The sequence below is a fragment of the Dendrobates tinctorius genome, unplaced genomic scaffold (assembly GCF_039654945.1).
Source record: "Dendrobates tinctorius isolate UK_male_01 unplaced genomic scaffold, ASM3965494v1 ptg000049l, whole genome shotgun sequence".
Taxonomy (NCBI): domain Eukaryota; kingdom Metazoa; phylum Chordata; class Amphibia; order Anura; family Dendrobatidae; genus Dendrobates; species Dendrobates tinctorius.
In genome coordinates, this window is record NW_027361717.1 from 26,329 (window position 1) to 170,507 (window position 144,179).

At 43.8% G+C, this 144,179-nt stretch overlaps 1 protein-coding gene across 1 annotated transcript; it reads left to right on the forward strand.

Annotated features, from left to right (window-relative positions):
• Nucleotides 1-24,652: 24,652 nt before the first annotated feature.
• PXDN (peroxidasin) lies at nt 24,653-112,907 on the forward strand (the record flags this gene model as incomplete). Its single annotated transcript, XM_073576632.1, has 22 exons — nt 24,653-24,724; nt 38,654-38,725; nt 59,555-59,626; nt 71,258-71,329; nt 71,434-71,505; nt 72,673-72,842; nt 74,301-74,418; nt 76,934-77,103; nt 78,932-79,204; nt 81,657-81,773; nt 83,467-83,625; nt 85,665-85,777; nt 89,399-89,555; nt 95,012-95,120; nt 95,704-95,861; nt 96,257-97,760; nt 100,226-100,360; nt 104,116-104,324; nt 107,388-107,508; nt 109,607-109,730; nt 110,211-110,324; nt 111,489-112,907. Coding segments are annotated over 22 exons (4,225 nt in total), but the record flags the coding sequence as incomplete, so codon positions are not given.
• Nucleotides 112,908-144,179: the final 31,272 nt, after the last annotated feature.

Below are 144,179 nucleotides of genomic sequence, written 5' to 3' on the forward strand. Positions count from 1 at the left end.
TCCTCTGTAATATACAGTACTGTTAGCACAGTGGAATAACCTTTTAGCGCTCTTGAATTAAAACATTTAAAATAAATGACGTGACCCGACACGCTGTTGATGGCGGCTCTCGGAGATGTTTGCTTTTTCAGGAGATAAAAAAATAAAATCTATAGCTCAGGCTCTTAACACACAAAACACTGCAGACCTTAGGAGTCGGAGGGCATGTTCTCTTTAGCGTATGCTGACGTGACATCTGATCTGTCCAGTTTTTGGTATAAAGGACTTGGGAAAGTGCAAATATTACATCAATATGCAAGATGGCTTCACTACCAGGAAAGGCGTTCTGTCCTGATTCTCAGCCCGGGTAGCGGGATATTTCTTCTGATGGTTGTCGCACTTCACCCAGGGATCCTGGCCACTCACAACCTTTCAGATTGGGTACTTTTTCTTAATTCTCATTATGCATACTCTGCCTTTTTGAACAATATAAACTTGAGCAGTAAATCCATAATTTGAGTCTATAAGACCACAATTGTTTGTTAGGTCTTCTCACTTTTTGTTGTCCTGTGGAATGTAGGAGAGCGCTGCACTTTGGGATAAAATTATGCTCTTGCTAATGGATCAGAGTATGCAAGGTGACCTGTTTTGCCTGCTTTTTTGCCAGCTTTTTCGATGGTGGTGTTGTTGGCAGCAAGAAGAAATGTGACTGCAGACTTACGGAAACTTTAATAAAAGCAGCTGTGTAGACCATATAGTGGGACTTGCTGCTGGCAGCCACCATCCAGCTCTACATCAATGTTCTTGTATACTGTCTGTTTAGTGTGCTATACATATATATGTATAATTAGCTTTTGTACAAGCTTTCTGCTGAGATTAGGAAAACTTTCTCATAGCCTTTTAGGGCAAGAGTTTCCTTATGTGAGAGAGATCAATTTAAGTCTTTGCATTCTACTCTGGATACCTCGTGTATATTTTAACCTTTACGAGGATGTCCAATTGTTAGAAAAATAAGTGAGTATCCTTAAATTAAATGAGTATTCCTGTCTTTAGACGTCCTCAGCCACCTGACTGCTGAGACCCCCATGGATCCAGCACACCACAATGTGAATGGAGCAGTGACGGGCGATGCGTAACTCTGCACCATCCTTCTCTGTGGCTTCCCATAAACACCAAGCACTGTACTCTTTGACTGTCCCATAAACAATGAATGGAGCCGAGGTTGAGCACGATTCCCATGGAGGGAGGTCTGCAGATCGATTTTCTGAATGGAGTGGTTCCCAGAAATGTGGAAATGTGCACCACCATTTGTTCTCTGTGGGACTGCTGAAGATTTCCGAGAATAGTGCTCAGCTTTTTCCAGTAGTCCCATTGATCATTGGCATGTCTGGCCACCGCTCCATTATGGGGCCCCGGCAGTTCCACAGTTCTATGGATCAGTGGTGGATCATGGCTGCCTACAGCAAGCTGAGAGGTAGGGAATCTGTATGCTCCTGAAGATCTTTAAAGAAATTTCTGATATTATAAACTTTTCCCTATCAAGTTATTTTACCTGAAGAGTCACCTCAAAAACATTCGGAAGGAAAGTCATCCATTTACAATATGTGATATCCAAATGGCTTTTTCAAAGAAAGAGTGGACAGGAATTGTAGCGCCACCTATTGGATGTAACAGTGCTAAGAGTCAATATCAACCCTTGCCAAATAACTGTGGGCTCATGTAGGGGTCTGTGAAACTTAATAGAAGCACGGACTGCAATACATACAGTCCTTTCATTGTGGTCCATGCTCGTACGACATTTCATGGAAGTGTGCATGAGCCCTTTGGATAAGAGTTCCAATCTTATTCTGCCGTGAAGAAGATATTTTCCGATTTAAAATCCCAGAGGAGCATTGCACGACCTACAAGTCTCTCTAAGGGAACGTGGTGCTCTCCAGAAGAAGAAACTTCTAGTGATCCCCATCCTGTGGCTCAAGGGTCACCATGATGAGTGGCTCGCGGCTTTCTGCAAGTTTGGTATATTAGCACCAGGTCTAGCAAATTGCTATGAATAGCAGATCTCTTATGGGGTGCTACTCACAAAGTCACCACCTGAAATGCAGATCTTCATATGAATATGCTGGCCTTGTGGTTGGAGAGCTAAATTAAAGGGAACCGGTCACCTAAAGGGTTGTAGCATTGTGAAACTGCCCGACACCGGCACCCAGACCCATGCTGCAGGGAGGAAATGAACTGTATTCCTCCCAACAGGTTCCAGTCATGGGGGAGGCGCCGGTGCGGGTTCAGTCACTGCTCATTGTATAGGAAGTGGCGTCTGTAACTCTGTCCCCTGCACTGACTGACAGCTGACCCTAATGCTAAGCTTTTGTCAATTAGTACTAAGGGCGTAGATACAGCCACCGCCGCTGCTCTCTATACTCAGAACGGTGCCTGAACTTGTGTCGGCGCCAAACCAATGACTGTAATCCAAATGCTGCTGGAAGGCATAAAGTGAATTTCCTCCTGGCAGCGTAGGTCTAAGTGCCTGCAGGTTAATAGTGTTCTCAGGTGAGAGGTTCCCTTTTAAGCACTAAGTTGGACATGGAATGATACTTCCAGATAGAGGGGGTTCTATCCGATCATGTGATGGGAGTGATTGATACAAGAATTTCGAATGAGGGTAAGGCAGGAACCCCGATGCGAGTATACTATCGTGTACTGATTTCTGGGGGAACCTCTGGCTGACATTGTACTGATAGTGGGGGCTCTTGACGTCACTATTCAGTTGGTCTGTGGATTTTGCTCGCAACTCTGAGCTGAACGTGGCTAAGGAGATTTGGGGATCACTGGTTTACAGTATTCACTTTCTCAGAACATTGCTGTCATATTTTTTGCTTTGAGCCAACTGTCTCGTACATTTTCAACAAAGAAAACTTTAGAGCCCTTTTTTTCGAGAAGGTCGTCTTTATCCACCCCCCCACTCCACACACAAGCTCTTTTTGTAAATCTGTCGATCTCCCGGAGCTCATCACATAACCCAAGGTTTAATATCCTAGAAATGTTAGAACACACATGACCCATTCTGGAAGGATTGCATCACTGCAGGGCATCACTATTACAGATACACAGGACGTCTCATCATTTTCCCCTGTTCTGGAATTAAGCACAAATTTTAGAGAAATCAAAATGTTTGTTTTAGTTAACATGTAGGGATGTGGACCGTCTTACCCTGTTCCTGCCGCTGAAGACAACACACACGTTGTGTGAATACCGTTGTGCGGTTCTATTTGTAAAAGTGATGTGCGTGTTATGTAATGTATTATGGTAATATACAGCGTGTGTAGGGTAATGCATAATGTGAGTAGAGTACAGGCAGAGGCGCAGCTGTTGTTTTGGTACGGGGGGGCAAAACTTCTGAGAGGGTGCCTAACCAGGTAAACCTTACAACTATGGTGGCGCACCCTAAGGCTGTGTTCACATCTTGCATTTTTTTTTGCGTTTTTCTCGCGGATTTACCAAAAAATCCGCTCAAAAAACGCCTAAAAGAAGCTTCCCATTCATTTTAATGCATTTTGCACTTTTTGTGCATATTGATGCGTTTTTACAGCGAAAAAAATGCTTTGCGGTAAAAAAACGTAGCATGCTCATTTAATTTCGTGGTAAATTCCGCATTTCTGGCTATTTTCTGTGTGTCTGGATATGCTCCGGAAAAAATCGCGGCAAAAATCGCGAAAAAAATGCGCGTTTTCTGGGAAGGAGTCTGGTTTTTATGCAGAAATTTTCTGCATACGTGTGCACACAGCCTAATAGTGGGTGAGAACCTCAGCAGATGACTGCGCTGTTACTGAGAATAATCTCTCTACAAAGACCAACATCGATATTACCGCCCAACCCTCTGCACTGGCTTCACAGATTGTCAGACTGCCGTGTGCCCGAGGATCGCATTGCAATCCTTGGACTGTCAGTTTGCTTTTCTGACCTGAGGGACAGCTACATAGAAATACATGCTGTCACACTCGGACCAGGAGAGCAGACTGCAAGTCTGAGGATTGCGATTCGGTCCTTCGGCGAGTAACACAGCAGTCTGACTGCATCAAACAGATGTCGGTGGCCGGGAAGGGGTGAATACTGTGTCACTGATTCAATCAGACTGCTGAGTTACTTGCCCGGGGATCGCATTGCAATTCTCTGGCTGGCTGGCTGCTCTCCTGACATCAACACGACAGCATGTCTTTCTATGCAGCTGTCACTCTTAAGTCAGGGGACCAGATGGCAAGTCCGAGAATTGCAATGCGATCCCCGGGCAAGTAACTCAGCAGTCTCATTGAATCAGTGACGCCAGTGCCGAGGTGGTAGTATGGGCAGGGAAGCGGTGAATATTCATTTGCCGCTTGCATACTGTATGCTTGACTTGCCGAAGCAAGATAATTTGTCCGGGGCTTACAGCAAGACAATGGTGCCACGTAGAGATAAAAGTTTCATATGCTGAAAGGGCTGCCCAAGCCCTATTTCAGGATACTGTTAGTATACAACACAAAAATAACCTGACCAGTTTGTCATACTGTGTGTTTTTTCTGTGTCTTAGTTCTTGGGTGGTGTGAACAGGGTCTTACTGACCTGTTCATTTTTTGTGCATGTGTCATGTGTTCTGCATCTACAAAAATAACCTGACAGATTCCCTTTAAAGGGCCTTATCCAGCCTAAGATAACAGACCAGATAGTGATTTTTTATTTTTTGGTCTCCTAAATATTTCACAAATAACTGTGAATGGTATTATTGAAAATTGGAACCACAGCAACTCCGCCACAAAGAGGAGACCACCACGTAGGGTTGCAGAGCAGGGTTACATAGCGAGGTCACCGAATGCTGAGGGGCAGAGGACATAAAGTCATCAGCGCTCTGCTGAGTCTAAACTTCCACTGCCATAAGCTCAGCAACAGAGAAAATGTCTTCTGTGGAGTGATGGAGCACACTTCTCTATTTGGGTTCTGATGGTTGAATTGGTGAATGCAAAGAGAACATTACTGGATTGACTGCATTGTGCTCACGGGTGGGATTCAAATTTTTAACCTGTTCCCATTTGTGTTAGCAAACCACACTCATGCAAAAGGCCACGCCCATTTGAAGGTCACACCCATTTTCTCATATACACGTTGTTCCAGTCACACGGTCAGTCACTTCTTAATATGGAAAAAAATTCCAGCATCCAGATCAGTAATTAGATTAAAAAATTTTTTATTCCTTTATTCCAAAATTTAAAAAAATCATAAGATTCTCCATCATGATAAGAGACGCATCAGGACGAGTAGTTGGACGCGTTTCGGACAAAAAACCAGTCCTTATTCTAAGACAACACATAATACATCTGAACACATGCTTATAAAGGGAAACAAAGGAAGTCAAGGAACAATCAAGACTAAACATAGCCAGCTGATTAATGGGAGGTAGTAAGTCAAAATCACACTTACAAAACACTCAAAATCTCACTCCTAATATTCATACCCGTTGGAACTCTGCTTTGTAACAATAACATCCATTTTGCCTCTCGGCGTAATAATAAATCATTTAAATTTCCACCTACCCTTTTTGTCTGCACCTTCTCTATGGCATTAACCCTAAAGTTGCTGAGATCTCCTTTATGTATATGCAAAAAATGTCGAGAAGCAGCAGACAAACTGCGTGTGGTAGTGTGACCTACGTCATAAACGTGCTCGGAAATACGACGTCTCAAGGTGCGTGAAGTATTTCCCACATACTGAATATTACAATCCACGCATGTTATGACATAGATCACACCAGTAGAACCACAGTTCAAAAAAGATTTTATTTTAAATTCCTTTCCATTAACAGAAGATACTATTTTTTCTGTGTTCCACATAAACCTACATAGCCCACAGTTTTTCTGAGCACATTTAAAAGATCCACAAGTGGGTAACCAATTAGTTATACTTGCTGAACTGTCTGAAAAAAATTTATTAGCATGTCTATTGACACTAGTATGATCACTTGGAGATACCTTATTAGCAATAGTTTTATTCCTCCTTGAAACAAATCTAATCCCATCCTTCAGTATATTCTTTAATGTATCATCAACATACAAAATAGGGAGGAATTTTTTAATAATATGAACAATCCTGTAGTAGTCAGTACTAAAATTAGTTGAAAAAACAATGGGTGACCGACCCTCCACAGAATTTGGTGTTTTTCTGCTTTCCTTCTGCAAATAATCCTCTCTACTTTTTTCATCCGTTCTATGCTTAGCTTTCTGAATGTCTACCTTAGTATAACCCCTCTTTATAAAACGTTTACCAATGATCTCACATTGTTTATCGTATAAATTAGGCGTGGTACATGTTCTTTTTGCTCTTACAAACTCCCCTGTAGGTATATTGGCTATAACATGACGTGGATGGCAGCTAGATGCGTGTAACAGTGAATTACCTGCCGTAGGTTTTCTAAAAATATCACAATCAATCTTTTTTTCTTCCAAATTTGCCAAAAACGAAATTGTCTTGGCATCAAATTGATATGTGAAACGTATATTGCATGGATTATTATTAATATAGAACATGAAATTCTCAATATTAAATACATCACCATCCCACACAATTATAACATCATCAATAAATCTCAAAAAAAGAAAAATATCAGAAGAAAAAGGATTTTTTTCAGAAAAAATATACTCCTCCTCCCACCAGGCCATAAAAATATTAGCAAGAGACGGTGAAAACTTGGAACCCACGGAACAGCCTTGCACCTGTAAATAAAGATCATCCAAAAAAGAAAAAAAATTGTTTTTTAACAAAAAATAGGTCACTTCAATCAAATACATCTGTAAAAAAAATTTTTTAATCTAATTACTGATCTGGATGCTGGAATTTTTTTCCATATTACGCTTTGCTGCAGTGGGATCCTGTTTCCACATTCCGTGCACCGATCGGACTTATAGCTGTCTTCTTTGGGGTGAGCTGAAAAAATTTCCTTTTTTTACCTTACTGGTCAGTCACTTCTTAGTATGGTGTAGAAAAACCAAGGAAGAAATACCGCCATACCATGACCAGACCACATATTACCACCACATAGTGACCAACTAGTACTACATGCAAGGGACAAATATTGTCACACAAGTCCACATATTACCACCACACAGTGACTAAATTCTACAATAATGATCATTAATAAAAACCGCATTGCTAATAACACAAACATAACATAGTAACATTGTAAGGCCAAAAAAAGACATTAGTCCATCCAGTTCAGCCTATAAAATTCTGTCAGAATAAATCCCCAGATCTATGTTCTTCAAAAGAACCTAACAATAACTGTAAGATACAATATTGTTACACTCCAGGAAGACATCCAGGCCTCTCTTGAACCCTTCAACTGAGTTCACCATCACCACCTCCTCAGGCAGGGAATTCCAGATTACCACCGGTGACATTATGCAATAGAGCTCTGTATATAGTGCAAGCGTACAGGTAATACAGTGATCACCAGTGACATATCCAATTATATACATTGTATATACATATACATCCATTATATACATTGCTCTGTATATAGTGTCAGTGTACAGGTAATACAGTGATCACCAGTGACATTATACACAGGAGCTCTGTATATAGTGTCAGTGTACAGGTAATACAGGGATTACCAGTGACAAAATATATGCAGTATCTCTGTATATAGTGTAAAGTGTAAGTGTATCAAGATGGAGAATAAATGGAGCGCTTTTTTCAATATGACTAAGGGCGCAGTGTCGCACCAGAAACGCTTAAGGTATTTTAATCCACTCCCCTGTTTTTAGATGCACTTTGTCTGAATAAAGGAACAATCTTTTAAACCAACCTTGTTGGAGTGCTGGAGAAATCCTTTCCTTTTCTTACTTTTTTATTTAGTAAAATCACCAATCTGTGGCTGTACATTGTTTTGAATGAATGTCGGCGCCTCACTCTGCTCACTTTTATGGGGCTCATGGAATACACTTGCTCTTCTGTAACTTCTATAGGAGTGAATTGTATTCATCATGAATGACACATCTGTATCTACTCTCCACCAGGTTTCAGCAGTTGCAGATGTCAGGAAGGGGTTAATAGACCTTACATGAACATTTTGTCTGCTAGTATTGAGACTTATAGCTTTTTATACAGCGACTCTTATATTGTTTTCACCCAGTGACCATTATTCGAGTGCAGATATTTCATCACTTACTTCCAGTTTAGAGCCGCCACTTCATTGACGTACTCGGCACAGCTGACCAGGCCCACTAAGGAGAAAAGGAAAACTGCTGAACGCTGAAGGTTTCCATTGTATTAACAAGGTTTTACCAGGACTCTGACACTGCAGACCGATCGCTAGGAGAAATCCTAAATATCTGATTGTCCGGTCCCTGACTCCAAACATCCCTTCTGATCAGCTGACTGAAGTGGGGCCATGGTTCACCAAAGCCAGAATAGCTCCACACAGTGTTGTGACCCAGAATGGTATTGCAGCTTTCCCCCATTCACTTGAGCGATGGTAGTGACAACTCCAGGCGCCTTCATCGATATTCATGATCTAAGTCCTCAGTATGAAAGCCCCTGAAAACTATTCACATTTTTAAGTGTTTTAATAATTATTAGCCCCTGTCATGTTGTAGAGCACTGGGGCTAGAACCTACTACTAAACCACTGTTCAGCTGGCACACGGGTATGGGGGCGTCTGGGACTGGCACACAGGGGTATGGGGGCATCTGGGACTGGCACACAGCGGTATGGGGGCGTCTGGGACTGGCACACGGGTATGGGGGCGTCTGGGACTGGCTCACACGGGTATGGGGGCGTCTGGGACTGGCTCACACGGGTATGGGGGCGTCTGGGACTGGCTCACACGGGTATGGGGGCGTCTGGGACTGGCTCACACGGGTATGGGGGCGTCTGGGACTGGCTCACACGGGTATGGGGGCGTCTGGGACTGGCTCACACGGGTATGGGGGCGTCTGGGACTGGCACACAGGGGTATGGGGGCGTCTGGGACTGGCACACGGGTATGGGGGCGTCTGGGACTGGCACACGGGTATGGAGGCGTCTGGGACTGGCACACGGGTATGGGGGCGTCTGGGACTGGCACCCACAGGTATAAGTTAGACTCCCTTTCCCTATGTAGAAGTACAGGTCATGTAGCTGTATGTAATGGTGACATTGCAGAGAAGCGCATCCCACAGCACCAGTGACCGCTCCACCCCTCACACACTGGGTGTTGCTAGTGTGGGGTCTGCAATGACATGACCGGCCTCCAGCACTCTCACTCAGCGCCTGCAGCACCCACACACAGACTGCGGTCTCTATGGTATTAGAATCAAGAAGCGCTAAGCAGAATGGGAGGGGCTTCAGTGCAGCTCCGCCTCTTCACCTGTTTGTCACTGATTGGCCATTTTAACTACTGCAGTGCAAGAAGTCGATGGCTCCCCCGCACCGTAATACATTTCAGCTACATATGCATCCGAAAGTTAGAAACTGCTGATCCCACCCCATCCCTTGGGCTCTGATTCTTCCAGGTTCTGGGAACCCCCTGCTATTTTAACATGTATTTCCGGAGAACCCCTTAAATACCACCAGTGATTGTGTCAACTGCAACATTTTTGTGGCGCAGGGCTAATCCTATGGAGAAGTTTTTCAGGGCTTTATATAGGCCTCTCTGTGCCAGTGGAGGATAATCTGATTCATCATACAGCACATTTTGGACAATTGTCGTTACAAACTTTGTGGGAACAGTTAGTGGGAAGGTCCTTTACTGTTCCAATATGACTGTACCCGAGTGCACAAAGCAAGGTCCATAAGGATACAGTGCCTTGAAAAAGTATTCATAACCAGTGAACTTTCCACATTGATTTCATGATACATTCACAAACCTAACTGTATTTTATTGTGATTTTATGTGCTATAACACAAAGTAGCAAGTATCTGTGGTGTGTAAAGGAAATTATGCATAGTTTATGAATTATTTTAAAATTCTAAAAATGCTAATTGTGACATGCATTTGTATTCCACTCCCTTTAGTCTGATACCAATAAATAAAATCCTGAGTGACAGCATACCTCAGAAAATAAGTTAATAAATTGAGTCCACCTGCCTGTAATTTTGTTCTCAATATAGCTACAGCTGTTCTGTGAAGACCTCAGAGGTTTGTCTGAGAACATTAGGACTCAAACAGCTTTGTGAAAACCAAGGAACACACCAGACAGGTCAGGGATAAAGTTGTGGAGCAGAGTAAAGTTAAGTAAGGTTATAAAAAATATAGCTCAAGTTCTGAACATCTAACGGAGCAATGAAAATCTGTCATCAAAAAATGGAACGGCTATAGCACAACTGCAAACCTGCGAAGATATGTTCAGCCACTAGTTAAAAACGAAGTTGCTTGGATAAGGTGTTATCCGAGCATGCTCAGGTGCTAAATGAGTGTCTTCAGCGTACTTGAATCTGTTCGAGTCCCTGCGCCTGCATGTCTTGCAGCTTTTCGACAGCCACAATACATGCATGATTTCCTAACAGGCCATGAAACATGCAAGGAATCTAACATTATTCAAGCATGCTGAAGACACTCAGCACCTGAGCATGCTCAGATAACACCTTATCTTACCTTATATTTATGGGGTTGCTGTCACTTCTGTATTGTCTGGAGAGATCAAGCCCATGGCTTAGTAATGTGTGTTTTATTATTATACTGCTATAGAATTTTTTAGTGATTGATAGGCATCTTATGTCACCAGACAATACAAAGCTGACATCAACCCTTCAAATATGAACCCCACTTGCCACTGCCACAGGGCAAGTGATAAGATATGGGCAAAGCACCAGAACTGGTGCATCTAAAAGATGTGCCTTTTCTGGGCGGCTGCGGGCTGCTATTTTTAGGCCGGCGGGGGGGGGCTATATCCATGGTCCCTTACCAGCCTGAGAATACCAGCCCCCAGCTGTCTACTTTAGCAAGGCTGGTTATCAAAAATGAGGGGACCCCAAGCCATTTTTTAAAAAATGTATTTAAAAAACGTAAAAAATCAGCGTGGAGACCCCTCCATTCTTGATAACTAACCTTGCTGACAGTTGCAGCCCATGGCCATCTGTTTTACCTGGCTATCAAAAATACAAGGGAACCCACACCGTTTTTTGAATTTGTTTATAGCGCAGGCGGCAGCTGATGAATACTCCCGGAAGCCGCCGCCTGCTCTCATTATCAGTTGTATACAACATTCTCCCCTGCTCCTACTAGTGCTGATCATAGTGTGACCAGGGGGGAATGATGAGAGCTGTCTAAAGCACCTGGCATCGGGGAACAGCGATAACAGTACCGCTGCTTCCCTGGCGCGGTACTTGTCACACTGTCATCCATGTGTCATCAGTATGCATGTGTGCGGGACATTTTGTGGACCGTGCTGCTGGTAAAAAAAAACTAACATGTCGTCGTGTTTTTCCCATGGACACGCGGTCCGTGGAAACACACTGATGTGTGCACGGACCCATTCACTTTAATGGGTCTACGTGTGTTAAGTGTCTCCGGTATGTGTGAAAACTCACCGCACGTACCGGACACAGACTTCTGAAAGAGGCTGTACAAAAAGCACGGTACAGGCATTGCACTGTAATTTCATGCACAATGCATTAGGCTGAAGGTATGAATGATAAAATGAATAAAGTCAATTATTTGTGTCATGCAATAAACACTGTAGGGTAGGCAAAATAATGCAGCGTTTAGTCGAGATTTTATATCTGGCAATACAATTTGCTTTTAACCACCTGCGTTGACTAAAGCCAGTGGCGGATTATAATGAGGTCAATTTGGTCAGTTGCCCCGGGCCCAGTGGGGTTAAGGGGCCCACAGCCCAGGCCAGTAAATTCCCCCATTATAATCCGCCACCACGCAGGGCCGGATTAAAGGCAGGGCAGACGGGGCTTCAGCCCCGGGGCCCCCACCACAAGAGCTTCTAAGGGGGCCCCCACCACATTCCTGCTGGCTGCTGCAATGGCACTCCATCTTCTCCCCACCTAAAAGTGAGTGACCGTGGGGGCGGCATTATGTGCTCTGCTACCAGCAGCATCTACAAGTAGCCTGAACGCTGATGCTGCTGGTAGCGTGCAAAGGCTTGTGATGAGATCACAGGAGGTAAGGTGTCAGGGCCCCGATCATGTGACCCCTGTCTCCTCCCCTCCTGTGACCTCATCACAGGTCCTGTGCGCACAGCACTGAGAGCAGCCATGTATGTGGAGTGCGGCTCTGCGGGTGGAGGTCAGTGCTGGAGGCTCCATTATTCTCTATGTGGAGTGCGGCTCTGCGGGTGGAGGTCGGTGCTGGAGGCCCCATTATTCTCTATGTGGAGTGCGGCTCTGCGGGTGGAGGTCGGTGCTGGAGGCTCCATTATTCTCTATGTGGAGTGTGGCTCTGCGGGTGGAGGTCGGTGCTGGAGGCTCCATTATTCTCTATGTGGAGTGTGGCTCTGCGGGTGGAGGTCGGTGCTGGAGGCCCCATTATTCTCTATGTGGAGTGCGGCTCTGCGGGTGGAGGTCGGTGCTGGAGGCTCCATTATTCTCTATGTGGAGTGTGGCTCTGCGGGTGGAGGTCGGTGCTGGAGGCTCCATTATTCTCTATGTGGAGTGTGGCTCTGCGGGTGGAGGTCGGTGCTGGAGGCTCCATTATTCTCTATGTGGAGTGTGGCTCTGCGGGTGGAGGTCGGTGCTGGAGGCCCCATTATTCTCTATGTGGAGTGCGGCTCTGCGGGTGGAGGTCGGTGCTGGAGGCTCCATTATTCTCTATGTGGAGTGTGGCTCTGCGGGTGGAGGTCGGTGCTGGAGGCTCCATTATTCTCTATGTGGAGTGCGGCTCTGCGGGTGGAGGTCGGTGCTGGAGGCTCCATTATTCTCTATGTGGAGTGTGGCTCTGCGGGTGGAGGTCGGTGCTGGAGGCTCCATTATTCTCTATGTGGAGTGGGGCTCTGCGGGTGGAGGTCGGTGCTGGAGGCCCCATTATTCTCTATGTGGAGTGTGGCTCTGCGGGTGGAGGTCGGTGCTGGAGGCCCCATTATTCTCTATGTGGAGTGGGGCTCTGCGGGTGGAGGTCGGTGCTGGAGGCCCCATTATTCTCTATGTGGAGTGGGGCTCTGCGGGTGGAGGTCGGTGCTGGAGGCCCCATTATTCTCTATGTGGGGTGTGGCTCTGCGGGTGGAGGTCAGTGCTGGAGGCTCCATTATTCTCTATGTGGAGTGCGGCTCTGCGGGTGGAGGTCGGTGCTGGAGGCTCCATTATTCTCTATGTGGAGTGTGGCTCTGCGGGTGGAGGTCGGTGCTGGAGGCCCCATTATTCTCTATGTGGAGTGCGGCTCTGCGGGTGGAGGTCGGTGCTGGAGGCTCCATTATTCTCTATGTGGAGTGTGGCTCTGCGGGTGGAGGTCGGTGCTGGAGGCTCCATTATTCTCTATGTGGAGTGTGGCTCTGCGGGTGGAGGTCGGTGCTGGAGGCTCCATTATTCTCTATGTGGGGTGTGGCTCTGCGGGTGGAGGTCAGTGCTGGAGGCCCCATTATTCTCTATGTGGAGTGCGGCTCTGCGGGTGGAGGTCGGTGCTGGAGGCTCCATTATTCTCTATGTGGAGTGTGGCTCTGCGGGTGGAGGTCGGTGCTGGAGGCCCCATTATTCTCTATGTGGAGTGTGGCTCTGCGGGTGGAGGTCGGTGCTGGAGGCTCCATTATTCTCTATGTGGAGTGTGGCTCTGCGGGTGGAGGTCGGTGCTGGAGGCTCCATTATTCTCTATGTGGAGTGGGGCTCTGCGGGTGGAGGTCGGTGCTGGAGGCCCCATTATTCTCTATGTGGAGTGTGGCTCTGCGGGTGGAGGTCGGTGCTGGAGGCCCCATTATTCTCTATGTGGAGTGGGGCTCTGCGGGTGGAGGTCGGTGCTGGAGGCTCCATTATTCTCTATGTGGGGTGTGGCTCTGCGGGTGGAGGTCAGTGCTGGAGGCTCCATTATTCTCTATGTGGAGTGCGGCTCTGCGGGTGGAGGTCGGTGCTGGAGGCCCCATTATTCTCTATGTGGAGTGCGGCTCTGCGGGTGGAGGTCAGTGCTGGAGGCCCCATTATTCTCTATGTGGAGTGCGGCTCTGCGGGTGGAGGTCTGTGCCGGAGGCTCCATTATTCTCTATGTGGAGTGTGGCTCTGCGGGTGGAGGTCGGTGCTGGAGGCTCCATTATTCTCTATGTGGAGTGTGGCTCTGCGGGTGGAGGTCGCTGCTGGAGGCCCCATTATTCTCTATGTGGAGTGGGGCTCTGCGGGTGGAGGTCGGTGCTGGAGGCCCCATTATTCTCTATGTGGAGTGGGGCTCTGCGGGTGGAGGTCGGTGCTGGAGGCCCCATTATTCTCTATGTGGAGTGGGGCTCTGCAGGTGGAGGTCGGTGCTGGAGGCTCCATTATTCTCTATGTGGAGTGCGGCTCTGCGGGTGGAGGTCGGTGCTGGAGGCTCCATTATTCTCTATGTGGAGTGCGGGTGGAGGTCAGTGCTGGAGGCTCCATTATTCTCTATGTGGAGTGCGGGTGGAGGTCAGTGCTGGAGGCTCCATTATTTTCTATGTGGAGTGCGGCTCTGCGGGTGGAGGTCGGCGCTGGAGGCCCCATTATTCTCTATGTGGAGTGCGGCTCTGCGGGTGGAGGTCGGTGCTGGAGGCCCCATTATTCTCTATGTGGAGTGCGGCTCTGCGGGTGGAGGTCGGTGCTGGAGGCTCCATTATTCTCTATGTGGAGTGCGGCTCTGCGGGTGGAGGTCGGTGCTGGAGGCCCCATTATTCTCTATGTGGAGTGCGGCTCTGCGGGTGGAGGTCGGTGCTGGAGGCTCCATTATTCTCTATGTGGAGTGCGGGTGGAGGTCAGTGCTGGAGGCTCCATTATTTTCTATGTGGAGTGCGGCTCTGCGGGTGGAGGTCGGCGCTGGAGGCCCCATTATTCTCTATGTGGAGTGCGGCTCTGCGGGTGGAGGTCGGTGCTGGAGGCTCCATTATTCTCTATGTGGAGTGCGGCTCTGCGGGTGGAGGTCGGTGCTGGAGGCTCCATTATTCTCTATGTGGAGTGCGGCTCTGCGGGTGGAGGTCGGTGCTGGAGGCTCCATTATTCTCTATGTGGAGTGCGGCTCTGCGGGTGGAGGTCGGTGCTGGAGGCTCCATTATTCTCTATGTGGAGTGCGGGTGGAGGTCAGTGCTGGAGGCTCCATTATTTTCTATGTGGAGTGCGGCTCTGCGGGTGGAGGTCGGCGCTGGAGGCCCCATTATTCTCTATGTGGAGTGCGGCTCTGCGGGTGGAGGTCGGTGCTGGAGGCTCCATTATTCTCTATGTGGAGTGTGGCTCTGCGGGTGGAGGTCGGTGCTGGAGGCTCCATTATTCTCTATGTGGAGTGGGGCTCTGCGGGTGGAGGTCGGTGCTGGAGGCTCCATTATTCTCTATGTAGAGTGTGGCTCTGCGGGTGGAGGTCGGTGCTGGAGGCCCCATTATTCTCTATGTGCAGTGTGGCTCTGCGGGTGGAGGTCGGTGCTGGAGGCCCCATTATTCTCTATGTAGAGTGTGGCTCTACGATTCGTGACCCCCGTCACGTGACGAGGGGGGCCCACAGAGTCTGAACTGCCCCGGGCCCTGGCTACCCTTAATCCACCCCTGACTAAAGCCTTTCCTAGTTTATCCTGGTATGGACATTGTAATGATAAAACAGGTAAATCTTTTGAACAACTGAACATTTCTTCTCCATGTAAAGAAAAAAAAACCCTTTTCCTAAACATCTGCAAGCACACCTGCAGGTACGTGTCCGACAGTGAGCGACGAGTAGCTGGTAAACTGCCATCTGCGGCAGATCATTCACACTTCTCTGCTGAAACTGCAGAGGAAACCTGAGCTGTATTCTTCTCCCTGCAGAGCCTTACTCGGCAGACTCCTGATTTACAGAGATCATGGCCACAGACTAGACGTTCACTTCTATATGCAACCACAGTGGGGGAAGGGGCCTCTTAAAAATGACCCTGTAGATATGAGCCACATAATCCCGTACAAAAAGCCAGAGGAAAGCCTCCGTCATAGTAATAAAGGCAGAAAAAATATAGAACCGTTTTTCATCACTTTATGGAAGCCCAATAATACCTCGGTCTATAAGAAGTCTTTGTTGGGCGAGCTTAGTCACGGCCCTCCCCAGCGCCGTCTGTGTTGGCGATGTAGTCAAGACGGGTAAAAATGCCGAAAGGGGTGGAAATTTTTGCAAGCGGCACAAAAAATTTGCTACTTTCTAAGGAATTTTAAGACCGGATTATGACAACCTCCTTGATGAATTGGGCATTTGTATTCAGCCCCTTTTGAGTCAATGTTTTGAAGGATCACCTTTCCCTGCAATACTTTCCATCAGTGGCCGCCTGCCCTTGCTGTTATCAGCTGAATGCAACTCTCAACATTGTCCCCTGATAGCGCTGATCAAAGCGTGACCAGGGGAGAATGATGAGAGCTGGCTTCACCACCCGGTGTCGGGGAACAGCACAAACTGTACCACTGATTCCCAGGCGCCGTTACATTTCATACGGATGCGGCACATGTATGCCACAAGTATGATGCACACGTACGTTGATCTCTACAGTGCTGTTTTTTTTCCAGTACCGGAAATATCGGGACGTGTGAAAGAGCCCTAAATCTTACAGACCTCAAAAGAGCGTTGCATTCCGCTGTATGGCTGACCAATTAAAAGTTAAGTAATAGAGTCTCAATCTTAAATCAAGGTTGTCCTTTAAGCCCCCGTTACACACTGCGATATCGCTAGCAATATCGCTGTAAAGTCGCCGATTTTGTGACGTTGCAGCGATATTGCTGCATGTGATACTTACCTCCGACCAGCTCTCCCACTGGTTATCGCTGATCGCGCGAGAAGCTCCTGGACCATTCCTCGTCGGTCACTTCCTGCAGCTCTTCCTGTGGCGCCGACGAGCGACGCGTGGAGCCAGGCGGGAGGACGCAGGATCGCCGCGTCTGACAGGTAAGTAGCGATCCCCGTCCCCAGCGATGTCGCTGGTGAGATCTACCTGTGTGGCAGCTCACTAGCGACCACCTAGGGATGCACCAGTGATCCTGACTGCGTCATATCGCTGGTCAGGATCGCTGGTACATCGCTAGGTGTAACGGTACCCTTACTTAATCTCTTTTGAATGTCCTCACAGTGGTGGTTAAATGTAAAAAAAAATATATACTTTCTGGACTGGCACTGCTCCTTTTGTTTTAACTCGAACCGATCAGCAGGATTGTGCACAGTAACCTACAGACAGTGTCAGGTCGGCGCCGTTATACTAATTAAAAGGGATACCTTGGGTGATGAATTCCGTATTGTGGTTGTTGCTTAATCTGTATTTGTAGTTTCCAGTTAATGAGATTCTCAAGCTCCGTGACGGACTGTGGGCGAGGCTTTATGTGGAGCTCTGTTCCTATAGATGCTACTGTGCAAACGCCATTTTGATAAAGGTGAATTTTTGTTTTGTAACTCCCACAATATGATGTGCAGTATCTAAAAGGCAGGTCACTGAAGGATCAGTGACCTGTCATAAGCCCAAAAGGATTATTGTAAGAACAAGGCACCACACGAAGACCCCCCACCACCACCACACACACACACACACACGCACGCACATGCCGCTCCGGAGCACCAGAACCTCATTAATGAAAACTAGAAATAAAGATTAAACAACCACAGGATGGATTACATAAACCAATGTATCATTTTAATCAGTATAACAGCGCCAACCTGACACTGTCTGTAGTTTACTGAGCAAAATCCTGCTGATAGGCTCCCTGTAGGTACTGTCACCCAATAGTCTCTTGGCATTAAAGGTAACTTGTGAGCTGATGCAGCTCCTCAGTGTTTCAGAGGCAAACATACTTGGCTATGATCGTACAGCCAGTGGCTGATGCACGTTGCCCATGGTTTGGGCAGCATGTACCAGCTGACAGGTTCCCTTTAGGCTATGTGCACACGCTGCAGATTCACCTGCGGTTTTTTCTGCACGGAACCGCAGGTAAAGTGACCTGCGGTTTTCCTGCTGTTTGGTCTGCGGTTTTGCCCTGCGGTTTCACACCTCTACTATGTTAAAGGTGTGAAACCGCTGCGGAAACCGCCCAAACAATTGACATGCTGCGGTTTGTAAACCGCAGCAAAACCGCGCGGAAAAAAAGGCACCGAAGCACAGCGTTTTTGAAAACCCATAGGGTTTCATTTTACTGTACTTGGTCTGCGGAACTGCTGCGTTTCTGCAGGGCCAAAACCGCTGCGGAAACGCAGCAGAAACCGCACCGTGTGCACATAGCCTTAACGTCTGATGGGGTAATCAGATGACCGCCACAAGCAACGGGCAGCATGAATCAGACAATGACTGTGTGATTGTAGCCGTATATGTTTTATTCTAAAATGCTGCGACTTTTCAGAGTTAACATAAATTGAAAAGCTGGTCGGTGACTCATGATTTCTCCCAAATGCTCCGGACTGGCTTTTCCACATCCTGCTCCAGTTGAAAAACAGGCCTCTCCCTACAAGTGTGCATTGACAGAAACCTGTCAGTCCAAGAGATCGGGGCAAGGAGAAGCTGGTTGGGGGCTGCAATGATTTAGTCACCATAGATCCACAATCACTGAAAAATGATGTTTACTTTGAGAAGCCGCAGCATAGCTTAATACATACCTGACCGCAATCATGTAGTGGTTTATACAGCATGAATCTGATGACGAGATCCCTCTAAATGTGTTGGTAAGAGTGACTATGCATAATGCAGTACATAATATAGATTTGTCTGATTCTCTATGTATGGTTTTTAGTGCTGAAATAAGTATCTACTAGTGGGTTGCTTCAATTATGGATTCTTGAAATGTAGGGAACTGCTCCCTTTTCTGTTCTTTATTCCTCCTCCTCTTTATCGTGTGTTAATGACAATATACACTAAACATTGTATGCAAAACCAAGAAGGAAACGTAGAATGAGACAAATTTGGTTTCCATTTTTCATTACTGGCATAACATCTCAATTTATTCAGTATAGAGTATGAGCGCCTTCTTCAGAAATTCCTGCACTTCAGCGTCTTAATGCTTTCAATGATGTTTGTAATGGTTGCCTGAGGGATATTCTGCAATGCTGAATGCACTTCGGCAAATCGTCAAGATCCTCTGCTGGCAGCTTCCTTTGCAATTGCTGACCATTGTGCTGCAGGCCATGGTAGCATGTTTAGGCCAAGCGGGCTAATCACAGTAGCATGATTGAACACGCAGCCTTTTGTTTTGTTGAAAAACAACTACTGGGACACTATGAAGAAATACACGTACCACTGGTTCCAGGACCAAATCAGTGTAAGGTCGAGCTGTTTGTGCACTTGGAATGAAGGCTAGAGCGGTCTGGCCACCGTAGATTATGCCATGTCGCATCATAATCCCAGGAGTAGCACCAGTGTGACATTCCCTCTTCATGGCGTTAAAACGTTGATCCTGATCCACCAACTTGGGTTCTTCATCTACTCCTCTATCAGACATATGGGCCTCCTGATCAACCAGCCATGGGGAAACACGTTCAGACATTTATTATGGCATAAGTAATGTTATCTTTATCTACAATTATAAGCGCTGGCACTTTATTGTTGTGAACCTCCTTGGAACTTGGGAAGACTGACATCATGTTTTTTTCTGCGACAAACTGAGGGGCTGACAATTGCGTGCTTATACCTATATCAACTACAAGTACTATATAAGGACTAGAAAGTAGCGGTCACAAGGGAGCGCTGAGATTGCGGCCACACGAGATTGGTATCAGCTCCAGCCGAGTACCTCCAATGGGGGAAAGGTGCAATGATGATGAGTGACTACGGTCAAACAGAGCGCACAGGACACAGAGTAGAGATGGTTATCTTTAATCCACAACACGTTTCGACGGTAAACACCATCTTCAACCGTCGAAACGCATTGTGGATTAAAGATAACCATCTCTATTCTTTGTCCTGTGCGCTCTGTTTGACTGTAGTCACTCATCACAGCTACAAGTACTGTCACTTTATTGTTGTGAACCTCCTCAGTACATATGGAGACGGGCATCATGGTTTCACTGAGACTCACTGAGGGATTCACGAACCAGTGGTAATACCTACGTTATTATCTTTATTAATATTACCTAGATAAATCGGGCTAGTTGGAAACATAGAGGGACAGCTGTCGAGGAGCTGGGGCGCCATATGTCGTTCCACTTAGGGAGCCAACCTCTGCGGTCAGGTAGATATAAACAAGTCGGTTAGTATAGGGTGTATATAGTGCTGCCCTTGTATCGGGTATTTCTTGTATTTTCCATTTTTAATGCATATCCAATAAATTTGACCTTCAGGATTTAAATTTTGTTTTCATACAGTTCATTTTCTATCTAATTTTTAATAAATTTTAAAAATCAAAGTTAGACAAAATTTTGTGGGTTGTTGTTTTTTTTTTTTTGCATTCTTTCTGCCAGTACTGGTCAGGTTCGCTAAAGTGGGCAGAGCAGAAGTGGGGAGAAGGCCTTCTTGCAAATGTTATCATTATTTAAATGTCCACCATCCCCTGGCTATCGTGACTTTTATGGTCTAGCCACAAAGCAGTTGTAAGATGTCCATTAAGATTGCATGCAGCTAGAGTCTGAAGACTTTCTTTTCTCGTTGGAAGGTAGGGTTTTCACGAACATATAAAAGGTCTATTTGCTCTTGGAAACTATATAGACCGGAGGACACCATAGTGACCTAAGCACTGGAGATACTGTGTACTGCTGGTTATATCACTCCTTGCAGTCCATTAATCCTATTCATAACCCACAGCCCAGGTTAGGCTTGCACCATGATAATTGGTGGAGACAACCAACAAATAATGGGGGCACCAGGACCTCCTGTCGCAATTGGTAAGGACTAGAGTTGAGCGAATTTTTCAATATTCGATTCGGATTACGTTCGGTGGAAAATATTATTTTTGCAATATGCGGCGAACATAGCAGACTATCATTAGTCAATGGGAGTAGAAATGAGCAAATATGTTCGGAAGCGATCTTCAGACAAAGATTCGGCATGGATAGGGTACCAATATGGCACAAATACAGTAAATTCGGATTCAGCAATCATTTCTGAACATATTCGCTCAGCTCTAGTAAGGACATGTCATTTAACACACACAATGGAGGCTTAATTTTTTTTATCTTTTACCTCAAGCCCCTATTTAAAGTCAATACAGACTTTGCAGTAAGGATGGATGTGCCTTGAAAAAGGCAAATTCCACATGTCATAGCACGAACTAAGCTACTCCCCTTTTGCCATATCATCTTCCTTATATAGTTACTGAACCAGGTAAAATTTTCCTTCCTTTTGAGCTTTCTTTTTATGTTATCAGTCTCAAAAATTCCTTCTAAGATAAAACTACGGTAATGACTTTGACGGGAAGCAGTAATGATGGGAAAAAGGCAAGGGAGGCAGTCTATGGAGACCAACTTTCCTGAGAATATATATTTTAGTCCGTACCACATGTGTGACTTAACCAATGCAAAAGTGTAATTTGCAAGAAGGAAGCGCCATTGTCCAGACTTCATATAAAAGAATGTAAAAGACATGATTTATTATGGCATTTTGTACACTAGTCCGAATGAAGGCAGTGGTGGAGTAACCTAAGCCTAGTTCATGAAGAGATGCACCTTATAACTGACACGTGTCTATGCTAGAAATGTGGCATGATTTACACCAATTAAGTGACGTAAATTTTGATAATTTGCCAGGCAGACTTAAGGGGGTATTACACATAGCTATATCGCTATGTGTGATACTTACCTCCGACCGGCTCCCCCGCTGTCCATCGCTGATCGCGCGAGATCGGCCGGGTCCATTTCTCGTCGGGCGCTTCCTGCTGTGACGACGAGCGACGCGTGGAGGCGGGCGGGAGGACGCCAGGATCGCTGTGTTTGAAAGGTGAGTATCGTGCGCTGCGTCGCTGCTGCATCGCTGTGAGATCTGCCTGTGTGGCAGCTCACTAGCGATCATTTAGCGATGCACCAGCGATCCTGACCAGGTCATATCGCTGGTCAGATCGCTGGTGCATCGCTAAGTGTAAAAGGGCCTTTAGTTGGGCTCATCCTGCCGAAGCTCTGTCTACTTTGACAAAGCTGGTTGGGGCAAATGTAAAAATGTCAGGTGTCGTTTGCCTGTTTCCTGTAGGCCTTTTCCTTCCCCCTCCCCCTTCTTCTTTTTTGTATGGGGACCATGACTATTATATGCGGAATCTAGCTGTATTTTACACTAGCTTATTTCCCGATTCTTGAGGGGATACACAGGTTACTGTGAATAATTGTGATGACCCGTTTATTACATTGCGTTTGTGTTTGTTTTTGGAGGTACTTTTCATATATCTGCTATGAGCAATCTACGATTGAAAATGAACTTGCCTTTAGAATGCAAACCTGTTATATGGGAATATTATGTCAGAATGCGCAAAGTGCCCTTTATGTGTATCTATTTATGGACAGTAATTGTGTGACAGAACGCTATTTCTTAAGGGAGCCTTTTGCGTTTCCGTGTGAATCAGGTTGGAGCGCAAAGAACATGGTAGTACGCTCCACGTTGCACATGCGCATTGGTTGTATGGCGCTCTTGAACCGGAAGCAGTTTCTTTGACTTCCAAGCGGCTAGTTTGGAACGCAGTAATGGAGGTGCGCAGTTGAGTTCTACCCATGATACATCGGCACTTACGGATTTCCGGCCCACGATACCGAGAGATGGGAGGTACCATATGCGCAACAGCGGGTTATTTAAACCGAGGCTAGTGTATCGGAGCTTGACACATAACATTCTATCGAGACACATGTTAATATATCGGGCCTCCAGATGCCTGATGAGCCAAGAGGGGCGAAAAGCGTTGAGGTGATGATGGTGAAAGGCAGGTGGCATCTTGTGAGATGAGTACCATTTTTATTGTTGTACCATGATTCTTGTGACAGGTCCCATGAAAATTCACCGCTATCAGAGGGAAAGTCTCAGTTATTGGATAATGATCTAGTGTCCCAAAAGCACGTTTGATGAAATCTTTAGGAATTGTTCAAGATTTATATCTATTTGACGCATATATGCTTGGGATACGTGGTACAGAGGTCTATGAAATCATGTTGTTGCATAGAAAAATATAGACCTCAATGAATCTAAATTATCTATGATCGCTGCTAGTGCCATATGTGTTCTCTATTGGTTTTAGCAATATATTGGGGTTTAGGAACTCCTTAGTTATAGGTGTGACCTATGTCTAGAATCAGAGGTTCCTTTATTGACCTTTTTGGGTAGTGTAAAATAGTGGCTGTAGGGTGCATCTAGGGACCCCAGGGACAGCCATCGTGGAGCGGGGGCACCACAAAGCTCTCCCCTAGGATTCCAACCCCCGCAGTCAGGAAGGTGAAAGCATAGGCACCATATTAGGCAAACCTAGTATCCTCCAAGGTTTTTGGGTTGTTGTTTTTCACAGTGTTTGTTTTTTGTGGTGTGAACCACTGGTTGGTGGTGTTTTAATATATTTAAATTAAATTGTACTTTTATGGGGTTTATTATGATTTTTGCACCTTATAACAGCCACATGTCTATGCTACAAATGTGGCATGATTTACACCAATTAAGTGGCGTAAATTTTGATAATTTGCCAGGCTCATCCTGCCGAAGCTCCACCTACTTTGATAAAACTGGTTGGGGCAAATGTAAAAATGTCAAGATGCACATTTTTTGCACAACTTCGAGTTGTAGTGTTTTATGCCTCAACTTTGGCGAGAATTGGGCCCTACATGTCCAGGTGCAGTTGGTGTAAAAGAATTTCAGAGGGTATCAGCCAGCATAAATCCTCTGACTCCTTACAGCCAGCATAAATCCTCTGACTCATTATATTGATAGAATACTGGTAAACCATTTTGAGCTTCATTGTATAAGACAGACATAGCTGAACTAGAGCATGCTATGGGCAGTAGATTCTGTTATAGGGTGTTGATCTAGTGAACTTGTCTGATTGTCGTATGTGGAGCACGGATGGACTTTTTCCTTAATGTGGATCAAAATGTATAAGTTGTTCTTGATGTACGTTGAAAAACTGGAGCAAGTTCAGAGAGCTACCAGGATGGTGAGCGGACTGCAAAGTATGTCATATGAGGTACGGTTAAAGGATCTGGGAATGTTTCTCTTGCAAAAAAAAGGGTTAAGAGGAGTCTTAATAGCTGTCTGCAAATATTTTAAGGGATGTTACAGTGTAGAGAGATAATCATTCTCATATGCACATGGAAACATGAGAAGCAATGGAATGAAATTGAAAGGGAGAAGTTACAAATTAGATATTCGAAAAAACTTTTTGACAATGAAGGTGATCAATGAGTAGTACAGGCTGCCACAAGAGGTGGTGAGTTCTCCTCCAATGGAAGTCTTCAGAGGCTGTTCAGACATGTGAATACTGCATTGAGACCCTGGAGATCCCTTCCAACTCTAATGTTCCATGATTCTATAGACTTGTATCTACTTTCAACCTTACAAACTATTCTAATATGTGCTTGGTGGTAGTAGCCTCAATTTCCAGACCTCAATGAACGATGTTCTCCTTCTGTGGAGCATGTGTGCTTATGTTCTGTGTGTGTATATAATTTTAGTTTTTAACTATATTTGTTCTTGTTTTGCAGGGATTTGCGGTTCAACAGGATAAAGGATATTCAGCCGGGTGCATTTAGACATCTAAAGAATCTTAACACTTTGTAAGTAAACCTGCTTGTAGTAACGCAATTAGTATTTCATTGTCACAATAAGATTGCTTTATTTCTAAACAGAGGTCAGAGTGCTTTAATTTCGAATACCTTTTTCCCTAATATTGCATTAGGCACTCTCCTGTACGTTTTCGATTCGCTTTTTTATGTGGGTATGAGTTAAAGAATAAAAATACTGTCCTCATACTGAAAATGAGCAAAAAAATACTTATTTCCAAGAGTAAGAAAGTGGCCTCTCTGTTAGCCAAAAAAATCTATTGTGGGATTCTTGCTTCCTTGTCGACCGCAGCAGTAGGATCTTGTTGAGTGAGACGCCTTTGAGAGAAGTCTAGTGGGTACTATTACTTCAAAAGGAATCCTACTGTCCTACACTGATGATGGGTAAGAACACAGGAACAGCTGTCTGCGGATGGTATTTTTCTTCATTTTGGGAAAGTCTCTAGTTTTCAAAATATCCTAAGACATGTGCCCAGGCCTAGTAAAAGGTCAACACTGACTTGTAGGATGGTTAGATCCATTACAAATTGGAGCACCAGCTTTATTCCACTGAGATCAGGCTTTGCTCTCTAGGAAAAAAAGGCATGCAAATATGCTCTTTAGGTCTCAACACACCAGCTCCACAAGTAGCGACAGAACACCATAGGCGGTATAGAGGATGGACATGCAAGCTGTAGCTCCTGAGTTCTCCAGGCTTATAATCAGATGACATTGCCGGCAATGTAATAATTTATGATGGCAATAACTTGTAAGACTCCTGGATGAATGCAGCAATTATTCTCTCCTCAGTAAGCCGATCCCTCTCGGGCATTCATATTAAGAAATACTGAGCTGTAGCTTGAGAATTTGGGAGAGTGAAGCAGGAAAAATCTTTCAAGTCATAGTAAATCCTCCTCATAAAGAGAGTGTGTAAACATCCAAGAGTGAGGGCGGATTGTTTTGTTTTTCGGATGTTTCTGAGGTAAATTCTTGACTATATTAGTCTGTTCACATTTACTTTGGAGTGATTGCTAAGTGCCTTCATCAAATTCTGCTGCTTTATGAGCCTATACGCCCATCACATGTCCAGAACAGGATTTTATCCACTGAAGGTTAAAGAAGAATTCTTACAAGTGACAGGAAGCACATGTAAAGCAGTAAGGTATTGATGCACAAGATTGATTATAAAACTAGCTGAAGAGCCCGGCGCTGCCCGGGCATAGTAACTAACTGTGGTAAGTTATAGCAAATTATAATTATCCTCCATCCCATAGTCCCGTGCCCATATACCCATCATACATATCCTCCATCCCATAGTCCCGTACCCATATACCCATCATACACATCCTCCATCCCATATTCCCGTGCCCATATACCCATCATACACATATCCTCCATCCCATAGTCCCGTGCCCATATACCCATCATACATATCCTCCATCAAATAGTCGAGTGCCCATATACCCATCATACATATCCTCCATCCCATAGTCCCGTGCCCATATACCCATCATACATATCCGCCATCCCATAGTCCCGTGCCCATATATCCATCACACATCCTCCATCCCATAGTCAACCATTATGACATCATAATGAGCGGCGGGGCTTGCAACCTATGATGACATCAGCGTCGCCATGGCAACCATTATGACATCATAATGAGGGGCGGGGCTTGATACACACACTTTTTCCCCATTATGTAAATAGGGGCAAAATTGTTTGGTGAATTGGAACGCGCAGGGTTAAAATTTCGCCTCACAACATAGCTTAGGACACTCTCGGGGTCCAGACCTGTGACTGTGCCAAATTTTATGGCTGTAGCTGCGACGGTGCAGATGCCAATCCCGAACACACACACACACACACGTACGTACGTACGTACGTACGTACGTACGTACGTACGTACGTACGTACGTACGTACGTACGTACGTACACACCCACATTGAGCTTTATATATTAGAATGCCTTAAATTGTCTGTCATCCACTTCCGTCTGGATGTCCCTGAATCCCACAATCCACTGCGCCGCATCGGAAGTATGCCGACCGCCATTTTGGAACACCCAAGTGATGCCGCTGCGATCCCGACCGCCGCTCGGATCCCAGCCTCTGCTTGGATCCCAGCAGCAGCTCGGATCCAGGCCGCGACTGCGATCACGAGGTTGTGAAAGGAGTGTAACGAGGGGATATAACAAGAGGGGTATAATGAGGGGGTGTAATGAGAGGGATGCCGCCGCTGGACCCCAGCCAGGACCCACCGCCTGACTACACGCGCCAGATCCCGCCGCTGCCTGCCCACCCACCTCCATGCAGTCACAGCCGGCAGGAAAGACCACGGCTTGAGGCCTGTGCTGGAGATTGGGTGCTGCCACCCTCTGGTGGCGCCACACACCATCTCCAGCACAGGCCGCAAAACACCGTCTTTTCTGCTGGTTGTGACTGCACTGAAGTGGGTGGGCCGCCACCCCCAACGCCACAAAGCTGCCCCAATCGTGATGTTACTGTCCTCCCGATGCGATAGCATCGGGCACACGTCTAGTTTTATATAACTGAGCACTTACATCGGGGTTTCCATCTAAATCTGAGTGACGTGATTCAGATGAAACTACAAGGGATCCATACACTATAATGAGGCAGCAGAGTTACTCTGGACTCCGTCTGGCTTCTGTTCAGCGGTGTCCTTTTCAGAACTGGCCAAAATTGTGGCCAATGGCACTTTTATGAAATCCCGAAAAGACGGACACTGCTGGATCACAGGGAATATAGCGTCCACAGTTCCTCCATCTGCCTCATTATAAAGAATCTTCCGACGGGGATTCTGATGCAAGTGCATAGTGCAAAGTGTAGGATAAATGTGCGCCGAGCCTTACTGCGATCTTTGGGAGGCAGAATAAACATATCAACAGCAGGTGAAGAATTTTTTTTATGCTGTTCCTCATGTAGTTGAAGTGATATGTCGACTTTATTCTTCGGGTCGGTGCCTTTGCAGTTATGCCAGATTTATATCTTTTTTTATATTTGGCTGCTATCGCACACTAATAAATGCTTTTTATTGCAAAAACTAGTTTTCACATCGCCACATTTTGAGATCTATAATTTTACCCTTCGCCACGACAGCACCCACTGGAGGTATCGGATCCGCCCCATTTGGAACAGGAAACCCTACAGGAAAGATAAAAGGGGCGGTCCGCCTTTCCTCCTCAGTTTTGGTTTCCTGTTCCAAACGGAGCCACGATATCCTTCAGGAAAAGATTACCTGGGCCAGGCATGCCGCCTGTGCAGTCTCCTTGGGAACGGAAGGGGCTGCGGTCCAGAGGCAGCGTCGGGGGAGATTCCGTTAGACGGCTCCCCCCCTCGTCTGGTGAGCAAAGGGTGATGACGGGGTCCGGGGATGGCCGCCCCGTCTCACCTAGGAGAGCGCCGGCAGGCACCGGGACGCACCGCTGCTGGGAGCGGTAAGAGCGCCAGTGGCGCAGAAGAAAAAAAAAAAAAAGGGGGAGTATGGAGGTCTCCTTTTGGATGGAGGCGCCAGCGGCGGTGGCGGTGCATGGAGAAGGGGACCGCGTGGAGAGCGGGGCCGCGCGGTAAAGCGGCGCGGTAGCCGGCCGACGCACAGTCTCCTGACCCCCGGAAGTAATTGAACTTCCAGGGCGGGATGGCTGAGAGAGCGTCGGGCACGCGCGCGGTGATCCCTGGGAGGAGGAGCCACTTCCGGGGGGACGGCAGAAGAAAAAAAAAAAAAAAAAAGAGGAGCAGGTTATTTAAACAGCGGCGCAGCTGAGCGGCGATGCAGCAATGTCGTCCCCAACGGAAGCACACGCTCTAGCGGGGGATTCTGCAGGAGGTAGCTCCACCAGGGACCGCAACACCGGCCGCAGGAATGAAGCAGGAGAATCAAGGCCTAGGACGTCTCAGCCATCTGATCCGGTAATATAAGGCTTCACTGGGTGAGTGTGCAAAGTATATACTCTGCCTACTAAGCTGACCTCTCCTACCCCCCCCCCCCCCCCCCCCCGAAGGGGTGCCCAAACCGCACAGGACATAATGTTTGCGGGATTGGCTGAAAAGAAAAAGAGCGTTCCCGGTAATACCGGCAATTAAGGCCCTAATAAAGAGGGAATGGGAAAAAAATGACCAAAGAAGTTTTCTCCCATCAGCCTCAAAAAGAAAGTATCCTTTCAGCGATGAGGAGCTATTAAAATGGACCAAAGTGCCAAAAGTGGATGCCGTTATATCCTCTACTTCGAGACAATCGGCTATTCCAGTAGAGGACGCAGGCTTGTTGGCAGACCCGTTAGACCGCAAGGCGGAATCATCATTGAAGAGGTCTTGGGAGTCTACCACGGGTATATTTAAGCCAGCGGTAGCCACCACATGCACCACTAGATCCATGCTCGTGTGGTTGGACCAGCTGGATCAACAAATCGAGCAAAAGGTGTCCAGAGAAAAATTAAGGGCCGCTATCCCATTGATAAGGGGGGCAGCTGCCTTTATGGCTGATGCGTCGGCAGACACTCTACGGCTGGCAGCAAGATCAGCAGCTCTAGTGAACAACGCCAGAAGGGCGTTGTGGATGAAGAGCTGGAAGGGGGACGCGCAATCAAAGGCTAAGATCTGTGCAACCCCGTGTGAGGGTGAGTTTCTCTTCGGGAAAGCCCTAGACGAGATACTCGCCAAAGCAAAGGAAAGGAAGAAGGCGTTCCCTGACTCTTCTATCCCTTTCTATAGGAGAACCTTTAAGAGGCGACCGTTTGGAAGAAGGAGGCAAACGGAAAGACCAAATAGATGGGCCACAAAAGAAGAGAAACAAAAGGGTACCATGTTCAGGGGTCCAACGTTCCGAAGGGAAAATAGAAATTATAAAATCAGACCCACCTGTAGGGGGTAGATTACGGTTCTTTTATCCAAAATGGGAACAAATATCCTCAAACCCATGGATCTTGAGTATTATTAAAGAAGGAATGAAAATAGAATTCCTTCAAAATCCTTGTGATTTCTTTGTCCTAACCCGCCTTAACTCTATGACCCAACAAAAGGCCCTCGAAGAAGAGATTCGGAGCCTACTATGCAAAGGGGTTTTAGTAGAGGTCCCAGAGGGACAGGAAGGTAGAGGCTTCTACTCTCCCTTATTTTTAATTTCCAAACCAGATGGTACATTTAGAACAATTATTAATTTAAGGAAGCTTAATACGTTTATTAAAAATTATAAGTTTAAGATGGAATCAATCAGATCCACCATAAAGCTTCTCTTTCCAAATTGTGTGATGGCGGGGATTAACTTAAAAGATGCTTATTATCATCTTCCTATCCATAATAGATACCAAAAATATCTAAGGGTCGCAGTGGTATTCGATGGCAAGGTCCGTCATTTTCAATACACAGCCATGCCTTTCGGCCTCTCAACAGCACCAAGAATCTTCACCAAGGTGATGGCAGAGGTGATGGCCTATGTTCGTCAAAAAGATACTTTAATCGTACCTTACTTAGACGACTTCCTAATAATCGGGAACTCAGATACCCAGTGTACCGAAAGAGTGGCTGATGCAATCTCGTCTTTACAGGACCTAGGCTGGATCATCAATATACAGAAGTCCAGGCTCGTTCCGCAATCCCTCCAGATGTTTTTGGGGTTCCAATTGAACTCCATAACCCAGAAATGTCTACTTCCGCAGGTAAAGATTGCACTAACAAAAGAAAGTAGAGGCAGCCATAGATTGCCCCTCTCAGAGACATGCGTGGTCTATGTCGCTATTGGGGTCGCTAGATTCCTGTGCCCCTGCAGTCCGGTGGGCCCATTATCATGTCCGCACACTCCAGCATCAGATCCTCCAGGAGGAGAGGCGACATGGTGGTCACCTCGAGAGCAAGATAACTCTAACGCAGGAGGTCTTGACTTCTCTGGAATGGTGGTTAGAGGATGACCATCTATCCTCGGGAGTCCCATGGGTCATAGTACCATCTAGTATACTAACCACCGACGCTAGCCCCCAAGGCTGGGGAGCCCATATGGGGAATAGCTTTTGTCAAGGAAGATGGAATAGAGAGGAAAGAGAATACTCGTCTAATTTAAAAGAACTGACAGCAGTATACTATGCTCTACATTATTTCCTTCCACAGCTCCAACAGAAACATGTCAGGATCCTGTCGGACAAGACCACCACAGTGGCCTACATAAACAGACAAGGAGGTACTCGATCAGAGACTCTGATGTCTTCTGCGGCAAGAATCTTAGACTTAGCCAAAAGCAATTTGTTGTCCCTCTCAGCTCTTCATATCAGAGGAGAGGACAATCAAGAAGCAGATTTCTTAAGCCGACACACACTTCGGCAAGGAGAGTGGTGCCTCAATCACCAGATCTTCCAGAACATAGTGGCTCTATGGGGGCATCCTCAAGTGGACCTCTTTGCCACAAGGGAAAACAGACAAACAAAGACCTTTGCTTCCCTGTCTCCAGCAGATCACCCAGACATACTGGATGCCCTCCAGGCCCCATGGAGATTCAAGCTGGCATACGCCTTCCCTCCATTGATTCTCCTGCCACAAGTGATTCAGAAAATCAGAGCGGAAAAGGCGAGAGTAATCCTGATAGCACCATTCTGGCCCAAGAGACCGTGGTTCTCGTGGCTACGAATTATGTCAGTGACAGATCCTTGGGTTCTCCCCTCAAACCCCAACCTACTCTCCCAAGGCCCTTTTTTCCACCCTCAAGTGGACAACTTACACTTGACGGCGTGGAACTTGAAAGGCACCTATTAAGATCAAGAGGGTTTTCGCAATCATTAATTACTACGCTCCTGCAGAGCAGGAAGCAGTCCACAACCCAAATTTATAAAAGAATATGGAAGAAATTCCTAGAGTTTCATACAGCATCTCATACAGCAGAAGTCCCGATAGTCCCTATCTTAGAGTTCCTACAAAAGGGAAAGGAATTGGGCTTGTCAGTAAACACACTGAAAGTACAGGTGTCTGCGTTGGGGGCGCTGTATGGCCATAATATAGCAGGGAATAAGTGGATATCACGATTCATTACGGCATGTGAAAGAATAACTCCGGTTCACATACCCACAATCCCTACATGGGACTTAAACTTGGTGTTAGACGCCCTTACAGAAGAACCTTTTAAACCGATAGATACGATATCCCTTAAATATTTATCATTTAAGACGGCCCTCTTGGTAGCACTAACATCAGCTAGGAGAGTGGGTGATATCCAGGCCCTGTCCATAGATCCACCCTTTTTGCAGGTATATCGGGATAGATTAATATTAAAGCCAGACCCCTCATACCTGCCTAAGGTATCAACAAGGTACCATAGGTCTCAGGAGATATTCCTCCCAACCTTCTTTGAAGATCCCTCCACTCCGGAAGAACAGAAATTCCACACTTTGGACGTCAGAAGAACTGTCCTAAAGTATATTGAAAGGTCCGAGAGCTGGAGGCAGTGTAGGGCTCTCTTCATTTCTTTTCAGGGCCGTAAAAAAGGGTATGGAGTCACAAAGAGCACCATTTCCCGATGGATCAGGGATGCCATTCGTTTAGCCTACTCTGCAAAAAATGAAGAACCTCCGGGAAACATCAGAGCACATTCCACCAGAGCAATGGCGGCTTCCTGGGCGGAAAGGGGAGACGTTCCAATTGAAACCATATGTAAGGCGGCAATTTGGTCATCCCCTTCTACCTTCTATAGACACTATAGACTTGATCTTTCGTCTACCTCTGACCTAAGCTTTGGCAGGACTGTCCTTGGCACGGTGGTCCCACCCAGGTGATGGTCTCTGGAATCTCTCCAGTGGGTGCTGTCGTGGCAAAGGGTAAAAAGCCGGATTACTTACCGGTAATGCTCTTTTAATGAGTCCACGACCGCACCCGCTCACTTCCCTCCCTGCTACAAATATCAATGTTAAAAGTATATCTGCTAAAGTTGGATAAGTAAAGATATAAGTACAAGACATTGCCTAATCCTTGGCGGTCCTCCTGGTACTCTGAAATGCAAAACTGAGGAGGAAAGGCGGACCGCCCCTTTTATCTTTCCTGTAGGGTTTCCTGTTCCAAATGGGGCGGATCCGATACCTCCAGTGGGTGCTGTCGTGGACTCATTAAAAGAGCATTACCGGTAAGTAATCCGGCATTTTTCCATAGTCATGTGAGGGCTTGTTTTTTGCGGGCCAAGTTGGCTTTTTATTGGTATCCTTTTCAGACACCTTTTTATTCGGACTCCCATGACAGCACCACGAGAGAGGGGATCCGCCCTATAGGAACAGGAAACCTACAGATACAAAAGGGCGGCACCTCTCCCACGCATCAGTTGGTTTCCTGTTCCTGAGGGGACGGGATCCTACAGAAGACCGGATCCCAGGCCGGCCAGCCGATACAGGTAGCGAGGGGGTCTCCTACCTCGGCCTGGTGCGGATCTCCTGGAGGACGCCACGGTGGCCCAGGATGGGTGGCACGGCGGTGGCGTGTTCAGCAGGGAGCGGCGTCCGGAGGATGTCCGTCTCCGGGGTTAGGCCGCCGCCCGTGAGTATGTTCCCCCCAGGGGTTCCCGGCTCCGGCGGCGCAGGTACGGCGGCAGCGCGGCTGCAGGGGGCTGTGACCGGGTGGCGCTGCTTCCAGGCGTCCCGCGTGACTTCCGGTCTTTCCCGGGGTAGCGGTGACGTCAGGGGGCGGGCGGAAGATGCACTTCCGGGTCGGCGCGCCACTGCGCATGCGCGAAGAATCCAAGATGGCGGCGCCCATCGGAAACACCGATAGCGTCGGCTTTCGGACCGGGTGCGGCGCCAGCTGGGGTAGGGATCCCTGTTAGGGGGAGGGGCGCGGCATGGATACTGCTGACCGGAGGAGGGGTATTTAGGCAGGACCCTGGCAGGGTACCTTGCCTTGGCCACATTATTACAAGCAGCAGCGTACAGCAGCAGCAGTGGTAATGGAGAGTGATCGAGAGCAGCAGCAGCGGCAGAAGCAAGGTCGACAGCAGCGGCAAGCATCACTGCCGCCCCTGGATGACCTTCGGCAGGTCAAACAGAAAAAGGTGTCCCGTGACAGTAATGAGAGAGTCGCCCGCGGTAGCAAGGGACATTGTCAGGGCAGAAATGAGGGAAACCCTAAAGTCCTTGTCCCAGCCGGAAAGTCTAAGGGGCGAGGTCCCGGTGGAGTCCGATTCCTCGGTAGAGTGGAGAAAGAGCAGAGACTCCCAGGCTTCATCTCCCTCGTCCTCAGGAGAAGAGGACTCGGGGCGATTTTGTCTGCCTCTTGACCGGGTAGACAAGCTGGTCAAAGCAGTCAGAGGGACAATGGAGGTAGAGGAGCCTAAGCCCCAATTATCCATGCAGGATGTCATGTTCTGTGGGCTGGAACAGAGGAAGCGGAGAGTCTTCCCATTAAATCAAAAGATCCAGGATCTGATCCACAGAGAGTGGAAAAAAACGGATAAACGAGGGTCGCTACCACCAGCCCTCAAACGCAGATACCCCTTCGACGATCCGGCAGTGAATACTTGGGACAGAGCCCCCAAATTAGACGCAGCCATTGCAAAGGCATCGAAAAGATCCTCGCTACCCTTTGAGGACATGGGATCCCTTAAAGATCCCCTAGACAGAAAGGCAGATACTTTCCTTAAAAACACCTGGGAAATGGCGGCCGGGTCCTTAAGACCAGCAGTGGCATCAACGTGCACGGCCAGGTCCATGATGGTCTGGTTGGACCAGTTGGAGTCACAATTAAAACAGGGTACATCAAGACAGACAATTCTTGGGGCCCTACCAACCATCCAAGAGGGAGCAGCCTTCCTAGCAGATGCCTCAGCGGATGCAGTGAGAATGGCCACCAGAGCAGCAGGTCTCTCTAATGCAGCTCGTAGAGCCCTGTGGCTAAAGTGCTGGCAGGGAGACATTCAGTCCAGGGCAAAGCTCTGTGCGATTCCATGTGAGGGCGAATATTTGTTCGGCGCTGTCCTAGACCAGCTGCTTGAGAAGGCGGGTGACGACAAGAAAAAATTCCCAAACCTTTCGTCTGCGTCCTACCGTCGTCCATTTGGTAGAAGGAGATTCGGCCAGGGGAGAAGGCGCAACTCTTCGCCTATTAGAGATCGCCCCAGATGGGAAGACAGAAGGAGAAGAGGTACGGGCTATATGTTCACACGCTCGTCGAGAGATCAAAAGAGATCAAATCAATGACTAGCAATTCCCGTGGGGGGTAGACTGTCATCCTTCTTCCCGGCATGGTCACAGATTACAAATAGTGACTGGGTGCGCAAGGTAATATCCACCGGGCTTAGATTGGAGTTTACCCAGGTTCCGCGGGATACCTTTAAACTAACCCCTTTAAGATCTTCTCCTCTCGAACAAGCGGCTTTAGAAGCGGAAGTCTTGAGCCTATGCCAGAAAAATGTCCTGGTAGAGGTTCCAGAAGCTGAAAGAGGAAGAGGGTTCTACTCTCCCCTGTTTCTAGTCCAGAAACCTGATAAGACATTCAGAACGATTATAAACCTTCGTTTCCTTAACGAGTTTTTGATTAATTGTACATTTAAGATGGAGTCCATTAATACAACAATAAAAATATTGTTTAAAGGTTGTTTTATGGCAGTCATAGATTTGAAAGATGCGTACTATCATGTACCTATCCATACAGACTTCCAGCAGTTCCTGAGAGTGGCGGTTTCAGTAGGTGGCACAGTGAGTCATTATCAGTATAGAGCCCTTCCCTTTGGTCTCTCAGCAGCACCCAGGGTATTTACAAAGATAGTGGCCGAAGTTATGGCTCATTTATGGGAGGTTAACGTCTTAATCATCCCATATTTAGATGATTTCTTGATTGTGGGAAAATCGGTGGGTCATTGTAGATCCCAGATAGAAAAAGCTAAATCCAGATTAGAAAACCTCGGATGGATTTTAAACTACGAGAAATCCCGACTCCAGCCCTTAAAAATACAGAAGTTTCTAGGCTTATTACTAAATTCAGAAACTCAGCAGTGCCTGCTGCCACTAGATAAATTGCAAAAGATACAGGAGCAGGTTCTTCGGGCAATTGATAATCCGTCTATGACCCTCAGACAGGCCATGTCCCTGTTAGGCTCTCTAACTTCATGCATCCCAGCAGTCAGGTGGGCACAATTCCATACTAGAGCCCTTCAGAATGACGTCCTGGTTAATAGCAGGGCCTTGGAAGGCTCCTTACAAGGTCGAGTGTTGCTAAGCCCCTCAGCTGTTACATCGCTTAGATGGTGGCTCGATAGCGAGAACCTAGCATCAGGGGTGCCCTGGATAACACAGATAACCCGTATTATAACCACAGACGCTAGTTCCTTCGGTTGGGGAGCCCATATGGGGGACATAGTGGTACAGGGACATTGGGATTCTGATTCTGAAATCTCATCCAACCAGAGAGAGCTATTGGCGATAGAACGGGCAGTCAAGAAACTCATTATGTACCTACAGGGCCATCACGTGAGGATACACTCGGACAACCAGGTAGCGGTAGCATATGTCAACCACCAAGGTGGAACCCGCTCCAGCGCTCTGATGCAGATAACAGAATGGCTCCTTCAGATAGCAGAGAGAAATTTTCTATCTTTAACCGCGCTCCACATCAGCGGAAAGGACAACGTAAGAGCAGACTTTCTAAGCCGCAAGACTCTAAGGCAAGGAGAATGGGCTTTGAACAAAGATATTTACCACCAGATTGTCCGCAGATGGGGTCAGCCAGAGGTAGACCTCTTTGCCACCAGAGAAAACAGAAAAGAAAAATCGTTCTGCTCTCTGAACCCCAGGGAAAATCCCCTGGCGGTGGATGCCCTCCTGATAAGATGGGACTTTTCTCTGGCATACGCCTTCCCGCCATTGAATCTTCTTCCTCTGGTAGTCAGGAAGATCAGAGAGGATCGGGCAAAAGTCATACTAATTGCCCCCTTTTGGCCCAGGAGGACCTGGTTCGCATGGTTGAGGACCATGTCGGTATGCGATCCCTGGGTACTGCCGAACCTTCCGGATCTCCTCTACCAGGGGCCAGTCAGCCACCCACAAGTAGCGGAACTTCATTTGACAGCGTGGTGTTTGAAAGGTCACTATTAAAGGATAGAGGGTTCTCCAAGAACTTAATTGACACCCTCCTAAAGAGCAGAAAATTAACTACCACTAACATCTAAGCTAGGACCTGGAAACGATTCCTGTCCACCTTTCACTTTGACGTCAGAGACGGAATTCCCACGAAACATATTCTGGAATTTCTCCAGAAAGGTTTCGAATTGGGTCTCTCCACAAGTACGTTAAAAGTACAAGTTTCAGCCTTAGGGGCCCTGTTTGCAGGTGATATTGCAAAAAATTATTGGGTAGCAAGGTTCATCAGAGCAGCGGCCAGATCGAGACCTATACACAAAGACAGATGTGTGCCGTGGGACTTAAACTTAGTCCTTACAGCCATGACGGAAAGTCCGTTTGAACCTTTAGATTCTGCCTCACTAAAGGTTATATCTCTTAAGACAGCATTTCTGGTAGCGATAACATCCGCACGTAGGGTGAGCGACATACAGGCACTTTCCAGATTGCCCCCTTACACAGAGTTCTTGCAAGATAGAGTAATCCTAAGGCCAGATCCAGCATACCTTCCCAAGGTAGCAACACAATTCCACAGGACACAGGAGATAGTTCTGCCTTCCTTCCTCCCTAATCCAACCAACCCTAAAGAGCAAAAACTTCAGGCATTAGATATTAGGAGATGCTTACTTACATATTTAGCAGCCACGGATCCTTGGAAGAAGGAGAACGCATTATTCCTATCCTTCCAAGGTCCCAGGAAAGGATACAGAGTATCAAAACGCACGTTAGCAAGGTGGATTAGGGAGGCTATCTCTCTTGCCTACACAGCAGGTGGCGGCCCAGCTCCACAGAATCTGAGGGCGCATTGCACTCGGGCCATGGCATCATCCTGGGCAGAAAGATCTGGAGTATCAATTGATCAGATATGTAAGGCGGCCACCTGGTCATCTCCTTCCACCTTTTTTAACCACTATCGGTTAGACATGGGTGCCTCCTCAGACCTCACCTTCGGGCTAAGGGTGCTGCAGGCTGTAGTCCCTCCCTAAGTTTACATCTCTGTAATTCTCTCGTGGTGCTGTCATGGGAGTCCGAATAAAGTATTAAGTTACGTACCGGTAACGGTATTTTTCGGAAGCCCATGACAGCACCATTAGTTCCCTCCCTTGTTCACGTATAGGGGTGCACTCCTTTAGAAGATTGTTCATAAAATTACCTCATGTGGGAGATGGTGTAAAATAATTCTGGTAAATAGGGTAGATAGGTTGTATATATTATATGTTGTGTACTAACCATGGTAGCCTCTCAAGCTCTGTAATCCAACTGATGCGTGGGAGAGGTGCCGCCATTTGGATCTGTAGGTTTCCTGTTCCTATAGGGCGGATCCCCTCTCTCGTGGTGCTGTCATGGGCTTCCGAAAAATACCGTTACCGGTACGTAACTTAATACTTTTTGACCGCTTTCCATTTCGATTTGTGGGAGGAAGAATGAACAAAAACCAGGAATCATGATTTTTTTTTTTTTTTTATTTTGTCATTCCGCATGTGGTAAAATTGCTAAGGCAGTTTTATTCTGTGGGAAGCATGTCAATGTGAAATACATGAAGTGTGAATAGCATAATGGCTTTTGAAATTTAGAAAAAACACGAAATGCTTGGCACAAAATTTGGTAAAGGTTAGGTTTACACCTTCTGGGTTTTATTAGGATTTTTTTCCCATACTTTTAAGACACTTTGACGACACCGCTGCAAGGTAAGTGAATACAGCAGCAAATGCGTTAAAAACTCCTGCTTCGCTTTACACAATTGATAGGATTATGTTTTTGATGTAAAAATTTTTAATCAGATAGCCTCTAAGAAGAAGAAGAATCTTCGACAATTCATTATTTCACTTGTATCATTTCTTTTTCATTTTTAGACTTCTAAACAACAATCTGATAAAACGGATCCCAAGTGGAACATTTCAGGATCTAGAGAACCTCAAATACCTGTAAGTTGTTTGCTTTTTTCTTTTTTTTTTTTTTTTTTTTTTTTTGTGTGTAAACGTAAAATGTTAAAGGATAAAGGTATAGATGGATAGTTAAAGAAATTCTGAAAGAGGGGAAAAATGCTTTGACTATTTTATTTCTTCTTGCATGTCTTATTGGTGAGTGGTTTTTGTGGCTGCTTCCAGGTATTCAGTGGAATCAAAGGATTTTCTAAGCAGTGGGAGAAAATGTGGTGGAAGATGTGGGCTTAAATGGAGCACAAGTGGCAGGCTTGACTGAGAAACTATAGATTTTAGTGGTGACGTCCACCACTCTACTTGTTCCTTACCTGGATGTGGCTGTTTCAGCATCTTAGGTCTGATAGATGTGGTCTACTGAAATAAGGGGGATGTACAACTATCTGTCTCTTTTTGACATTGCATATTGATAATATGTAATTTACACAGCGCGTGAAATAAGTATTGAACACATCACTAATTTTCTAAGTAACTAGGTTTCTAAAGGTGCTATTGACATGAAATGTTCACCAGATGTCTAACAACCCATCCAATCCACACAGGCAAAGATATCAAACCATAGCTGTCCATAAAGAGAACTGACTCGAAGGGGGGGGGGGGGGGGGGGGAGTATTGAACACATGATGAAAGAGGTGCAAAAAACCATGGAATGTTAGGATACCAGCTGAAATATATCAAAAATTATAAAACAATGCTGTCACTTAGTGAGAAATATTAGCTGGTTCAACTGATGGCCTATAAAAAGGTGTGTTATTACCGAGGTGACACACAACAAACATCTCATAGTGGGTCAAACCAGTGATCTGCCTCAAGACCTTCACAACCTTATTGTTGCAAAACATACTGATGGTATTGGTTGCAGAAAATTTTTAAAAGTACTGAATTTACACACATGGTTTGATTTCTTCGCCTGTGTGGATTGGATGGGTTCTATTACCAACATCTTTTAAGAATTTCATGTCAATATTTCACCTTTAGAAATATGTTTACTTCGAAAATTGCTTACGTGTTCAGTACTTATTTTACCCGCTGTATATAAAGGACGATTTAAACATCCAAAAATTTGGCTGCATTTTAGCATTTGTATTATGCCTGCAATTGTTCTGATCTTACAGCCTGATATGAAAGACCCGCTATCAGGCAAATATTTGTCGTGTAAAATTGATAATATGTGGCCACTTAACAGTGGTCTGAATTAGCTATAGGATTGGACTTTTTGTCTAATGAATTGATAAATAATATCACTTTTTTATTTTTTCCTTGATAAAATGGGTGATAGCAGTTTTCGTGGAGTTAGTACAATCTATCTACGAATATCTGAAGGGCTGTCTCATTGTAGAATGATCATCTTTATTCTCATTTGCACAAGGAAAGACTAGAAGCAATGGGATGAAACTGAATGGGAGGAGACAGATTAGATATTAGAAAAAACTTTTTGACAGTGTGATCAATGAGTGGAACAGGCTGCCACGAGAAGTGGTGATTTCTCCTTCAATAGAAGTCTTCAAACAGAGGCTGGACAGACATCTGTCTGGGATGATTTAGCGAATCCTGCTTTGAGCAGGGGGTTGGACCAGATGGCCCAGGAGGTCCCTTCCAACTCTACCATTCTAAGATTCTATCACAATTTAATGAAAAAATCTAGTGCCTTTGAATTGGCTTTTTATTCTCTTTTTGTAATTGACTTTTTGTAGAGTTTTATTGTCTTAAAATAAGTGACTATAACAAGTTCAAAGTATCATCCTTCCAATCGGAATTGTAACTGTGAACATGTATGTGTAGTTCCTGTGTTCTCATTGTTTGCAATTGGGAAGGGTTTATCACAGACTGTCATGAGAGTTCTGGTCGTTTTGTGTTTCTAAAGTCGTTCTACAAATCTCTTTCGACAGCCAGCCTATACATGCCGTCACAATTGGGTCAGGAGACCTGCGGCCAAGTCCATACATTAAGGTCCAATCTAGGGGCCAAGTTGTACGGACGTCTGAAAAAGCCCTAATAGACGCTTTAGTGCAAGAGCATTTTAGTTCCCTATGGGTACTTAAAATGGCTGTTCATTCATACGAATCCTCCCCCTTTAATAAATTAATCACTGTTTGGATACCCAGAAATGAAAATTATAGGCTCCGCAATTATGGTACTAATTAAATATTAATTTTATATTAGACAATATAATAAAATCATGTAGAATGAGAGATGTGCATATAAATATAAGAGGGAAACAAATTACCAATAGGGTATCTCTAAAAATGCCAACAACTAAGGTGTCAACCGGCCAAGTAAACATATTACACTGAGCAAAGAGGCGCATGTATACCAGCTACTGAACATAACAAAGGCCCATTCACTAAACTGTGCAAACAATGCATAACATGTGACCATAAGTTCGTTGACGTAGCTTCATGAGTGTCAAAAAAAGAAAAAAATGGTAGTGAATGTATGTTTCAAGCTTCACATACCTGGGCTGCTATCATGTGAACAAGGCTGCTCAAAGCATATCCGTCTAAGAAAGCATAAATGCCATGGCATGTGATCTGTCATACACCCAAAAACCCAAAAATGGCTTTAGCACAGAGCATAATTAGAACGGATCCAAAAATTAATCATACCGGTAAAGTTGGCGTGGAGTCCGCCGGGTGTCCCTCTGTGTAGTTCCTGTGTTCTCATTGTTTGCAATTGGGCAGCATTTATCACAGACTATCATGAGTCCTGGTTGTTTTGTGTTTCTAAAGTCGTTTTACAAATCTCTTTCGACAGCCAGCCTATAGATATTTGTTTAAAAGATTGAGCAAAATTCATAGGGAACTAAAATGCCCTTGCACTAAGGTATTCATTAGGGCTTTTTCAGATGTCCGTACAACTTGGTCCCTAGATTGGACCTTAATGAATGGACTTGGCCGCAGATCTGACCCAATCGTGGCGGCATCATAGAAATACATGAAGCTGTCACACTCTGGTCTGGAGACCTGCTGCCAGTCAATATCCAATCTCAAAGGCATCTCTTAAACAACATGATGTTTTATTCATAAGTCACTGCCCGTGGGCCCATAACTATTTGTGTCAACCTGTGCAGTCGAGAACTTCCCAGCCTTGTCCCAACCAGTACACATCCACCATCAACCACATCACCCAACTCTGGGGACCTCCCACTCCCATAACGGTACAATTAAATACCCCAAATTGGCCAAAACAAACCAACCCACCTCAGTAACAGAACTCCAACCTAGCTGACATCCCAGGCCCAAATTACTAATATTAAAATTGTGGGGGGTTTTTGTTTTTTTACATTTGTTTAAGGAAAAGTGGGTGGGAGTTTTTCTTGCCAGGCTACACCTAAAAAGGATGTTTATTCATACAAATCCCCTCCCAGACTCCCACACTTACTTTCTCCCCCTTAATAAATTGCAAGGTGAATGAATAAAAGAGGAATTTAAATCAAGAGTTTCTGCAAAGAACGAAAAAAAAGACAGGTCTTGGATTAAACTCTACTTTGCAAGTTCATGGGTCCATGAAAAAACACAGACCGCATACTTCTGATAGCATAGTAATGTTTGTTCTGTCGTCCATGACAGTGGAGCACCCTCACTCACCAGGGCCGTGGGGTACTCGGTACCGGGCCGGTTGATCTTCTCAACGGGGGTTGTCAAGGCGGCGGTGACCCGGTCCGTGGCCCTGGAGCTTCATTGCAACGGGGGGTTGTTTCAGTGTGCTTATGGTGATGAAAGTTTATAAGTGATTCGTGACGCCACCTGTGGTGTTCGGCAATAGAGATGTAAGCCGACGCTGCAGACAGATCCTCTTGGACAGATGGTGTGGTGCAGCAGTGATGTTATAGCCCTCCACAGGCAGGGCTGGAGTCCTAGGGCAGTGTAGGTGAAGTGACACGTAGATGGTGTAGTGTCAGGCGCAAGGGATGTAGCAGTGCTGGGCAGGTTGGCGCTGGAATAAGTGGAGGACACCAGGGCATGTAGTTCCAAAGCTTTTCCACAGTCTGTTGCAGGTACAGGTGCCCGCATCCGTGCCGTGTCCTCCGGGTCAGGAGCTCAGCTAACTTCCAGGCAAGATGAAGTGCTCCTTTCCAACACTCCGCCAACTTATGTGCCTTTTCTGAACGTCTCCTCTTATAGCGCCTAAGAATGAAGTACTCTCAGTACTGAGTTACACTGGAGTGCCTCCTGTCAGATGTTCCTATGAACTCTACTTGTACGGCAGACAGCTGTAGCCTGCTTCGGGGACTCCTTGCTACTAAGTCCCAGCTCAGTAATATGTTACTGTTGTGCCCCCAAGTCTCAGGTGGGAATAAAGTTGTCACTACTTCCATTCCTCCGGTGTCTGCTGCAGGACCATTAGTATCCATACAACCTCGGGGACCGGACCCCGGCCTTGCGCTTAGAACTTGAAAAGGGTTCTCCTCTAACCCTGGTCCTTGTTCTCTTATTCTCCTTACGTTCCGTGCTAATCTTTCTTCCCAATGGAGAATCAAGCTTCCTTTCTCTGTCTCCTTCCTGTGCCAGCAGACCCAGATCACTGTGGCCTGCTGCAGCACTTCCTTCTTCCATCCCACTCCCGGGGATCTTCTCTGTCTCACACTCCGTCCGTCTACATCCTCACTCTCTGACTGAGTGAATGACTGACCGACTAACTCAACTCTTCCCGCTCTTTTGTGTCAATTAAACTCCACCCGCCTCCCAGCACGTTTCGTTTTCCAAGCAGGGAGCCACCAAGGGGTGCTATGCTATACTCCAAGCAGGGAGCCGCTGAAGGTGCTTTGCTACACTACTTTGTGGTGTGGGGGTGCAAGTGTTGGAGCGTGGTCTGGTGTCTCCACCTTACCTGGATGGTGGGGTACCACACCTCAGGAGGATGTGCAGTACCTCTGTGGTGACTGAACCCTCAGGTGCACCACAACAGCACCACCTGAGAGAGGGGATCCGCCCTTCAGGAACAGGAAATCCTACAGATACATAAGGGCGGCACCTCTCCCACGCATCAGTTGGTTTCCTGTTCCTGGAGGACAGGATTCCCTACAGATCGTACCATCATGGAATCCCCAGTACGGCTGACCGACTCAGGTAGCAGGGGGGTCTCCTACCTCGGGCAGTGCGGGGTCCCCTGGAAGCGCCACGGTGGGCCCGGGCAGGGCTCCACGACTGTGTGGAGCAGGTGGGAGCGGGGTCCGGCGGATGCCCGTCTCCAAGGCCGGCGCCAGCAGGTGAGTATAGATCCCCTCCCGGACCCCGGTCCTCCTGGTGCGGTCTCCCTCGGTCCGGTCGGGGGCCAGCGGCTTTGGCTCGACGGCGTGCGGGGAGCGCCTTCCCGGGTCAGGTGGCGCCGTGTCGCTGGCGGCCCGTTCACGGAGGCCGGAAGTGGCACGGCCGGTAGCACCGGGCCAGAAGTCAGATGCCGGCCGGCTTTTCTCCCCTGCGTGTCGCCGGGCACCGACATTGCAGCGGGGGGGGGGGCGAAGCGCAGGGAGGATAGTCCATGGACGTCGGGAGGGGAGGGGGGTGGAATTAACCCCTGGCCATAACACCTGTTAACCCGGATTTTCAGGGGGAGGATAAAAAAAGGGCACAGAAACGCTGCAGAGCAGCTTTAGCTCATGTGCAGCAATGGACGAGCCAGAAGCTCCTGTGACCCAGCAGCTCGCCCCCCCCCCCCCCCGTGATCCGGTACCTTCGCCTTCTGCTCAGGGTAAGAGATCTTCGTGAATGTGCCCTGATGCAGTGTTCCCCTTATGTTTTCCTCCTATAGGGGAAGAAGTGCGCTGATAAGGCAAGAAACAGGGAGTGCACCCTTTGCAAATGCCCCTTGCCGGACGCCTACCCTAAAAAACTGTGCCAGTCATGTATACGGCAGATGGTAAAAAAAAAAAGAGGGTGTAGTCCCAAAAATTGCCATACGTACTTCCTTACCCTTTCCCCACTCCTACAGGTGGCGGAAGAAACCCCTGACTTCGCTACAAGTCTAAGGGAAATTTTTCAGGACGGAAGTTAAAGCCCTAAAGTCCGTATCCCAGGGGGAGTCATCTAGGAAAAGAAATAGGACAAGTTTCTCAGGGTCGGGCTCCTCAGCTGACCCTAGAGGAAATGAAGATTCCTCAGAGCCCTCGATCTCCTCATCAGCATCCTCTTCAGAGGAAGACGCCAGTCGTTTCTGCCTGGGCCTAGAACAAGTGGACAAACTAGTCAAGGCAGTTAGGGCTACCATGGGGGTAACAGACACAAAACCAGAACGGTCAGCGCAGGATCTAATGTTCGATTGTTTAGACCCCAGCAAACGTAAGTCGTTCCCGTTAAATGACAAGGTCCAAAACCTAATCAATAGGGAATGGAAGAAACCAGAAAGGAAAGGCTCCCTACCACCGGCTTTTAAGCGGCGATATCCCTTTGAGGACCCCGTGGTGAACAAATGGGACAAAGCCCCGAGATTGGACACAGCAGTGGCTAAAGCATCCAAAAAATCCGCTATTCCCTTTGACATGGTTTCTTTAAAAGATCCACTAGATAAGAAGGCAGACTCCTACCTGAAAGGGACATGGGAAATGTCAGCTGGCGCCCTGAGACCGGCAGTAGCAGCTACCTGCACAGCCAGATCTATCCTGGTCCGGCTGGACCAGCTGGAATCACAATTAGAGGACAGAGCCTCGAGAGAATCTATCTTGAAGACCCTACCTACCATCCAGAATGCGGCAGCCTTTTTAGCCAACGCTTCGGTAGATTCGGCAAGAATGGCGGCCAAAGCCACAGGTCTATTAAATGCAGCCTGAAGGGCTATATGGCTAGAGTGCTGGCCCGGGGATATGCAGGCCAGATCCCGACTTTGCTCCATCCCATGTGAGGGGGAATATCTATTTGGACCAGTCCTAGATGAACTCCTGGAGAAAGCCGGCAACGATAAAAAGAAATTCCTTTCCCTGCCCACCCCTTCCTGTAGACGTCCCTTCGCTAGGAAAAGATTTTTTCATAGAAGATCATCCAGAGACCGGGGCAGATGGTAAGATAAAAAGAAAAAAAGGTACCGGGTTTATGTTTGGAGGGGGACGCCAGGAAGCATCCCATGAGGCCAAGAAACCTCCCCAATGACTAGCGGCTCCGGTGGGAGGTAGACTATCGGCCTTCTACCAAGCTTGATCACGGATCTCAAACAGTAACTGGATCCTGGGGTTGGTAGCCTCAGGTCTAAGGCTAGAATTTGCCTATGCCCCCCGGAACAGTTTTAAGGTCACCCCGCTCAGGTCTTCCCTGTCGGAACAGGCTGCCCTAGAGACCGAAATCCATGAGCTATGCCATAAAGGAGTACTGATAAAGTACTCCTTTAAAGTACTGACCATAATCAACCTGAAGGCACTCAACAAATACCTGGTCATTCGGCCATTTTAAAATGGAAACGATCAATTCCACAATAAAGTTACTGTTTGAAAACTGCTTTATGGTGGTGTTGGGTTTAAGACGCCTACTACCATATACCCATCCATGCGTCTCATCAGCGTTTCCTTAAAGTGGTGGTTCATTTAGAGGGGTCATTGCAGCATTTCCAATATGTCGCCCTTCCCTTTGGTGTAGCAGTCGCCCCCCGGGTGTTCACTAAAGTTATAGCGGAGGTTATGGCCCATCTACGAGAAGCAGACATCCTGGTAATCCCCTACCTGGATGACTTCCTTATTGTAGGCAGAACAGCAGACCATTGTCGGGATCAATTGCAAAAAGCAAAATCAGCTCTGGAATGGTTAGGGTGGCTACTAAACATTAAGAAGTCCCGTCTACAGCCCATGAGAGTTCAGCAGTTCTTGGTACTAACCCTAGATTCACGGAATCAGGAGTGTCGTCTTCCACCCGAAAAATTAGTTTGCCTACGTCATCAGGTCTCGAACGCCTCCAATAACCCCACCAGGTCTCTTAGGAAGGCGATGTCCCTCCTAGGTTCTCTCTCGTCCTGCATCCCCGCGGTCCGGTGGGCCCAGTTCCATACAAGGGTGCTACAGGGGGAGATTTTACATAATCAAAAAATCCTGGGCGGTTATCTAGAAGGCCAGTTGACTTTGTCCCAACATACTTTGAAGTCCCTTGATTGGTGGCTAGACTAAAATAATCTAGCCAGAGGGGTGCCCTGGGAATATAACGTAACCCGGGTAGTCACCACAGATGCAAGCCCTACGGGTTGGGGGGCCCACATGGGGGAGGTCTTAATCCAGGACCTATGGGAGTACCATCAGTTGGAAATGTCCTCCAACCTGAAAGAGCGAACAGCCGTAGAGCAAGCAAAAAACCTTCTTATGTATCTACAGTGTCACCATGTTCGAATATTCTCCGACAATCGGGTCACCGTGGCTTACATCAACCACCAAGGTGGGACTCGTTCCAGACCCCTGATGAAGGTAGCAGAGAGGCTGTTTCAATGGGCGGAGCAGCATCTCCTGTCCTTACCAGTCCTGCACATAAAAGGAAAAGAAAACACCAAAGCAGACTTCCTAAGCCGCAACCTTCTAAGGCAAGGGGAATGGTCCTTAAAAACCTCCATCTTCGACCTGATCGTACAAAAATGAGGCAGCCAGAAGTGGACCTCTTCTCCACCAGAGAGAACAGGAAAGTGCCTCAGTTCTGCTCGCTAAATCCCAGAGAAAGTCCTCTGGCAGTAGATGCTCTTCTGATCAAATGGGACTTCGGGCTAACCTATGCCTTCCCTCCCCTGTCCCTACTACCACTGATGATGAGGAAAGTCAGGAAGGACAAGGCGAGGATTATAGTGATCGCCCCATTTTGGCCCAGGAGGTCATGGTTCTCATGTCTCAGGACCATGTCCGTATCCGACCCTTGGGTCCTACCAAACATCCCAGATCTCCTATCCCAGGGCCCAGTTTACCATCTTCAGGTGGCTGGCCTACATCTGACGGCATGGATTTTGAATAGACACTGCTAAAGGAGAAAGGTTTCTCCCCAGCCCTAATCAACACCCTGCTCAAAAGCAGAAAGCCAATTACAACCAAAATCTACATTAGGATCTGGAAAAGATTCCTTCAGGGACCAGATATGTAAGGCAGCTACTTGGTCCTCTCCGAGCACCTTTTACAACCATTATAGACTAGACCTGGGTGCTTCCTCAGACCTCTCCTTTGGTGTCGGGGTTCTGCAAGCTGTAGTCCCTCCCTAAAGTAATTATTACTCTCTGTAATTCTCTCAGGTGGTGCTGTCATGAACGACCGAATAAAGTCGTAGTTACTCACTGGTTAACGGTATTTTTCGGAGTCCATGACAGCACCCGTATATTCCCTCCCTTTAGTTTGATTTGGGTGTGCACTTTTTCCTCTTATATGTACACTGGTAATTAGTAGTTGTGTAAAAGTATTGTACATAAATTATGCTATTAACCTCGGTGGTCCTCTTGTGCTATGTAAACCAACTGATGCGTGGGAGAGGTGTCGCCCTTATGTATCTCTAGGATTTCCTGTTCCTGAAGGGCGGATCCCCTCTCTCAGGTGGTGCTGTCGTGGACTTCGAAAAATACCGTTAACCGGTGAGTAACTACGACTTTTTCACAAAGTGTTTTCATTGGAAAAACTTCAGAAGGCCTCCCTTTTTTTATTGCATGGGAGTAAACCTGATAAAATCTTGGCGGTAAATTGGAGAAAGAGGCATGCACCCATTAATGAATCGGGTGCGCCATGTTCCGGCATGACCTCTCATCTAGGCCAGATTGAACATCGATGGTCTTGATAAATGGGGGCCTTGGTGTTTATAGCAAGCTTGGAGTAGGAAATGAGGAATTCTAGGAAATAGAAATGCTTGATGGGTTTTCGTAAACCTGCAGATCATCATTTAACCCATAGTTTCCGCTTTTCCATATAAAATATGCCCCTGACTTACAGTGTGTGCTACATGTACAGTGTGTTACATCTTTTGGAGAGTTATTATCATAATCGCGTCCGGTTGCAGCTGCTTTCCCTGTTGCATGGAGGAGATCCAAAGTTTTGATCGGTCACAGACTTCCTGATATGGAGTGAGTGGAACATGCTGTAGAAGCCAAGGATAACTGGCGGGATGTGTGGTGTCTGTTCCCACTGTGCTAAAGCGAAAAAGATCTATTAACTACTACTGCCATAGTACATGGAATGTAACGTCTCCTTTCTGAAGAACGTCTAGTAGGCCGTGTGTTGGATCGGTGTACAACTTTCAGACAGAAGTTAACGATTCATTTTTGTTTTTTATAACTTCTTGAAGTTAAAATATCAGGGGCAGAAATACTTTTCTTATCTTCACATCAACAACTTATTCTCTTATAGAGGGGTTGTCCAAATCACTTTATTTTAAGTGTCATGAAACAACATACCATATTAGTTGTATTTTCAAGGTGCCACATTTAAAAAAACTTAAATATATACATATATATTTTTTAAAGCAAATTAAGGACCCCATCTTGTTGGGAACTTGGCCCAAATAAAAATTGTACCTTTTGTCCAAATCCTTGTTTGTTAAAATAATTCTTTAATCTAATATGATAATAAGGCGCTCTGTGTAATGGCTAAGCAGTTCGGTGTATGTTCACACCTACTTTGTTTCTGATCTCTCCCCTTCTATGGCTCAGTCAAAGAAGGGGCGGATTGAGAATGAGTAGATGACAAGGCGCGCTGAGCTGCTCAATCATGCCAAGGTTTTCAAGGTTTTGCATAAAAAATGTATTTCTGGCAGCAAAATAATGGATTTTGTACTAAAAGTATTTTCACAGTCATGGTATGGTTTTTATGTGGATTTTTTTTTGCAATTTTTTTGTGGGTTTGTCTTTTTTTTTTTTTTTTTTTTTTTTTTTCCAGTGTGGCATTTTTTTAACTTTTATTATTTTTCAAGCTCCAATTCTTTAAGAATTGACAAAATGTTCAAAACTTGAAGCACCACTCAAACGTTTTTTTTTTCACTCTTGCACTTTAAACATACCATAAGTCCCCTGCTCTCGATCATATGCTCACTCTCCGTCAACTTCACAGTTTTTCGCCACTGTTCCTGTCCTGGGGCGCCATCTTGTGAGCGCAGCTTCTGACTGGCCCGAACTCAGAAGCTTTGTCACACGCTCTCAATGTAAGTCTAAGAGAGTCAGAGCGAGGCCAGAGTGACGCTCTCAAAGACTTATGTGGCGCCCCTGAGGCTCAGTCGCCACAGAGGTACTGCACCTTCTCCTAAGGTGTAGTGCCCCACCAACTAGGTAAGTTGGGAACTCCTTTCCACACTCCAACACTCGCATCCCACACAGCAGGGTAGTTCTGCACATCCAGAGTGAGGTGTCTCTCTCCTCCTAGATATTAGGAGTACCTTGGTGGTTCCCTGCATGGAACACTGATGTGCTGGGAGGTGGGTGGAGTGGAGATCCATATAAAAGGTTTGGAAGGTTTAGAATTACAGTTCAGTCTGACTGAAGGTCAGTGAGGAAGAAGGCCACTTGGGAGGAGTGGGGATCCCTGGAGGAAGGGATGGAGGAAGGAGTGCTGCAGCTGCCTCAGTGATCGGAGCCAGCTGGCACGGGAAAGGAACAGAAGGAGAAAGACGTAGAACTGCAACCTAAGCTTCCATAGGAAAGAGGAGTAGAGAGAACAGAGAGGAGTCGTGGGTTGGAAGAGGAACCCTGCCTATAGGTTCTCGGCGCAGGGCCGGGGCCCGGTCCCCGAGGTTGTGTGGACACTTATTTTTCTGCAGCAGACACCGGTGGAGTAGTTGGCTGTAAATGCACTACTCCCATCTAAGACTTGGGGCACAAAAATAACTGAATAGAGAGCCAGGACTCCGGAGAAGGGAGTCCCCGAGAGAGGCTACAGCTGTCTGTCATACAAGTAGAGTTGTTAGGAACATCTGACAGGAGGAACTTCAGAGTACCACGGTACTGGAGTTCTTCACACTAAAAGGCGCAATAGAGGAGTCGTTCAGGAGAGGTACATGTTGGCAGAGTGTTGGAGAGGAGAATCTTGACTTGCCCGGGAGGTTGATTGAGTTTCTGCCCCGGAGGACACGGCACGGAGGCAGGCACCAGTGTGTACCACGGACTGTGAGTAAAGCTTTGGAACTGCAAGCCCTGGTGTCTTCCATTCATTTGTGCGCTAACACCGTCAGCACCGCTACATCTGGGTACCAACATTCCTCACACCTCCTGTGCCTATTCTTATCTATTGCAACTACACTGCCCTGGGGTTACAGCTTCACGTGTGGGGAGATACGCCATCTATGCTGCAACAAACCATCAGCCCCAGAGGATCTGCACGCAGCGTTGGCTTAACATTTTGCTTACCAAACACCACAGGTGGCGTCATGAACTATTCCATTCCATTAACTACAAACCACCATTACTTGAGCGCCCAGGGCCACGGAGCGGGTCACCGCTGCTGTGACACATTCCCCCGACACCGGCCTGGTACCGAGTACCCCACAGCCCTGGGAGGGCGACCCACTTACATACATTGATGACCTCCAGCTCAATCCATGAAACACAGGTGCAGCTGACAGGTCACAAACTGTGGCAGCGGCGAAAACAGATGAAAACGCTGAAAAGTGAGTACCTGGCAGAGAGCAGTGGACTTGAAAAAAACACATTAAAACACCACTAAAGTGTTTTCAAAATGAATGAATAGTTTATTCAAAGAATATTTGAATCCATTTTTTCATTTGGATTTCAAAGCAAAATCTGATCCAAAATTTGGGTCAGCTGTTTCCCCTACTTGATGCTGTTCTTTGAAGAGTCTTTTGGTGCTGACAACAAGAGATGGGTGAACCTGAACAGTAAAGTTCGGCGTCCGTACTGAGCACCTACTGTTCGGGCACGGACTTCACCAGGAAGTCCGTGTTACTTTTCGGGTTCGGCTGCCCGAACATCGGTTGTTTGTCGAGCTGTCACGTGCATGACAGCGTGGCAAGCACCGCTTCTGATCGGCGAGGAAATGATCCCCGCCAGTCAGAGAGCCGTGCTTTCCATTCTGTCAAATGACAGTGTGAGCGCTCAGCTCTAATCGGAGGTATAAAGCTTACCTCCGGTCACTGGTGTCAGCTGATGGGAATACAGCTCCCATCAGCTGACACTTGCTGCCGCTAATAACAGCAAGCGCAGGAGTGGCGGATGGGAGTAATAATTTGCCGCTCCTGCGCTGTAAATAATTAAAAAAAAAAAAAAAAAAAATTGTGTGGGTTCCCCTGTATTTTTGCTAACCAGCAAGACAACTCACAGCTGGGATCTGCAACCCTCAGCTGTCAGCTTCAGCAAGGCTAGTTATGAAGAATAGAGGGGTCCCATGCTGTTTTTTAATTAAATAATTTTAAAAAAAAAACTGCGTGGGGTCCCCCCATTTTTGACAACCAGCCTTGCTAAAGCTCACAGCTGGGAGCTGGTATTCTCAGGCTGTTAAGGGGCCATTGATATTGCCCCCCCCAGCCTAAAAATAGCAGCGAGCAGCTGCCCAGAAAAGGCACATCTGTTAGATCAGGGTTCCCCAACTCCAGTCCTCAAGGCCCACCAACAGATCATGGTTTCAGGATTTCCTTTGTATTGCACAGGTGAAGCAATTATCACCTGAGCAATACTAAGGAAATCCTGAAAACATGATCTGTTGGTGGGCCTTGAGGACTGGAGTTGGGGAACCCTGTGTTAGGAGCCCGGCTCTTCCCACTTGTTCTGTAGCGGTGGCAAGTGGGGTTCATATTTGTGGGGTTGATGTCACCTTTGTATTGTCAGGTGACATCAAGCCCATGGATTAGTAATAGAGAGGCTTCTATAAGACACCTCTTCATTACTAATCCTATAGTTGTAAATAAAGACACAGCCAGAATAAAGTCCTTTATTTGAAATAAGACTAAACACAGTTTTCCATTTTTATTTAAAAGCCTAATTCCAGCGAAGCACTCGTTCTCCTGTAGTAAAAGTAAAATAATTAAACACCAATATACCATACTAGTGTGAGTTTTTCTCATGGTGCTAGCGGGGATGTCACAGCAGTTCAGCCCGGCTGGAAACGGAGCTCTGAGGCTGCTCATTCACCATTGGTTTTCAACCTGGACAGTCGCATCTTGGCACCATCCAGGTTGAAAACTGTTTATCTATAATAATAAATGCCCTAAGCAGCTTCCGGTTGTAACAACTTCCGTCCAGTTGTAACCGGTGACGTCACCGCACACCTCTTTCCATGTTAACCCTCAACACACACACTCCTCTCACCTTTCACCATCTCCACTCACTCTTTCACTCCACATACGACCCCTTCTCTCACTCCGTCTCTCATACTCACGCCGTCATCGCCGCTGATCCACGATCCCCGACATCATCTTCCGCCCGCGCCATCCTGGATCCAGACGTCCTCCACGCCGGCGACATGTTCTTGCGGCGACGCCATTTTGGATCGGCGAAATCCCGCGATAGTCAAGATGGCGTCGCCGCAAGAACATGTCGCCGGCGTGGAGGACGTCGGGATCCAAAATGGCGTCGGCGAAATTTCGCGAGATTTCGCCGACGCCATTTTGGATCCCGACGGCATCCACGCCGGCGACATGTTCCTGCGGAGACGCTATTTTGGATCGGCAAAATCCCGCGATACTAAAGATGGCGTCGCAAGAACATGTCGCCGGTGAGGACGACGACGGGATCCAAAATGGCGTCGGCGAAAACTCGCGCGATTTCGCCGACGCCATTTTGGATCCCGACGTCGTCCACGCCGGCGACATGTTCTTCCGGCGACGCCATCTTTAGTATCTCGGGATTTCACGATACTCAAGATGGCGTCGCCGGCGTGGACAACGTCTGGATCCAGGATGGCGCCGGCGGAAGAAGATGTCGGGGATCGTGGAGCAGCGGCGATGATAGCGTGAGTATGAGAGACGGAGTGAGAGAAGGGGTCGTATGTGGAGTGAAAGAGTGAGTGGAGATGGTGAAAGGTGAGAGGAGTGTGTGTGTTGAGGGTTAACATGGCAAGAGGTGTGATGCTATCGCATCCTCCCTATGCAATAGCATCGGGCCATAATCTAGTCCCCCATAATTCTGCACAGATTGTTTTCATTGCATTTGCTGCAGAATTCATGCCGATTCTGTTGCGATTTAGGTGCAGAACATACATCTGAATCTTCCAGCTGTTAGAATGATGGCAAATATTACAAAATAATTCACCTTAAGATAAGTCTAACCATAAAAAAATAAAGTGGTTGTGGAGAATCAAGGTTTTTAAATGCACAAGGTGCTGATTTGTAGAATAGTTTGTCATTGAATTGCTGAAACTAGAAAGCCTATTGCCTCCATATCACAAGTATCTAACTGGAAAGTTATCTTTCGTTGCCTTCTAAAAAGTCAAGTATGGATGAACTTTTACTGTCCTATCTTCGTTTCTCTCTGTCCTCCCCTGAACTTTTACACTTTTTGGATAGGAGACTACATTGAGAATTTTACACACTACAGTTTTTGAGATTTCTCCAGCATAATGTTGGGCCTTATAGATTTTGTGGTTGGCGTTTGTTGGCATTTTCCCAGTTTTGTATGACTTTCATGGTATTTATTCATTCATGCCTCAGACATGGGTTAGGTTAAGAGTTACTCATGACTGCAGGACTCCTGTAAGGTTTATCATCCCTTTTTTTTCATGTATAATTATTAAATGCAGACGTTCATGTCGTTCAGAAAAGCAGGTGTGACTTCGACCTTACGCTAGAACAATCTCTACCCCCAAGGAGCTTACATGTTCCTCATAATGTCACAGATCGCGAATAATAGATGATGGCATGTTTGACTTGACCGGCCTCTTACACCGTAGGCTCGATAGTTGACTTCAGATGTCTGGCCCCTCCAGCAGATCCTCTTGTTGTGACGTGTCATATCAATTTTCAGGATGATGGTGATTACGTCGATGAAAGACTTTTAGAGCTTGTATAGTTCTTTTCTGATGTTTTACACACTTGTTAGTCGTGTGTGTGGGTTATTAAAGGTTTGTTTCCATGTGTTGAATGACTCAAAAGCCGATGTTCAGATGTGTCTCTTGTGTGGTCGCATTAGTGTCGAAATAAAGCGATGTCTTGTGTGGATTCAGTGACGTGAAGAATCCTATGGCTGGGGGATCAGAAGAGCTGCATTAACAGTTCTTCTAATACCAGGCTGTCTATACTTATCGCGTTCATCAAGTCTTTCTTCTCACTTTTATAATGAAGGGCAGCCTGTCACTCCCCTCAGGTTGCCCAAACTTTGTTCAGCTGGAATGCCCGACCGGCTGCATGATTGGAGGTAGGTATATTTTTCTGTCGGAGCTACTGTAGGAGGTAGGTCTCTCACTATGGAAGAGATCTGTCAATTGGACAGAGCGACTTTGGGGTAAGCTGTCCGGAGGCGGTGCGGGAATAGTCTAGTGTCTGGCCATGGTCCCCAGCCGGAGCGTTTCAGAGAAAAATATATCTACCTGAAATCATTGATTAGCATTTTGGAATAAAATATAACTTTTTAAATAAGCAAATATGAATAATAACCTAAAGTGCAAGGTGCCAGGACAAACAAGACAAGCACTGCAGTGCACACGAAAAATACTGGTCTAATATAAGACCTAGGTGACCCTGGGTCCTCTCTCAAATCTCAAAATAACAGTTGCTGGTATCCTGAGACAGAAGTAAGCTTAATGTAAGTATGTGGATTTCCACATGTTGTACTTAACAGAAGTGGGTAGGGATATCCAGCAGAGTCATGTGTAAAATCCACAATAGTACAAACCTAAAAACTATGATACTGCAAGTTAACATAGAATGCAACTATTTCCGTGTCCAACCTGTTCTCTGCTGGATATCCCTACTCACTTTTGTTAAGTGTTAGGCTGTGTGCACATGCTGTGGATTCTGCTGCGGATGCGCAGCGGATTTGGCCCTGCGGATCCGCAGCAGTTTTTGCTGCGTTGTACAGTACCTTTATACCCTATGGGAAAAAAAAAAACGCTGTGCAGACGCTGCGGAATTTTCCGCACGGATTTGCTGCGGTTTCAAAACCGCAGGAAGAATTGACATGTGAATTCTTTCTGCGGATTCCCATCTCCTCCATTGTGGAGATGAAAAAACGCAGGTCTTTTGACCTGCGGATTTTGAAAAATCCGCGCGGATCAATCCGCAGCAGAATCCGCAGCGTGTGCACGTACCCTCAGGCGTCGGGTTCCTGCAGCTGCACAGCAGGAATCCAGAGCCTTGCATCCAGCGGTCTCCCATTCTCCACAGACCGCTCAGGAGCCTGCACAGCAATCTCGGCGTCCCAGACGCTCTGCTCAGACCAGCTCTGTAGGACTGGTTGTTGCTGCCACCTCTGGGTCAGCAATAGCAGCGCAGGCTGTCCTGCAGCAAGCCACTCCAGAGGCTAAGTCCTCTCGTCGTGCTACTAGGCATGCTCACGAGACGATCTCCCATTGGAGATCGGGAGTCAAGTGCTTAGGTCCTTTTCCGGATCTGATTGGTCCATCTCAGAGATCTGTAAGGTCCCGGAAGCGCACAGCTATAAAAGGCCCGCATGGCCGCTCGGCCATGCGCTAGTATAGACTCTAATTGCTATCTGTGTGAATGATGATGAATGCATGTGCCTGCGAATGACTCATTAAGATCTCCCTCTGATATTACGTGTGTGGATAGGGACTTAGTCATAGAGTCAGCGCCAGTCAGTGGCGGGCTACAGGCCACAGTTCACATCTTTCAGAACTAGCGTCCGACAGTGCGCCCCCTCTTGGGCATTGTCGTGTTGTGGCTGGGTCAGTTGCCGCGCTGTTGTAGCAGTACTAGTTGGCGTCCGCTGTAGCGACGCCGCACGCACGGTAGGGCTAGAAGGACATTGACCCTGAGTCTTGGGCCTAGTCCTGTGACCATATACCGTGCGTGCACACCGCGGAGACCTGTGAGGTCAACAGGCTCGGCATTTATGTTTATGCCTTAGGCGTCTCTGTGATATTAACAGAGCTCGCCAGCGCACGCCGGGTGACATTCAACCCGCGTGTGTCATACAACCCGCGTGTGTCATACCGCCATATTGTGCGTATGCCATTATCTAGCAGTGGTTTTAACACCTACTGCACGGTGGACCCCGGGCGGCGAGCGCACTTTCTATTATTTAATATTTAGTGCGTTCTGCCGTCCCTAACAGGTACAACAGATGGAAATCCGCATACTTACTTTAAGGTTACTGCTATCTCAGGAAACCAGTTTTTTTCTTGTGTACCGCAGTGTTTGTCTTTTTTTGTCCTGGCACCTTGCACTTTAGGTTATCTATTTTTTTATATCTGCCTTGTTAAGTTATATTTTATTCCAAAACGCTAACTACAAGAGAGATGCAGTTGGTTCTAACCATCTGCTATATCTTATATCTGCCTGCAATCATGCAGCCAGACTGATTCATGCTGCCTGTGGATGGGCAGCGTGAAACAATTGACAAGTTCCTCTAATGATCCCAAGTGGCAGGGGTTATGTATTCAGGATCCTTCCTGCCATCTGGATTTTTGGCATATAGAACTTGCATGATTTATTTAGCCTTGATCATGACTAAGGATGCGTGCCAACAATCAGGAATAGTAGCGTTTTCTATCTGTGTTCTACATTACAAGCACAGTGGATGGGATTTATAGAAATCCCGTCACTTGCCATAATTACCGTATGTAATTTTTTCCACCTGGTGTAACTGCCGCTATTCTCCAGAATCCAGCACGGCCTTTTTGTTCCTGCTCTTCGCCGTTCCTGAGACATGGTCCCTTTTGTTCTCTGTATAAAAGCTAGGGTTTTTTTTTCTTTTTTTAGCCAAATGCGAGTCTTATTGAGGATCATACCAAATTAGCTTTGAAAAAAATATTTTTGAGGATTATTATCTAAATTGCATGGTTTTAATGTTTTTCTGTGTTTTCACATGGCCTAGATTCATGTACATGTGCTGCTGTATTCTTTTTCTCTATATTGTGCAGTTTTTGCAGCTAGCACGTGTTCACACTAGGAGGTGCTGGTCGTTTTTTTTCTTTTTTTTTTTTTTTTTCTCAAATTAGCTAAAAAGACTAGATTTATGTCCATGGAAGATGCAGGCCATATCTCGGGAATAGAGCGGCGCAGGAACAAAAAAAACCCCCCTCCAGATTCAAAAGGGCAGTAGGATATACAACAGGTCATAAAATGGACACTTTTAAGGCAAGGGATGGGTCCTCTTTAATGCACATGGTCACATTTGGGCAAAGTCATACATCAAGTCTACCTGAGCAGTGTAGCACATGTGCCTCCCATTGTATCAGCTCAGCTAAGCCGGGTTTTGGTCACACCGGCATCAAGGGGCTTCCACTGTACTGGAACAGAGACAGATATCCGCTAAAGGGGATTCATCATCATGGATCATTTAGGTTTCACTTCATGCTACCCTGACTATCGGTCAGTTGCGGAAATCAGCGGAACCCAAGATGACTTCAGAATACTGGACTTGTATCTTCTTAATGTATTTCATTTTTTTTGTATTTTAATGTTTTTAGTTTTACAAATTTTTTTTTTTTTTTTTTTTTTTACATCTGGTTCTAAGGGAATTTTACATTATTAGATATCCATACTTACCCCTGAGTTGCAGATCCTATATTTAAACTGGACTACCTCTATGGGCACATTCACGTGGCTTTTTGCCAAATGGCGCTGAAAAAATAATAAGACTTCAAGGTGGTGCCCTAAAGCAATTCGGACACCTTCCAAAATGATCTGACATTTCCTAAAGGCCTCCTTCATACGTCAGTTTTGCTCATTTGAGTGCTACCCATGGTTTTCATGGATATCATTGGTACCCATGATAGTCTATGGAACTGTTTTTCTTTTTTTTTTCTCTTACTAAGTGGTTGGCAGATCCAAGAGTCATATGAAAATCAGCAATGCAAGTCTGAGTTCATCAAAAAATCGGACCGAAGGAGGAAAAACTTTTTTTCTGTACATACAATAAAAACAGATGACACTTGTCCACAGTCTGATGAAACTCTGATCAAAATAATCTGTTTTATTTTTTTCGTGTGTGGAAAATACTGATGTGTGTCAGTGAGGTCTTGCGTAGTTTTTTACTTTCCTGTATCTATAAATAATTTAGCTGTGCCTTATTGCAGTCAGAAGTGTCTGATGAATTAATTGTGCCGGGAGCGACTACCGTCATGATTTTATATAAGAATTATTTTTTATGTGCGGTAAATGTATGTATAACATGGAGTTCCTCTTTACAATTAACCTGTCACCCCCTGTTTGTCACTTGCTAAAGAGACATTTCCATGTAGGGCAGCTTTCCCTAAAATGTACTGTACCTGTAGTTCCAAAAATCTGTCTGCTAGGTTTAAAAAAAAAATGAAGTTTTGAATTAGTACGCAAATTAGATGCTTAGTGTGCACCATGGTTAGTCTGCAGCACCAACTCGTCATTCTGGCCACCTAGCTCTTGACCACACTTCACTAATCGACAGTACTTCCTATACTTGGGCCAGTCATGTCATTCCTTGAAGTGAAGGCAGGAGCTGGGTGGTCAGAATGAATGTGATGGTGCTCCCGACCACCAATGGTGCACAGACTTCTCAATTTACATATTACTTAGATTATTTTCTTGTAAAGTATCTCATGGATTTCTGGAACTACAGATTTGCTTCATCTCAAGGAAACTTTCCCTACTTGGAGATTTTCTTCCTTTAAAGGTAATCAGAAAGGGCAAAATTATGTTATATGTGATGCTTATTGGCCACATTCTCAAATTCGCCTCCAAACGTTTCCTCCCTTTTGGGTACAAGTGACAAATGTGTTTCATGCCGGTTCTTGTCTTGTGCTTTGCTCTTCGTGTGTGTACTAATTCTGCTGATTGTTTCTTGTTTCAGCTATTTGTACAAGAATGAAATCCAATCCATTGACAGGCAAGCTTTTAATGGACTTGCCTCTCTAGAACAACTGTAAGTGTCCACTGTATTGTCATTTCTGTGGCTTCCATCAGACGTCCGTAGTGCGGTTTTCCATTTTATGTAATGATTGGTGTTTTCTTACATTTGTGCAGTACTTGTTACTTGTATGTTGTAATGTTTCACTTATTCAGCATTTCCATATTTGTGTTTCCTTTTCATCCTGTCCACGAAGTGTCCATTTTCTGGACAAATTGTATAACCATTATGACCATTTACCAATGCAATGGCGTTCTGATGGATTTTTGCAAATCCAAAAAAATTCGCCTTGCCGCTGCTCTATGGTGAGGACTTACAAGGTGACAGCTATGTGACCAGGTAATTTCCAGCCTTCTTACTGACACTTTGACTACAAGTGTGTGACACAACATTAGAGCAATTTTTCGTCAAGTTTGTAATGTAATTATTTAAGGATTAAAAATAATCTATTTGAGGACCACTGGTTGCCTGGTGTGGCCTGGTTTGTTAAAGAGAATCTGTCAACAGTTTTTTGCTATGTAATCTGAGAGCAGCATGATGTAGAGCATGGGTGGGGAATCTTGTTTTTTTTTTTTTTTCTGCCAAGGGTCATTTGGATATTTATACCATCCTTCGGGGGCTGTACAAATTGCAAACTAACTCCACCCACAAAGTACATCCTGATGCTGGCACTGGTGTCAGGACATAATTTTTCATTCCACACCACTCAGCATTCAGTAGTGAACACTTTATGCATGTGCTCACAGAGCAAGAAGAAATTAGAGGGCCCGCAAAATACAGCTGCCGGCCCAAGCACTATGATCCCCGCTAATCTGCACGAGGGACGGATACAAGGTCATCGAGGGCCATAAACGGCCTGTGGGTCTGAGGTTTCCCACCCCTGAAGTAGAGGCTGATACCCTGTTTCCAGTGATGTCACTTAGCAGACTGTGTTTCAATAAAACCAGTGTTTTATCAGTAGGAACTTATCAGTACAGGAATAGGTGTCTGTTATGAGCTCATTTTCTGCTCCTCCAGTTGAGAGTTCTCCTTCCGTTCTCCCTCTGGTGGTGACAGGAGGTAGTGAGGTTGGTTTAAGTGGTAGTGATCTGCCACCTGATGAGAAGGATAACGATTGGATCTCTGGAGTATCAGACTGGATATAAGGCAGACGACGCCCTATCCTGCTGCTGGTGATTCTGCTTCTCAGGTCTTGGACTTCAGCTCTCTTCCAGTCTTCTTAAGTTAAGTTTGTTTTTTGCTAATGTTCACACTTGCGCTTGTTGGTCAAATCAGTTTCTTGTGTGGTCAGCTTGCCCCTGCTGGGGCTATGCTGAACTTCCACTTCTATTTATCTGTATTTGCCAAGTTACCTTTTTGTCCCTTATTAGATTGGTCTCTTTTTGCTCTGTTTCAGAATATTTCAGAGTGCTGATATAGTGGGAGAAGTCTAGTGACTTCAGGGTTAATTTTGCTATCAGACGTGTTGGACATTATTTTTGGTAGGGTTTTTTGGCAGATTGCAGACAGTGGCTTTCCTTTCCTGTCCTTTCTAGTTAGTCGGGCCCCATCATTTGCTCAGCCTATTTTCCTGCCTGTGTATGCGTTTTCATCTTGCTTCACAGTCAATACATGTGTGGGGGCTGTCTTTTCCTTTGGGGTCTGCTCTGGGGCAGTTAGTTTTCCCTTTTCTTTCTTTAGGTTTATGTAGTCCTCCGGCGGTGACGAGGCATCTAGGAACAACGTAGGAATGCTCCACTGCTACTATTAGTTGTGTGGTTAAGATCAGGGATCTGCAATCTGCATAGTGACCAACCTCTCTGGTTTTCTGGGACTTAGCTTTTTGTTGTTCCTCCTCGGTGACCCATTCATAACAGGTGTCGTGCCTAATGGCAGTGGCCACTTAAGTGTAACGGATCAGCACCTTACTTGAACAGGAGCGGATTTGCAGTGCTTGGATGCAGTCACTAAAGACTGTTTTCACCAGGATGCTGCCAGAAATGGTAACCCTACTGACACTGATGACTTAACTTTAGACTGGAGTGTCATTATCATAGTAGTGGAAAACCTCTTTAATGTGCTGTGAACAAGCACTAAATGTAGAAAAATAAATTATATTATTTTTAATTAATGCTAGTTTCACATTTGTACAATGTAGGCTGTCTACCATGATGAAAGCTCAAAACTGGGGACCAGCGGACCCGTGGAAGTTCGAGTTCGGCCAAACTTTAGTCCAAAATTCCGTTCGGGTAACAGAACTTAACTCGGACCCAGACCAGAACCCCATATAAATCAATAGCAAACTAAACTTTGCTGTAAAATGTCGTAATAAAGGGTACAAGGCTGCAAAAGGAAGCAAAATGGGGGTAAGAGCATTACAATTGCCCTTCAAACAAATGTGAATAGGGAAATTACTTAAAATAACATACAATTAAAAAAAAAAAATCTTGAACCAGGAGGACGAGGTCCAAGTGGAGAAGTGCCTTGTTTGTATAGTTTACTGTACTTGTTAAATAAATAGATGAATGAAAAAAATGAGGTGTGGACCCCCCAATTTTATTAACCAGCCAAGAGAAAGTAGACAGCTGGGAGCAGGTCTTATTACGCTGGGAAAGGGACAACATCCATTGTCCTTCCCCCCTTATTAATATCAGCCCTCAGCTGTCTGCTTTGCCTCTGCTAGTTATTAAAAATATGCCCCCCCCCCCCCCAAAGAAAAAAAAAAAAAAAGAAATGGGGTTCCCCTATTTTTAATAACCGTTGAAGGCAAAGCAGGCAGCTTGGGGCTGATATCAATTGGCTGGAAAGGGCCATGGATATTGGCTCCTTCCCAGTCTAAGACCAGCCTTAGCCTCCCCAGAAATGGTGCATTTATTAGATGTGCCAATTCTGGTGCTTAGTCACAGCTGTTCCCGATTTTGCCCTGGTGTGGTGGCAATCAGAGTAATAGTTTTTGGGGTTGTCGGCTGAGTAATGTGAGTGGGTATCAATCCCGGAGGTTAGTAATGGAGATGATGCGTCTATCTGACATCCCCATTAATAACCCTGTAAGTTAAAAGGTAAAAATGCACACACAAATTTTATTTTAAAAACACTCCCCCACATCTCATTCAACAATTTTTATTAAAAAAAACATGAACATCCAACTTAGTCTAATGAATCAATAGTAGCTCAACAGTAGTCTACAAATTCAAACCTGAAAGACCTAAAAAGAGTGTTTAAAGAAATAGAAACAAGAAACACTCCCTCATTCACCAATTTATTATTTTTAAAATTAATCCTTGCAGCTCTGACTTACTCTATTGAGTGCCCCCTATTTTTTAATAACTAGTAAAGGTAAAGCAGACAGCTGGGTGGTAAAATTAATAGGCTGGGAAGCTCCATGGCTATCTGGCACTTCCCAGCATAATAATTCCAGCTCATAGACTTCTGCTTTCACTTGGCTGGTTATTAAAAAAAAAAAATAATAGGGGGGACCTCACATAGTTTTTCTTTTTTAATTTTATTTATTTTAGCCTGTCAAGCCAAGTCACGAGGTACGCGGACCAATCACAGCCAGGCCATTATTTGGCCTGGCTATAATGGTGCCATAAGAGCCCAAAACCTTTCAACAATCTTTATTAGGCTGCCGAACCCAAACAGTAACATGAACATCTAGTAAGAAAAGAATAAATAAAAGAAATTACGGTACTTTTTAATCCCTATGGTTGAACATTGTAATTTTATATCATAGGACGCATATGTCACAAATTTATAGAGGACTTTTTTTTGCCTTATGATAAATGTGGTCAATTGTTTGTTCAATAAAAAAAATTATCCGAAAAAGTGTAAGAAAAAAAATATTTAATTTTTTACATTTACTACATCTTGCTCACTTTAGTCTATGGATATATGCTGCCATAAATGTCTGAATTCAAATTTTTGCATCGCAGACATACTAAGTAGGTGCTTGGCCCCATGCAGGGTTCTACTGTGGATCAAGGTTTTAGATTTCACTATAGTTTTGTTGTTGGGAAGTATGTAAATTATATGGACTTGGCATTGAAAAAATATACTCTGTATACTGTTATCTTTTTACATGCATGATCCTACTAAAATGAATTAACATCCTATCAGAAATCTCCATGATATGAAATTGCATGAAATAATTTTTTTTTTTACGTTTCTTGATTGTTAAAAGTTTTCTTCTCATTGTAAATTTAATATCAAGATTTTCTTATAAATGAAGAAAATCCACTTCTTGTTCCCGATTTTGTGTCTTGTGGAAGGTATCCCATAGTCAGGACAACCTGAGTGCTTACTGTAACGCATTCCTCGCTGCTCCATCATTTCTTGCCTCAAGCAAGCAAAGATTAAAGCACAGAATAATGTTCTGCAGTCGCTCATGCTGTGACCTCACTTCTAGATGACACATTACTGGCACAGAAGAACCCCACAACCGACACAGGAGACCATTTTTACTTTCCATGCTTGTTGTATGTCATCTGCTCAGGAAAATACTTTGCACACAATTTCCCCCAAAAGTGGATACAATATATCTGTATATTTTGGGGAATTGATTACAAAATATTTTGTAAATGCGGCCTGGAAGTGAAGAACGCAAACAGATGTCTAACACGTGTGCCGATAGAATATACTAATCAGGGGCGGACATACCTTTGGTGCATCCTGGGGGTCTGAGAGCCAAGGGGCCACTACGACCTCCATAGCATCAAGCAACTTCTGTCATAGACCAGGCTAGATGTCTGCAAAGGGCCCGTATACTGTTCTTGCACAGGGGCACTTCTCCATCTGTGTCCACTAATACTAATAGATTATATGCCTTTAGTAACATTGGTTCGATGGACTCTTTGTCCGGTTGGAGATGGTGGTGTAATGCTGAGAACCAGCCATAACCATTCCTTCTCCTTCCTGTCTGATAGAGAAGTTCAAGGCATCCACCTGAGATTACAGTAGATCTGTAAAGTAGAAATACTAGAACATCACAGATCCACTGGCGCTATACTATTTAAGGGTTGGTTTTCAGCAGCCTGTTTGGAGGACAATAACCACCTATTGTCAAGAATGTAAAATATTAAAGATCGTAAGAAATTAATATTAATGCTGTGTGCAGAAAGACCGTGTTCCACCTTCTCTGCTTGCAGCACATGACCCCTGGGCCTGCACTCTGATGCACGCTGCACACCTAGCAGCATTACGTGTGCCTCAAGCAAACGCGCCGGTTGGGCCTCACCGTCAACTGCGGAATCGGACTGACACCACTCTGCCAACTTTTTTCTGACGGTGGAGCAACGATCATTTGCTAGACCGCGCCGCCAGACACCTAACTGGATTGCTCCACCAAGCTTTCCTGACGGCTGAGCAACAACCACCCAGTTTTCCCAACGGAGACTGCTTACTATGCTCTTTTAACAAGTACATGAACGCATCTTTGGACTGTAACCGTCTAATTCACTGTCAGCCACTCAAGTAACTACTGAACTACTGTGTATTATTTTACATTGTTACGTCTGTTCTGCTAGATTTGTGGCATATAGGAGTATACCTTTAGGTACACATGTCTATCCACTGTATATGGGCAATGAATTACACTAATTGGACCCATTTGTGGATATTATGGATAGTCCCCTTTCTGCACACAGCATTAATATAAAGTTTATATAATAACTTAGTATTGGTACTACTGTGGTTTTAACCTTTATAGCTAGATTGGTTTTTAAGCGCCATTTGGTTTTTCTTACTATCTTTAATATTTTACATTTTTACCATGTCCTATATAAAAGGAGGATTCTCAGAATTGAATGGAGGGGTGTGCAGATGCTCAACCTCAACCCCATGGTTTTTGGGACTACGACACTTCCCCTTTAGTGGGTACAACAGATTCCTCTGAGTGTTCTTCTCCGTTGAGTCCTGCATTCCTCGGCCTTTGAGCTCCCCCTTCCACCTCCACTTCGACAGCCAGCGATTCTCCGCGTTAGTGAGCAGTCATATGAATTTACTAACCCCTGTCTATGCATTTGCGTTACATTTACGTCTTAGTGATTTCTATGAAATCTGTGGAACTTGTGAATGTCTTGTCCCTTAATGTCTGTCTTTTCTTTTTACTCTAGTGCTCACACTGCAGCTAACTGACGACTGGTACGGCTTCTTCCTTCCTTGCCATTAACATCTGACTCCTTTTGTTTTAATTAACAGTCGTTAGTGATGTGTGTATTTTGTGTCTGCATAGTATGTAAAAATAATTTACATTCACTAAGGTCTAGACTTGTAAAGATGTAGGAAATCCATATGACAACCAGAAATATGATCTAAAGTTCTGATATCGCAATGTGGATTTCGGAACAGGCCCCCACCTGCCTACCATATGATACTGGTGCCACCTCTGGGCTCCTTCAGGCAGTGGATCTTCCTCTGCACCACCTATACCTTTACCACTGATACCAACGAATTCAACTTACATTCCGTTCCCATAGTCTGAATCTTAGTGCTCCCATATTTGCAATTAAAAGAAGTGTATTTCGACACCTAATCTTACATCGGTTAGTGACTTGTGTAGTGTTGAGTATGAAACTCACCGCACATTCTTTATCCAGATTTGCAGGGGGTTTTTTTATTTCAAGTAAAAAAAAAAAAAAAAAAAATTAAAAAAAGGAAAAATGAAATTGATCAATAGTGACAGGAGGTGAGCGACACCCAGACTTTTGATGTTTCGAACCTTCCTGAGTCTTTGTCACAATAGTCGCTAAATCTGAACGAGAAAAGAAGTAATGAGTGTCAGATATACAATATGTATAGTAAAGTACATACGGTATATAAAGTTGTGTGAAAAAATGTTTGCCCCCTTCCTGACTTCCTATTGTTTTACATGTTTGTCACATTTACGAATTTAAATATTAAACAAATATAGCACAAGTAATCACAAAATGTAGTTTTTTAAATGAAGGTCTTTTAATATTAAGAGAAAAAGAAATCCTAACCTACTGGGAACTGTGTGAAAGTGATTGTCCCCTAAACCTAACTACTGGTTGGGCCACCCTTAGCAGAAACAACTACAATCAATCACTTGTGATAACTGGCAATGAGTATTTTACACCTCTTTGGAGGAATTTTGGCCCGCTCATCTTTGCAGAGTTGTTGTAATTCAGCCACGTTGGAGGGTTCTGAACATGCCGCAGCATCATAATCGGATTAAAGTCAGGACTTTGACTAGGCCACTCAAGTCTTAATTTTGTTTTTCTTAAGCCATTCAGAGGTGGATTTTCTGGTGTGTTTGGGATCATTGTCCTGCTGCATAACCCAAGTGTGCTTCATCTTGAGGTCACAAACAAATGGCTGAACATTCTCCTTCAGTATTTTTTTGTTAGACAGCAGAATTCATGGTTCCATTTCCCACAGCAAGTCTTCCAGGTCCTGAAGCAGCAAAACAGCCCCAGACCATCACACAACCACCACCATATTTTACTGTTGGTACGATGTTCCTTTTCTGAAATGCTGTATTACTTCTACACCAGATGTAATAGGATTTGCACCTTCCAAAAAGTATTCTCCAAACAGTCTTGATGTTTTCTGGCAAAACGGAGACAAGCCTTTATATTCTTATTGCTCAGCAGTGCTTTTCATCTTGGAACTCTGCCATGCAAGCCATTTATGCCCAGTCTCTTTTGGTGGAGTCAGGAACACTGACCTTAACTGAGGCAAGTGAGACCTGCAGTTCTTTGGGTGGTGTTGTGGGATCTTTTGTGACCTCTTGGAGGAGTCCTCGCTGTGCTCTTTGGGTAATTTTGGTTGGTAACTCCTGGGAAGGTTCACCACTGTTCCATGTTTTCTCCATTTGTGGATAATGGTTCTCACTGTGTTTCGCTGGATTTCCAAAGCTGTAGAAATTACTTTATAACTTTTTCCAGACTGATATATCTCAATTACTTTGTTTCTCATTTGTTCCAGAATTTCTTTGGATCGTGGCATGATGTCTAGCTTTTGAGGAACTTTTGGGCTACTTCACTTTGTCAGACAGGTCCTACTATTTAAGTGATTTCTTCATTGAGAACGGGGTAGCAGTAATCAGGCTTGCGTGTCGCTAGTGAATTTAATCTCTTCTTCCCAAAGATGTGGTAAATCATAGTTAATTTATGTTTGAAGAGGGGCAATTACTTTTTCACACAGGGCCCTGTAGGTTTGGATTTCATTTTCCTTTAATAATGACCTTCATTAAAAACTTCATTTTGTTACCTGTGTTATCTTTGTCTAATATTTAAATTTGTTTGGTGATATGAAACATTTAAGTGTGACAAACATGCAAAATAATAGGAAATCAGGAAGGGGGAAAGCACTTTTTCACACAACTGTACACTATATACAATATATAAAGTATGTACACGTCACTGGAAAAGTACAGACATATTTAAAAAAATTATAACACCGTAACATATTAAACTTGCTCATGTTTGTAAAGGACCATGGTGATTCTTCAGGCTGAAATTCCGCTTTTAACTTTTTGTTCTTTCCAAATCCTATTTCAAGTAACCGGAACTAAATGCTCATGGCCCTGCTTGCACCCAGTGCTGTGTTTTTTTTCTCTCTATTGAAAAAAAGATTCCTAATGAAAGCCAGAGTCAGTGCTTCTGTTAGCAGTTATATGAGATCCATATTTCACATACTCCTTTCGTTCTCAGGAACGGACGAGGAAAATGAAATGTAAAAATGCAGGTGTGAACAGCTCCTAATCGTTCTACCATCTCCTCTACATGGTTATCTGTCTGCTGAAGGATGTATTGACACAATGCACACTATTTTACAATATATTTTACACAATATATATGATAAGAGATTTTATAAACCAAATGAAGAGTCCTCACGCTATACCAGAGTCTCGGGTCTGGCTCTGTTTCTCCATTGCAGGGTGATATTTCTCCATATCTTACCTTAGCATGACCTGGTCTTTCCCCCAGGCTTTTCCTGAATCCTGTAGTTGGAAGCTGAGAAGAGAAATAACAGGACACTTTACATTAACTGACATTCACTGATTGTAAGTGACATAAAACAGCATCCGGATCAGGGGAGGACTGAGCGGCCAGCAGAGAGCTCCACAGGCCCCTCCACCACCTGGATTTCCACAGCATGAATTTGTACTTGGCTGGAAAAGTCTATGCAGATCGAAGTTGGGTTTTCTAAATTACCTATCAATCATGTTGTTGAGCTTTTTATTGAGGAACCAACATTGTAAATCATCCACAATCTTCTCCATATGGACATCGCCTCAACGTTTCCTCAAAAACAAAAGCTGTACTCACAGCTGGCTTAGTCTTTGCCGATTCCACCAAAAATACCCTACTGATTACCGTAAGTCCAGTATGCAGCATTGTAAAAAGCTTAGTGACCATAAGAAACCTAACCTACCTCAATGGTCAGTGGGGTTCTTCAGACACCAGTAGTTTTTGACATTTAAGTTATCTGATATTGATTTACACTTTATGGTCTTTGTATATGATGCCAGAATTTGGTATAAAATTATCATGGAAATTTGATGCTTGATCATAGATGGTGGAGGATTCAATTTGTGGCACATAGATACATCAAATCTACTGGCAGGTGTATGCCTGTTAATAAATCTGCCACAGTTTTCCTTTAGGAGGGATCCAGACATGAGTGAGGCATGATCCATAACGCACCTAAGTGACCAACTCTGGGACGTTTACTCTGATATATTTACGGTATACCACCCAATAAAAGATTGTTTCATTAGAAGTTTGCAGAAGTAAAGTTTGCTATATTTTGCCAACAGTTATTTCCATCTTAAAAAGTGATGGGTTATTATTGCTATCACTGTTAGGGAGGGTTCTGACATCTAGGAAAACCATCAATCCTGAGAATAAATGGACTCCATCAACCTATCGGGCAGAAAACTGCAGTCTGGTCCAAGTGAATAGTTGTGCCACAGTTCCCTTGACATTAGCAGATGATCAGGAAAAACTTAGAGGCGAAGAAAGAGTTTAGTCCATTTTGTTCTTAGTATATTGAGTGTCCCCCACCAATCAAAAAGTGAGAACATACGCTAAACACCATCACTTTGAGATTATTTTTAATGGTTTAATCAGTACTTACCTTGTTTGTGACTATGTCTGGGAATCTGTGGGGCCTGGTTATCGGTGTTGAAATTGGAATTTAAAGGGTTGTATTGATTTTTCTTAATTTAGGCAAATTAGAAATGGCATGATGATGGGAAACTGCTGGTGCAGAATGATGTCAGATTAAAAGGAATAAGGTTGGGTTCAGACTATGATTGGGGCTCATGAATTCCTGCACATTTGGCTTGATAATTAGCACCCGGTATAAAAAAAAAAATACAAAGGGTAGAGGTGAGTGACAGAAGGTTTGAGGTTCTTACACCCACCCATGAGTCGTGTCTAGTATTGTACACCTGTGTTGTCTAGGTTTTCAGAGCTGAGTTACAGTCCAACATCCAACCCATGGACAAGCATGGTTTGTTGAAGAAAGGAGCCATGTTTTTCTACTTCTGTACAAAGGCTTTAAAGATCTTTTCCCAGCCTGAGACTGAAAATCTGTAGTCATGAATATGACTGCAAACTTCTGAGACTCAAGTGTGCCATGTGCACACTGTCACAATTCCATCTTTATTTCCGATACGTGTTGGCGGTTCTATACTTGCTTTCTCGTGTGCACTAGACTCATGTATCTTTCTCAATAGAAAAGAATTGTGTTAAACCAGATGACAATAGTGGACACGTGACTGCAAGGATGTAAATTACAAATACGTGGTCGCGTGACCTCTCGCTCGCCCTGGGAATACAGGACAATCATAACAGTGTACGTATTGGACATTTATCAAGGTTCAGCAATCTGCAGTAGAAAAATCCAAAAACTGCTTGCACAAAAAAGTCCCCCAAAATTTACTATCCTCACAATCACTTTCCCATCCAAAGGAGCATTTTTTATCAGACTGAGTATGTATTTATATTCCTAAGAATCTCTCCATTCTAAATAAGGGAATGAAATATGGCAAGTCCTCCATGCACAGATGTGGCAAACGTACCACGGCAAGTGAGGCTTGCAATTCCGGTATTCAAGATGGCTCTTTCGCAGCCCTTGCTTTTCTCATGGATTTAGAATTATCGACTTGCGCCTCTTTGATAGGTCATTCTATAAATGTGCTCAAGTTAGAGGCGTTGTCCCAACTGGAGTGACATTACGCCTACAGGGGAGGTGTAGTATAGATGACCCAAGGAATACAAGTCCACCAGAGCTGAAGATGCTCATTAATGATCTAATATGACCTCTGATGGGATTTATGTGGGGATTTTGACATGTTGGTTTATTCTTTCCTCCTTATTTTAGAAAACCAGTCCAGTATCCTTACAGCTCGGTTACATTTGCATTTAATAAGAACAGTGAGGCCATGTGTGAGCTAATTCGATACATCTGTGCTGCATGTATTACTCTACGTGTCTGGTTTCATGGTTGAACTTGTCATTCTTCGTCGATATATAATTTTTTTTTTTTTTTCCGTTCCCTTTGGCAACATTATTCATGTATGTAATTCTGTAACTCAGCACAGTTACAAGTAGATACATTACCAGTCAGCAAATTTTTACTGTAGTTTTTTCAGGACACTAATAATCAGACAATTCACATGATTAATTTATTTTTAAGGTATCTTCATTTTAACCACATTGAAACACTAGAACCAGAATCTTTCTATCATCTTCCTAAGTTGGAGAGACTGTAAGTCACCAGTATAAATGCTTATAAACCTTCTGGGTTATGGAGGGGAGTGATGTATATACAAATATTTACTATGTTTTTTGTGTTTTTCTTTTACCCATTAGGTTTTTACATAATAATCGGATCACTCACTTGGTACCTGGCACTTTCAGCCAACTGGAATCTATGAAAAGACTGTAAGTCTATGCGCAAAAGTGGCTCGTGTAAATTTAAGCTTGTATATGGAGAGCTCCATGAGTTCTGATAAGCGAACTGAGCGTTGTGACGTTGGTGTTTGGACCATGCATGGCAACATCAAGATATCGTAATCATCATACACATGTGATCAGATCCCTTTTGTAAAGTTTGTGACCTCGAACATAGCCTGATATCTAGACTAAAAGTTTTTAAATGGCTATTCAAAATTTGAAAGTTATCCTCTATCGTATAAATGGGTTTGTCAGTGCTCCGAATGCTTGAACACCCAGTGATCCTAGTAATGCTGCTCAGAAACCAAAGGACTGGACTCAGCCTTGAATAGATGATGCACTCTAGATGGGACTTTGTAAACCCAGTTCTCATGATTTGGGATAAAATACTGATCACTATCAATGGGTGATTTCATTTCTGGAAATGCCCCATCGATCCTTACAATTAAGGGGCAGCAGGGCTGATCTAAAATGCTCTGTTCTCTTTACCGGTTTTTTTTTTTTTTGTACCTCCCAACACAGTGGCTCACCAGCTACCTCACAGTACTGGGAACTGTAGTCAGGCCCATGTATTGGAGGTTGCCAGGGCACGGCTAAGAAAGGAAATTTAGGGGTTACATTGCCTAGTCGGTGTGGCTTTGCTTTCATTGTTAGAATCGATTATTGTAGAAGTTGGTCGTCCACTATTTTTCAAGTTTTGGCACCAATCTATCCCATAAAGTAAAAAGTTCAAGAATACAGTCCTAGACGTCTCGTGCATGGATTTTATTTTGGAGGGGTGGGTTCACCTAGTGCCAGATTAATCATATATCGGACTGTATGTAATAAAAACTGATCACACCCATGGGAACTTCAATGACCGCAGTATTAGCTAGAATTGAGATGAACCAATCGGTCTATAGAATACAATTGTCGAGTCAGTTACTGTAAGCCTTTTTGTCTTGTGGCTTTCAGCTACAAATGTGTATAATGAAGCTTCATACTTTTATATTCTTCGTCCTGCTACTTTGCGGTTTTTACTGTCCTAATTTTATTTTCTGTGATGATGATTGCCCTATTCTCTTTGGTTCTGGCTGAATTCTCAGAAACCTTTTTTTTACCTGTGTGTATGTATATCCTTGGCATTACTTATGTTACTTATTGTGTCCTAAACAGGCGCTTGGATTCCAACTCTCTCCACTGTGACTGTGAGATCCTTTGGCTGGCGGATCTGCTAAAGATCTACTCCGAATCTGGTAATGCTCAAGCAGCCGCTACTTGTGAGTATCCGCGAAGGCTTCAGGGAAGATCTCTCTCCACTATTACACCAGCTGAACTGAACTGTGGTGAGTCGCCCGTGCAATCTGAGCCTGGTCTGTAACATATACCCATTCATTAGGAACATCTCCTTTCACATAGGAATAGTCCTGCCTGGGGAGCATCTGTCATGCTATAACCTCCTAACCCTGAGAGCTGACATACTGTATAAAAATGTACATGGCTCAGTGGGTAAAGGAGCCAATGACGCTTGAAAGAAGTTAGCATCTTTCTGCTGTCTATGAAATTCAATAACTTTTATATGCAGTCTAAAATACATAAATTAAAAATACATAAATTACTAATGAATAATTGGAAGGACATGGGAGGGTCTCTAAAGGTTAACAAACGCGGGATAAGGTGACACATATCTAAGATGACTGTCGAATAGCTATTCTTACCAGTTTCCCCATACACACATACACTTGGCTCAACTAAGTGTACATGTGTTTCTTAGCAGAAAGTGGAGTAAATGCTTCTAGACACTTTTAATCTCTCTTGAGAAGAGAAAAAAACCAGGGCAATGAAATTGAACGTGGCTGTTGGGTGACCTGTTATTTGGTTCACCTCTTTCTCTCCTGCTTCCCAACCAACCCCCTTCCCCGCCCGCCATGCCGAAAGATACCATGTTGTCTGAGTCATTGTCAAAATCCTCTGGCAGAGGTTTACCTGATCCTTTTGTTTCTCGGATTGAATTCCAACCACCCGGCCTTGTTTCCCCCTAGACAGCAAAGGATGAACAGAGTGCGCTCCCGATAGAGCATCCTCCACTATCATGATGGCAGATGTTGAGGGAAAGGAGTATAAGGCCCCTTTACACATTAGATGGTTGACTGAAATTCTCAGGTTTGACCAAATTTTGTTGAAAATGTTTATGAAGACTCTACCCATTCCCCCTGATATCTGCTCTTGAGCTAGATTGGGTCACTCCTTTACAATTTTTATATTGTTTGTGGGGTTGTCCTGTCTTCTAATATGTATGGCCACCTTCAGATGATCTGTAGGGAGAGCATCCGGTTCATCTTGCGCTGCCTGGTTATTTCCCAACTTAGCGCTCTCCATTCATGCTGATCATTATCATTCTCTGTTGTTAGAGCAATAAAAAAAGTTAAAAGGATCCCGGTAGGACAACCCATTATTCACACTGTTTAGGCTGACCGTATGGCCGCTACAAAGAAGACACTGTTCTTTATTACATGGTCACCTGTTCATTTGAATTGGCTCCAGTCAATACTACGGTATGTTTTCATTGCCTGCTCACATGCAGATAAAATGCGACTGTTCGCGTCTTCCTCGGCATTGTCTGATGATCGATGGAGGTTGAATACACACTGATCAGTAAAGTAATCATCAACGTATAAAATGTGCTATATGGGTCTGGGCTTCTTGTGTTTCACATGAAAATGGTTGAGAACTTTTCAAAGTTTTGCAATGTGTGTTATGGGCTACAGAAGTGTAGGTCTAAAATGATTTCCGTTTACATGTAGAGCGGCCAAGAATTACATCAGAGCCTCAAGATGTGGACGTTACCTTTGGGAACACAGTGTACTTTACATGTCGAGCTGAAGGCAATCCCAAACCAGAGATCATCTGGCTTCGCAACAAGTATGTTAAACAGAAAACAATAGCCATGAATTTATTGCCAAATGTTCTGCTCTGCCCTATAATGATCCTTGTGCTGGACCTTGAGGCCATTTATGAATGAGAATGGTTCTGGTCAGTAGAAGGTTAATGGTACTCGGAGAGGCGAGTCGCCCATCTGTGGTGTCGGGGCTGGGGCAGAGTGTCTTTGGATCTTTGATATTGAATCTTTTGCCCTCAGCAATTGAGGTTAATAGGATTAACGTTTCTTATGATCCCGGATTTTAAAGATCATTAAAATGAGAGATTTCCATTCCAACTATTGTTAGATCAATAGACTTTGCTTATTAGCAGATATTACTTTTGCAGAGCATGAAGGTTCTTGTAACGTTCTAGAATAAATAATTGATTGCATCCATGTGAACAAAGAGTTTAAGTTTGTGATAAACTTTTAGAAGTTGACTATATTGTTGGTTTTAGGTTTCAATTATATTATAATTTTTTTTGGTTTTTATTTTTAAGCATAAAACCAACAATATAGTCAATTTCAAAAAGTAAAGGGAATCTGTCACCAGGGTTTTGGCACCTAATCTGAGAACGGCATAATCTAGAGACAGAGAATTTGATTCTAGCAATGTGTCACATACTGGACTGCCTGCTGAAGTTTTGATACGATCACTGTTTTATCAGAAGGAGATTATCATTAAAGGAGTAGTGACCCTGCTGCCATATGTAGTCCTATAATCACTAGCTCTGTATAACCCAACCTCCACCACTGATTGGCAGCTTTCTGCCTATATACAGTGCACACAGAAAGCAGCCAGTCAGTGTTGTGGGCGGAGTTATACAGAGCTCAGCATTCACAGAACTGCGACATCTACTGCAGAGAAAACTATGATTTTAGTAAAATGATAGCAAGTATCCCAGTAAGTGACACCTCACTGGAATCTGGGTCTCTGATCCAACATCATGCTGCGCTCAGATGGGACAGGAAAAACCTTTTGACAGAATCCCTTTTATACTCCCTGCATGGATATTCACCTGTCCACTGGACCAGGCTAACTTATTCCCTGTCTGTTTTCGATGGCCACTGGACAGGAGCCCTGTTAATTGCCTCCTGTCGGCATCCCCTTCTTTTCATTCTTTTAGCCGGCATGTGTGCATCACTCCGCAATAGTATCGCCCAAGGCCGGCTAGTCATGGGAGGCGAGAGGTGCCGGCAGGTAAGCAGCGGTTTGCAAGGCACTTGTCCAGAACAGCAGAATACTGACATTGCCAGTGGACAAGGGTCCTACGAATCCATTAGCTAATCCTTAGTATGTATACAACACAAGTTTTTAAAGGAAACGTCAGAAAATTGCCTATTGTTTAAGTCAGGTTTTTTTGTTGAATCTATATTTTTTGTCAATATTTTCCTCCCCCTGCCCCCATAATCGGGACTAAAAATTAGAAATCTTGCAATTTTCACACTGGCCACTGAGGTTTTGGTAGACTTTATCTTCCTGTTACAGAAAAACCGTGTGTACATTAACAGCACTAGACAAGCTCCGACCTTCTCTTTTGAACTGAAGCATCTAATGAGCGTGTGCAAAGGTAGGGTGGAGGCATTGTAATCCTGCCTCTGTTGATAAGGAAACTGCTGTAAACTCTTAAGCCCTCGTCACACACAGTGATCTCGCTAGCAAGATTGCTGCTGAGTCACAAGTTTTGTAACGCAACAGCGATCTTAACAGCGAGATCGCTGTGTGTGACACTTACCAGCGACCGGCCTTCCTGACGGGTATCGCTGATCATCCTGGAATGGCCTGGACATTTTTTGGTCGCTGGTCTCCTGCTGGCCAGCACGCATCGCTGTGTGTGGCAGGCGGGAGACCAGCAATCAGCGAGCTGGAGCTTGTAACCAAGGTAAGCAGCGGGTTTCTAAGCACCGCGCGGCGCTTAGAAACCCTCTGTGTACCTTAGTTACCAGCGCGCTGATGCAGGGAGCTTGTAACCAAGGTAAACATCCGGTTTCTAAGTGCCGTGCGGCACTTAGAAACCCGCTGTTAACCTTGGTTACCAGCTCCCTGCATAAGCGCGCTGGTAACGAAGGTACACAGGGACGCCAGCGCTCGTCATCGCTGTACTGATCGCTGCTGAGATCTGCCTGTTTGGCAGCTCACCAGCGATCATGTAGCGACATACCAGCGATCCTGACAAGGTCATATCGTTGTCGGGATCGCTGGTGCGTTGCTATGTGTGACGGGGCCCTTACTAAAAGGAAGTAAAGGATACTTCCAGATGGTGGTGTGTCCAGTGTGAAAATTACAAGATTCTTTCTTTTAGAACACAGATCGTGATCTGAAAAAATTGCCAAAAATTCTAAAAGGCCGTATACTTTTTATCTCTTCCCTGAATGCTTGGTTTAGCATCATGTGAGTCCATTCAAAAGCAAACATTTAAAAAAGAAAATAAAAAAAAAAAATGTGCAGATAATATTTTTCATCAATTTTAATATTTTAACTGTGCAGAAAACAAATAATCAACTTTGTCAATCTAGAAATGAATTAAGCATGAAAGAGGATGCCCGGCTAAATCTTCTTGAAGATGGTACATTAATGATCCAGAATACTCAGGAGACCGACCAGGGAATTTATCAGTGCATGGCCAAGAATGTGGCTGGGGAAGTGAAGACTCCTGAGGTCACCCTACGATATTTTGGGACACCTGGTAAAATATATAGACTTTGTGCAAATATCCATATATTTCCTTAGGTATTCTGTGACTCTGTACTGAAGGGTCTATGCACATGGCGCAGATGTGTGCACAGACCCAGAACTGGAGGATACAAAGTCTTACTCTCCTTAATTAGACCTGTAGTCACTCCTTGTACCACTGTATGGTGATAACATTATTCCCCAGGAAGCGATCATTTTGTGTGCCAGTGTAATGTGTCGCGGGGCGGTAGCGGTTACACCTGACACGTTACATGAAGGTGGGGGTCCTGGCTGGGTGTGTGGATGCTACACCCGTGCAGCATGCACATCAGGACACTGGTTTGCCTGGACAGGACCAGAGGTAAATGATGAAGACCACCGTTTATAAATAAACTTTTTACTGAACATTAACTAGGGGAGGGTTATACTCTATACCGGAGACAGCAGGTACATATCTTCTTGAAGGTTTGCTTCATGATAATCAACATTTTCCTCAAACAGAGAAATTCAATGCATTTATCTTCTCTTTACTCATTATCTATCTCCTCTGTTCTTCTCTACTGCACCACAACCGAGCTCAACACTACAGTTCAGCCTAGCAAGAGTGCTGTACGCGACCCACGGTTCCGCGTCTTCTATCCCCTTGGGGGGGGCTATGGTGCCAGTAGGCCAGGACTTATCTTCTCCTCTACTGATACTCTGGCACTCCCTCCCGGGGCACTCTATTTGTCTTGCATACTCTGTCCTGTCTAGGTCCGTTACCTTTGGGAGTTATAAACTCTGGGCCATACTGCCAGGTGTCTTCTCCTAGGACCCGTCTCCAGTCGATCACGTGGGTCTTTCCATCACTTTTCCTCTTTACTGCTCATGCTATCTCTCAATCTCCTCTCACTTTAGGGACACCCAAGAATGTGACACTGGTCAGACTGGTTCTTTATTTATACACTCCATGCCCTATCTAGTGCTCACAGGAACTGTCTCTCATCCCTTCAGCCTTGCCCCTCCCTTTGTGGGCTAGTCCCAAACTTAACTCTAAAGCCCCCGTCTCACATAGCGAGATCGCTGTTGCATCACAAAATCGGTGGCGCAACAGCGATCTCGCTACGTGTGACACATAGCGGCGATCGGGCTCCTGCTGCGTTGTCGCTGATCGTGCTCGAATGTCCTGGGCTATTTTTTGATCGCTGGTGTCCCGCTGGCCAGCATGCATTGCTGTGTTGGACAGGGACAACAACGAACGACCTCAATACTACAGGTCTGAGAGACAGGGTTCCAACGACCGTCGTATCGTTGCTGCGTCGCTGTTGAGATCTGACTGTTTGACATCTCACCAGCGACCACGTAGCAACGCACCAGCGATCCCTACCAGGTCGCATCGTTGTCGGGATTGCTGGTGCGTCGCCAAGTGTGACGGGACCCTAACTGTCCCTGTTAACTTCCTGTTGCTGGGCAGAACATAGCTTTGTTACCAACAATACAGATTATTACACACACATCACCAATGCACAGCACTATTCACATAACACCTTACAATAACACTTGTTCTCCAAGGGGGAACATGGGCAATATGTCGTTCTCCTTACATTACCATATTAAATCTGGCCGACTCAAAGTTTCAGCAGTGGCTCAGTTGTGATATTGAGTTCCAATCCACACAAGTACAACACCTGCATGGAGTATGGATGTTTGTGTGTTCGCTCTAGGTTTCTTCCCTGTCCCCAGCAAAACTCCCTCTTATCTTATCAATATATATTTGTTTTCAATGGCATTTTCTCTGGTGTGCAGTGATAAGAAAATTGGAATATGTGTGGAAATTATACAAAATGTGTTTTTTCTTTCAGCCCGACCCAGTTTTGTGATTCAGCCTCAAAACACAGAAGTGCTCGTTGGAGAAGGTGTCACATTGGAGTGCAGTGCAACCGGTCAACCACAACCAAGAATAACCTGGACCAGAGGGGATAGGACCCCAATACCCACTGATCCCCGCATCACTATTACACCGTCTGGGGGACTGTATATTCAGGAAGTCAACCAGGAGGATGCTGGGGAATACACATGTTTTGCAACTAACACTGTGGACACTATTCACTACACTGCTTATATCATAGTCCAAGGTAAGCTGATGCGCTCTCGATCAGTCTGTACTGAGGCAGTGGACATGATGTGGTGTAGCGGCACTTCCCTGCTCTGAAGCCAATCCCCTTCCCCAACATATTCCAGTCATTAATAGCATGTGACTGCTTAGATCAGTGCACGATGCTGCAGAATATGTTGGCACTGTCGAAATAAAAATTATCATTGACTGGAAGCACAGAGATTTGAAATTTTTTTTTTTGTTCCCAATTTGAAGTTTTCTAAAATAACAAGTTGGTCAGTCTTGTTTTTTTTTTTTCTGAAAAAGTAAAGAAAAGTAAAGGATGCCATTATTGCCAAAAATACTCTCCTTCATTCAGGATAAGGCCACATTCACACATTCAGGTATTTGCAAGCCGAAACCAGGAGTGGATGATAAATGCAGAAGTGGTGACGTGTTTCTGTTATGCTTTTTTTCTGATTGTCCAATTCCTGGCTTTGGCTTACAAATACTGACCGTGTGAACATGGTCTTAACGGCTCGTTCAGACAAGCGTATTATAGGGACATCTACTGTCGAAATAAAAATCCGAGAGCACTCTGAGCAATGTAATTCAGTAGGACTGATCAGATAAGTTTTCCACTTAAATCGAGTGTTCGTGAGAAAGAAGTTTGTAGAAGAATCGCCCATTCATGTCTACGGGTTCACACAAAAAAAAAATATTGAGTCCCACATGGATCATCCATATTGCGTCCGTCCTTTACGGCTTCGCTGCCATTAACTTAGGAAACTATATTTGATAATGTACATTTCACAATGCCGGCGTATATAGTCAGAAGTTACAGGGCCGTAAAATTCGGACATATGGATGGCGAACCAGATTTCTGGATGAAAATCATCTGATTTTTCATTTGCTTCTCTGACCCCGGCCTTATTCTTGGGTCCTTTGCACCAATATTAACGTTTACGGAGCAGCCATTACTATAGTCCTTACTATGTGGGTTAGAGCTGAGGACTGTTGCACGAGACCCCCTTTGTTGGCACGCGTGCGGCTCTCCCCTCCCCCTCTTGTATAATTGCGTCTGTGGTACTCATGTCTTCTACAGAAATACTGTGACACTTGGTCTATAGCAGCTGTGAGGACCATGTTTGGGGTCAGCTGACCGTCCTAACCGCAGTCTTGTTTTCCTCAATGTCCTCCCCTCACCTTAAGAGCCTCAGCCTCCCACGCGGGCCAGCTGGCCGCTGTCCACCCTCGCATATCAACAAGACCTCCACTGGGAACTGATCCTTCCTACTTTCAGGAAAGAAAAACTGCAGTTAATTACGAGCGGCGCTTAGCCATGGCGTTCTTGTAACCCAAACCTGACTACAAAGCACAGATAATGGCTGATGATTGACGGGGCCAGAGTGATGTTCTGCTCAATCAGCACTAATCCTCCCCTTCTGGAATTTCCCATTAGTATGGATGATCTTTTATGAAGTTTATTATGATATTAAGATTACTTTGTGCTCAGATTCTTTTGACCTTTTTGTGCTGTCTTAGTTAATAGTTTTGAGTGAAAGACACTTTATAGAGTAGCTGAATTCTTCATTTTTCTCTTTTAATCATTTTTCTCCTGCAAGGAGAATTATGAAGGTTTGAAAATCACTTTATTAGGGATTTTTCTTCATGTGAATGGTTTACAAACCGCTGGCTTTTCCCCAGTCCATTTGCCACGTTTAGCTGCATCGATATCGGAAGGTGCTCATTTAGAGTACAGATGATGGCAGTGAAAGTGTACTCCTCAGAATATTGTGCTCATCGTCGCAATCTCCCGCAGCAGCTTACCCCCACAGTTAGGGGACATTTACACTACAAGATATTCGTGAACGAGTGTTGTTAGAAACACTCGTTTCCGATATCTTTCTGTGTAAACAGGCTGCCAATCACCCAGTGAGCTCGTAAATCTTTTTTTCAATGACAAAAAGCATCGTTCTCTGTAGTGCTTTGTACTGTTTGAACAGGACTTGCGCTGCAGAAAACTGTGACGAAGTATGCACAGTATAGATCATTGGACCCGCGTTGTATACTTTGGTTTGCCTGTTGAAACAGATGTTCAAACGACTACTGTACAGTAGAGGTTTACCGGTTGGCGATTGACTCGTTGCGGGTTAGTCTGTGTATACGGACACTTAGTAACGTACAGGAGCCATGCTCACCAATCACTGCCATCATCTGTACTCCTCCAAATGAGGACGTTCTGTTATCAATGCAGCTAAACACAAGCAAATAGAAAGGGGAAAAGCCAGAGTTTAGAAATCAATTACTTGTAATTATTTACAGGAATGAAGATAAATCTTCTAATTGATTTGCAAAGTTTTGTAACTTTCTGTGCTGGACAAAATTCTGTTAAAAATCTCCTGCCTGATAATTGTACCTCATCACACAGGAGGCTCAACGATTCCAAATTAATGACACCAATTGCATTTGATTTTTCTCTTCCTTTTCAGCCATCCCTCAGTTCACGGTTATTCCACAGGATCGCAATGTCTTTGAGGGTCATAATGTGGACTTCCATTGTGAAGCTCAAGGCAACCCACCACCAGTAATTGCCTGGACCAAAGGAGGTAAGACGTAGGCTATACTCGGGGGCTGTGAGGTGGCTCTTATATACTGTACCGAACCTCTGCCGTACTTTTATTTTGGTTATGTATAATATGTCGTAGTGTTCTTTGGAAGAAGAGTGGAGCAGCATTGGACTTGTCAGTGGTGGTGGTAGTTGGTCAATTAGCTCTAGTCATCTTGTGTAGAAAATTTTCTGTTCTGTGGCATTACTCGATTACTATGGGACTCGGCCTAAAGTGTACACCGTGCTCAACTCTGCTTTTCCTATTTTAGGGTACAATGTTCAACTTGTGTACCCCAAGATAATTTCTTACGTGTAGAGTAGAACTATAGAGAGTGGACAGGAAAATGAGCCGCTACAGTCAGATTGATCTACTTTTGGAGATCAAATAAAAGAATGTAAAGTGTTTATACAGAGTGTGGAGTCCGCCCATCCGTACCAGTGTGCGCCCTCCACCGGACCACAATGGATTTATCATGTCTCATTACTTCCCATAGATGGATGTTTGCAAAAAGGTTTTAATTATTCCCTTCTCCATAGACAGACGTAGAAATATTCACAGATTCAGATTGTATATAAAATGTATTGTAGGACTAAATTTATGTAGATTTTCCAGCTAGAAAGACTTAGTTCAGTTTTTTATATAAATCTACAGTGAACTGGATAGTTAATAATTAAAGTTTTTTTTCTGTTATCCAAAATCATCTTTCTTCCCTTCCCCTTGTAAAAACACATGGTGCTTTTCTCATCCATCTTTCCCAGTTACCAGAGTCTGAAACCCAGTTAAGACGAAGACTAGTATGATGTTCACCATGTGGCCATCTTATTTTGAGAAATGATCATATCCTAATATTGGATTGCTCAACATGCACCCTTTTCTTCTAGAGAAGCGGGGGGACTGCTTTGATGTGCACTCTGTATGGCTGTCCCTAGCAATTGGGCTTATTGTTCCTATTAAGTTAAATGGTGGAAATATAAAATTACAATACTGGTGCCTATCATCCCTGATGCTTAAATTTGGCTTTGGCTCTACCTTCTCGCAGAACCTATTCAATATTGTATTGTAGCCTGCTAGCAAAAATCTTCAACTAGCTAAAATCCACATCGCAACCTCTGGAAAAGCTCAGAAATATGCATCTAGCATAAACCTCTCACAATCGTCACAAGGTTAAGCGTTTTTTTTTCCTCTTCTCTTGGTCATGACTTGCCACACAACTTGACACACATCTCTGGCTATGCTGGACCAATAGGAAGAACACCTCTGTATGTGTAGTTGCCCTAAATGGCCACGTATGGTGGTTAGACTGATTCCATACCTAAAATTTGTTTTCGGTAGCTAAGATTACTTTTGGCGTTGACTTTTGTTATAATACTGAAAAGAGTGGTAGATAAAGTCTGTATAATTTAGCAGGCCCTAGGATGAATGCAAACCAGGAAGACATAAAAGCAAATAGGCTTCACAGGTTGTCTTCTGTTCGCTGAGAATTACTCTCGGAATGTTTTCAAGGATTTCAATTTACGACGGTACTGTGTTTTCTTCTTTCTGTTGGAGCTGTGTTCTCTTCTTTCTTTTGGACCTGTGTTCTCTTCTTAGTATCATCTAGTAATCCTTTTGAGATTAATATCAAACTTTCGAGACACTTATTTGATGAAGTTATTAGTGTTTGTTGTGTAATGACTTTGTTCCTTGTTAGGAAATCAACTGTCTGTTGACAGAAGACATCAAGTTTTGCCTTCTGGGACCCTACGGATACTTCGTGTCGCTCTCCATGACCAGGGACAGTATGAGTGTCAGGCCATTAATATTGTAGGGTCTAAGAGTACCTCGGCACATTTGGTGGTCCAGGCCAGAGGTAAGAGACACCAAGAGCTACATGTAAGCATTAAAATGGGTTGTTTTGCAAAAAAAAAAACAAAAACCTGCATAATAGAACAATGCCAACCTTCTACCACTAGCAAGAGGTCTATGATTCCATAGAAACATACCTTTATCATGTATAGATAGGTGAGAAGTATGATCACTGGTGGTCTGACCTCTGGGACCTCCACCAATCCCAAGAACTAGGGGTTCTGAGTTCCCCTGAGTAAAGTAAAATTATGGTCCTACATTGACCCGGTGGACGTTGGACTTTCGGGACCATTGAAGGCCGTAGGGGTCAAACTTCCATTAATCATGATACTGTTGGTAGTGCTGACCTTAGTCTATATATTCCCCAGTAAGCTTACATTTATGATGTTTGGATAGGTTATAGATTTTTATGGTAAAACCGTGATACATCTTGATAAGGCCCTAATATATTAAATTTTTTCTCAAGTTCAGGTTCCATTTAAAAGTTAGAACTTAAAGGTAATGACCCCATGAAACCTTCCATCTTGTACATGGTAATGTCTGGTATGGTTGTGTCCATTACTTTGGAGTGGGATGTAATGTTAAAGTCATTTCACAGATAAGAATGGCATAGTTACCAATATTTCTGGGGTTGTTGGCGTTCTACACCAACCCAGCTATTTTGGTAAACCTGCACCCCTCACAGAAACCGCCACTGTACATCACAGAATGACCACTTTTGGGAGGGTTCACATAAATCGTTAATTCTTTTAGCCCATGAGTTGACAACTATTATGGAAAAAAAAAAAACAAATAATCCTTTTTCTAATCTTGGACAGGCTCCTTTGCCCCATGAGCTTTGTCATAGGTACAGATTATAATTTTGAATTACGAATTACGAGTGCTGTGACAAGGTTGAGGTTTGCCAGACAAGTGAGAAAAATGCTTGAGCAACAGAGTTGTATTTGATCATATTATTTCCAGAGCTGTACTAGGCTTGTAGTAAATGATATCTGCCAATTCCAAGTTTTGCTGTGCTCCAAAATCTTCGATATTCAGCCAAGAAACAGCTGCAGTGGGTGAATGACTCCTTTTAGCCGGTTCGTATTCCAACACTGAAGCGTAGTGCTCTGGAATCCTAGAGATTTAGACAAATTTTTTTCTTTATAAAGTCCTTGATGAAGATTTTTATCTGGATGCTCAGTAATACATGATAGATTCAGGTTCTAACCCTGGATCTATATTTCTCTTGAGATTTGCCTCGGTCATGCGCCGTTGGTGCTGAGAGATGGTCAGCTCTATGGCTGACCCATATCCATTATTTATGTATTCTTTGGATATACATGTATCCTCTGCGTATGCTATATACGATATGTAAGAAAGAAATTGCCGTTTATTCATTCAGTGGCTACCATGCCAAATACTGTTTAAATTCTGTCTATGCCAGAAGTGTAGTTGGAAAAATGTTTTATGTAACCGTATGTAAATTGGCATATATAGCGCTCTACCTTTCAGGCCGCCTCTCTGCACACGGAACCTGTTTAGTGGCGAAAATGTGGGTTTTGGGTCCACGCACTAGTAAGCTTTTTAATGACTCCAAGTTAAAGGGACTGTCCGCACAGAATGACTGTGCAAACCCATTGCTGGTGCTTGGTGCATCCTTGGAAAAGCAATTCTTTACATGTTTCTTCCCACCTACTTGTTTTTTACCCATCTCTATCCCGATTGAAAGCGATCGCTTTAATGAGCTGAAGAAGGGCAGAGATAGATGGCAAACGAGTAGGTGGGAAGGCACACTGAACAATTTGGCCACACCAAGGATGCACCGAACACCTATACTTGGTTTGAACAGTCATTCTGCGCTGCCAGGTTCCTTTTTTAAGGAATTGTTTCATTAAGACTACGGTCTGTCGCCTATGGACATCGAGCATTCGGGGGAGAAGGACTGCTCAGAATTATATATAGATATATAATATTTCACTATTTTGTAGCCTATCCTCCTAGAGTGTTTTCACTATTTATTTTTTTCCACTGTTCTGCATTAATCCCAGATGTTTTTTCCAGTTACCCCAGTTTTTGCTACTGTGCCCAATGACATGACTGCGGAGGTTGGTTCTGAAGTGCGTATTCCTTGCAGTTCTCAGGGAGACCCATTACCTGTCATAACATGGAACAAGGTAACAAGCTGTATTTAAAAAAAAAAAAAAAAATGGTATTTCTGAATTTTTATCACAAAATGGAATTTGGTTGTCCTACAATCCGACAGGATTGTCTGGGGGTTCTGATGTTGTGTTTTCTGTCTGCCAGATCTTTTTCTTTCCTAGTATATAAACTGCTTTTGTCAATTCTTTATAAGGAAGTCTGTTACCACAAAGTGACTGTTCAGACCAAACACAGGTTTTTGGTGCGCCATTGGTGTTGCCCGATCAGTACCACCCTCCCACTTGCTTGTTTTCAATCTTTTTCGCCCTCTTCTGGTTCCCGTAAAGCCTGAGCTGTCAATTAAGAAAAAGGACTATGGAACTGGGTGAAGAACAAGTAAGTGGAGGGTGGTTAGAACTGCTCAGCTTCACCAATAGTTACTGTAGATCTAACGATCCTAAACTAGAATATCTATGGTCAACTCCATTGTTTAAAGAGTAAACATTAGAGATGGGCGGACACCTGGATGTTCGAGTCCGGCGGGTTCGGCTGAACAGTTGAAAAAAAAAAAAAAATTTGAGTGCCCGAACCCGTACCCCATTCACTTGAATGAGGGGCCTGAACATCCAATGTTTGCCACGCTGTCATGTGCATGACAGCGCGGAAAACACCGTCTCTGTTTTTCCCCCAGACATAGATTACAGTGTGGGACAAGAACGAAGGATAGGTGAGGGATATTGTTGTTTTCTATTTTAGTTTTATTGCAGTAGAACGAGGGCTTCGGTGTAGTAGGCGTTAGGTGAGTATAACTGTTTTGTTATTTTTACATAGAAAAGTAAAAGTGTGTTTGGTCTTGTTTCTAATAAAGGACTTTATTCTGGCTGTGTATTTACCATGTAAGTATAGGATTAGTAATGGATAGATGTCTTATAGATGCCTCTCCATTAGTAATCTGTGGGCTTGATGCCACCTGACAATACAAAGGTGATATCAACCCCATAAATAGAAGAGCAGGGCAAAGCGCCAGAATTGGTGCATCTAATAGATGTACCTTTTCTGGGCAGGTGCGGGCTGCTATTTTTAGGCTGGGGGGCCAATATCCATGGCGAAAAAAAAGTATTCAGCCACCAATTGTGCAAGTTCTCCCACTTAAAAAGATGAGAGAGGCCTGTAATTGACATCATAGGTAGACCACAATTATGAGAGTCAAAATGAGAAAACAAATCCAGGAAATCTCCTTGTCTGATTTGGCAAGATTTATTTTGCAAATTATGGTGGAAAATAAGTATTTGGTCACCTAAAAACATGCAAGATTTCTGGCTCTCACAGACCTGTAACTTCTTTAAGAGGCTCCTCTGTCCTCCACTCATTTCCTGTAGTAATGGCACCTGTTTGAACTTACCAGTATAAAAAACACCTGTCCACAACCTCAAACAGTTACACTCCAAACTCCACTATTGTGAAGACCAAAGAACTGTCGAAGGACACCAGAATCAAAATTGTAGCCTTGCACCAGGCTGGAAAGACTGAATCTCTAAAAGACAAGCAGCTTGGTGTGATGAAATCAACTGTGGGACCAATAATAAGAAAATGGAAGACATACAAGACCACTGATAATCTCCCTCGATCTGGGGCTCCACGCAAGATCTCACACCATGGGGTCACAAGAACGGTAAGCAAAAATCCCAGAACCACACGGGGGGGGGGGGGGGGGGGACTGTTATGAATGGGTCACCGAGGAGGATGGCAGGAACAGGCTAAGCCACCAGAAGACCAGAGAGGTTGGTAAAGCGGATTGCAGACCCCTGATCCTATCCACACAACTAGCAGTAGACGTGGAGAGATCCTACAATGCCCTAGATGCCTTGTCACAGCCGGATTACTAACTAAACCCAAAGACAGATGAAATCTAAACTGCCCCGGAGCAGATCCCCAGAGGAATAGACAGCCCCCAAACATATATTGTCGGTGAGACCAGATGAAACACAAGCACAGGCAGAGAACAGACTGAGCAAACGGTGGGGCCCAAGCTCTCTAGACAGGACAGGATACTGTCTGCAATCACGCACAAAACCCTGAAAAAGTCCAACACTACTGATGTACAAAAAACCTGAGATCACACGATCTCACCCCCGCTAGATCAGCACTCTGGTATAAACTGACAGCAAGCAAAAAGATACTAACATAACAGGGAACTGAACAAGCTGCAACATATGAAGCAGGGCCCAGCGCTGCCCCCATCAGGGAGAACGCTGAACCCTAGCAGCAAAACAGAAAGCAAAAAAAAGACACAACCAGATTAAATGCAAAGGATTAGCAAAATAAAAATAGCTGAACTATGCAGATCAGGCGGGGGGCAAAAGAGCTCCAAATGCACACTGAGGAAATCACCAGCAACCTCCAAGAGCAGCCAGCTCAATTATATGCTCTCAGCCAGTAATCCCAGGTTTCCAATTATCGTCGTCAGGTGGGGAACTTCCATCCACCTGGCCAGCTCCACTACTCTCAGCAACCACCAGAGGGAGCAGAGGGAGCTTCGGCTCAGAACTCCGAGCAAGAGAATTCACAACAGGGGACCTAGTGAATGACCTGTATAGAGCTGGGACCACCGTAACAAAGGCTACCATCAGTAACACACTGCCGCCAGGGACTCAGATCCTGCAGTGCCAGACGTGTCCCCCTGCTTAAGCCAGTACATGTCCGGGCCCATTTGAAGCTTACTAGAGAGCATTTGGATTATCTAGAAGAGTATTGGGAGAATGTCATATGGTCTGATGAAACCAAAGTAGAACTGTTTGGTAGAAACAAAAACTCATGTTTGGAGGAGACAGAATGCAGAGTTGCATCCAAGAACCCCATACCTACTGTGAAGCATGGGGGTGGCAACATCATGCTTTGGGGCTATTTCTCTGCAAAGGGACCAGTACGACTGATCCATGTACATGAAAGAATCAATGGGGCCATGTATCATGAGATTTTGAGTAAAAAAAAATCCTCTTCCATCAGCAAGGGCAGTGAAAATGAAACATGAATGGGTCTTTCAGCATGATAATGATCTCAAGCACACCGCCAGGGCAACAAATTAGTGGTTTCGTAAAAAGCATATGAAGGTCCTGGAGTCGCCTAGCCAGTCTCCAGTTCTCATCCCCATAGAAAACCTTTAGAGGGATTTGAAAGTCTGTGTTGCCCAGCAACGGGTCCAAAACATCACTGCTCTAGAGGAGATCTGCATGGAGGAATGGGCCAACATACCACCAACAGTGTATGCCAACCTTGTGAAGACTTACAGAAATGTCTGAGCTGTGTCATTGCCAACAAAGGGTATATAGCAAAATATTGAGATGAACTTTTGTTAATGACCAAATACTTATTTTCCACCATAATTTGTAAAATAAATCTTGCCAAATCAGACAAGGTGATTTTCTGAATTTATTTTTCATTTTGACTCTCCTAGTTGTGGCCTACCTATGATGTCAATTACAGGCCTCTCTCATCTTTTTAAGTAGGAGAACTTGCACTAAAATAGACAACTGTTGCTTTAAGTGTTTTTTTTTTTTTCTTTAGTCTAGGAAAACATTAGTTTTTGAGCCTCAAGAGGGGTGGGAATTATTTAGTGCAATGTGGATACTGTAAAATAAATGTTTGTATTGTTGTAGGATGGCATACAAGTAACTGAAAGTGGGAAATTCCACATTAGCACAAATGGCTATTTAGCCATCCATGATGTTGGCCCAGCAGACCAAGGTCGATATGAATGCGTAGCGAGAAATAGTATTGGTTATTCTGCCACAAGCATGGTTCTCACTGTGACAGGTTAGTATCACCTTTAATTTGTTTTTTTCACTTATGGAGCCCACCACGTGGTTAATACCTAACCCTAGTTGTTTTTAGTGCTCAGAATGGTGATGGAGAAGAAGAGGAAAAAAAAAAGACTTTGACTTTGGTCCAGTGTAATAAATAAGGCTACAGGGGTGCGGAAGCCACCTTTGTTGCACAAGATGACACCTTCGTTATAAGTAACACATAGCAGGTAGAGGGCTTCTGTCATATTTCGCATTGGAGCCCAGGTGCTTCCTATATCTCTCCTGGCCATGTATGACGTGATCTGTCCTATCCAAAACAAGAACTTACAGTGTTCACATATCCTCTATATGTCTTATTTAAAGGGGTTGTCCAATAGTGGACAGTCTGTTATATATGTTAAAAGGGGCTGCATAAAAAAAATGCATCCTTATCTCCCAGACTGGCACCATTCCTTCTCTCTCAGCCCTTTTGCTCCTGTCAATCTTGTGACACAAACAATGTCTCAAGAGAAAAAGCATCCTTCACTATTCTGTCATAGCGGAGGTAAGGACATTTATAAGGGATTGTCCATTACTGGGGACATTTATATGGGATTATTCTGTAGTGGGGACATTTATATGGCTATTTCCAGTAGTGGGGATACTTTATATGGGGTTGTCCGGTAGTAAAAACATTTGATATGGTTATGTCCAGCAGTGGGGATGTTTTATATGAGTTTGCCCAATAGTGGGGATATTTTATGAGTTTGTCCGGTAGTGGGGACATTTATATTGGGTGGTCTGGTAGTGGAGACATTTATATGGGGTGGTCTGGTAGTGGGGTTATTTTATGAGGTTGTCCGTTAGTGGGGATATTTTATGTGGGGTTGTCCGGTAGTGGGGACATTTATGAGGTGGTCTGATAGTGGGGATATTCTATGAGGTTGTCCGGTAGTGGGGACATTTTATGTGAGGTTGTCCGGTAGTGGGGACATTTTATATGAGGTTGTCCGGTAGTGGGGACATTTATATGAGGTGGTCTGATAGTGGGGATATTTTATATGGGGGTTGTCCGGTAGTGGGGACATTTTATATGAGATTGTCCGGTAGTGGGGACATTTTATATGAGGTTGTCCGGTAGTGGGGACATTTTATATGAGGTTGTCCGGTAGTGGGGACATTTTATATGGGGTTGTCCAGTAGTGGGGACATCTTATTTGGGGTTGTAGACAAAAGTATTCTGTTTTTAATGTAATTTCTAGTTCATACAGCTCTGGCAAAAATTAAGAGACCACTTCCAAATGATCAGTTTGTCTGATTTTTGTCTTTGAGTAAAATGTAAATTGTTCTTTTAGTCTATAAACTTCTGACAAACATGTCTCCTAATTTCCAAGCAATAAATGTTTGTATTTTTTTTTCTGAAAAGGAGAAATGGTCAAAAAATTTTTTTAAAAAAAACAGTGCTTTAAGACCTCAAATAATGCAAAGAAAACAAGTTCATAATCAATTAGAAACAACAATACTAATGTTTTAACTCAGGAAGAGTTCAGAAATCAATATTTTGTGGAATAACTATGATTTTTAAAAACTGCTTTCATGTGTTTTGGCATGCTTTCCACCAGTCTTTTACACTTTGTTTGAAGGCTCGTGACTATCCATCATCCTCTTGATTACATCCCAGAGGTTTTCAGTGGGGTTCAGGTCTGGAGAATGGGCTGCCCATGACAGGGATTTGAAGTGGTGGTCTCTTAATTTTTGCCAGAGCTGTATATTTATCCATCTCCGTCATGGTATTGAAAAAGCTCTCTTCATTTACTAGGAGGTAATGGCCTCAAAATGAAAAATGTCCAGTCTGTCTGTACAAATCTGTTAAGGGTGAGAAGTACCAAACATTTGGTTGTTTATGCAAAGTTAATGGCATTGGCCAATGTTAACCTGACGTGTATGTGTATGGGGATGATTAACACTTGACCTCCTGGTTTTTCCCACCTATTGAAGTGAACTAAGTTGACACATTGCGATTTGACAAATGTAAAACATTTTAACATAAACTAATAAAGAACAGAAATCTATACACGGTATCACTCTCTGATTGTCTGTTAGACCTGCACAATAAAGCCAATTTTTAAAAAAATGTAAAAATTCTGAGCTCAAGTACCCAAAAGATTGCCCTTGTAGGATGAATAGGTAGCCACATCCTACTTGTTTAACTTTTTTTTTTTTTCCCTAAATCTGACCCCCCCCCTCCACAATTTTTTTTTTTTACCCAATATAACGTATCAGTGTATTTTCCCTTTCTCCTAGTGTTGCTGTTGGTTTCTATAGGAAGGAAAGTCTGCTTTCCTTCTAAACAACTTTCAAAAATTAGTCCCATTTATCAAACTGTTAAAGAGGACAAAACAAGAAACAAAAAAACCCTGCTTTTGTAACCTTTAACGACCAATCGGAACTCTGCTTTACTAATTTAGGACTTATCCTGCCTCTGCACGTATGCCTCACATGTAAAGCAAAAACGCAATGTGAACTGAACCCAAGAGCTTGTTCGCATGACCAAATTTTAAGCCCGAGTGCTGTCTGTGGAAAAAACGGAGCGCATTCAGGCAAGTGTTATTCATTGGTGCAGCTGAGCAATATTTTTCACTGAATGAATCTGCACTCGGGAAAAAAATCACAGCAAGCACTGGTTTCTTCCGTAAAGTGGATGAGACTCCTCATTCAAGTGTATGGGTGCGTAAAAAAAATAACCTAGTACATCCACTTTGGAGCAGAGATTCTTATACATCCAGCTGCCCTCACAATTTCTGGATTATTGACAATTATAGCGGTATAATGTAATTCACAAAAGGTGTCATACACAACATAGCTATAAATGTACAGAAAGGGCAACTCCTACAAATTGAAAACCAACACAAGAACTACTGAGTTAAATGCCCCAAATATTTTAAGTAGTTGACTCCATTAATTAAGACACTGTCCATTATAAATATATAACCAGAGTCTTTATTAATTGCAAAATGATACATACATATAAAAAACACATAAGTTAAGCTAGACAAGTGAATATGGCGACAATAAACACCAGAAAAACTAAGCAAGCACTAGATTTCAGTCACCTACACGAGGGGACACAATATGGAGCAAAGTATCCAAAATGTTAAACAGATCGTAGATTTTACCACTCAGACAAGTACAGGGAAGATAATCCTCACAAAAGGTCATAGTAAATACAGACGAAAAACCAAAGACATGATAAAATGGTTTCAAACCCCACCAACGGTCTCCCCCATGTGAGAGGCTTATTATGTTTCTGGCGTGGCCCTGATGCGCTTTTCGCATGGTGGTCTTCCTCTGGGGGCCATGTTGCTTCATGTAATTGGGATAGATCACATTCTGATGAACCATTCTGGAAAAGTGGCCGTGAAAAGTAAAAATGGCACTATGGTTGTAGTTCTCAGGAGTTGGTGCATGTTGGACATGGACCACAGCCGCCTTGGGCTCTAGAAGTAAAATCTGTGATGGCGCTGAAAATCTTAATTGCTCTAAAACATGACTCCATATTGATCCTGTTTTTTGTCTCGGGCCCCTTCCTTTTAGTTATATCTTGGGCTTTTAACAACTGCTTACATTTAGATGAAGTAACTGTTGTACCTTGAAGTAGTTTTGCCTCCTTTAGATAATTCCTTCTATTGATCTTTTCCTTTTATTCCACATCTGTTACCTTAAAATAACTTTGTAATTAGTAGTTACTGTTCAGTCTTGGTGGGAAGATCTTGTGTTTAGTGTCTTGGGTTGATGACTTGATAATACAACTATTCCTGAGTGCACAGAATATTCTTTAGATTGTAAAATGGGTTAAAGCGTCTCCTGTCCGAGTCGCCCCATATTTAGTAGCACAGCAGTGCCGGAGTCGTTTTTTTGCAATAAGTCTGCGTTTTTCAGACCTCAATTGGTACAGCTGCAGTTATGAACAACAATTCTAATCTAATTTAGATCAGACCATAGATATTTACATCAAAGTCTGAGATCAATCTGTAGGATTAGCTATTACCAATCTTCCATTGACTAGACCTATCAGACATTTATGATGTGTCTTATACATTTGCCTTAAATGTCGGTGTTCAAAATTCCTGTTTAGAATTGTTGCACTTAAGGCACCATTATATATTAGAGTAAATTGGTGGAACCTGGCGGGATTGTGTAACATTTCAATGTGTATGGGGGTATGGGACAGTTGGGGGAGAGAAGGGTTTCCAGCAGATGGTCCTTTTATGCTCAGGAAACTAATCTTTCCTAGAAAACACAAGTGTGCTTATCCGATCCGGCTGTTCTTGTGTATGGAGCACTAAGGAGAAAGTCATTGGCCGAACTGTTGTTCGATTGACTGCTTTCTAATATATATGGGAGGTTTTAGGAGTTCGACAGTTTTTTAATGTTTGTCAGTTGTCCATTCTAAAAGGAGAAGTCTGCAGTCACTCTGTGTGACTGCAGACTTACGAATCCCCCCCGGTGCACGCACTTTACGCTGCAAGGATTTGCTGTTGTCTGCGCCGGGAATGGCGGTCAAGTAAACAATCTGCGTACTCCCGGCCACATTCCAACTAGACAGTTTCTGGACTTGCGCAGTACACTTGTATTGAGCAAGTCTGCGCCCACTAGACGACTTCTGCCCTGGATCATGCATATTTTGTGCTTGACTGCTGTTCCAGGCACAGATTAAGACAGATCCTCACAGCGCAAAGCGCGTGCACTGGGGAGGACTCACAAATCTGCAGTCACACAGAGCGATTGCAGACTCCATTCTAGACAGGACAACCCCTTTAGTAAAATTCACAGATTGATCAACTCCTATTCTATCAAGTTTAAAGAAAAAAGATTAAATTGCCTTTAAAAGGGGTTGTCAGAGTAACTTCTTTGTGATGCCAACTGTAACTAATGTGTAAAAACTAGACACTTTCTAAGGCACATACTGTTAAGTCTCAATTTTGGCCATCGAAGACACATGGTACGTGTCTTCTATGTTTCCACTAGAAGTGATTGTTTTCTATATTATTTTTCCAACTAAAGCCGAATGGACATCATTGAGGAAACGTAATCATTGATGTGCCGTTCAGGGAACTGGTAAAACTCTTCCCGCAACGTCTGTAGTGGTCAATGTTGAGAACTCAATGTCCAAACTGAGTACTTTTGATCTCCCAGAGGAAATTTTTGGACTTGCAATCTCGTAAGAACTTGTGCATGTCCAGTTACACGTTGTTATAAAGGTTGAAAAAAGACACAAGTTCATAGAATGTTAGAGTTGGAAGGGACCTCCAGGGTCAATGGAGTCATCTACTTGGGACACTTTAGGATTACTTGTTGTATTGGGTCATAAATGAAATCCATTCAAGGGTTCTGTGTTTTGCAAATGATTTAAACAAATGTGGAAAATTTCTTTATTTGCCCATTAATTATAAATGCAGAACTTACTAATTCTGATTTTTCTTTAAGTTCCTGAAGTCAGTCGTACCGGGGACCCCTTTGTTACTGTATCTATTAATGAAGCCATCGCTACAGTTGACAGAGCGATAAATTCAACAAGATCGCATTTATTTGACAGGTATTTACATTTGTTATTAATGAATGAGAATATGGTTACTGTTACCTCTTCAGACACTTGTCGTAAAGACGTGGCTAGTCTTACCAGGAATATATTGTTTAGTTATAGACTGGCATCACAGAGATATCCTCTGCAAAGACATCTCCTAATAAAGCCTCCTTCTTGCTGGCGCCTGTGCCGATGCTTTCTATCCTGAGTTCCCTGCCAGTTTTGCTAGGTGACAGATGATTTAATTATACTTTTATATTGGAAAAAGCAAGCAAGTCAAGGCCGTCAATAAGTACGGTAATTCTTCGCTCAGGCTGCAGTGCAATTACTAAAGCCTGCACTCCAGCACTAATATGCGCTGAAGCAGTAAAATTACGATTGCTTATCAGTCCTACTATTAAATGTAATGTTTATGCAGCTATCTGGTTGACGTTTCCAAAGAAGCCAATTCCTACAATTAAGTTATAATTTATTTTGCAGCAAGTTTACTTGCAGTGCTATGCAAAATAACAGAGAACATGAGTCAATTTGCCCATAGCTATTTCATGTGTGAGGTTACATTTACTCATTTGTGAACACTTTTCATTTCTTCTAGTCGTCCCCGCTCTCCAAATGACCTTCTGGCCCTCTTCCGATATCCCCGAGATCCATACACAGTGGAACAAGCTAGAGCCGGGGAGATATTTGAGAGGACCCTCCAACTTATACAAGACCATGTTCAGAATGGTTTGATGGTTGATGTAAATGGGACAAGTAAGTATTCCAAAGCCTTCCATCTACGGTATATTGTGTTCTCACTCCTCAGAACGGCCAACTAGAATCTCAACCTTAGATTTCGCAGTCAGCTCTTGTAACCCTGCTTGGCAAATAATCTCTGGATTACATTGGGCTCTGATCATCTTTTTTTCTGGACGTACCAACTCTAAGTGCTTACTATTTAGTTTAGTAGATATGATTAAAAGAATTCCATCCAAAATGATGGTTCAAGCCAAGAACAGGAACTCAACGCTCCCTTGGTGTAGTTGAGTACTTTAGCAAGTCACTACAGCTGAAATATTGGAGTATACATTCTGGTGTTGATTTTACGATGTTTTCTTCACTTTTATCTTTTTGTTTTTTTTCACTTTGTGTTTTCTTGCATTGTTTAGGTTATCACTACAACGATCTTGTATCACCACACTACCTTAACCTCATTGCCAATCTCTCTGGATGTAGAGCTCAAAGGCGGCTAAATAATTGCACTAATATGTGCTTTCATCAGAAATACAGAACCCATGATGGCACTTGCAATAACCTCCAGCATCCAATGTGGGGAGCATCTTTGACCGCCTTTGAACGCCTTTTAAAATCCGTGTATGAGAATGGATTTAATTTACCAAGGGGTGCAAGTGCTGGTAGGCTCTATAATGGCTATCCTCTGCCTCTGCCGCGCATGGTTTCAACCACCTTGATTGGAACACATACAATTACACCAGATGAACAGTTCACTCACATGTTAATGCAGTGGGGACAGTTCCTCGATCATGACCTGGACTCTACAGTAGTCGCACTAAGCCAAGCCCGATTTTCTGATGGCCAAGATTGCAGTTCAGTCTGTACAAATGATGCTCCGTGCTTTCCGGTCATGATTCCGCCAAATGATCCGCGAGTCAGGAATAACGCTCGCTGTATGTTCTTTGTGCGTTCTAGTCCCGTTTGCGGAAGTGGAATGACCTCCTTGCTAATGAACTCTGTTTATCCTCGAGAACAGATGAACCAGTTGACCTCTTACATTGATGCATCGAATGTCTATGGAAGCTCTGATCACGAAGCCCAGGAGATAAGAGATTCTGCGAGTCACAGGGGTCTTTTAAAACAGGGCATTGTTCAGCGATCTGGAAAACCTCTTCTACCGTTTGCCACCGGACCACCTACTGAGTGTATGAGGGATGAAAACGAAAGCCCTATTCCATGCTTCTTAGCTGGTGATTTCCGAGCGAACGAACAGCTAGGTCTAACAAGCATGCACACCGTGTGGTTTAGGGAGCATAATAGAATTGCTGCAGAATTGCTGAGATTAAACCCTCATTGGGATGGCGATACAATTTACCATGAAGCTCGCAAGATAGTAGGAGCTGAAATGCAACACATAACATATAACCATTGGCTGCCTAAGATTTTTGGAGAAGTTGGCATGAGAATGCTTGGAGATTATCCAGGCTATGACCCCAGTGTAAATTCTGGAATTCTCAATGAATTTGCAACGGCCGCCTTTAGATTCGGTCACACACTTATCAACCCTATTCTTTACCGACTGGATGAAAACTTTCAACCGATTTCACAGGGTCATTTACCTCTACACAAGGCTTTTTTCTCTCCATACAGAATTGTAAATGAAGGTGGCATTGATCCTCTTCTCCGAGGCCTTTTTGGGGTTGCTGGCAAAATGCGTGTTACATCTCAGCTGTTAAACATAGAGCTGACCGAAAAGCTCTTCTCTATGGCACATACTGTAGCACTGGATTTGGCTGCAATCAATATTCAGAGAGGACGTGATCATGGAATACCTCCATATCATGACTTTCGGGTTTTCTGTAATCTCTCGACTACTCACACTTTTGAAGACTTGAGGAATGAAATTAAGAATCCAGACGTCATTGAAAAACTAAGAAGGTAAACTTCTTATTCTGATTTGTGGTTCATTATTGAAGGGGAGTTTCCTTTGCATACATTTGAATATGCCATTAATGTAGGATAGATGTGCGTCCCACTGATGGAACCTGCATAGATCTTGAGAGTAGGGCCGGTTGCTGTCAGTGGAAAATGGGCCAGAATTGTCATAGTTTTATACAGGTGGGGAGAGGCCATCACTACTGAATAGTGGAGCTTGATGGGGCCCTTTCTCAGGAATCAGGAGGTTGGATCGGTGGTATACAGATCTATTGCATACTTACGCCAAAAGATGTATGATATGGGATTATCCTTTTTTCAGACACCTTATTGAACTAGAGTGATACAGTACAAATAATTTTCACTCGTGTCGGTTGTTGGGTCTTGCCGTTTTATCTTGAACAATTGTAGATTTTTCAGATCTGCAAAGATTGCCTAATTAGTTAATTTAGTGCCTTATGAAATGAATGTACAATATGCAGGTCTTGGCTGGACTATTGCTTGAGCTCCAGTGTTTGTCATTTTTGGCGCCATATTCATAAAAATATGGCACGCGATTCATGAATTTGGCACCAAATAAAAAATTGGCATTCTTTGTGTATTGAACTATTTATGCCACTTTTGGCGCCCAAAATTGCATGTTGTCGCTAAAAGTCAAACAAAGACAGGCTGGCTAAAATCATTAATCAGGCTAAAATCATGAATCAGGCTAAGACATATAGAATTGCTTGACTACACCCCAAAAGCGGGGAAAAAAAATGTGAGGACATATAAAATAGACTTTAAAAAAGGTTCAACTAGTATAATGAATTGTGTGCAAACAACAAAAAATGGCACAAAACTAAACAAAAAAACGCTCAAAGGCAATGATAAATCGGGCCTTAGTGTTATTCTGCTACTTACTGATCCTAATGTACAACCACGATCTTCCCAAATTCCCCTATGCACATATACATCTGGCTTGGCCGAGCGTTTGTGTGTTCTGAATAGGGACTGGAAATAGACCAAATTCCATACATGTTTTCTTCCTGAAAACAAAAGATGGGTCAGCGAAATTACACCTGCCCAACTTCTGCTCCCCAACATCATCTGTCAGGATTTGACTCTCATAACTCGACGGCCAGATGAGTATTTTGAGGCCATCGGAGCGCCTCCTACCTGCTAGCTTTTCCAGCTTTCCTGTTGATTAGCTGGTGTGGTGTTACGTCACAATGTCATGCCGCAGTGTTGATGCGCCAGGATGGCTAATCAAAAGATAAGCCGGATTGGATGGGGGGGAGAGTATCTCATTCACGGGAAACCCTTCTGGGTCAGGTCCCACAAATCGATTTGAACAGTCTCTAGTCACGAGGGAATGAAAGTTCAATCTATTCCCTTTTTTGGCTTTGTTCTGTGCCTACTTTCACTGGATTCCAGTCTTCCAGTCTGAGTTAAAGAAAAGGGCCGCTTAGTATCAACGGCTTCCATTGTGATGGAACTAGCCTGACTATAGGTTACATGGAAGGTAAATACCTAAATTATTCGTCATGTAATATTACATTTACCCTGCAATGCCTGCTCCATTCCAGAGTTTGTCCTTATAAGACAGCCAAATTAGTATTTTTATTTGTATGTGATTACCCTAGAAATGCCATGTCTTGTGTTTGTTTTGATCAGTAGCTGCATTAAGGTTTTTATTACTTAATGCAAACCTGTCAGCTGATTTTTGCTAAGTAAATTACAGGAATTGTCAGTTTGCCGCTGTTAAACTGAATAAAATGAGACCTAGGGTGAAGAAATCCATCTTGTGGTCCTTGTGTAATCAGTGTTAGTTTTCAATTAATGAGATGCTCATGCGCTGGGGTGGGACTGTAGGCAGAGTCTCATCTTCCTGCTCTAAGCCAGAGAAACCAAGGAAAAACCTGACCACAATCCGCCCTGAAGCACAAACATGTTCCTCATAGAGACAGAGGGAGAGACAGATTGTTTGTGCTTTGGGTCGGCCTTTCCTTGGTTTCTCTGGCTTAGAGCAGGAAGATAAGCCTCTCCTGTAGTCCTGCCCCGGAGCACGGGCAAATCATTAACTGAAAACTTCTAACACTGATTACACAAGAACCACAAGACAGATTTCTTCACCCCATCTATCATTTTAATCATTTTAACACTGCCGACTAGACCATGCCTGTAGTTTACTCAACATAATCCTGCTGATAGGTTCGCGTTAATATTTTCAAATTTATTCGCATTTCCTGCTTGTTCAGTGGACTTCTGTGGGCGGTAACTGCACCTTCACAGCCTACATTGCATCACTTTATAATATATTGCTTTGAGTTTATGCAACATTACCATTTGCCAGAAAGGAGACTACTAGATTTTTTTTCTCTTCTTCAGCAGCCCTTTTTACGCCTGTTTTCATTTAAACATAAATTGCAATCTTGGTATTATTGTATCTTAATAAAGTGTGATTTTTTTCTTTTTTTTTTTCGCAGGTTATATGGCTCACCTCTAAATATTGATCTATTCCCAGCACTCATGTCAGAAGATATAATTCCAGGTAGCAGGTTGGGACCTACACTGATGTGTCTACTGACTACTCAGTTCAGAAACGTTAGGAATGGTGACAGGTAGGACTATCTTACTACTTATTGTGTCATTATATTTTCTTAAATAGTTTCTCTATTAATCCTCATGAAATAACAATTCTGGGGAATTATATACCTCTTTGTGCCTTTCTTTTATTTCTTTTGATAATTTATTAAGAAATTGACAATTGGTTGTTGTCAGGGACTTAATTGTCACATGATTGATGTTCCAGAATTCCATTGGGTGATGATGTTTCTATGTCTCAGTGATCATTGTCTTTGTGGAATTATGTTGGGTGAGCAAGAGTCCTGACTTCTTAGTGTCTCTATGAGCAGTACATCTGGACGTGCACAATGGCACCTGGACAGTATCTTTGATAACTACAGTGCCTTGCGAAAGTATTCGGCTCCTTGGAACCTTTTCCCACATATCATGCTTCAAACATAAAGATACCACATGTAAATTTTTGTTGAAGAATCAACAAGTGGGACACAATTGTGAAGTTGAACGAAATTTATTGGTTATTTCACATTTTTGTGGAAAGTCAAGAACTGAAAAGTGGGGCGTGCAATATTATTTGTCCCCTTTACTTTCAGTGCAGCAAACTGACTCCAAACATTCATTGTGGGTCTCTGAAAGATCCAATGTTGTCCAAAATGACTAATGATGATAAATATAATCCACCTGTGTGTCTCTGTATAAATGCACCTGCTCTGTGATAGTCTCAGGGTTCTGTTTGAAGCACAGAGAGTGTCATGAAGATCAAGGAAAACAACAGGCAGGTCCGTGATACTGTTGAGGAGAAGTTTAAAGCCGGATTTGGATACAAAATGATTTCCAAAACTTTAAACATCCCAAGGAGCACTGTGCAAACGATCATATTGAAATGGAAGGAGTATCATACCACTGCAAATCTACCAAGACCCAGCCATCCCTCTAAACTTTCATCTCAAACAAGGAGAAGACTGATCAGAGATGCAGCCAAGAGGCCCATGATCACTCTGGATGAACTGCAGAAATCTACAGCTTAGGTGGGACAGTCTGTCCATAGGACATCAATCAGTCGTACACTTCACAAATCTGTCTTTTATGGAAGAGTGGCAAGAAGAAAGCCATTTCTCAAAGATATCCATAAAAAGAGTCATTTAAAGTTTGCAACAAGCTACCCGGGAGACACACCACACATGTGGAAGAAGGTGCTCTTGTCAGATGAAACCAAAATCAAACTTTTTGGCAACAATGCCAAATGATATGTTTGGCATAAAGGCAACACAGCTCATCACCCTGAACACACCATCCCCACTGTCAAACATGGTGGTGGCAGCATCATGGTTTGGGCCTGCTTTCTTTCAGCAGGGACAGGGAAGATGGTTAAAATTGATGGGAAGATGGATGGAGCCAAATACAGGACCATTCTTGAAGAAAACCTGTTGGCGTCTGCAAAAGACCTGAGACTGGGACGGAGATTTGTCTTCCAACAAGACAACGACTTGGTCATTCTTAAGGCCCCGTCACACATAGCGACTCACCAGCGATCCCGACAACGATGTCAACGTGTCAGGATCGCTGGTGAGTCGCTACATGATCGCTGGTGAGCTGTCAAACAGCTTCACCAGCGATCAGGACCAGCGACACCGAGCGTGCGTCGTCGCTGTGTACATTAGTTACCAGCGCGCTGATGCAGGGAGCTGGTAACAAAGGTACACAGAGGGTTTCTAAGGGACGTGCGTCACTTAGAAACCCGATGTGTACCTTAGTTACCAGCGCGCTGGTAACTAAGGTACACAGAGGGTTTCTAAGCACAGCGCAGTGCTTACAAACCCTGCATTTACCTTAGTTACCAGCTGATCGCTTGTCTCCCGCGTGTCACATGCAGCGATACGTGCTGGCCAGCGGGAGACCAGCGACCAAAAAAATGTCCAGGGCTTTCCATCAGCGATACCGGCAGGGGGGCCGGTCGCTGATCGCTGTCACACACAGCGATCTCGCTGGTGAGATCGCTGTTACGACACAAAACTTGTGACTCAGCAGCGATCTCGCTAGCGAGATCGCTATGTGTGACGGGGCCCTAACACCTGGATACGTTTATTTGTGAACCATTCCATTGTAGATTTTGCTTTATGTTTGGGATCAAAGTCCAGACCTGAATCCAATCGAGAATCTGTGGAAAGAGCTGAAAACTGCTGTTCACAAACGATCTCCATCCAACCTCACTGAGCCAGAGCTGTTTGCCAAGGAAGAATGGGCAAGAATTTCAGTCTCTCGATGTACAAAACTGATAGAGACATTCCCAAAGCGACTTGCAGCTGTAATCGCAGCAAAAGGTGGCGCAACAAAGTATTAAGTTAAAGGGGCCGAATAATATTGCACGCCCCACTTCTCAGTTTTTGAATTTCCACAAAAATTTTAAATAACCAATAAATTTCTTTCAACTTCACAATTATGTCCCACTTGTTGATTCTTCACCAAAAATTTACATTTGGTATCTTTATGTTTGAAGCATGATATGTGGGAAAAGGTTGAAAAGTTCCAGGGGGCCGAATACTTTCGCAAGGCACTGTAAGTAGTTCATAGGCCACATTATGGCTTATTGAGTAAAGAACATGCACTGCTCTAGGTAATCTTTGATGGAATTGGCTGGGATAATAATTATGCCATATTTTGTAATTCATTGGCTATGTGAATAATAACTTTGATAGTCCAGTTGCAAGAGTTGCATCGCAATAAAACTTTTAGAATCCTTTAAAATCTTCTTGATAGCTCATTATAAACCCATCCCCCAGAGGACATCGGTAAGGCGAAACATGTGAGAGAAGCTATGAGCTTTGCTTCTTTTATTAACAAGCACAACTATTCTAAAGCATTAACAATATAATAGAAATGTAATGCTGTCACGGACTAAATGATGCATTTTCGCTCTAGTATTTGCACTTTGGTATGATGTTAGATACTAACGCAATAAAACTGATGTACAATATTAAAAAGAATACTTGCGTACACGTATTGCACTATACATTACAAGTACTAAAAAAAAGTAATCCGTTGCATATTGAGGTTTTTTTTTTTTTTATATATCATTTACTTTTATTATTGATAAGAAGTTTCCTTTTTTTGCCTTTTGGCAGTTTGTATACAATATCGGGTCTATCCCTACGTAGATTGTTGGACATCGTTAATATGATATCATTATTACTTCAGTTGGGGGTATACCACTCCACTTTAAATACTGTCACCACTTATTGTAGGGATGTCTCTAACACTGACATGCCAGGAAGGCTGTCCGGACCTGTTTGAAAGGGTTTATCCAGTCATTGGAAAAAATAAAATTATTATGGATACACCCATTTGTTAGAAATTCACATAGGGAGGTAATCGCTATAGTACATTAAGAAATGAAAATGACCGCCATCTTGTCACAATGGTGGAAACCTGTCCGATGATGATAATTGGACCAGTGCCTGTGAGCATGTGCAGATAGCTGAGAGGTTTGTGGTACAGGTCATATCCAGGTCACAGTGGCGGAGCTTCCTCCTGCACATGCTCAGACATTGTTCCTATTAACATTACAGAACAGGTTTTGGTCATTATAACAAGATTACAGCCAATTTCATGTACTATAGTTATTACCTCCTATTAAAGGTATAAAAAAAATATTAATGACATTTAAGTTTCTTTTTTTTTTTATTCTTCATTCACTGAGAACTTGTTCAAGTGAAAAGCCTTATATTTTACGCTAATATATTTCTGTAGAAAACCTCAGATAGTGAGACATTTTTCTGTATGTTTAATGTATTAGGTTTTGGTATGAGAACCCTGGGATGTTCACACCGGCTCAGTTGACACAAATCAAGCAGACCTCTCTAGCAAGAGTCCTATGTGACAACGGAGACAACATCACCAAAGTGCAGCCAGATGTGTTCAAAATGGCCGAGTTCCCACATGGCTATATAAGCTGCAAACAGATACCCCAGCTGGACCTGCGGCTCTGGAAGGATTGCTGTGAAGGTAGGGTCTCCTGCAACTCATAGCTTGTATTCTGGACAGCAGATAAAGGGCGGGGTCACACTTGCGAGAAACTTGCACGTGTCTCGCGTCTCAATACCCGGAACTGCCGCCGGCACTCGGACCGGAGCGCTCAGCTGCATAGAAAAACATGCAGCCGCACACTCCAGTCCTAAGTGCCGGCGGCAGTGCCGGGTATTGAGACGCGAGACACGTGCGAGTTTCTTGCAAGTGTGACCCCGGCCTAAGGCTGATTATGTTCGTAGATCTTTGCCTATATTTGGGTTGACATGCTTGGATATCGTACTTGTGAGAAGATTTTATTGGGAATGTCTCCAACTTGGATAATTCCAGAATGAATCGGCTCATTGTCAACAAGAACCCTCTTGTACTGTTTTAGCCAGTTTTGCTTCTAGAAATCTGACGCAACATTCAACCATTCTTTGTTCAATGTTGTCAGATCTCCATTAGCAGAAATGTCAGTTTCCTTGGTCTTCGGAACGCTAGAAATTTCCAGAAATCTGAAAAGTTTCAAGATTTCAACAGTGCAAATTTTTTACAAGCTTCTTTTTGGATTCTAAAAAGAAAATTTGAACTGGATTAATATTGGACTATAAATGGTCTAGCTTGGGTGAACATTTAGGTAATTGCAGGAAATGTTCATAAAGATCTAACAGTACATACGTTAAAGAATCTTGAAATATCGGATGCGTGTGAATGCCATTAGAAAATTTTTTTTTAAAAGTAACATGCATTAGATAAACTATTTCACAGTGCTAGGACCCAGAGCGATCAACTATTCTCTATAAGAGAACCAGGCAGCAAATGATTAATAGCGTTAAATGGTTATTCCCGCAAATGCATTATTTTTCACTAAGCACAGTAAATGCATATTTATTGGTAATATATAGACTAAGGCAAAATCATTTTTCTTGTACCTTTTTGTGTCTTTATGTAATCTTTCTGCACCTTTTGTGAATTTGGCTTTACATAACTGAATGGGTGGGCTAATTCTTAAGGTCCCGCTACATTTAGCAATGCACCAGCGATCCCGACAACGATACGACCCGGTCAGGATCGCTGGTGCATCGCTAAATGGTCGCTAGTGAGCTGCCAAACAGGCAGATCTCACCAGTGATGCAGCAGCGGTCGGGGGTCGTCACTTACCTGTCACACGCAGCGAGGGTGACGTCTTCCGCCCGCGTCCTTGGAGTCGCTCGTTGGCTCCAGCAGGAAGCCGACGATGAGAAATGGACCATCCCGTTCTCACGCGATCAGCGATATCCAGCGGGTTAGCCGGGTCGGAGGTAAGTGTCACAAGTAGCGAGATCACTACGGATATCGCTGTTGCGTCACAAAGTCGGTGACGCTTTAGCGATCTCGCTATGTGTGAAGGGGGCTGTACAATGCTAAAACTACATTTCCCAGGTGCCCCTTGCTTCTGCTCATTGTTCCAGCTAACCCCCCTCAGTTGTGCTCCTGGCTAGTTCCACCTCACTGAGTTGTCATCAATCTAATATAGAGTTCACATGCTTTTATGCACTGTCTGTTCCTATACAGTACTCTGCCTGGATGATTTTATCTTCTGCAATATACGTCAATATAGCTGAATGTGTGTTTTTACATCATTGATAGCTGGTTTTCTAACGGAGTTCAGTTTAGCACAGCTGACGTTTTAATAACTAGGCAATGCAGAGCAGAGCTGTGTTTCTTGCCTGCTCCTTCAAGAACAGTGTGAAACAGCAAATTACACTTTGATGCATATGGCAGATGATTATCTTCAGTCTTATGCATTAACATAGCTCCTGCCATATGCATTAACAAAGCAGCATTTCCATTTTCACTTAACTAATCTATCAGCAGGCAACAAACACAGCTTAGCCATGGACTGCATACTCATTGCAAGCTTTCTCATAAAGTAGTACAGGAGAGCTGAGCTCTTTTAGAAACCAGCGAGCAATGATGTAAAATTACACACACAGCTACACTGCTATAGATGGCAGAAGATGAAATCAGCCAGGTTGGGTACTGTACAGGAGCAGAGAGTGCACATAATCATAGCATATATTTTAAGGCTGAGATTATAAGGCGACATGCTTTAGCGACAGTAATTCTGATTAGTTGCCAGACTATTTTAGAACTGTGATTTTGCTGTGAATAAATCAATAAAATGACCAAGTTGAAGACCATTCAAGTTGGGCTTGAGGCGGCGGCAGGCCAGAGTTGGGCTTGAGGCGGCGGCAGGCCAGAGTTGGGCTTGAGGCGGCAGCAGGCCAGAATTGGTCTGACAGGTAAATAGCAGATACACTGCACTGCACATGATCGACCAGGAGCACTGGAACTTTTACAGGCGGATCCTAATGGCAGCTGAAGAGTAAATAGAAAGGTGTGTAGCATAAGTGAGTTATATTGGCACGAATCAATAAATGTGTGCACTATTAGAAGACCATGTTATTATTTTGGGATTTAACCTTTAATTACCATTATGCAATACATATCTATAAAGTGCTCTCAGTGAGAGAAACAAAATAGGAATCTTGTGGGTATGATACCTTTTAATGGCTAACAAATAATAGTGAATGTTGTTACAAAGCAAGCTTTCGGGACTGCTTATGTCCCTTCATCAGGCTGATGAAGGGACATAAGCAGTCCCGAAAGCTTGCTTTGTAACAACATTCACTATTATTTGTTAGCCATTAAAAGGTATCATACCCACAAGATTCCTATTTTGTTTCTCTCACTGAGAGCACTTTATATATATTTTTTTCTACTGGCTAACACGGTACCAAACCACTTTTTTCACAATACATATCATTATGCAATACATATCCTCATTGAAATCATTGAAATGTCTGTATATCTAGAATGGAAAGTTCCCAAATGGTGAGCAACTCCTATACTAACTTGGCATTCAATACGAAATTTGGAAATTAATTTATTAAATTCAGTCGCCCTGTCAAAATTGTGTTATTATTGGTTATAGCTTCTTCCAGTATTATCTACTTTCTTTTAAGGGGTGTGTGTTGCTTGGTTTATATATTTTATGTGTGTTCTATTAACTCCTAGACTGTAGGTCAAGAGGACAATTTGGTTCTTTCTCCGGTCACTTCAGGGGTAAACGTGACACAGAATATAGCTATAAAGAAGAAAAACCTCAGGAGACTCCTATGACCAATGAAGTTTCTATGTAAGTAACGCAAGGTATGCTCTATAGACCCAGTAAAGTTTAGTAGCTTGTCAGAGAGTGAGACCTGGCCTGCTATTCACTATTTACCTTGGGTCCAGCATTGAGTCTCCTCCGCTGCTCTTTGTCAGAAATTGACTGCAGCTCTGAAGTCATATTGACATCGAAGCAGCCAATCTCTGAGCTCAACTGCCTGTGTAGCTGGAATGCCCCAATCGGAGAAACTGAGCTCTGTGATTGGCCACTGCACTTTTGACCTGATGTTCGCGCTGCAGCCAATTTCAGATACCGGAAGCATTGGCAGAGACTGTACGTTGGACCCAGTGACTGAGGAAGGCGCAGCTTGTGGAGTTTCGTTTCCTTCAAATTTTGCTTGGGAACTGTTAATTTATTATTTCACATTATTAAACTTCCAATTGGAGTAGGCACGCCACTTGATCACTTCAAAATTATGGCCTACATGTATCCTTGTATAATCTACATACAAAGAGAATTTACATAAAAATCTGTATAACATTGTATAACATTACATTCCTTGCACTAGTCCGTAGTCATAGAAGGGAATTAAACCCAGACATGCATTCATAATTCTGAAAATTCTTAAAGGGAATATGTCACCCCATTTTAGCCCTATCAGCTGCCGGCACCGTCATCAGGGGCTTATCTACAGCATTCTGTAATGCTGTAGATAAGCCCCCGATGTAACCTGGAAGATAAGAGAAAACAAGTTAGATTATACTCACCCTGGCGTCCGGTCCGGTCAGTGTCGCGGTCCGGTCCAGCGCCTCCCATCTTCATACGATACCGTCCTCTTTCTTCTTCTGCTGCAGCTCCTGCGCAGGCGTACTTTATCTGCACTGTTGAGGGCAGGGTAAAGTACTGCAGTGCACAGGCGCCGGGAAATGTCATAGAGGTCCGGCGCCTGTGCACTGCAGTACTTTACCCTGCCCTCAACAGGGCAGATAAAGTACGCCTGCGCAGGAGCTGCGGCAGAATTAAGGAGGACAGCATCGTATGAAGATGGGAGGCGCTGGACGGAACCGCGACACCGACTGGACCGGACGCCAGGGTGATTATAATCTAACTTGTTTTCTCTTATCTTCCAGGTTACATCGGGGGCTTATCTACAGCATTACAGAATGTTGTAGATAATCCCCTGATGGCGGTGCCGGCAGCTGATAGGGCTAAAATGGGGTGACAGACTCCCTTTAAATGACCTTTCCTCCTAGATTTCCTTTGCTGGCTCAGTGTCTCACAAATTCAAACCACCACATGTGATTTTGGTAAAGTACTGTCTGTAAACAAGACATTGTGGTCTCTACCTGCGGAACTACTACTCCAGGCATGCCACCAGTCTGTAGAAATGCCGTCCATCTGAATTAAGAGATCCACTAAGATTTTAAACTGACTGTTCAAATGAATCAAACTGACATCTATCCATAACATAGTTGGTAATTTTGCTGATCATGGTGGTCCTTCCAATGGGTCTTCCACAGATCTCAAGAACTGGTCTTCGAAGTGCCCCTTGAATGTAGCCATGTAATCTTAGCCCTATACTGTAAGTGTTAGTACAAGATAAATAGTGAAATGAAAATATGAAGTTACTCAACATAACAAAAAGTAAGCAGGCACCAAATACTAACATTAGTGGGAAAATGAGATCTGCCAAGGCTAGGACGAAAAAGCAGCGGTGCTGCTAAAGAAGTAGAAAATAAACAAAGTATAATAATAAGAGAGAAGAACTTAGAGCGCACACCAAGCTACGTAAAAAAATCCTTCATTTTCAAAATAAGTGCATAACACGGGAGAGAGTTACATGGTGTAGGACTGGATAATGACTGTTTCAAGAGAACTTACTACTTCATCTAAGCCTCAGATCAGGTCTGATGTAGGGAAAGTGAAGACAAAATAGCTGTTGCCTTGTTTTTTTTTTTGCAACTTGTTGAGTACCGTAAATTATTATCTATTATATTACTCAACATTTTGGGGTTTTTTTTTTTACATTATAGTATATCATAGTCACAATTTTCCACTAGTGATTCCATAGTAGATTCCTCATATGCTTTTCATTCTTTCAACTCTAAATGTCCTTGTCTTTCAGCTCACCCATAAATACCACTTTAAGCACTGAGCAACCAAAGAATATAAAGAATATGCCACTTGCCAACGACTTTAAGGACTTTGTTCTTGATATGCAAAAGACAATTACAAGTCTAAGAAAACAGGTATTGTGTGACTGAAGAGACAATTGATGGGGTGTTGGTGATTCTGGGAGTTATAATTTCCCAGTATTTTACTTTTCCTACAGAAATGTGCCTGGAGTTATCATTATTACCCTTCTCCTCTTGGCAGCTTATACAAAATATCTTACTTGCCCAAATTTTGTGAGACATTATTCTCAAACTAGACCACAAAGTATTCCTACTTGTTTATATGAAATACTGCAATGGTGGCTAATTTGGGGACCTTGCAAGAGTGGAAGGACTTCAGCTGCTGATGAATAGGAATGTATTGCAACATAAGGGAAGATAATGAGCACAGATCTAGTTCAAAACACATGCGATTTTGTCAGTTGTTAGCAAAAACAGAATGATTCTAACATAAATAATACTAAAATGCTAGTACACAAAAGTGTGTGGGAGCCTGGAGAATCACCTTAATATATCATCCGAAAACAATCACATTTTTTTAAATTCATGTTTTAGATTAAAAAACTTGAGTCGCGGTTAAGCAGTACAGACTGCACTGAAGAAACTGGAAGGACACGTACCACTAACGAAAGATGGAACAAAGATTCTTGTACAAAATGTGAATGTAAAGTAAGTAATATAGGAAAAAGTAACCTATAGAATGTTTCCAAAAATATATTCTAGCTGTGCTAAACTGCAGAATTTCAACTTTTTATTAATGTCAACTTTTTTAATCTAACATTTTGGAAAATAACTCACTGCTAAACTGTGCTATACTAGGAAGGACTTTCATTATGCTTCTAATTGTGTTTTATTTTTTTGTTGTGCACAGTTCTTACAATTTTTCATGTTGAGACATTTAATACGTATCATCTACATTGTTCCCCTCACTTTTCTTCCCTCTTTTCATTCACTTCCCCCTTTCCTCCTTTTTTCCTTTCCTCCTTTTTTCCTTTCCTCTTCTTCCCCTGTACTACTCGTCTCCCCCTTTTGTCTTCTCATCCTCCTCTCCCCCTTTTGTCTTCTCATCCTCCTCTCCCCCTTTTGTCTTCTCATCCTCCTCTCCCCCTTTTGTCTTCTCATCCTCCTCTCCCCCTTTTGTCTTCTCATCCTCCTCTCCCCCTTTTGTCTTCTCCTCCTCCTCTCCCCCTTTTGTCTTCTCCTCCTCCTCTCCCCCTTTTGTCTTCTCCTCCTCCTCTCCCCCTTTTGTCGTCTTCTCCTACGCTCCCCTTTTTCTTCTGCTCCTGTGCTCCCCCTTTTGTCGTCTTCTCCTCCTACTACTTTCCCCCTTTTGTCTTGTCCTTTCCCCCTTTTGTCTTTTCCTCCTCCCTCTTGCCCTCCTTAGTTTTTCCCCCCTCTCCTCGCCCCTTTTGTCTTTTCCTACTCCACCTCGACCCCTTTCATCCTTTTCCATTCCCCCTTTTTTTTGCCTCTCTTTCGCCACTCTTACATGTTGTACCTAACTTCGTTGCCCCAACCCCACCATTCTTTGCTTTCCCTTCCTTTTCTTTCTCCAATTTGAACTTAACTATTCTGAGGACAAGTACTAAATGTGTGTACTGGGCAGTCACGCATGTCTCTCTACAGTGAGTTCCCACCCAGCAATCAGACACATCCCCTGTCCTGTGGATAGATCATAAATTGTAATTGTGGAACAAACAGTTTTTAGAATGTTTGAAGTTTATTTTGGCTGAAGTACCAAATGTCTTTTCGAGTTTGGCGTGCAGCTCTTATTGGTAAGAATTACTGTAGGAAGCCCCTCAGTGTGATCCTCCTGAATATCTTGTCTTCCAGAATGGGTCTATCACATGTTTCGTGGAATCCTGCACCACTGCTCCTTGTTTATCACCCGTTAGAAAAGAAGGAACTTGCTGTCCAGTCTGCACAGATACAACACAAAGCACCTAATTCTACAGATTTCCTCGCTTCAAGAGAGCAGGATTCATCCAAGTCATCCATTCCCGGGTTACAGCAGTTTTGTCTACACTGCCTCCGTTTTTTGCCTTCATCACTCCCACAGTATCGAGCAATAGTTGTTTTTGTATTTTTTTTTCTTTTTATACCTAGTTACCGTTTATACCTAAAATGGTCTCTGTTAAAGGGAAGTATATAAAGCAATGACAGGATATTAACGTTTGTGTCAGCCATATTTCCTTGGATAAACGCTTCTCAGGTTGGGAACACAAACTGGTGCTAATCGCAGTATCTTTTTCTGTAAATGTCACATTCGTGCAACTCAGTCCAGTTTTGGGGAGATCTCACAAATGGGGAAACTTCCGGTATGTATAAAGGTTTTATAGCAATTCATCCGGTAGTGATGGCAGCCAATTATTTAAGAGAAAATAATCTTCTTTTTTTTTTTGCTTTAAGGAGAATATACCTTTAATCTCTGTGAGAGTCTCTCCATTTTATATTAACTCAGGCCCAGTTTTATACGAATGTCGAGTATATATTTCTATTTGTTTTTCTATATAGAACGAATTCTGTGCTTATGACAAGAAAACTTCTATACAATCAAAGGCGGTATCCAGAATAAAAAAAAAATACTGCTTTTTCTGGAAACAGCGTTTTAACCTTTCACGTCTCTGCTGCATTGAAGTAAATGGGTCTGAACTGCAGTACCACATATAACCTGTGGACAGGTGTGGCGCTGTTTCTGGAAAAGGAGAGCCACTTTTTTTCTAATCTTTCATAACCCCATAAGGCACTGCACAGAAGAACGCGTGATGATTTTGTGGTTCAGTTATTTCTTTTGTTTGTTTTTTTTCGTGCTACAAAATTGTTACTGTGCTTTTTTTATGGAGTCTTCACAAAAAAATGATTTTAGTGACTTATTATTCTGAACTTTATCAGGAACCTGTTATATACATTAAAGGTAGCCAAGTTGTAACTTTCTCCAGTATTCAAAGAAGTCTGTAAATGCACTGTTCACTGGTGGCCACTAGAGGCGCTAGCTGGTAGTAGTAATTAAACTTTAGAGGGGATATTGTGATAAATATAGACTATAAATGGCTGCCCCCAAGATCTTTAGAATTGGGGACTTGCAGCATACTATGTTATATAGAAGCAGACCTCGCGGCCTAGGCTTGCTCTTTCACTTACCATTATTGGTTTGGGCTTAGATTTACAAATCAATGGAAGGACAACAGTTATACCTCATTTCTCCTTTGAATGGTGCTCAGTAGAGGCAATAAAACATGGACTGATGTGTTATATTTGTGTGATCACAATTATTTACCATTACAATCTACATTTGTACATGTTTTGAGTAGTATCTTTCTTTGTATCAGCATTTAAGTTGTAAAATAGCTGAAAATATAAAGCCCTAATCCTAGAAGGCCTTTGGACCGACATTGCAGATTTAAAGGAAATCTATCATCAGAATATGAACTACTGTTTAAATCAGGTTGTTTTTTTGTTAAATGTGTTTTCTAAAAAAAAATAGAAATCTTGCAATTTTTTTTTTTTTAGACTTCAACTTCCTATTGTTTCAGGAAACAACACATGTGCATAGCCACAATGACCAGACCCCGACTCCTATCTTTTTACATTGAAGTGTCTGTTGAGGCCGTGCAAAGATCATTGTTAGAGGACGAGCAGGTTCAGCTGTGATCAGTGGATTCTGCGCTATCAGCTGTGTATAGAGGTGTTACCCATCTTTGTAATTCTACCTGTAATAATTGCGGAGCCTTGCTTTTTTATCCTTCCTGATAGGACAAGAATTAAGAACCTAAGAAAGCTCAATTGGCCTATGTTTTTTTTTTTTTTTTGTTATAAAAATGACCTGAAAAAAAAAAAACACGCATCACAAAAACTTAAACAATAGTGCATCAGTTCATGTAAAGAACATGCCTACAGCTGTGAACATTTCTTTTCTTTGTGAAGCAAGCAAAAAAGGACAAAATAACTGAAAACTTCAGTGGGCATAACTATTCACCCCCCCCTCCCAAGTCAGTACTTTGCAGAGCCTTTTTTGCAAGCAATAACTACTGCAAGTCACAGTGGATAAGTCTCTATGAGCTTTCCACATCTTGCCACTGTAATTTTTGCCCATTTCTCAAGGCAAAACTGCTCTAGCTCCTTCAAGTTAGATGGTTTCCCTTTGGTGAACAGCAATATTCAAGCCTGACAACAGATTCTCAATTGGATTCATTTCTGGGCTTTGACTAGGCCACTCTAAAACATTTACATGTTTCCCCTTAAACCACTCATGTGTTGCTTTAGCAGTATGCTTTGGGTCATTGTCTTGTTGGAAGATGAACCTCCATCCCAGTCTCAAACCACTGACAGATTGAAACAGGTTTTGCTCAAGAATATCCCTGTATTTTGCACCATCCATCTTCTCCTCGATTTGCACTGTTTTCACTGTCACTGCAGCCAAAAAACAGCCCCACAGCATGATGCTGCCACCAGCATGTTTAACTATGGGGATGTTGTTCTTGGGATGATGAGCTGTGTTTTTTTGTCGCCAGACATAGCATTTACCTTGGTGGCCAAAAAGTTCAGTTTTGGTCTCATCTGACCACCTTGCCTTCCTCAATACATTTGGGGAGTCTCCCACATATCTTGGCAAACTCAATATGAGCCTTACAATTTTTATGTGTAAGTAAAGACTTTTTTCTTCCCAGTCTTCCATAAAGGCCTCCTCTATGGAGTGTATGGCTTATTGTGATCTTATGGACAGATACTCCAGTCTCTTCTTGGGAACTCTGCAGCTCCTTGAGGGGTTACCTTTGGTCTCTGAGAAGCCTCTGTGATTAATTCCCTCCTTGCCCGGTCTGAGAGTTTTGGTGGGTGGCCTTCTCTTGGCAGATTTGTTGTTGGTACCATGTTCTTTCCATTTGATGATAATGCATTTGATGGTTCTCTGGGGGATCATCAGAAATTGGGGTTTTTTTATAAACCAAACCTGACTTGTACTTCTCAAAAACTTTGTACCTGACTTGTTTGATCTTAATGGTGGTGTTTGGTTAGTGGTGCTTCTTGCTTAACAGTGTTGCAGCTTCTGTGGCCTTTCAGAAAAGGTGTGTATAATATAGTGACACACCATGTGACACTTAGCTAAAGGACCTTGTGACTTTTGAAGGTAATTTGTTGCACCAGAAATTTTTAGGAGTGTCATCGCAAAAGGGACTACATATGACAATTTTTAGTTGGTTGATCGCAAAAATTTAATGTCTATATTTTTCTCCCTTCACCAACAGACTATTTAGTGCTGATTTGTGTGCCATGCATCAGATTACAAAAATATTTAAAGTTGTAATGTAACAAAACAGGTAAAGAGCCAAGGTGGATGAATACTTTAAAAAGTCACTGTATTTGTCATGCCGTATCAATATTGCCACACTTAATATACTAATTAGAAAAGACTCCAGAGAAGCCACGGACTACAGATATGGCTGCTGGACCATGCTCCTGTGAATCTTTTTATTCAACTCTATCAACTGAAGGCAAGACCTGAAATTTTGAATCTATCATGATTTATTTAAAAAAAAGAAAATCAAGAAAGTTTTTTTTTTACCCATTTTGGTGACTATGGGCTATTAAATGATTGCCATTCGGCCGATATGAGGCTGTTTAATATCTGCATTCTGCCCGGCAACATGCTGCCGGCCTACCATTGCGCGCAGATCAGCGCACTGATGTTTTTGCGTCAAATTGAATTTTTTTCATCTGGCTTGTAAATTCACTAGTGACAAATTCCCATCATGATAAAAAATGTTGTAAAGTAGTTAGAACTGAGAAAGCACTTGCGTTACATTTACATTACATACAGCTTGGTCATATGATAAAAGGGGTATTCTCAAGTTATTAAATTACTTTAATTAGACAGCCTTAAATAAGCAAGTTTGCAATTGACTTGTGTTTTCTATATGCTGTTATTCTTGTGCAATGAGAGCTTTTTATCTTACATAGTGCACAGCTAATTTCCATGGAGATTGGCCATTAGTGCCTGCCCAGATCCTGGCTGAGTATGTGGAGTAGTTGTGTTCCTGGAGAGGGCTAAACTTCTAATATCCCAGTAACCTCTCTCCAGTGCATAAATTTCTAAGCATCAGTTAGCTGCTCATCTCTTTCCTTCTCTGCTCCTGATAAGCTGCTGTTATAAATCTTGCTAAATCACCAGTCTCCAGAGTTCTTCCCAGAGCAATTTCTCTGATCATGGCTCTCACTGTCCAAAGCTATGTGTTTAAATGCACTATTATCGCTGTAACTATAGTGATAGTAGTGTACACTGCAGAACAAACCACTGAATGTGTTACAGCAGAACTTGTGCTGAGCTTTATAGTTGTGGTGAGCAGCACAGCTGCAGTAATAGTGGAACCTACACTCAAAAAGGAGAGCTTGCCCTGCTAGAATCAATGAAGTAAGATGATTGTAAACAGATTGCATTACTCTGAGCTGCTCAAGAGTAGAGTTGAGCAAATTTTTCAATATTCGGTTCGGATTACGATCACCGGCGAATGTTGTTTTTGCAATATTCGCCAAACGTCATTGGAGTCAATGGGAGTAGAAATGAACAAATATCTTCAGAAACTATCATCAAACATAAATTCAGCACGAATATGCCAAAATCCGATTCGGCGGCCGTTTCCGAACATATTCACTCAACTCTACTCAAGAGACAACCTGAGAATAACCCTTTAAGTCATTCATGATCATTTTGACCCTTTCATTCTGTAGCGTTTTGTTTGGCCAGTATCCTGATTTATTCTCTGCTATCAGAAATGTCTCGGTTCCGTACGTATTCTTTGTAAGTCACTTAAAAAAAGATTCACATTCTATGAGGCTTCCTGCATCCTCTTTCATAACTCTTGTAGTACGTTAAATTCACAGAATACAACAAACTGTAGATCAAAATTCATATATAACAGTTTTCAATGAAACCTTAATTGGGCTTTTATTTTTCATGCTAATTAAGTAAATTGCCAGTGCAGTATTAAAGGGGTTGTTTGGTAAAATCAAGTCATCACTTTCCCACTGGGAATTTTTATCCTTGATAGAATGGAGTGGCAGTGGGCATACTCTACCTCCACTCCTTTCATTCCCTATGGAACTGCCGAGTAGTTTTCTCTGGTGAATGAATGGAACGATGATCTGATCGGGTGTCCAAACTGCTTCTCCACTTTCTAACCGGGGATCAACGTTCTTCATCATGCGTAAAAATTCCTTATTTTGCCAGTTGGAGCAAGTCCTAGTGGTGGGACGTCCATCGATGCGCGTTATCACCTCTTTAGATGAGTGATAACTTGTATTCACTGGACTACCCTTTCAAAGTACTTGTCTAAAGAGGACAATTTTGATCCATTTGGCCCTTTTAGGACATATAGAGATCAATTCTGAGATGGGGTAGAGAAGCTCCCGTTCTGGCAAACAACCGTCCATGTTTTATGTGTAATTATTTGAATGGCTTGGATGTAATACTACATTCCCCACGTTGGGTCTGCTGCAAGGAAAACCATGGCCATAGTAGCGTCTCTCAACCATTCTAACCAATAGAAGATGATATTTCCGGTCTTAACCAATGAGGGTGCCTAAATGAGACAACTGCTTGAACCAAGTCCTCAGTTCCCAACAATGTTGAGCTTCCCTATGAAATGGATTTGCCATTTCCCAGTTTCCATCAAAATTCCCCATTGATTTTAATCTCCATGTCATCTAGCAAACACCGTATCCATTGCCTGGTTAGAGAGGGCAACCATTTTTTGTAATGTTTGCTGCAGTTTATGGAATATTCCTTAAACTTACACTTTAGTCACTAATGGTCTTTTTTATATTGAAATTAATGAATGAAACTTGTTTCCGGTTTATTGGTCTGAAAGCAACTGAAGTACAAAAGCAATCCAAACCCTTTCCTCATTGCGGGAAGGTTTCTTGCATATCGGTCACAAAGTGGGAAGGAGGAGACACAAAATAGATGTCTTTTGATAAAAAAAATGGAAATGGAATCCCCTTCCCCCGTTTGTCATTCCACCCGTGGGACTGCAGTTGATCTCTGTAAGAACAGTTCATTGTTTCAGTAAAATTAATTTGGAGTATTTGTTTAAAAGCAATAACTTCATAATTACATGGCCAAAGTACAACGCGTATGTGTGCAGGCAGTCAGAAACCTTGGACTACGGGACTGCGCCTTCACTGCCAAACTAGCGCAGCACAGATGGTTATATAAAGGAATGACTCATATCCATGTCTCTTACAAAAGTGAATAATGTTCTTTTTCTGTTTTGTGGCGATACCTCTGAAATGCTGAAAACTGCATATTTATTGTCGGATCTTACGGTTACCAATCATGATGAGTGCCTTGGTCTTTTTTTTTTATTATTGTAAATGGTGATCTTTACCAAAGAAATGTTTGCACTGTGTATGGAATGCTTCTTAAATAAATAGGCCATATGACAAAATTGTCTTGTGTGTTGTTTTTTTTTTGTTTTTTTTTTCTTACTAGTCAGTAATTTGTGACTTATTTTTTAGATATAACGGGGGATATGGACAATCTTTCTAGGAATGAATGGATGAAGAACTAGTCCACTTAATAATTAAGGAGTTTTCCACTGCTAGGACAACCTTTTCTCTATCTGATTATTTGGCCCCATAAAAATAAAAACTTATACTCGCCTCCTGTGCTGGTGCTGCTCCAGCGGTATCGGCACTCGCGTTCCCAGGACTCAGGTTATGACATGTGAGCCAATCAGCGCTGGTGTCATTGTCCCCCCTTCAAGCATATTAGTAATCAAGAGGAAACGAGTTCTCACTTTACTCTTGATTACTTGTACGTCTATCAGCGGGGGACAGCGAGTAAAGATGAGGATAGCGAGTAAACTATCTATCTACCATTGCTTGTACAGAGATCAGTGGTCACATCCTTCTAACACACGTCGCCTACGTAAATCTGTGGCAGAATATTAAAGAAATGTTGAACTCGTACCACCATTTTTTATACAATACATTTTGTTCTTCACTTTAGATTGTTTTGTATACTTGCTCTAATCAATGCCCTTCTTTAGTTTCTTACATTTGGGAGCCTTTTTTTTATGGCATACTGCTCAAGCACTTCAATAAATCTTTAATGTCATTAAATGCATATGAAGTCCGGTTATTTTTCATAACCAATCGTGTATTGTTCCCTCCTGAGGAATTTCCTAGTTGTTGCAGTGTATTCGACAGAATGTCCCCCTCATCCTCCACCATGAAAAGAAAATATAAACAGGATGTTCACATAATGTCTAGGGGCCACGGGTCAGTGACGGAGAGCGTGTGCTTGTTTATTGCTGTGAGTTCGGAATATATAGTTTTTGTACTAGAAGTGTTAGCGGAGACCTTATTTACATTCCTGCTTATTTTTGTATTTTTTTTTTCGCACGCAAAACGCATTGCTGGAAGACCGGCTGACATGATATCTCATCAGGGTTAACCGTCATTTTAATTAGTCTTTTTGGTAAATCAAAAGTATACTGACAATAAGAAAAAATGTTATCTTTATTAAAGAAGTCCGTTTTTTTTCTCCTTCTGAACTAATCTCAAATTCTTAATTCATCGGTAAAATTTCTTTCTTCAGTTAAGTCGCTTACCAATTAACTGAGATACTAACTGTCAGTTTGTGCTCATGATGTTCTATAGAGAACTGTCCTTGCAAGTGAACTTGTAGCGGAATGTCTGTCGGCCTTTAGCTCCTCCCTCCTCCATAGAATTTTAAAAGCACTAACTGTCCTCTTCTATCTCATTAATAAAATCCTCTTGTCTTCATTGTATACAGATTTTCCCTGTAAATTGAGATCAGTCCAGGAGGAGAGAGAAGCAAATTTCTTCATAAGATATATTACACATTTTTATTGGTGTATTATTTATTGGTTTATGAAATAAAAATTAAACCTGTGGTTGCTCTTTAAATTACTGACAGTCATTCAGCTATGTGGAAGCTAAACCTCAATAGTTACCAGTCATGTCTCAAGAATCACTGGCTCATAGTTTTCATCCATATTTAATGCACTATATATAGTTGTCATAACTGTGATATTCCTCCATTGTTTCCTTCCAACCACTGCCTCCTACTATAAGGACTTATTTGACCCTCATAATCAGTGTGTTACAGATATCCCCTATTGTGTCTAGTTCATTATATTTCAGACCCAACCTTTTGTATGTGCTAAGATAGTCTGCATCACTGTAGTAATAATGCAGTCTAATTCGTCATTTATTTCAGCTGCTTAAAGAGGTGGTCCAAAACGAACACCAATTTAATCCTAAATCTCTGATCTATTTGAGATCTAATCTCTTTTTTTCTATTATACTTTAATTAAAAAGTCCCTGCCATTCCCTTAATATGCTATCTAACTGCATTTTTTTTATCTACTTCCTCTTTGAATATTTTGTTTGAGGCTCTCCAGTGCATGCTATGAAACTCAAAACAAGATGTTATCAAGGGGCAGAGGCTGTGGAAGTCACTGCTGTAACCTTTTTTCCCACCCTGAAACGAAGCATCATCAGTGAAGTCTGTTTCAAAGGCTGGATTAGTACCTGCTCTGTTTAGCATGTGTCGGTTGTGAATTCTTCCGACATGTTCAGTGGAATTTTAAAACACTGCAATATTATTTTTAATGCACAGTGACAGTGCGCTCCCTAGCTGGCTGTCATGAGAAGTGATGATCTGGAAAGCAAGCGCACGGTCAGTGTGCATTGCAAGAAGATTACGCAGCAAGCAGAAAGTGTAATGGCTATTCCTGCCCCCGAAGGTGATGTAATTGGGGGGTGGGCTAGTAGCTGCATTTCTTGCTTGTTGGGTAATCTCCTTACAAAGGGCACTGACAGTGTGCTCTATTGCTGCCTCATGACCTTTCTCATCAGAGTCTGGGAGGGAGCGCACTGTCACCGTGTATTAAAAAGAACATTGCACAGTGACCATAACCTATTGAGCAGAATTTTGAATTGATAACAATCGCGTGCCCTTTATTGTCATGCTTTAGTATCCCAGCATGCACTGGGGGTTCTCAAACAAAGTGTCAGCATTCAGGAAGTTGGTAAGAAAAATAAAGCAGTTACCGTAGAGAGGGGAACGATGGGTAATTTATAATTACAATATATTAGAAAACAGATATAAATTATTGCATTATATAGATATTTAGGATTAAAGGGAATCTGTAACCACAGTTGACCTATCTAAATTATTAATGAGCATACAGGTTATAGACTGTTGAAAAAAAGTCCTCCCTGTATGTCTCATATCAGACGCCTTGTAGCTTCTCAGATCTCCCTGTAGAGCTGTATGTGATTATGCCTGACACATCTGCAGGTTCCGCTCTGCCTCCAGCTCACAGGCAGACAGGGCTGCAATATTGCAATACAGCAGAGCTGAGGGAGAAGCAAAAAAGTGTTTTCAAGAAGACAAATATTATTTCTCTTGTTCTGTGTTAGTTGTCTCACACTGGTAACTCCCTCTTCATGCAAAATAAGCTCTGGAGGCAGAGTTATCCTCTAGTCAACATCCATCTCAGCGCCTGGAAGATGTCACTTATATAGTAAAGTGATACAAGATGATTTCTCAACAACAAGACGTCTGATATGAGACTAACAGATAGGACTGTTTTCAGCAGTTGATAACCTGTAAGCCCATATTAATAGTTTAGATAAGTCAAATGTGACATTCACTGTAAATCAGTGTTGGTTTCAGACCACGCCTTTAACAATGTATTTTCTTTACCAATGGGTAAGAATGTCAGTTATGACATGCACATTAGGTAAAACCCGGCCTAACCTGCTATTGTTGTGGTATTGGGCATTCATCTAGTGTCTATGGGAGTCACCAGAAAGAAAGAAGGTTAAGTTCAGAATGATCGATCCCTTGTCACCACACAAGATGTGTTGATCCCAGCGGTGTCTGTCAGCAGTTCGTCTCCCTCTCCCCCCTTGAAAAAATGTGCACACTTTGGCTGATACTTGTCTTAACCTCTTCCCGACCGCCCACAGTAGATAAACGTTGGCGCTTGCTGGGCTTTGTGCAGCGCCGACGTTTATCTACTGTCGGCGGTTTTGTGCCCCCCGGGACCCCCTCATACCTTATAACGCGGGGATCCCGGTGCACAATGCATGCTGGGACCCCCGACGTCATCGAGACCTGATTGGTTCAGGTCCTGATGACGTCGCGTCACAGCAGCCAATGAGAGCTCGCTGGGAAAGCTGCTTGTTTCCCGGCGATCTCCCTCATTATAACGCGACTTCTCCTCTGAGCTCATGCTGACAGATGAGCAGAGGTGAAGCAGCGTTACAGTGTGACTAGATCGCTGCCTGGCACAGCTGATCACTGCCTGGCACAGCTGTGTCAGGCAGCGATCTTGTTACACAGTAACGCTGCTTCTCCTCTGATCATCTGTCAGTGTGAGATCAGAGGAGAAGTGGCGTTACTATGTGCCGGGCAGCGATCTTGTCACATAGTAACGCTGCTTCTCCTCTGATCATCTGCCAGTGTGAGATCAGAGGAGAAGTGGCGTTACTATGAGTCAAAAATACAAAAAATAAAAAACACAAAAATAAAAAAAAAAGTAAAGAAAAAAAAAAAGGCAGGTTAGGGCTATGTCTAGGGTTAGGGGTAGGGTTAGGGGTGTGTTGGGGTTAGGGTTGGAATTCCAATTGGGGGTTTCCACTGTTTAGGTACATCAGGGGCTCTGTAAATGCAATATGACGCCCGCAGACCATTCCATCAAAGTCTGCATTCCAGAACGTCACTACTTCCCTTCCGAGCCCCACCGTGTGCCCAAACAGTGGTCCCCCCCACATGTGGGGTACCAGCGTACTCAGGACAAATTGGACAACAACTCTTAGGGTCCAATTTCTCCTGTTACCCTTGTGAAAATAAAAATTGGGAGCTAAAAGATCATTTTTGTGGAAAAAAAATGATTTTTTTATTTTCACGGCTCTACATTATAAACTTTAGTGAAACACTTGGGGGTTCAAAGTGCTCACCACACATCTAGATAAGTTCCTTGGGGGGGTCTAGTTTCCAAAAAGGGGTCACTTGTGGAGGATTTCCACTGTTTAGGCACATCAGGGGCTCTGCAAACGCGACATGACACCCGCAGACCATTCCATCAAAGTCTGCATTCCAAAACGTCACTACTTCCCTTCCGATCCCCACCGTGTGCCCAAACAGTAGTTTTCTTCCACATATGGGGTACCAGTGTACTCAGGACAAATTGGACAACAACTTTTGGGGTCCAATTTCTCCTGTTACCCTTGTGAAAATAAAAAATTGGGGGCTAAAAGATCATGTTTGTGGAACAAAAATGATTTTTTATTTTCATGGCTCTACGTTATAAACTTCTGTGAAGCACTTGGGGGTTCAAAGTGCTCACGACACATCTAGATAAGTTCTTTAAGGGGTCTAGTTTCCAAAATGGGGTCACTTGTGGGGGTTTCCACTGTTTAGGCACATTAGGGGCTCTCCAAATGCGACATGGCGTCCTATCTCAATTCCAGCCAATTCTGCATTGAAAAAGTCAAACGGCACTCCTTCCTTTCTGAGCTCTGCCGTGTGCTCAAACAGTGGTTTAGCCCCACATACGGGGTATCGGCGTATTTGGGAGAAATTGCACAAAAAAATTTGTGGTTCATTTTCTGTTTTTACACTTGTGAAAATAAAAAAAATGGTTCTGAAGTAAAATGTTTGTGAAAAAAAGTTAAATGTTTATTTTTTCCTTCCACATTCCATTCATTCATGTGAAGCACCTGAAGGGTTAATAAACTTCTTGAATGTGGTTTTGAGTACATTGAGAGGTGCAGTTTTTAGAATGGTGTCACTTTTGGGTATTTTCTGTCATATTGACTCACTTCAAATGTGAGGTGGTCCCTAAAAAAAATGGTGTTGTAAATTTTGTTGTAAAAATGAGAAATCGCTGGTCAACTTTTAACCCTTATAGCTTCCAAAAAAAAAAAAATTATGTTTCCAAAATTGTGCAGATGTAAAGTAGACATGTGGGAAATGTTATTTATTAACTATTTTGTGCGATATCACTCTCTGATTTAAGGGCATAAAAATTAAAAGTTTGAAAATTGCAAAATTTTCAAAATTTTTGCCAAATTTCGATTTTTTTTTTTAACATATAAGCGCAGTTCATATCTAAGAAATTTTACCACTATCCTGAAGTACAATATGTCATGAGAAAACAATGTCAGAATCAGCAGGATCCGTTGAAGCGTTCTAGAGTTATGGCCTCATAAAGTGACACTGGTCAGAATTGAAAAAATTGGCCTGGTCATGAAGGCAAAAACAGGCTCAGGCGCGAAAGGGTTAAAGAGGTTGTTCCGTCTAAAATGAAAGTCTCCAGTCACTTTGCATCACTGCAGACTTTTGATTCCCCCCAGCGCGCACACTGTGTGCTGCGAGGATTCACCAGGAGCTGTGGTGATGTATGCAATTTGCTTGCTCCTGGCCAAACCAGTTTAGTGGGCACAGCCTCAGCCCATACAAATGTATTGTGCAAGACCCACTACATGGCTGCGCCCACTAGTCTTACTCCAGTCCCCTTACTCTAGTTATCAAGTAGACTAGCTGTGGCATCACGTTCCTGTCCCGCCCCAGCTCTGCCTATTTTGCTGGATAAACAAAAGGATGGATCATATCCAAAACGCGCATCGGAGTGTGCACCACACTTTGGATCCTGGACCATCTTGGTAATATAACATCCATTCATTGCTTGTCAGCTTGCTTTCTGCCTCCCTACACCTCTTTAACGTGGCTCCCATACTGTCTACTAATGTGTGCCATCGAACTGTCATTGGCTATCTATATACAGTAATGTTCAATGTAATAGCAGTGTGTTCAAAAGCATAAGTTAATCACAAAATCTTTATACTAGTTTTTATTTCTATGCATTGGGAACATTGCATAGCAGTGTCTGCATTTGCCTTTACATTCCTGTGAATCACTAACCTAATATTTAGTTGTTACCCACAGTTTTTTAGAACTGCTTCACATCTATGTTGCATAGTCAACCAACTTCTGGCCCCTGTCACCTGTTATTCCAGCCCGGGATGCTTGGACTACACCCCACAATTGTTTGCCATTTGTTGACTTTGCCTCAAACCGCATTTTTAATGTCTCCCTACAAGTGTTTTATCGGATTAAGGTTTGGGATGGCCACTCTATAACCTCAATTCTGTTGGACTGAAACCAAAATTTTGTTCGTTTACTGGCGTGCTTAGGCTCATTGTCTTGGTGAAACACCCATTTCAAGGGCATATCCTCTTCAGCGTAAGGCAACATGACCTCTTCAAGTATTATGTGTAAACTGGTCCATGATCCCTGGAATGCGGTAAATAGGTCCGACACCATAGTAAGAGAAACATGCACATATGATGCTTGCACCACCAGGCTTCACGGTCTTCAGAGTATTTGAATGCAGATTTTAGGGGTCGTCTGACAAATTGTCTGTGGCCCTTGGACCTAAATAGAATAACTTTAATTTCAAGAGTCCACAAAATGTTTCTCTATTTCGCATCTTCTTTTACAAAAAAAGAAAATAAGGTTTTCATACTCGCTCCATAAATATTCTCTTTTTTTTTTTTTTTTTTTTTTTTGGGACAGGCTGTTATTTAATCTATGCAGCATCCTGGAGGAGGCGTGGTTGCCCCCTGTAATGCACTTTGTCTTCCATCCTTTGGAATGGTAGTCTTCTGTTTTCCTCCATGTCTCTCTGGTTTGGCTTTCCATAATGCATTGGAGAGCATTATAACTGAACATCTTATCATTGTCTGCACTTCTTTATAAGTTTTACCATCTCCAATCAATTTTTTCATCAAACTACACTGTTCTTCTGAACAATGTCTTGAATGACCCATATTTCTCAGGTTTTCAAGGAGAAATACATGTGCAACATGTCCTGGCTTCACCCTTAATAAATCAGGGTCACCTGATTCCCACCTGTTTCTTCACAGAATGATTGACCTCACTAATTGATCTCCACACCTCTGTTATTTTGAACACCCTCTTTCAATTAATTATTCTAATTCGCATACTCAAAAACCTGGAGATCATGAATGCGGAGTCTGGTGGTTTTCTTAGGATCTGGCATGTGGTAATATAATTTATACCAAAACAGGGATTAATCTGGTTAGTCATATTGGACTGTTAGTATTATGAACACTACTGTGCATAGCTTCCTTCTCATTGCCCCCATAATTATATATAAAAATAATTTTTTGGCTTGATTGACCTCGCACCCATTTTTTATGGCAGTGTTTTTGGTATGTACACGTACTCGTATTGTATTACTCAGTACTTATCCTAAGATATTTCACATCTCTCACTGTCTTATACTTTAGGATTCAGGGCCAATGTATACTCTAGACTCTGGCAGGCTATGTCAGCCCTTTTATGGTAACACATGATTTTCCTTTATTCATATACAGTGGGTAAGGAAAGTATTCATACCCCTTTAAATTGTTCACTCTTTGTTTCATTGCAGCCATTTGGTAAATTCAAAAAAGTTCATTTTTTTTTCTCATTAATGTACACTCTGCACCCCATCTTGACTGAAAAAAAAAACCAAATGTAGAAATTTTTGCAAATTTAAGAAAGAAAAACGGGAATATCACATGGTCATAAATATTCAGACCCTTTTGTCAGTATTGAGTAGAAGCACCCTTTTGAGCTAGTACAGCCATGAGACTTCTTGGGAATGATGCAACAAGTTTTTCACACCTGGATTTGGGGATCCTCTGTCATTCTTCCTTGCAGATCCTCTCCAGTTCCGTCAGGTTGGATGGTGAACGTTGGTGGACAGCCATTTTCAGGTCTCCGGAGATGCTCAATTGGTTTTAGGTCAGGGCTCTAGCTGGGTCAGTCAAGAATGGTCACAGAGCTGTTCTGAAGCCACTCCTTTGTTATTTTAGCTGTGTGCTTATGGTCATTATCTTGTTGGAAGGTGAACCTTCGGACAAGTCTGAGGTCCAGAGCACTCTGAATGATTTCATCCAGGATATCTCTGTACTTGGCCGCATTCATGTTTTCTTCAATTGCAACCAGTCGTACAGACCCTGCAGCTGAAAAACACCCCCATAGCATGATGCTGCCACCACCATGTTTTATTGTTGGGATTGTATTAAGCAGGCGATGAGTAGTGCCTGGTTTTCTCCACACATACCACTTAGAATTATCACCAAAAGTCTATATTCGTCTGGTCAGACCTGATAATCTTATTTCTCATAGTCTGAGAGTTGTTCTTGTGTTTTTTAGCAAATGCTATGCGGACTTTCATATGTCTTGCACTGAGGAGAGGCTTCCGTCGGGCCACTCTGCCATAAAGGCCCAACTGGTGTAGGGCTGCAGTGATAGTTGACTTTGGAACTTTCTCCCATCTCCATACTGCATCTGTGGAGCTCAGCCACAGTGATCTTTTTGGTTCTTCTTTACCTTTCTCACCAAGGCTCTTCTCCCACGATTGCTCAGTTTGGCTGGGCGGCCAGGTCTAGAAAGACTTATAGTGGTCACAAACTTCTTCCATTTAAGGATTATGGAGGCCACTGTGCTCTTAGGAACCTTGAGTACAGTAGAAATTCTCTTGTATCCTTGGCCAGACCTGTGCCTTGCCACAATTCTGTCTTTGAGCTCCTTCGCCAGTTCCTTTGACCTCATGATTCTCATTTGGCCTGACATGCACTGTGAGCTGTGAGGTCTTATATAAACAGGTGTGCGCCTTTACAAATCAAGTCCTATCAGTTTTATTAAACACAGCTGGACTCCAATGAAAAGTAGAACCATCTCAAGATGGATCACAAGGAAATGGACAGACAGCATGTGACTTAAATATGGATGTCTGAGCAAAGGGTCTGAATCCTTATGACCATGTGATATTTCAGTTTTTCTTTTTTAATAAATTTGCAAAAATTTCTACACTTGTTTTTTTTTTCAGTAAAGAGGTGCAGAGTGTACATTAATGAGAAAAAAAGAACTTTTTTTGAATTTACAAAATGGCTGTAATGAAAGAGTGAAAAATTTAAAGGGGTCTGAATATTTTCTGTACCCATGGTATACTGCTTTCTTGGTGGTTCAGGCTATGGCATTGTAGTGATTTGTGTGTTCATATAGTCATGTATTTTGTGAAGTGTGGTCACCCGCTTTTTGTTGTGCCATTATGTTACCATTCTTTTAATAAAGAATTTTCCATTTCTCCATTCACGATTTGGACTCTATTACTGTATGACTTCATGTTCGGTGTCTGTTTCTTTTTGGTTTTTCTATTTTGGTGGAGCTGCAAGAAACTGGGTTAAAAATGCCAAAAGTTACAGAATGTTTGTGCAACCTTGATTTGGGTGAAAATTTGGCGACTTATCAAAGTGATTTACAGATGTGTTCTTCCTCTTGGCTAGAGATATTTTGAGAATTCAGTTTTTTTTTTTCATTAAAGGCCAGTCATTTTGTGACTTTTTTTTTTTATATATATATAAAGAAGATATCGAGCCAAGAGAAAAGGGTAAGGAAGGACACCATATTTTTTCTGATTGTCGATGGGCAAAACATGCAGGTACTTAGCATTTACTTGCAAGTAAGTACTTATGTAGGGATTCACGCTTTCAGGTAGGCATGAGGTAGCGTTCACACAGGCAATGCAGTTTGGTCTAAACATGCAGTTTTATCGCTTTCATAAAACTCCCAAGGGATTCAAAACCAAAATTACCTTTTCTGGACACAAAGATATACCAGCAAATAAACAGTTCATACAGCAGGCACATATTTGTCACTGCGTGCTCACCCAAGCAGGTTACGGTCCTTTCTCCCAGAGCAAAATTTATTCCCTCAAGAGGTACCGTCCTACCAGTCTTTGCATTGCCTTCAGTCTGAAATGCAGCAGCTATCACCACCAAACAGAAGTATTCAACTCTATGCACAGTTCACACAGAACAGGTTGTGGCTTCCACATTTTCCTCTGCAGCTCCAACACCCAATCTGCTCAGCTTTCCGAGAGAGACCCTGGCCTGTCTCTCTTCCAACTACAGCTTACATTTTGGCTGGTCACTTACCAGCTTCAGTACACTCAGCTCTGTTCAACATTCAGCAGACTGACACCCCTAGTAAACACAGGCCCTGGTTCTTAGTAACAGTTCGGTGCATCTAATAAAGACCAGCAGTGCTAGGATTTAACCCAGTCCTACCTGGCTTTGCTACACGCTATACGGTCCTGCATAACCCCTTTTAGGTGAATAGCCAGTGTTATGACACACAGTATACCTAAACTTTTAACACTTTTTTTCATATTCAATACTTAGGCCATGTGCACATGTTGCGCGTTTTTGCTGTGCTGTTTCCTTGCAGATTTGTCACAAAAACCTGAAGGGAATCCTGATGCCTGCAGTGAATGATAAACAATGTGTGCATGACACTTCAGGATTATTTGTGACTTGTAGATTTGGTGCAGAAAATAATCTGCCGTATGTCCATTCTTTCAGCCTTTTTGCAGCGTTTTTTTCACCCACTGAATTGAATGAAGTAAATAAAGTCTAAAATGCTTGTGTATTTGCTACTTTTTTTTGTAGATTGCTTCTTTTTTTGTTTTTTTTCATATGTTTTTAGACAGCAGTGAATCCTGTTGAGATAGGTTATCTATTTGGCCTCAGTGTCAGTATGAGTCAAATGTTCCGTTTACCCCGGGGCACGTTCATATGTTAATTATTCTCCTGCATTGTTTACAGGTGTATTAAACATATGGTTTTGTGTGTTTTATTTGAGTTTTGCACCTTGGTCAGCTCATTTGCTGGCATTGGCTTAGCTCTCCCTTTGCCAGACTCCCATACTGTCACACCTTGGAGTATTATTTGCACATACCCTGTTTACTTTTGTCTTTATATATAAATTGTATATATATGTAATCTGCATCACACTACCATCCATTATTTAAATGATATATATATATATATATGTGTGTGTGTGTGTATACCTTTCCATCTTACATTTACAACCAATGTGGTGGTTTGATTCAGGGGTCTACATTCATTGCCGAAAGTGTTGGCACCTTTGAAATTGTTCCAGAAAATAAAGTATTTCTCCAAGAAAGTTATTGCAATTACACATGTTTTGTTATACACTGGTTTATTTTCTTGATGTGTATTGGAACAACACAACAAAACCAAATGGGGAAAAATGCATATTGGACATAATTTCAGATAAAACCCCAAAACGGGCTGGACACAATTCTTGGCACCTTTCCAAATTTGTGGTTAAGCAACTTTGTTTCAAACATGTGGCAAGTAACAGGTGTGGGTAATATGAAAATCACACCTGAAACCAGATAAGAGAAGTTGACTTAATCTTTGCATTATGTGTCTGAGTGTGCCCTCCTAAGCATGGAGAAAAGAGAACTGTTAGAAGGCCTTGAGAACCATATGTGAACAACTTCAATTATCTCATGGTTACAAGTCCATCTCCAGAGATCTTAATGTTCATTTGTCCATAGTGCGCAACATAATCAAGAAATTTACAACATTGTAGCTAATCTCCCTGGATAAGGACAACTGAGAAAAACTGATGAAAGATTGCAACCCAGGATAGTCCGTATGATGGATAAGCAGCCCCAATCAAGTTCCAAAGAAATTCAAGCTGTCCTGCAGGCTCAGGGTGCATCAGTGTCAGCAGGAACAAACTAGACATTTGAATGCAATGCAACATTATGGCAGGAGACCCAGTACCATCCCACTGCTGGTACAGAGACCTAAAAAAAAAAAAAAAAAAAAAACTAAACCGCAGTTTGCCAAAATGTACTTGAGTAAGCCAAAATCTTTCTGGGAAAATGTCTTGTGGACAGAGGAGACCAAGATAGAGCTTTTTGGTAAAGCACACCATTCTACTGTCTACTGAAAATGGAATGAGGCCAGCAAAGAACACCATACCTACAATCATACAGATCTGGCAAAATTAAGACACCACTGCACAGTTTTATAAAAATCAGCTTCTCTACATGTTTGACAGCCATTCCATTCCAGTGTCAGCTGAATTCCAACCAGAGTACACATTCTTATTTACTGTGCTTCTGATTATGTGATCATCTGAACCAAATCTTATTTAATGAAGGAAAGTGTAAAAAATCCTGCTGTGGTGTTCACAATCCTCTTGCAATAGGACAGGCTGGTTAGCAAAATAAGTGCTATTAATATCCCAAAAGTAATAGGAATGAAAAAATAACTTTTAACCATGCCAAAGGAGTTGAAAAGAAAAGTTTTGAGTGAGGAAAAGAAGGGCTCAATCCTGGCATTACTAGCAGAGGGATACAGCGAGCGTCATGTTGTCTCCATCCTTAAAATTTCTAAAACGGCAGTCCATTACGACTAAGTCAAGCAGCAGACATTGGGGACAATAAAGATACAGACTGGCACAAGGCGAAAACGATACTACACTGACCAGGATGACCATCATCTTAATTGAAAGTGACTGAGCAACCGCAGGATGACATCAAGTGACCTACAAAAGGAATGGCAAATGGCAGCTGGGGGGAAGTGCACGGCAAGAATAGTTCGTAACAGGCTCCTAGAAGCAGGGCTCAAGTCATGTAAACCTAGAAAAAAAGCGTTTCATCAATGAGAAGCAAAGGAGAGCCAGGCTGAAGTTTGTCAAAGACCATAAGGATTTGACCATAGAGGACTGGAGTAAGGTGGTAATCTCTGAAGTCTAATTTTCAGCTTTGCCCAACACCTGGTCGTCTAAATGTTAGACGGAGATCTGGAGAGGCGTTCAAGCCATGGTGTCTTGCAACCACTGTGAAATTTCGTGGAGGATCGGTGTTGATCTGGGAATGCTTCAGCAAGGCTGGAATTGGGCAGGTTAATCTTTGCGAAGGATGTATGAATCAAGCCACATAACAAGGTTATCCTGGAAAATCAGTTGACTCCTTCTGCTCAAGCAATGTTCCTCAACTCTGAGGATGTTTTTTCCAGCAGGAAAATGTGCCATACCACACAGCTAGGTCAATCAATGTGTGGATGAAGGAACACCACTAGAGTTGAGCGAAACAGGTTGGCCAGATTCATAAGTCGCCGACTTAAGGCAAAGTCGGATTTCGCCGACCAAAACCCGACCACAGCGTGGTCGACCATGCGGGTGGCAAAGTCGGATTTCCCAGAATGCTTGCACGTGACTTTTTTCAGCCACTGAGCAAGGACGTACACTGTGGGCAATGAGTTGACATGTGCAGCATCAGGGGAGAGAGATTTTGCGCACTTTAAAAAAGCGGTCCGGCATGTAAGTGTTTCCTGTCCTCCACTCCCTGCCGACTTTGCTTCCCCATTGACTTGCATTGGGTTTCGTGTTTCAGTCGGACCTTCGACTTTTCACGATAGTCGGCCGATTTAGTTCGACTTGACTTTTGAAAAAGTCGGGTTTCATGAAACCCGACTCGACCATAAAAAAGGCAAAGTCGCTCATCTCTAACCATCGCATCAAATCCCTGTCATGGCCAGCCCAATCTACAGACCTCAACCCCATTGAAAACCTCTGCAATGTAATAAAGAGGAAGATGAAAAGTCACATGCCATCAAAGAACTGCTTAAATTTTTGCACCAGGAGTAGCTTAAGGTCACCCAAAAGGAGTGTGAAAGACGCATGAAAGCTGTAATTAAAAATCATGGTTATTCCACAAAATATTGACTTCTGAACTCTTCCTGAGTTAAAACATTAGTATTGTTGAGTATGAACTTGTTTTCTTAGTATTATTTTAGGTCTGTGTAAGAGGAAGAACAAGATTGGGGTACCGCTCATTCCGGTTCTGGAACTGCCGGGACTGCCACCAATGTTGCAGGGGGGAAGACTTCCAGAGCGGGACCGACCCTTACATGTGACTGAGGTAGGCAGGATGGAGTTAAAAAGCACTACACACGGAAAGAGGGTCAGAGTGATGGTGGGAAACCAAAGCAGGCAGTCAGGCACAGTGATGGCCGTGAAGGCAGAACATCCCGTGAGCTCAGGCCGACGTGACAGTTTACCTGCATACATGTCCGCTGCCTCTTCCCCGCCATCCTCCATGCCGGGAGGTGACTTACAGATGAGACCGAAGACTGTAACACCCTCACTCAGCTCTAAGCTGCAGGTGAATAGGCCAGAGCCCATCAGCCAAATTCCCAATACACTGTGGAGTGAAGCCTCACTCTGGTGGTTACTTGTACTGGACTAGCAGTGTTTGGAGTTCCTGGGTATGGGAGCTTCCTGCACCCTTCAGAGACTTTTCTCCTGCTCCGTGAATTGGAATCCAGCCCTCTACAGACACCTCCAAGACGTCACGTACCGCTGTTGCCGATGCCACCGTTGGAGAACCAAGACACTGCAATCAAGAAGACTACAGACTGATAAGTTTTTCCCTCTTTCCACTGAACTATCGTTCATCCCTGACCTACCCCGTTTCAAACTCCCTGTCCCGTCCTTTGTCCTATCATACCCTTCTGTACCTTGCCACTCTCTGCATGGAGTGTACTTCTTGTTAATAAAGCCCTGTTAACTCTTGATCTGTCTCCTGTCCGTGACAACGGCCCAAGTTCCTACAGTTTCTATACTTGGCGTAGACGGCAGGATGTCGTACAATGGCGCAAAGGTGGAAGATCAAGCAGTTGGAGGGGGTCCCAGATCTATTATCTCCCTGGGGGCCATGTTAAATAATCTCCCAAAGTTCACAGGGAATAATACTATGTTTTGGAGTTGGACTGCATGTATGAAGGGGGATGATGAGGAGGCATCCCATGACCCCGGCCCTAGACGCAAAGGAGGCCATGATGGCATTAGATGGGGAGGACAGGGATTCTGTTATGCTCCAGCCCCCGTAGGTGAGAAACACCCTGGATAAAGTCTTGTTGATACTTGAGGAGACGCATGGGGACCCCAGGAACGTAGGGGAATTATGTATGCACCTGTTCGGCTGGGTTCAAAGAGGGGGAGACGGTGATCCAGTCTATGAATGCGCTGCAGGAACTTCATACTGTCATTGCTCGCAAAGACGGTGCAGGCATAGGGCCTATTGATGTACTGCTGCGAGACCAATTAGTGATGGGCCTATGAGATATGTTGCTGAAGCAGGCTCTGCAGGAGAGCTTGAGAGTAAAACCCTGCATGGCTTTCTCTGAGGTAGGGAGTGAAGCACGCATGCACGCTCGAGCAAGAGCAGGGGTTGACTGTTCCGGTGGGAAAGGTCCGGAGTGGGGAGGTGTCCGTCACCATGGTTACTGTACCCCAATGGGTGGAAGAATTGCAGAAGGAGATACAGCAGATACATGAAGAGTTGGCTGATTCAAAGAAAGTACCCGTGGTAGCTGCCAGCCCACCTGTAAATCAACAAGATCCCGCACCCGCCGTGAGATGAGAATGTCCCACAGAGATGGACCCCCCACGTGTTATTACTGTGGAGAAGTTGGACACATAGCCTGATGGTGTACCCGACTGGGTAAACATCTCCAATGCCTCCCGTTAAACTTAGGGTCTCCAAGTCAGGGGGAAGCAGCTTGGAGCCTGTACCGTTAAGGAGTACTAGAAGTCCCACAAATCTCATTTCCATGTGTCCCCTCGTTTGGTCAGAGATGAACGGCTGAGCTTTACATTGTCTGGTCGATACGGGCTCACTGGTGACCACAATGCCCTAAGTGTACTTCCGCCGGCAATTTACTGAAGCAATGTGGCCTGAATGGGGACCAGTGATTAAGCTCATGGCCACCAGTCAATTGCCCATCCCAGTCGCAGGGGTGGTTTGGACGAATATAGTGGTCTGCGGGAGAGACTCAGAATCACTCCTTAACATCCTATCAGCTGGAGAGCTGAGTAACGAACACACCATGACACTGGGCATAAATGTGTTGAAAGAGTTCGGAAGTCTTCTTTTTAATGGATCCCCAGACTGGTTCCTCAAGCAATGGAGTACCCATACTCCCCAGCGGAGAGTATTCCAATAGCTGATTAGGGTGGCCTAAGCCCAGACCTCCAGCGGCAGAAAGATACTGGGGAAGGTAACTGCCCCAACTTCAATCAATAGGGTCCTACCGCCGGGTCAAACAGTGCTTTCCCTACCCATCCAAGCCTGTACTCCCCTGGAAGGCATCGAGGTCCAGATCAAGCTGAGAAATGTTGACCAGTTACCATCGGACATTCTTGTATTCTTGTGGCATAGGCGATAGCAACGGTGCGTGATGGAGCAGTCCTCGTGTGCTGTGTGAACTTGAGGGAAAATGACATCACAAATACCCCCAAGAAGTGAAGTGGCCCACGTTTTCGGTATGCCGGAAGAATTGATAATACCTCAGGTGGTGCAGCTGTCAAACAAAGGGACCCCTGGATGGTGACCATGGACACTGCTTTGTCACCCGACCCTCAACATTTGAAGGAGAGACGTTGTTTCTTGGAACAGATGAGAGCTGAGCTGACTGATCTTACACCACAGCAGGTGCAGCAGGTGGAGGCTTTGTTAGGAAGATGCCAGGAGGTGTTCGCAAGATACGAGGATGATTTTGGGTGCACGACAGCAATCACACGAGATACAGACTGGAAGTGCTGCAGCTATAAGGGAGCATTACCGTCAAATTCCTCACCAAATGTACCAGGAGGTGAAAGGCATGCTGGCCCAGATATTACAGAAGGGGGTAATTCATGAGAATCAAAGCCCCAGGGCTGCCCACATTGTGCTGGTGCGGAAGAAGGATGGGACGTTATGTTTCGGTGTCGACTACCGCAAACTCAACGACTGCATGGTACGGGATTCTTATCCGCTGCCGAGGATTGAGGAGTCCCTATCCACCCTGGGAAATGCTAAATACTTTTACACGTTGGATCACGCCAGTGGTTACTGGCAAGTGCCGATGTCCGAGCAAGATCGAGCCAAAACAGCCTTCATACTCCCCATGGGGTTATTCAAGTTTGATCGGATGCCATTCGGCCTAGCCAACACCCCAGGTACGTTCCAGCGACTTGTGGAAAGGTGCTTGGGAGATTTGAACTTCGAGGCCACCCTGATCTATCTGGATGACATCATTGTCTTTGCTCTCTCGTTTAAAGAACATCTCTGTAGGCTGGAGCAGGTATTGAGTCGTCTTCATCAGAATGGACTGAAAGTGAAGCCCCAGAGGTGTCATATGTTTCGTACCCAAATTGAGTACCTGGAGCATGTTGTCTCAGCAGAAGGAATAAGACCATCACGTGAAAAGATTGCTGCAGTACAAGATTGGCCTATTCCGAATACTGTGAAAGATGTGCGGGCTTTCCTGGGACTCACAGGATATTTCAGATGTTTTGTGAAAAACTTTACCCACATTGTGAACCCGCTACTGGAGTTTTTGAAGGGGGTATCGTCTAGTGCCTGAAACAGAACTGTCCAATGGGGTGAGTGTCAAGAAGACGTGTTTCAAGCCCTGAAGTTAATAGATAAAGCAAGGGAGACACAAAGCGCAATAGGGTCTTATCCGATAGTAAGTTAGCACTTTTTAAGTAGGAAGCTGCTCACCTGGTATTAGGTGGTTAAAGCACATGTAGGAGAGGCTGCTGCAGATCCACAGGTCGAGTAATCCCTTAGGCCTCTTTCACACATCAGGTTTTCGCCGTCAGGCGCGATCCGGCGCTTTTGACAGAAACCGGATCCGGCGAAATGCAATGCCGGATCCGGTTTCCCCCCCATTGACTTGCATTTGCGCCGGATCGCGCCGGATGGCCATGCGTTTCATCCGGTTTTCGCCGGATCCGGCAATGTGTCGCGATCCGGCGTCTGGAAAAAACGGCTACTGTAACGTTTTTTGTCTCCGGCGAAAAAGCCGGACACGCCGGATCCGGCGCGTCCGGCTTTTTCACACAATGAAAGCCTATGAGCGCCGCAATGCGCCGGATCCGGCGAAAGCCGGATCCGGTTTTTTGGTCTGAGCATGCTCAGTAGCTCTGCCCACAAGACATATATAAAAGCAAGACAGTGGGACCCACAGCCACACCCAACATGCCACCCAAGAAAGCAACCAAGCGAAGCAGGAGAAGGCAGGAGACCACTGCAGCACCATCAGCACCACCACCATCCCAAATGGAGCAGCAAATGGAACATGCTGAGGAGGGGAGGCCAGCAGCAGATGAGAGACGGTAATTATCAAATCCCCCATTCCTCCAAACTAGGGCTATTGAATATCAAGATATTCATTGGCCCTTTGTTTCTCTTTATTCAACAGCCGCCCAATAGATGCAGCAGCAGCAGCAATGGCAGCAGCTGGAACACCACCCACAGGCATGGAGTGTGGCCACCAGGAAGACAGCACATCATCTTCTGGGAGCCCTCCCTCGCATCGTCAGCGTTTGACGGTAAGTTTTTATTTCCAAAATCCATCTTCTCTGTAATATATGTCTATTCATTGCCTTTTATTTCAAAACAGGATTCACAAGATGAAGAGGAGCTCCCAGAAGAAGAAGGAAGGGGTGGACAGACACCTGGAGTCACAATTGGTAAGTTTTTTGCATCAAACGCAGAAACACAACATCACACTACACACAACACATAGAAAACAATGTTCTGCAGACCACACACAGCAAACAAATGCCTACATCCAAAGACATAACATTTTTTGTTTTCTTCTCTAGTCTTCCCAATCTGGTGCTCGGCCAAGAGGTCCTCGCAGTGCCTCCCAGGGTCGTCGGCGACAGCAACGCGGCGGTCACCAGCGTGTAAGTATAAATATTTTTGCTTTGTTTTTTTGCACTTTTTATTTCATTTCTTATGTGGAGGCTAATTATGTTATTTTTGTCTTTTTCTTTAACAGCCTTCACAGCGTGCTCCCGACTCGGGACGGTGAGGATGGAGGACTCGATGTGGACCACCTCATCGATCTCGTCAGAGAAAGGGAGCCGCTCTGGAATATGGCTGACCGCCGCCACGCTGACCTTATCGTTACCCGACGACTCTGGGAGGAAATCTGTTCGCTCCTTGTGGGCCGCTGGGAGGACCTCGATGTTCGGGCCCAGATTACAGAGCGTAAGTATATACAGTACCGGTTGCTTGATGTAAACCAGTGTTTCCCGAACTCCAGTCCTCGTGGTCCCCACGGATCATGTGTTCAGGATTTCTATTTACTATGGAAATCCTGAAAACATGACCCCTGGGGACCATGAGGACTGGAGTTTGTGAAACACTGATGTTGTATACTAACCACTCCTTTCTCGTTTCAAGGAACAGAATTGTGAATCGGTGGCGGTCTGTGAGGGATCGTTTCAAGAAGGAGTTCAATAAAGAGATGCGGGCCCCGAGTGGATCTGGAGGACGCAGGAGCAAGTACAAGTACGCAGAAGCCCTGTCGTTCCTCCGGGAAACAATGGTCACCAGAAGGTAAATATTACACACCACATGTGAAAAAAAATGTTAGATGTAAAATTTTTTTTCAGCCAGGGCCATACCATGTCACTATTTTAATTGTTTTTTTTTCTCTTTATTCCACAGCACGGTGAGCAGCACTCGGGAGCCTGCACGATTGGACCCTTCTGAGGCGATCCATGAGGAGACCGGCACCGAGGGACACTTCGACCGCCCCGGTACATCTGCACCTTCCCAGCCTTCCCACACATTCGACCCATCTGTCCCATCCACCAGCACAGGAGCATCGTGGCCGCCTACATTACATGAAGCTGCTGGTGAGGAGATCGCTTTCCCTTTACCCCACCCTTCTGCCCCTGCCACCTCTAGTACACCTGCGGGTACTGGGCGGCAGCGGCAGAGGGGTCAGGAAAAGACTTATGCGCCAGAGTTCTTGCATCTGAATGCATCTTTCCAGAACTGTCTAAAAGTCTTGTCAGAGCAAATCTCCGCAGGCTATCAGCAGATCAACTCCAGCATTCTGGAGGTGAAGACACTTCTGCGAACCATGCATTCAGAAGCAAGATCTTCGCCAAACCACACCTTTTTCAGGTCTGTTGTGGAGCGCATGGAAACGCTCTCTCCTGCCCAGCAGATGCATGTAATGCATTCATGCCACGCTGCTCTCCAGCAAGTTACCTCCCAACCTCCTCCTCCCACCACAGTAGTTCCTCCACCTGCACCCCCTCCAGCCACTTTCCATCCTCCCCCTCCTATTACATCTACACCCCCTCCAGCCACTTTCCATCCTCCCCCTCCTATTACATCTACACCCCCTCCAGCCACTTTCCATCTTCCCCCTCCTATTACATACCATCCACCTCCCCAGCACCATCCACCTCCCCAGCACCATCCACCTCCCCAGCACCATCCACCTCCCCAGCACCATCCACCTCCCCAGCACCAGCAACCTCCCCAGCACCAGCAACCTCCCCAGTACCAGCAACCTCCCCAGTACCTGCAAACTCCCCAGTACCAGCAACCTCCCCAGTACCAGACATCTCCCCACTTCCAGCAACCTGCCCCGTACCAGACATCTCCCCACTTCCAGCAACCTGCCCCGTACCAGACATCTCCCCACTTCCAGCAACCTGCCCCGTACCAGACATCTCCCCACTTCCAGCAACCTGCCCCGTACCAAACTCCTTCCCCATACAACTTGCCATCAACATCATCTGCTCCTACAGTCCCTGCCCAACCCTCCACTCCACCACCCACCACCTCTTCTGCTTCCCACATGTCCACCCATTCTGTAGTTTTTTCCACACCTTCACCTCTAACTGTTCCTTCCCCACCACGATCCCAGTCCTCTCTCCACACTCCCAGTGTCGAAGTGTCCCGCAGCCCCTCCAGCAGTATTTCCACCACACACTACACAGATTTATAATGTGTGTATTTAAATAAAAATGACCAGTTTTATGGTTTCAAAGCTAAACAAGTTTATTAAAATTTTAAAAAAGTTTACTAAAAAAAACATTTTTCAATAAAAGTTAAATTATTTTACACTGGTTGTCTGTCATTTCTTTCTGCGGCGAAAAAGGTTAAATACAGGGTATTTAAAAGGTGAAATGGTATTCAAAACTAGGTATATAACTGTGGGTAAATTTTAGCTTTTTGCCACAGTTTTGTTCCTGGTTGTGTTTGAAGCAAAGTATTTCACCTAAAAAGTTGTGTTTATTGTTGGTGATTTCCTAACAATGTACACAACTTTTGTTAAAAGGTGAAATACTTTGCATAAAACACAACCAGGTACACACCTGTGGCCTAAAGCTAAAAATAGTAAGACCATGACAAGATAGCCAACTTTGGTTGGCAAAGGTATATACTGTTGGTCCAGAAGGTACACAAGTTTGGTTAGGGCACAAATCTTTCACACTCTGTCATCCTGCCAGTGTACTCTGCCTTGAGGTGACATAAAGTATAGTGCAAAATTGTCCCTCATTACTGAAACCGTCACAGAACTTCTAGTGGTAATGTCATGGTAATCTTGCAAGGTGGTTTCTTCAGAGGTGTCCTCAATGGAAATGGGTTCCTTGCAGATAACAAAATTGTGGAGTACCACGTACGCTTTGATCACCTCGTCCACAGTTTCTGTCTTGAGGTTGATCGCAGTCAATAGGACCCGCCATTTGGCTGTCAGAATACCAAAGGTACATTCAACCATTCTTCTTGCTCTTGTGAGGCGGTAATTAAAAATGCGTTTTGGTCTTGTCAATCCTCTGCTAGAGTACGGTTTCAAAAGGTGTTCTGACAGCTGGAAGGCTTCATCCCCTACACAGACAAATGGCATAGGTGGACCAGATGTTTGCGGCAGCGGTCTAGGTGGTGGGAACTGGAAGGTGTTTCCATACAGTTTACGCCCCATGGCAGACAGTTTGAAAACTTGAGAGTCATTGGAGCGGCCATAGGCCCCAATATCAACCGCAATAAATTTGTATTCCGCGTCAGCGATGGCCATGAGGACAATTGAAAAATATTTCTTGTAATTGAAATATTCCGATCCCGATCCAGCTGGCTTTACAATGCGGATATGTTTCCCGTCCACAGCGCCCAAGCAGTTGGGAAACTGACATATCTGTTGAAACTTGTCAGCAATTTCAATCCACCTCTCTGTTGTGGGCTCTGGTAAAAACTCTTCAGCTAAGGAGTCCCACAGTGCACGGCATGTGTACTTCACTATTCCAGATATGGTGGAAATCCCGAGTCTGTACTGGAAATGCAGTGACGAAAGGGATTCTCCAGTTGCAAGAAATCTGTGGGGAATTAAAAAACAATAAATTAGTTTTAAATCACAGCATTACATACCAAAACTGACCTATAACACTTGGAGATACAAACTACCACCAACAAGATTGCAGTGAAAGTGTGCTCTGATGCGAGCATATCCAATAAATGTGGCTTACCTTAAAGTCACCATCAGACGCTCTGCGGGTGAAACAGAGAAGCGGCAATAGGTGTCCGCTTTTCTTATGAGGTGTGCAATGCGCTCCACCAAGTAATCAAAATTCTCCATTTTCATCCTAACATATCCAAAAAATGTATCCGGGTTTCGTCGAAGGTCCATGCAGAGTGTAGAATAGACCCCACGCGTCATTCTCTTGGCTGTGATTGGGTGGATCCACAAACGTCGTCTACGATGCCTGATGCGCCGCTGTCTCGCTCTCTCCTTCTCCAGAACAATCACCCTCAAACGATTCGCCTCCGCTATAAAATCCGCCAAATTCTTCAAAATATTTCCAATGACAACATCCATCTTCGCCAGTAACTTGCTCTTCTCTCCAACCTGCACTTTCTCCTCTACAACCTGTCAAAGAAGGGCTGTAGGAACATGCTATATATAGTTTTCCAGTAGCCAATCCCGTTCGGAAGGCCACAAGGGTCAATTTTAAAAACCGGATCCGGCGTAATCCGTCGAAAAACGGATAGAAAAACGGATGAGACGGATCCGGTTTTGTCTGTCAAGAAAAAGACGGATCCGGCAGAAAACCGGATCCGTCACATCCGGTTTTACGAAACATTTGCCGGATCCGGCATTCCGGCACGACGCCGGATCGCGCCTGACGCCGAAAACCTGATGTGTGAAAGTAGCCTTAGGCCAGCGTCGGACTGGAACACCTTGGGCCCACCAGAGAAAATCATTCTTGGGGCCCACTATGTAGCTGCATAGAGTTAAATACCAGACCACCAATTATGCGGTAAAACACGCTAATATCCGGGTATAATATAAGGTTGTACATGTCTTAATTATGTAGCAGGAGTTGGGGTAGCCCCCTCATAGAATATAAAGCAGCCCCCTCACATAGTATAATGCAGCCATCTCATAGAATATAATGCAGCCATCTCATAGAATATAATACTGCCCCCCTCATAGGGTATAATATTGCCCCCCTCATAGGGAATAATGCACCCCCTCATAGGGTATAATGCACCCCCTCATAGGGTATAATACTGCCCCCCTCATAGGGTATAATACTGCCCCCCTCATAGGGAATAATGCACCCCCTCATAGGGAATAATGCACCCCCTCATAGGGTATAATGCTGCCCCCTCATAGGGTATAATACTGCCCCCCTCATAGGGTATAATACTGCCCCCCTCATAGGGAATAATGCACCCCCTCATAGGGTATAATGCTGCCTCCTCATAGGGTATAATACTGCCCCCTCATAGGGAATAATGCATCCCCTCATAGGGAATAATGCTGCCCCCTCATAGGGTATAATACTGCCCCCCTCATAGGGTATAATGCACCCCCTCATAGGGTATAATGCACCCCCTCATAGGGAATAATGCTGCCCTCCTCATAGGGTATAATGCTGCCTCCTCATAGGGTATAATGCTGCCCCCTCATAGGGTATAATACTGCCCCCCTCATAGGGAATAATGCACCCCCTCATAGGGTATAATGCTGCCTCCTCATAGGGTATAATACTGCCCCCCTCATAGGGTATAACGCTGCCCCCTCATAGGGTATAATGCTGCCCCCTCATAGGGTATAATACTGCCCCCCTCATAGGGAATAATGCTGCCCCCCTCATAGGGTATAATACTGCCCCCCTCATAGGGAATAATGCATCCCCTCATAGGGTATAATGCACCCCCTCATAGGGTATAATACTGCCCCCCTCACAGGGTATAATACTGCCCCCCTCATAGGGAATAATGCACCCCCTCATAGGGTATAATGCTGCCTCCTCATAGGGTATAATACTGCCCCCTCATAGGGAATAATGCATCCCCTCATAGGGAATAATGCTGCCCCCTCATAGGGTATAATGCTGCCCCCCTCATAGGGTATAATACTGCCCCCCCTCATAGGGTATAATACTGCCCCCCTCATAGGGAATAATGCATCCCCTCATAGGGAATAATGCTGCCCTCCTCATAGCGTATAATGCTGCCTCCTCATAGGGTATAATGCTGCCCCCTCATAGGGAATAATGCACCCCCTCATAGGGTATAATGCTATATAGATATATAGATATAGAGTTAGATAGAAATAGATAGAAAGATAGATGTAGAAATAGATAGATATAGAGATAGATAGTAGATAATGGATAGAAAGTAGATAATGGATAGATATAGATAGAAAGATTCATAGAGATAGATATAGATAGATAGAAAGATAGATATAGAAAGAAATATAGATAGATAGATAGATCGATAGGTAGATAGATATAGAGATAGATGGAAAATAGATAATGGATAGATAGATAGATAGATATAGAGATAGATAGCTATAGATAGAAAGATATAGAGATAGATAGATATATAGATAGAGATAGATAATAGATAGAGATAGATAATAGATAGAGATACAGAAATAATAATAATAATAATAATAATAATATAGACATATATAGATAGATATAGAGATAAATATATATAGATAGATGGCTATAAATAAAAATAGATATAGAGATATATAGAGATAGATAGATATAGAGATAATAGATATAGAGATAGATAGATATACCGGGTGAGTCATAAAGGACGGATGTATTTGAAGTGGCTATAACTCACCACCAGGTGGAGGTAGAGATGTGCGGGAGGCGGGGTTATGTTTGTGAGGTGAAAGCATTGTTTTTATTTTAGTTTCAGTTTAAGCTATGGTGCCGTGGACGATAGAACATCACGTTTTTGCGTACGACAGTTTTGTCAAGAATAATGAGTGTATCACAGCCGTTCAGCGTGAGTTTCGGCGTCATTTCAATATTCACAGAAATCAAGCTGTTCCCGCTCGTAACACTATCCTACGTTAGGTTGAAGCACTCCGTACACGAGGTACACTAATGAACAAACGACCACCGGGGGCTCCACGAACGGCACGTACCGCTGCACAGCCCTAAGGTAACGATGTGGTGCGCTATGGGCAAATATGGCGTGATCGGTCCGTACTTTTTCGAAGGCGATAATGGCAATACTGTTACCGTGAACTCACAACGTTATATCGCCATGATAAATAACTTCTTTGTTCCTGAGTTACGACGGCAACATATCCCCATCTCTAGTGTGTGGTTTCAACAAGATGGGGCAACGGCCCACACAGCCGGAGCAACAATGAACGTTCTTCGCCCTCTCTTCCCTGGTCGCATCATTTCCAGGTTTGGCGATATTAATTGGCCTCCTAGGTCCCCAGACCTGTCCATGTGCGATTATTACTTAT